At 44.1% G+C, this 142,890-nt stretch overlaps 8 protein-coding genes across 13 annotated transcripts; 4 read left to right on the top strand and 4 right to left on the bottom strand.

Moving 5' to 3' along the window:
• The first annotated feature begins 41,027 nt into the window (after nt 1-41,027).
• Nucleotides 41,028-47,075, top strand: LOC136535554 (calcium-transporting ATPase 10, plasma membrane-type-like). 3 transcript variants are annotated; one of them, XM_066527845.1, is made up of 7 exons: nt 41,028-41,479; nt 42,966-43,020; nt 43,111-45,062; nt 45,153-45,311; nt 45,783-45,954; nt 46,079-46,414; nt 46,500-46,642. In XM_066527845.1, exons 1-6 carry the CDS (start codon nt 41,303-41,305, stop codon nt 46,390-46,392), a joined length of 2,829 nt encoding a protein of 942 aa, XP_066383942.1. In that variant the 5' UTR covers nt 41,028-41,302; the 3' UTR covers nt 46,393-46,414; nt 46,500-46,642. The 3 variants fall into 3 exon arrangements, with proteins under 3 accessions (XP_066383942.1, XP_066383940.1, XP_066383941.1); XM_066527844.1 differs by having other exon boundaries at nt 41,029-41,479; nt 46,079-46,377; nt 46,500-47,075; XM_066527843.1 differs by having other exon boundaries at nt 42,966-45,062; nt 46,079-46,377; nt 46,500-47,075.
• A 2,084-nt stretch (nt 47,076-49,159) lies between these two features.
• On the bottom strand, nt 49,160-51,566 carry LOC136540437 (cyclin-D5-3-like). The gene is made up of 5 exons (XM_066532443.1): nt 50,787-51,566; nt 50,616-50,702; nt 50,233-50,521; nt 50,012-50,151; nt 49,160-49,879 (listed from the first exon to the last, which is right to left on the bottom strand). Exons 1-5 carry the CDS (start codon nt 51,534-51,536, stop codon nt 49,637-49,639), a joined length of 1,509 nt encoding a protein of 502 aa, XP_066388540.1. The 5' UTR covers nt 51,537-51,566; the 3' UTR covers nt 49,160-49,636.
• Nucleotides 51,567-59,412: 7,846 nt separating this feature from the next.
• Nucleotides 59,413-63,675, top strand: LOC136535553 (formin-like protein 8). The gene is made up of 4 exons (XM_066527841.1): nt 59,413-61,020; nt 61,103-61,305; nt 62,133-62,374; nt 62,495-63,675. The coding sequence occupies exons 1-4, from the start codon at nt 59,579-59,581 to the stop codon at nt 63,278-63,280; spliced, it is 2,673 nt and encodes an 890-aa protein (XP_066383938.1). The 5' UTR covers nt 59,413-59,578; the 3' UTR covers nt 63,281-63,675.
• Nucleotides 63,676-66,269: 2,594 nt separating this feature from the next.
• Nucleotides 66,270-74,158, bottom strand: LOC136535552 (uncharacterized). The gene is made up of 10 exons (XM_066527840.1): nt 73,652-74,158; nt 72,191-72,350; nt 72,059-72,120; nt 71,860-71,954; nt 71,558-71,671; nt 70,793-70,855; nt 70,602-70,699; nt 70,072-70,502; nt 68,656-69,222; nt 66,270-67,431 (listed from the first exon to the last, which is right to left on the bottom strand). The coding sequence occupies exons 1-10, from the start codon at nt 74,049-74,051 to the stop codon at nt 66,458-66,460; spliced, it is 2,964 nt and encodes a 987-aa protein (XP_066383937.1). The 5' UTR covers nt 74,052-74,158; the 3' UTR covers nt 66,270-66,457.
• A 1,255-nt stretch (nt 74,159-75,413) lies between these two features.
• On the bottom strand, nt 75,414-78,846 carry LOC136540435 (uncharacterized). 2 transcript variants are annotated; one of them, XM_066532441.1, is made up of 5 exons: nt 78,644-78,846; nt 77,828-77,885; nt 77,668-77,740; nt 77,523-77,588; nt 75,414-76,535 (listed from the first exon to the last, which is right to left on the bottom strand). In XM_066532441.1, exons 2-5 carry the CDS (start codon nt 77,857-77,859, stop codon nt 76,464-76,466), a joined length of 243 nt encoding a protein of 80 aa, XP_066388538.1. In that variant the 5' UTR covers nt 77,860-77,885; nt 78,644-78,846; the 3' UTR covers nt 75,414-76,463. The 2 variants fall into 2 exon arrangements, with proteins under 2 accessions (XP_066388538.1, XP_066388539.1); XM_066532442.1 differs by having other exon boundaries at nt 75,416-76,535; nt 78,710-78,818.
• Nucleotides 78,847-90,919: 12,073 nt separating this feature from the next.
• LOC136540434 (transcription factor bHLH84-like) lies at nt 90,920-92,302 on the bottom strand. The gene is made up of 5 exons (XM_066532440.1): nt 91,820-92,302; nt 91,455-91,712; nt 91,295-91,360; nt 91,108-91,173; nt 90,920-91,015 (listed from the first exon to the last, which is right to left on the bottom strand). Exons 1-5 carry the CDS (start codon nt 92,300-92,302, stop codon nt 90,920-90,922), a joined length of 969 nt encoding a protein of 322 aa, XP_066388537.1.
• Nucleotides 92,303-118,826: 26,524 nt separating this feature from the next.
• On the top strand, nt 118,827-127,115 carry LOC136535551 (DNA repair protein UVH3). Of its 2 annotated transcripts, XM_066527838.1 has the most exons (14): nt 118,827-119,357; nt 119,715-119,905; nt 119,984-120,116; nt 120,620-120,697; nt 120,788-120,841; nt 120,972-121,156; nt 121,305-122,937; nt 123,124-123,318; nt 123,406-123,491; nt 123,918-124,191; nt 124,303-124,439; nt 124,930-125,014; nt 125,697-126,200; nt 126,469-127,115. In XM_066527838.1, exons 1-14 carry the CDS (start codon nt 119,019-119,021, stop codon nt 127,036-127,038), a joined length of 4,464 nt encoding a protein of 1,487 aa, XP_066383935.1. In that variant the 5' UTR covers nt 118,827-119,018; the 3' UTR covers nt 127,039-127,115. The 2 variants fall into 2 exon arrangements, with proteins under 2 accessions (XP_066383935.1, XP_066383936.1); XM_066527839.1 differs by lacking the exon at nt 118,827-119,357 and having other exon boundaries at nt 119,888-119,905; nt 120,007-120,116.
• Nucleotides 127,116-128,250: 1,135 nt separating this feature from the next.
• LOC136535549 (membrane-associated progesterone-binding protein 4-like) lies at nt 128,251-142,127 on the top strand. Of its 2 annotated transcripts, none has more exons than XM_066527837.1 (8): nt 128,251-129,217; nt 129,612-129,688; nt 129,941-130,012; nt 130,445-130,482; nt 131,083-131,126; nt 131,659-131,705; nt 133,795-133,969; nt 141,780-142,127. In XM_066527837.1, the coding sequence occupies exons 1-8, from the start codon at nt 129,128-129,130 to the stop codon at nt 141,885-141,887; spliced, it is 651 nt and encodes a 216-aa protein (XP_066383934.1). In that variant the 5' UTR covers nt 128,251-129,127; the 3' UTR covers nt 141,888-142,127. The 2 variants fall into 2 exon arrangements, with proteins under 2 accessions (XP_066383934.1, XP_066383933.1); XM_066527836.1 differs by lacking the exon at nt 141,780-142,127 and adding an exon at nt 135,121-135,499 and having other exon boundaries at nt 128,274-129,217.
• Nucleotides 142,128-142,890: the final 763 nt, after the last annotated feature.

Below are 142,890 nucleotides of genomic sequence, written 5' to 3'. Positions count from 1 at the left end.
CCCAAGCATGCTAGACCCTTTGCTTTTAATGCTCACTACATGCTTAGAAAAGATTCAAGTGGAAAGATGAAAGTCATGTTCTTAGGACCCCCCCAACAAGAGCAGGCCAAAGAAGATTTGGATGGCTAAGTCACTTGTTGAGAAGGTGAAGGGCCTCAACAAGTTTGGATTCCTAAAGTTTGAATCTCATGTGTCTAGGTGAACTACAAGGCTAGTGGAAGTCATTGGGTTATTGATAGTGGTTACACTCAACATATGACCGGTGATCCTCGTATGTTCACCTCACTAGATGAAGAGGTAGATGAACAAGGGAAAATAACATTTGGAGATAACTCAAAGGGCAAGGTTAAAGGATTGGACAAAGTGGCAATATCAAATGATCATTCCATCTCCAATGTGCTCTATGTTGCTTCATTGAACTTCAACTTGCTATCCATTGGACAATTGTGTGATCTTAGCTTCCAATGCTTGTTCACCGAGAAGGAGGTTGTTGTATCCAAAGTAGATGACAATCAAGTGATATTCAATGGATTTAGATACAACTTATATCTAGTTGACTTCACCTCCAAAGTTGCTAATTTGAAGACTTGCCTATTCACCAAAACAACACTTGGGTGGCTATGGTATAGAAGACTTGCTCATGTTGGGATGAGCTCACTCAAGAAGCTTATGAAGAATGATTTGGTGAGAGGGTTGAAGGATGTGAAGTTTGAAAAGGACAAGCTTTGTAGTGCATGTCAAGCCAGCAAGCAAGTTGCAAACACTCATCCAACCAAAGCTTTCATGTCAACCACAAGAGTGCTAGAACTCCTTCACATGGATTTATTTGGACCAACAACATACAAGAGTTTGGGAGGAAATCTCTATTGTCTTGTGATTATAGATGACTATTCAAGGTATACATGGGTGTTCTTCCTTCATGACAAATCCAAAGTTGCATCTTGTTTCAAGAAGTTTGCCAAGAGAGCTCAAAATGAATTTGAAGTGAAGCTCAAAAAGATTAGAAGTGATAATGGGAAAGAATTTGACAATACAAACATTGAAGCTTATTGTGATGAAATTGGGATCAAGCATAAAGTCTCCGCAACTTATACTCCTCAACAAAATGATGTAGTTGAGAGGAAGAACCGGACTTTAATCACTCTTGCAAGAACAATGCTAGACGAGTACAACACCCCCGAAGCTCTATGGGCGGAAGCAATCAACACCGCATGCTATGCATCAAACCACCTATTCCTTCAAAAGTTCCTTGGCAAGACACCTTATGAGTTGCTCAATGGGAAGAAGCCAGACGCTCATTCTTTAGGGTGTTTGGTTGCAAATGCTACATCTACAAGAAGCGGCAACACCTAGGGAAGTTCCAAAGACGTTGTGATATTGGTTTTCTTATTGGTTACTCATCAAAGTCCAAAGCATATAGAGTATTTAATCATGCCACCGGCTTGGTTGAAGAAACATATGATGTGGAATTTAATGAATCTAATGGCTCCCAAGGAGCATATGAGAATCTTGATGATGTAGGTGATGAACCATCGAGAGAGGCTATGAAGAATATTCTGGTGGGAGACATCAAGCCAAAAGATGATGTACAAGTCATTAACCAACCTCATTCATCAAGTGTGCCACAAGATGGTAAAAAAGATGAGAGAGTAGAAAATGAAGATGCTCATATCTCCCATGAGCAAATAGTAGGTACAAGCACAAGATGTTGATGCTCCACAACCTCCTCCTCAAGTGGTCAATAGAAGAAATACACCTCTCCTACAAGATCATCCACAAGATCTCATCATAGGGAGTCCATCAAAGGGAGTAATGACTCGATCTAAAAAACTTGCTTCTTTTATTGCTCATCACTCTTTTGTCTCTTGCTATGAGCCTACCAAGGTAGAAGAAGCTCTAAAAGATCTGGATTGGATCAATGCCATGCATGAAGAGTTGAACAACTTCACTCGCAATGAAGTTTGGACTCTTGAAGAGCGACCAAAAGGTGCAAGAGTCATTGGAATGAAGTGGGTGTTCCGCAACAAGTAAGATGATCAAGGTGTTGTTGTGAGGAACAAGGCAAGACTAGTTGCAAAGGGGTTCTCTCAAGTTGAAGATTTGGATTTTGGAGAGACCTTTGCACCGGTTGCAAGATTAGAAGCCATCCATATCCTTCTTGCATATGCATCACATCATGAAATGAAACTATATCAAATGGATGTGAAAAGTGCATTCTTAAATGGCTTTATTAATAAACTAGTCTATGTTGATCAACCTCCCGGGTTTGAAGACCCTAGATATCCTAATCATGTTTATAGATTGTCCAAGGCACTATATGGGCTTAAGCAAGCCCCAAGAGCTTGGTATGAGCGCCTTTGGGACTTCCTCATTGAGAAGAGCTTCACCATTGGGAAGGTCAACATCACACTATTCACCAAGAACCTTGATGGGCATATCTTCATTTGTCAAGTATATGTTGATGATATCATCTTTGGGTCATCAAATGAAGGCTCATGCAAAGAATTTGGTAAATTGATGTCAAAGGAGTTTGAGATGTCAATAATTGGTGAGCTTACATTCTTTCTTGGTTTTCAAGTCAAGCAAATGAAAGAAGGCATCTTCATCTCTCAAGAGAAATACACAAAAGATCTTCTCAAGAGATTCAAGATGGATGAATGTAAGCCAATCAAGACACCAATGCCTACCAATGGACATCTCGACCTAGATGAGGAAGGTAACCCGGTTGATCAAACTCTCTACCGTTCTATGATTGGTAGCTTATTATATTTAACCACATCTAGGCCCGACATCATGTTTAGTGTGTGTATGTGTGCTAGATTTCAAGCTAGTCCTAAGGAAACACATTTAATTGCCGTAAAAAGAATCCTTAGGTATCTTAAGCACACACCAAGTATTGGCCTTTGCTATCCCAAAGGAGCTATATTTGAGTTAGTTGGCTATTCCGATTCGGATTACGTCGGATGCAAAGTTGATAGAAAAAGCACATTCGGAGGGTGCCATTTGCTTGGTAGATCACTTGTGTCTTGGTCCTCCAAGAAATAAAATAGTGTGGCTTTGTCCACTGCCGAAGCGGAATACATTGCCGCGGGTGCTTGTTGTGCACAAATTTTATACATGAAACAAACTTTGCTAGACTATGGTGTAGTTCTAGAAAAAGTACCTCTTTTGTGCGACAATGAAAGTGCGGTAAAACTTGCAAATAATCCGGTTCAACACTCTCGCACCAAGCACATAGATATCCGCCATCACTTTCTAAGAGATCATGTTGCTAAAAATGATATATCACTAGAAGGTGTAAGAACCGAAGATCAATTAGCGGATATCTTCACTAAATCGCTAGATGAGGCTACATTTTGTAGATTGCGGAATGAGCTCAATATGCTTGATTTTAGTAACTTCACAAAAATTTGAGCTTGTGTTATCCCTTGCATTCAATGTAATATACAACATATTTAATTCTTTGCAATGCATATAGGGCTTGTCTAACATGGTTAAGATAACCACCAAAAAGCGTGTGAAGAAGCTTAACTTTGGATCAAACTTGACAAGCAACTAGATTTAATTTCAAGTATTGCATATGCATGAATGTTGGTGTGTCGTTTTGTTCCATTTGCCCTCTTATTGCCTATTTTCTTAAAAAAAGAATTATAGCCTAAGGCAAAATATTTTGAAAAAAATGAGGGTTTAAGAGAGGTCACTCACATCAGTCCCAATTGGTGTTTATTTGGATCTTATTCAAGTTGGGACTTGATTGGGAACAGGCAGCGCGAAGGAATTTTGAAGATTTGCTGAAAAAGGTGCACCGGACGCTGCAATGGACGCTGTTGGCCAGCGTCTGGTCAGTTTACAGGAGGTGAACTGCTGTCGAAGGAGTGACCGGACGCTGCGTTTGTGAGTTCGATCAGGAAGGGTTCCAGCGTCTGGCCATTTGAAGGAGAATCAAGCTGTACTGACCCGACCCTGCCTGCGTCCGGTCATGGACCACCGGACGCGTCTGGTCCCAATTCTAGAGGAATTGGACCTCTCTAGAATCGATCGGACGCTGGGTGGTAGCGTCCGGTTGCTACCACCGGAGCGTCCAGTCAGTGGATCTCGCGTGGCTTTAGGACTCTTTTCTAGTTCCTTATCTGTTGCGCTTGGGGACCTCATTTAACTGGAGTCATCGCGTTTGTTTTAGGCTTAACCCTAATCGCCATAGCCGCTGTCTCCGAGTCGTCCGTGCCACCACAGCCTACCGTAACCTCCTGTGCCTGCACCGCCAGCAGCTGTGCCCCAGCCACGCCACGCCACCGCAGCTCCATCCCGAGCCCACGCACCTCCCGCGCCCAAGCTCACCATGCCATCGCAACAGAGCACTTTGCACCCACCGTGCATGCCACCATAGCTGCGCTAATCCTAGCTTGCTTGCTCGACTGACCCATGCACCTCCCGCGACGATAGCGCCGCCGTCGGCTCCTCGGGCTCCTAGTGCTCTCAAGGCCGATTCCAGTGCTTTGCCCTAGCTCTCCCCCCCTCAATTGGTAAGGGCCAATCTATTTTTCCTCAATTTGCTTCGCACATGATCTTGTCCAAATCTCAATGCATTGACCTAAATCATTCAGGGCCACTGAAATCTTCGAAGCGGTTCGCGATCCCTAACCCTAGTCGGTTTCGAGGTTCCCCACGTGATGTCTTTCCTTTTCTCGGATCGCCGGATCGTCAGGTAGCTTGCCCGTCGTGTCAATTTTGTATCTACATTGCTTGCTTCCTAGGTTTTCGCATCTATTAGATATATTGTATTTATTTGTATATCCATCTATTCAATCGTGCAGCGAGTCGGTGCCGTTGAGATTCTTGTGACAGTTGGCAGTCAACTTGGAGCCAAGCTCATGAGTAAGGATTGAGGCCAAGCCTCGGGAGTGTCAGTTTGACAGTTGATCTTCATTGGTGGTAGTTCACCCTCTTGTCAGATCAGATGGATCGTACTAAGAATGTTGGTGGTGGCCCTGGTGATGATGATCGAAGGCCCCCGCCTCACCAGCCTATAGGCTCGAAAGGCAAGTTAACAAAGCAGGTGACATCCAAGAAGCGTAAGTACCCCGATGTAGAGACAGCGAGAGCAGTAGCTGTTGCAGAGGCCGCAGAGCGTGCCGAGAGAGGAGGCGCTCGTAGTGGTGTTATCATAGCAGATCCATAGCTCACACCAGCACAGAGGGCAGTAGTCAAGGAGGCTGAGCGTCTTCATGGTGGTCCACCTGGGACTATCATGATGGTAGGACGTCGACTGGCTATTGAGGAGGCTCATCCTCAGGGGGAGTCCTAGCAGGAGGCACAGCAGTAGCCCCCACCAGCAGAGCCTCAGCCAGATCAGGAGACTCAAGAGGGTCAGCAGGCCGAGGAGACCGTGCCTACACCCCAGCTACACCATTCTGGTCAGACCAGTGCCACAGTTCCACCGAGGCTAGCTACACAGCGCAGGGGCTCACACCCACCGCCTAGACCACAGGGTCCACCTCTAGTGGTACACCTCGACTTGAGGGTCGCCACAGCCAGATAGGTTTGCTAGTTCCATTTTGTTGAGTTCAATGTGTGGTTCCCTCTAAGGAGGGATGAGAGAGCAGCTGAGGGTTCTATACACCGCTCTAGGAGGACTTCTACAACGCATATCTGAACAGTGGGTAGTGTTCAGATCATAGAGAGTCTATAGTTTGGAGTCCATTGTGGTAGCAGCTGGAGAGCACATCCGCCCTTACCTATCATATTTGCCAGGGCTTGCAGATCTGATTGGCCAAACAGGAGTATATGTACCATCTTGGGTCTGGTAGTTTTATGCTTCACTCTACGTTGATCCACAGCATAACTTCATTCATTTTGCATTCAATGGTAGAGATTATAGGGTCATGAGCTTTAGGGCCTGGGAGATACTGAGGTTATAGGAGCAGCCTGTAAAATTGCATGAGGTATGTTATGGATAGCAGGAGCCTCCTAGGCGTCCTCATGGAGGGTTGGTGCCCTCTATAGATTTGGTGCGACATTGCTTCAAGGAGCCCTTTGGTGAGGGGTCGAGCAGAAACCCCAGTGACCTGACTCCTATAGCGAGAGTGCTAGAGGCCATTATTAGGAGGACATTGCTTCCTTGGTTGGGATATAGAGAGGGTCTGACTCGCCTACAGCTCTGGCTCCTGAATGCCCTGATGCAGCAGACCGTGTTTGACATTTGGGACCTCCTTCTATTAGAGAAGGAGGCTACTATTGTTGAGGGCTTCAAGGGTCGTAAGTAGCTTCCATATGCTCATTGGGTCACATTCTTGATGCTACAATGTGTGCATGTCAGGACCCCTAAGTTGGTTGTAGAGTACAGGGCTGCCACTACAGAGTTTCCCGCATATAACATGGCATAGAGGATCAGACACAGCACTCCATAGGTACCAGCTCGGCCCAGCCATCGTCTAGATGTTCCCGAGTTAGTAGCTTAGCAGGACGATATCATTAGAGGCATAGCTGCTACAGAGGAGGAGCAGCTTGAGGCACAGTAGGAGATGACCAAGTCTAGTGATAGCTTGGATGATGACTATCTGCTGATTCCTCATATGCCTCCATGCAGACATGATGCAAAGGTTGGTAGTTCTAGCTCAGCTCCGCCAGCACTGCAGACGGACCCCGCACTAATTACCATTCTTGAGCAGATGCAGCAGGATCAGGCACGACAGGCATAGGAGACCACTACCAACTTCGCACAGTTCTAGGCTCATTAGGACGAGTTCCAAAGGTAGCAGCAGCTTCTCCAACAGCAGCAACAGATGCATCACTAGCAGATACTCATGCAGTAGCAGCTTATGGGCTTTATGTAGCATGTAGTGACAGCACTTGGGGCCCCACTGCCATAGCCTTCGCCCTAGCTTGCTCAGCCTGCCTCCACCATGATAACTCCAGCTATATAGCCCAGCGGGCTTTAGAGTCAGGGATAGCCTCTAGCTCAGTTTGCTTCACCTACAGTTCAGGTGTCCCAGTGGTTGTCCTCACTGGTGGTTGCCCCACAGTTCACTCCATATCACACGAGCTTCTCACTAGAGTAGTCACCCTCGCTCTTTGTGCCTGACACATCAGTCTCCAAGAGTCTTGGAGCATCTTTCAGCGAGTTGACCAACATGCCTACACCACCTCATATGCATACCGCCAGTCCTTCTACAGTAGCTCTAGTCGCAGTGACTACTCAGAGGCTCCCCTCGTCCGTTGCCTCTTCAGATCCTACGACAGACATACTAGCAGCTTTACAGGCAGCACCAGCCCTAGCTCAGACCCAGACTGCTTCAGCAACACTTCCTGCCACAGAGGGTCAGTTAGTACAGAGTTCAGGGTCAGATGATGATGGTGCCTAGTTCCAGCTTGCCCCACGTACTTCAGCGCCCGACTCATTCGCTGCAGCCCCGCCGACCGTCCCTTAGGTTTTGGTGTTTGACGCCAAAGGGAGAGAGGGTTCAAGTATGTAGACTCAGGGGGAGCGTGATCTAGGGGGAGCTAGTTATATAGTATTAGCTTATTATATACATTTGGAGTTTTATTTGTGTGATACACTATTACTTATGCATTCATGTGTCTACTTTCATGCACATTATTATATCTATGTGATAGTGCTATCTTCGTGATTGTGATTTATGACATATGTGCTCTCTACTTTACATTATGTATATGTCATGTCACTTGTGTTATGCTCATTTGCCGTTGCTTCTGCGTTTATACTCCGATGCAAATGAGCTTTGTTACAAGTACTCATGCTTAATTCATATCCTTTGAGTACATTGTGTTGGCTTGGGTCATATAAGCTCGACCAATACTTTTGTTCTTATCGACAAAAGCTTATATGAACCAAGCCCATCAAAAACCTCACTCTTTCACATACTTGAGGTGGTATTGTCATCAATCATCAAAAAGGGGGAGATTGAAAGCATCTAGGCCCCTAGTTGGGTTTTGGTGATTAATGACAATACAAGATTACTATGACTAACATGTGTTTTATAGAGGCAATTAAGTTAGGTCATAGTAATGGAGATCGATTGGGCAATCAAAGTTGTCATGCCCCCTATGATGGAAATCGTTTTGGTTTTCAAAGGATGGACGACAAGGTTAAGGATGACTAGTTCTAAGTGTCAATTGGAGTTGGAGTGACACTTAGAGTAGTTTAGGACTTTGTTTTTCCTTTGGCCATACTATTAAGGGGGGTATGGATGGGTAGCTTGACTTAGTTGAGTCTAGTGAGTTAGGTGTGGTGCACACTTGTTAAAACTAGCTCTAGGAAGCTCCTATAAATGCCTAAGATCCTTTGGAGTGAACTTCATTCACATATGATCAAGAGTTGAAAGTGAATGGAGGGTCAAATGCTGACCGAACGCTGGCCCCGGGGCGACCGAACGCTGGTCGTAGGGTCCAGTCAGTTCATTTGATCAGCTAACTATGTTCGGTGCGACCGGAAGCTGAAGGGGTCATGTGACCAGACGCTGAAAGGCAGCGTCTGGTTGACTCCAGTAAGGTTCTAGAGAAGGGAATCTGCGACCGGACATGTCCGGTCAGTACTGACCGGACCCTGAGGGTTCAGCGTCTGGTCGAGTCCAGTAAGGTTCTAGTAAGGGTTTCATGCGACTAGACGCGTCTAGTCAATGCTGACCGGACCCTGCCAGCGTCCGGTCAACACATTTTTACTAGTTCGCGGGTTGAACTGACCGGAGCATCCAGTCAACACGATCGGAGCGTCCGGTCACCCCGTAAAAGCTCATAACGGTTTGTTTTTTAGGCTACCTTATAAATAGAGGCTCCACTCATGTGTGGAGTTACTTTTACTCATTCCAACAGCTGAGAAACATGTTTGTGAGTGCCAAGAAGTGCAAGGTCCTAGTGAGGTGATTGAGATTTGAGAATCCACGAGAGTAGCCTCATTAGTGAATCAAGAGTAGCCAAGTGTGCATCCATCTTCTCATTAGGCTTCATGTGGTCAAGTGAGAGTTCGTGCTTGTTACTCTTGGTGATCGCCATCACCTAGAGGGCTTGGTGGTGGTTGGGAGCTTGGTGATCACTCGGCGGAGCTTGTGGGTGACCTAACTCAAGTTGTGAGCGGCTTTGGGTGATTCACCACAACGGAGTGTCGAAGAATCAACCTGTAGAGAGCACTTGATCCTTGCGCAGATCAAGGGGGAGCTACACCCTTGCGCGGGTGCTCCAACGAGGACTAGTGGGGAGTGGCGACTCTCCGATACCTCAGCAAAACATCGTCGCGTTCCTCTCTCTCTTTACTTTGAGCATTTACTTCGAGTATTTACTTTGTGCAATTCAACACTTGTTGTTACACTCATAGAATTGTCATGCTAGAGTAAGTTTGGAACATAGGTTGTAAGTCCTTTGTGTGTTAGTTTGATAGAAACACTTTTCTAGGCACAAGGGGTTAATTGGACTATCCGTAGGATTTGATTATTGCAAAAAAATTTAGAATTAGCCTAATTCACCCCCCTCTTGGGCATCTTGATCCTTTCAATGATGATGGTGTTGCCATGGTGATGATCAAGTGCTTGGACTTGGAAAAGAAAAAAGAAAAACAAAAAGCTCAAGGCAAAGGTATAAATGGTAAGAGCTATTTTGTTTTGGTGATCAAGACACTTAGTGAATGTGATCACATTGATGTTCGATAGACGTACTATTAAGAGGGGTGAAACTCATATCAAAATGTGGATATCAAAGTGCCACTAGATGCTCTAACTCATTACATATGCATTTAGGATCTAGTGGGGTGCTAATACCCTTGAAAATATTTGTGAAAATATGCTAACACATGTGCACAAGGTGATACACTTGGTGGTTGGCACATTTGAGCAAGGGTGAAGAAGATAGAGTTGAAGAGGAATTAGCCGCGCTGGTCATAGAGTGATCGGACGTATCCGATATGGCAACCAGACACGTTTGGTATGTGGCTTGGTACTGAATTGTAGAGAGCTACCGCCACAATGGACGTGTCCAGTGTGAATCAGCGAAGTCGTTCAGTGTAATAGTTGATCAAACGCTGGGAGCGTCTGGTCCGGAGTGACTGGATGTGTCCGGTCGGGCCTAGGAGCTTACTAGACTCGACCGAACACTGAGGCTCAGTGTCCTATCATTTTCAAACAGCACGTCCGGTTGGCCCTAGGAACTCTCTGGACTTGACCGGGCGTTGTGGCTCAGCATCCGGTAGTTTTTAACTCAGCGTCCGGTCGTTTATAACAAAGCATCTGATCGCATGGGACTCGTGGCAGCAATGGCTACTTCTTTTTGAACTGGACATGTGGTGGGTAGATAGCGACCGGACACGTCCGATATACATGAACGATGCGTCCAGTGCACACAACCTGCGCGTCCGGTCGATGCGTAGTTAGCTCAATAATTGAGCCAATGGCTCTATTATTTGGGAGTGTCTCTAAATATCGTTTGGTCAGCTCAAGCTCACTCTCTTGGTCATTTGCATTGACATAGCAACCTTGTGAGCTTAGCCAAAGCCCTCCCACTCATCTCCATCATAGATTCATCATCTTTGTGAGATTGGGAGTGAATCCAAGTGCATTGCTTGAGTGTTTGCATCTAGAGGCACTTGGTGTTCATGTTTTGCTGCGGGATTCGCTTGTTACTCTTGGTGGTTGCCGCGCACCTAGATGGCTTGGAGCAGCGAGGATCATCAAGCGGAGGTTGGTGATTGTCTCTGGCTCCGATCATGGTGATTATGAGGGGTTCTTGACTTTCTCCGGAGGAGGGCCAAATGGTACTCTAGTGAATTGCTCGTGGCTTGTGTGATCCTCATCTTGTGTTGGTTGTGTGACACCCTATTGAGGGTTTGGCGTATGTTGCCAATTAGCGCATGAATCTCCAAGTGAGTGAATCACCACAATAAGGACTAGCTTGCCGGCAAGCAAGTGAACCTCGGTAAAAAATTATTGTATCATCATTTGATTCTGAGGTGATTGGTCTTCATTGATATTGATTCTTGTGATTGATTAGTTCATTCCTCGACACGGCGGTATAACCATCTTACTCTCTCTCTCTTTACATTACCGCAAACTAGTTATCAAGCTCTTTAGTGTAGCTAGTTGTGAGAGCTTGTTAGTTTGGTTAGTGTGGCTCTTTAGTTAGTCTTTGAGAGCACACTAACTTAGTGTAGTGACATAGCCATTATGTGGATAGAAACTATAGAAACTAGAATTGTGGTAGGTGGCTTGCATTTTTAGTAGGCTAGCACAACACTTGCTTCGCCTCATAATTGTCTAACCGGTTTGTTAAGTGTTGTTGTAGAAATTTTTAATAGGCTATTCACTCCTCTCTAGCCATTAGGATCTTTCAAGTGGTATCAAAACTGAGGTCACCGTGATTTGAGGCTTAACAACCTTCAGTGTAAAAATGGCTCAAATCAACAACACTAAAAAGCCACCCTAATTTGATGGCATAAATTATCCATATTAGAAGTCAAAGATAACCACACATATCAAGTCAATCAATAGAAAGGTGTGGAAGGTGGTAGAAACCAAAATTGAGATCGATGATCTAGAAAATCCCACCACGGCCGAAGAAGTGTTACTCCAAAATAATGACATTACTCTAAGTGCTATTCATGATGCAATTAATGAGAGAACATTTGAGCAAATCAAGAACATTTAGATGGCTCATGAGGCTTGGAAGAAGTTGAAAGAATCATTCAAGGGCACTAAGGCAATAATGGGTGCAAAGGCATACATTCTCAAGGAAAAATTTGCTAACTTCAAGATGAAGAAAGATGAGAGTGTGCCGAACATGTTCTATTGATTGGAAGTGCTTGTCAATGATCTCAAAGCACTTGGTGAGAAGGTGGATGACAAGGACTTCTCTCATAAGTTCTTGAAATGCTGCTTACCCACAAGATTTGGCATGTTGGTCACATTACTAGTGAGGACTGGTTTGGACACAATGACACCAAACTAAATCTTGGGAGATATTATGACCGATGATGCTTATAGAGATGATGATGAGAAGAAAGAGAAGAAAGATGAAAAGAAGGATGATAAGAAGAAGAGTGTGGCATTCAAGGCCACATCATCCAAGGGCAAGACAAATCAAGACTCATCAAGTGAAGATGATAGTTCATGGGATGATGATGATGATGAGAAGATGGCTCTCTTTGTCAAGAGATTTGGCAAGTTCATGGTGAAGAAAGGCTACTGTGCTAGAATGAAGAAATCTTCATCCAAGAACAAGGAAGAGTCAAGAAGGTGCTTCAATTGTGGAAGCAAAGATCATCTTATTGCTCAATATCCATACAATAGTGACAAAGATGATGACAAGAAGAACAAGAAGAAGGACAAGAAGAAAAAGAAAGAGAAGAAGGACAAGATGACCTTCAAGAAGAAGAAGAAGGGTGGTTCATATGTGGTCACTTGGGATAGTGATGCTTCCTCAAGTGATGATGATGATAGTGATGATGACAAGGCCACCAAGAAGAAGGCACTTGCAAGCATTGCTATCAATGAGAAGCCTTCTCTCTTTGACACTCCATCATGCTTCATGGCCAATGCCACTAAAGTACAAACTTATGATGATGGAAGTGATGAGGAACATGATAATGAAAATGATAATGATAGTGATAGTGATGATGATGAACCTACTAAAGATGAATTATGTGACATTCTAGAAGATACTAAAGAACACTTTAACATTAAGAGAAGAGAATGCAAGAGCTTGAATAAGGAAGTAAAAGCCCTTAAGCAAGACCTTGATGAGCTCAAAACAACTCATGAGAGGCTAGAGGAAGCCCATGAGAAACTTGGCAAGGCTCACAAGAAGCTTGAAAAAGTTCATTCCTCTTTGCTTAATGAACAAAATGAGAAGAAGCATGTTGAGACTTGTGATGTAGGCTTCACTTGTGATATAATTGATGAATCATTATCTATGCCTACCATTGTTGCTCCCACTAACCCTTCGTGTAGTACTTCTACTTCCACCTCATCTAGTAGTGATGGTTATTAGGAAAAATAGACTCGTCAAAGACAACATGGCGAGAGATGATGACTCGACGGGTGGAGAGGTCAAGGCAGTGGTACCCTTTGTGGGATGAGGGGTAACCGAGGAAGACATAGGCTATAGATCAAGGAGCAAGCTTGTAGCATGCCATGGCTAAGAGATTAGGATAGCACAGATAACCGAATACATGTAAGTGAGAGTATTCGAGGGGCTAGGAATAGAGGAGTTTGTAGGGAATGTTATTCTGAACAGTAGAACAAGGGCGCCTATTCAGAAGATAGGTGGTGGTGGCGAGTGTCTCTGCCTAGTATGGGGCGCCTTCACTCTGAGTTTGCCATGACAGATCTTGGAGCTCTACATCACTTCCTCGGCATCTCAGTGACACGTTCTTCCCAGGGCCTGTTCCTGTCTTAGCAACAGTATGCCCTAGATCTCCTTTAGCGTGTTGGCATGGCTGAGTGTCACTCTATAGCAACTCTCATTGACACTCATGCCAAGCTCTTAGCATAGGACGGCACCAAGCTCTAGGACGGCTCTGAGTACCGAGGCCTTGCTGGGGGCCTTCAGTACCTCACCCTGACCAGACCAGATTTGGCATATGTGGTTCAGTAGGTGTGTCTCTTCATGCATGATCCGCGAGAGCCCCATATGGCCCTAATCAAGCGCATCCTGAGCTATGTGAATGGCACACTCTCCTCCAGACCTCACATTGGCACTAACTCTATTCAGTCTCTGACTGCCTACTCCGACGCCGACTGGGCTGGCTACTCGGACTCTCGACGCTCCACCTCTGGCTTCTACGTCTACCTCGGTGATAATCTAGTGTCTTGGTCCTCCAAGCGCTAGACCACGGTGTCTAGATCCAGTGCTAAGGCAGAGTATCATGTTGTGGTTCATGTTATGGCCGAATGTTGCTAGCTGCACCAACTTCTCTAGGAGCTTCATGTCCCACTTGCTTCGGCCACTGTTGTCTACTATGATAATGTGAGTGCAGTATACATGACAGCCAATCAGGTGCATCATCGACGCACGAAGCACATCGAGATTAGCATCCACTTTATTCGTGAGAAGGTGGCCTTGGGTGAGGTCTAGGTCCTCCATGTGTTGTCCTCTCACTAGTTCATGGACATCATGACGAAGGGCCTTCCAACTCCACTATTCACTGAGTTTTGGTCCAATCTTTGCGTCCATGATCCTCCCGCTATGACTATGGGTGGGTATTAGGAAGTATATATGTGTATTAGGAAGCTTGTTCATTCCTTCCATGTACATTGATTGTATTCCTTATATATCAAGCCTGATTGGCTATATAATAGAGGTCACCCCCCTCATTAGGGGTGAGGTGTTTTCCCATATCATTTCTATATAAGGAATACAATCAGTGTACATGGAAGGAATGAACAAGCTTCCTAATACACATGTATACTTCCTAATAATGGTTTTCACTTGTGATAGCTCACTAATGGTTGAGAATAAGAACCTCAAGAAGGAGGTCAATAAGCTCACTCACACCTTGGCTAAGGTCTATGGTGGTGAGGACCGCTTGCTTATGTTCTTGGGTAGCCAAAGAGCTTCTCTCTATAAAAAGGGATTAGGCTATACCCCCAAGAAAGGTAAGGCGGCCTTTGCTCCTCACTAGACTAGTTTTGTGAAGAACAATGGTCAGTTTTGCACTAGTTGCAAGCTAGTTGGTCATGTAGAGCAAAAGTGCATGAACAAGAAGTCACAAGCTAATGTATCCTCCATTAAGCTTAATTCTTTCTATGTGCTTACCAAAGGTGCAATTGGTGTAAAGGCTAAGTTCATTGGTGCACCATGGATGGGCTCAAAGAAGAAAACCATTTGAGTACCAAAGAACTTAGTGACTAACCTTCAAGGACCCAAGCAAGTTTGGGTACCTAAAAAGAATTGATCTTCTTTTGTAGGTCAACTACAAAGCCAGAGGAAGGTATTGGGTTCTTGATAGTGGGTGTACTCAACACATGACCGGTGATGCAAGAATATTCAACTTAATCAACACCAATGGCAATGATGGTTATGATAGTATCACATTTGGTGATAATGGCAAAGGCAATGTCAAGGGGCTTGGTAAGATTGCAATATCCAATGACATGAGCATTTCCAATGTGTTGCTAGTGGAGAGCTTGAACTTCAATTTGCTATCCATGGCTCAATTGTGTTATCTTGGATTCAAATGCATATTTGGGGTAGATGATGTAGAGATCATAAGTGTAGATAGATCTAATTTGATCTTCAAAGGCTTTAGATATGAGAATCTATACTTGGTTGATTCCAATGCTAGTGAAGCTAAATTATCTATATGTTTGGTCATGTTGGAATGAAACAATTGAATAGATTGGTTAAGCATGACTTGGTTAGAGGCTTGAAAGATGTTGTGTTTGAAAAGAATAAGCTTTGTAGCTCTTGTCAAGCCGGCAAACAAGTTGGAAACATAGATCCTAAGAAAAGCATGATGAGCACTAGTAAAGCATTTGAGTTATTGCATGTGGATTTATTTGGACCAATACAATACACTAGCATTGGTGGTAACCAATATGGCTTTATGATAGTAGATGATTATACTAGATACACTTAGGTATTCTTTCTAGTGGACAAAAGTGATGTGTTTCAAACATTCAAATCATTTGTCAAGGGCATTCATAATGAATTTGAAACAACCATCAAGAGAGTTAGAAGTGACAATGGTAGTGAGTTCAAGAACACTAGAATTGATGAGTTGTGTGATGAATTTAGAATTAGACATCAATTCTTGGCTAAGTGTGCTCCACAATCAAATGGCCTTGTTGAGAGGAAGAATAGAACACTTATTGATATGACAAGGTCTATGCTTAGTGAGTATAATATGAGTCAATCTTTTTGGGCCAAAGCCATCAACATGGCTTGCTATTGTAGCAACCGTCTCTATTGTCACCCATTAAAAAAGAAGACACCATATGAGCTCTTGAATGGTAGAAAGCCCAACATTGCATATTTTCGGGTCTTTGGTTGCAAATGTTACATCTTAAAGAAAGGCACTAGATTGGGCAAGTTTGATAAGAAATATGATGAAGGATTCCTACTTGGATACTCAACCACTACCAAAGCATATAGAGTTTGAAATTTGGATAGCGGTACTCTTGAGGAAGTTCATGATGTTGAATTTGATGAAACCAAGGGTTCACAAGAAGAGAATGAGAACTTGGAAGATGTTAGAGGCATTCAACTTTCAAATGCCATGAAGAACATGGATGTTGGTGAATTAAGGCCTAGGCATGTGAATGGTGATGAAGATGATCAAGTGCAAGTGCTCTCTAACTCAATTATGCAAGATTATACAAATCAAGCTAGTATAAGTGGATCTCATGACAATGAACAAGATTAAGTGGCTAGTACATCATCTCAACCCAATGATCAAGCAAGTGCAAGTAATCAAGTTTTAATCCTCCAACCAACTAATATTATAAGAGATCATCCATTGGACACTATCATTGGTGATATTTCTATAGGTATACAAACAAGATCAAGATTGGCTTCATTTTATGAGCACTTCTCATTTGTGTCATCAATTGAACCAAAAAAGATAGATGAAGCATTGATGTATGTTGATTGGGTGAATGCTATGCATAAAGAATTGACTAACTTCACAAGAAATCAAGTATGGGAATTAGTAGAGAGATCAAAGGGACACAATATGATTGGAACCAAATGGGTCTTTAGAAACAAGCAAGATCAAGATGGGATAGTAGTAAGGAATAAAGCAAGATTGGTAGCACAAGGCTATACACAAGTTGAAGGTCTTGATTTTAGAGAAATATATGCCCCGATTGCTAGATTGGAAGCAATTAGAATCTTGCTAGCCTATGCTTGTGCCCACAACATCAAACTCTATCAAATGGATGTTAAGAGTGCATTTCTCAATGGTTATATCAACAAAGAAGTATATATTGAGCAACCTCCCAGTTTTGAAGATAACAAGAAGCCTGACCATATGTACAAGCTGAAGAAGGCATTGTATGGCTTGAAGAAAGCACCTAGAGCATGGTATGAGAGATTAAAAGACTTTCTACTCTCTAAAGGGTTCATAATGGGCAAGGTTGACACCACTCTTTTCATCAAGAAGATTGGAAAAGATTTATTCATGTTGTAAATCTATGTTGATGACATCATATTTGGATCAACCAATCAAGACTATTGTGAAGAATTTAGAAAAATGGTGGCTAATGAGTTTGAGATATCAATGATTGGAGAGTTAAGTTACTTCCTTGGTCTTTAAATCAAGCAATTGAAGAATGGTACATTTGTGAGTCAAGGCAAATATATCAAGGACATGATCAAAAAGTTTGGCATGAGTGATAGCAAAGCCATTAGTACATCAATGGGAACAAATGGTAACTTGGATAGTGATGCAAGTGGAAATATGGTGGATCAAAAATGGTATCGGTCTATGATTGGTAGCCTACTCTATGTGACTGCATCAAGACCGGATGTTATGTTTAGTGTGTGCATGTGTGCAAGATTTCAAGCCTCATCAAGAGAAAGTCATTTAAAGGCTATAAAGAGAATATTGAGGCACTTGAAGCATACATAAAATGTTGGTTTGTGTTATCCTAAAGGAGCAAAGTTTGAGCTAGTTGGTTACTCTGACTCGGATTATGCAGGATGCAAGGTTAAAAGAAAAAGCACCTCGGGCACATGTTAATTGTTGGGAATATCACTTGTTTCATGGTCATCCAAAAAGTAAAATAGTGTTGCATTATCAACCGCCAAAACTGAATACATATCCACCGGTAGTTGTTGTGCACAAATACCTTGGATGAAGGCAACCTTGAGTGACTTTGGAATTAAGTTCAAGAAAGTGCCATTGCTATATGACAATGAGAGTGCAATCAAGTTAACCAATAATCCAGTTCAACATGCAAGAACAAAGCACACTGATGTCCACCACCATTTCATAAGAGATCACCAATAAAAAGGGGACATTTGCATTGAGAGTATGGGCACCAGAGATCAACTTACCAATATATTCACCAAACCATTGGATGAGAAAATGTTTTGCAAGCTAAAGAATGAGATGAACATAATGGATTTCTCAAATAAGTGTTGATGCACCTCCCCACTTATATGACATGCCTCTCCTTCGAGCAATCCAAGGTAAAAGTTGATTGGCATGGAATACATCCTGGCTAAAGACAGGTTTAGTGCATCTAGTCAACTCTCACATTAAATAGGCTCATTCATAAAAATCAAATGAATTTAATGATTATGTGGTACCACTATTGCTTCTATGCTTGATTTAGTCTAGTGGTAGCATATGATATGTTTGTGGGCTTAGAAACCTAGTGTTTGATCTAGAAAATGAGCTCTAGGTGTTTAACTCAACATGGTACAAGATAACCCTTATTTGGAGGTGTGAAGAAGCTTATCCTTGGATCAAACCGAGTTAAATGTCTTTGACAAGTATTCTAGATTGGACCAAATTTGGAAAAATGATCCTCACCCTATTGATTGACATTGATAATCTCAACCTATCTACTTTTTGAATCTTTGTGGTCATTGATAACAAAGGGAGAGAAAAACAAAGATATAAGTGATAGGGGGAGAAATAGTATACAAAGATAGTAAAAAGATAACGATGGGGGAGAATTTGACATAGGGAGAGAGATATTACAAAGGAAAGAAATTAATTAAAATTTTGAGCACACAAGTAGGGGGAGCAAGCTCATGAACTTGTATGGTGCATTTAAATGTGCATTTCATATGTTTGCTTGCATGACACAAGTTTTAAATTTCAATATCCATGATTGTGTGGTGTATGCTAGTTGTAGGTTTGGATGATGAAATAAACACTAGTATGCATACGTTTAAGTAACAAGACTCATGCTCACATTATAAAAACTAGACCCTTACTTCTAATGTTGATCTCATGGGGTATAAAAACAATCACCAAAGCGATCAAATTCCTGTACTTAAGCTCCCATAATCCCGGTAGTCCAGAAATCACGAAGGATTTCAACCAACTCTTGACATACAAACCAAGATCGTAGTGATTCAACACAACACATCATCAGTTACAACATTTCATAATAAGCATTCAGATTACATCCATCAGAGTTTAAATAGAATATTACAAACCAAGTTTGAGTGTGTGGAAGCAACATAGTTTAGTACAAAACATCATAGTTTTTGATTACATTGCCAAGTCTGAGTCATGTCCCACAAAAGCATTAACAGGTACGAGAACTAGTAGAGACCGCGCCCAATGGTCTAGTCTTCATCCCCAGCTAGGAGAAGGCAGTACTTGCAGCAACCAAAGTAGAACTAGTCATCTGCAACAGGTGGAAGATAAACCCTGAGTACGAGAAGGTACTTAGCTAGACTTACCCGTCGGAACCAGAAATAAAGGACACCAAGGATCATGCAAGGTTTTTAGGTGGGCTAGCTTGACATAGTTGCATAAAAGAGCTTATGATTATAGTAACCAATTTAAACTTAGCATCAAGCTTATCATTATTTACCTGTCCACTAGATTAGCACCTGTACTAGAGCACTCACTTATTAGGAGCAAATAATATTAACCATAGCAGGTATAATAAGGCTGTCATCATCATATCATCAATTCTGAACCATTATGTTATTTAGTGTATCTACATTGGAGATAAGCCCGTCAAGTTCTCACTAACCGGGAGAGACGGCGACTCGAATCGAATTACAACTCAGCTGAGGGGGTATTCCTAACTCTCATCCTAGCATACTTAGCAAGGGTAGCCGTGGGTTACCTTTGGTACAACTCAGGAACCAAAATCGTAGGTTTGATCAGCGCCAGCGCTCTCAGGGATTACCCTTCTGCCAGGACAATCAGGACTTTTAAATCACCTGCCCTTAGACTCACGCCTACGGCTCCCTTCCGAGGCGTACTTTATACTTATCAACTCTCGGCCTAAGTTGAGCTACTCGGCTTTGTGGTCGGTCTTCGGACATGGCCAACTAAGAGAGAGGCATGCGTTCAACATGAACAGGAAAGGCTCCAAGAATCAGTCCTTAAGCGACACAGACAGAGTCACTGCAAACCAGCAAGCCTCCGTCCGGTCTTCATTTCAAATTAAGACTGGTTCTTTTCGACGATAGCAAATATAGCCAACCGTGCCACATGTATCTTCCTATATCTCGCAGGTGATAGGAAATCACCTGACTTTTATTGTGTTTAAGCAGGGCTAAGCACTACACGAGCCTGAGCTACATAGGATTCAGAGCAATAATATCTAGACAAGGACTGGGTAACCAATGCAGCAAGTGTTTGCATCCAACACCTAAACTTAATGCAACAATATATGTAATAATAATACTGTAACTACATTTCAGAAATTAGGAGGCTTAATATGCTCTAGGGCTTGCCTTTCACAAAGTTGCAAGGACGGTAATCCGGGCACTCAATGGTGACCTCATCTAGCACTTCTCCTGAAGACTGCACCTCCTGAACCTCCGGTGTCGGCTGCTGCTGCTCGCTCGGTTCCTTGAATTCCAGCAATGTTACTCCCTCTAGTACACCTATTGCATGCCAATGCATGAGATAAATATCATGGATGCATAAGGAATGACATGATGCTCATGATGAATGAATCACAGTAAGTGTTTACCGAAAACATCACTGGACACTCGTTTACCGAGTAAGACTAGCCCTATTCAAATCACTTTAAAACAGGTATCTAATTTAACTTGAAGAACAAGATCAACTTACCTAACTTGCATAACCTAAGATAAAGATGCTCATCTTCAGTTAAAGGCCTAACACCTAGGAACATTTCCACAAACTTAGAAATAGTAAAGGCATACATAAATTAACATTTAAAGTTTCATATGAACACAAGTAGTCCCTTAATTCAATCACAACTAAAGTTCTACAATTCCAAATGACTTGCATGAGGACATTCTGGAAAGCTTGTGAGATTCTCTACAATTCAATTGTAAACATCAAAGCATGATTCGTATGTTAACCAAATTGATTTCCAGTAAACCTAGGATCTGTCCAGAAATGACAGGGTTACTAGCTTAATCATTTAATGATGATGCAAAAGCATAATTTGACCAAGCCAAGTTAACCAACTTGTTGCACATACCAGAGAAACACTAGAAAGTATAGTGCCAACTTCTAAATAAATTATTTAATATCCTTTTCAAATTTATTTAGTTAATTAAGTGATTAAAGCAATATATAGCAAAACTATTCATAAAAATCTACAAAAATTATAGTAGCTATCACATGCTTCACATAGACTACCATAAAAATTTCAAAGCCATTGAGCAAGCAGAACTTGTTGTATCCAAAATAACAGGTGGCATGCCTATTTTTTGCATAATTAGGAAACCCATTGATAAAAAGAAATTCTATAACTCAAAAACTATACATGCACTAGCTCTAAAATTTTAACCAGAGCTTCTACTAAGCAATAATAGATTACCCACAAAATTTCATAATTTTTAGACCACAGAAACTCAAGATAAAATTCAAACAAGTTTGCTTGCATCTAAAAACACATTTCAAAGTCCTATTTCATTCATCCAAATTTTCTAAAACATGTGCTCATATAATATTTTTATTAAATACTAGACATTACTAAGAACTCAACAAAATTAGAACCATAGCATTTGGAGCTACCAATTAGGAGATACACATTTTTTAATCATGCACACAATTCTGTGAAAAACAAAATAAACAAAACCAAAAACAAGAAATCTACTTCACAACTGGGCCGGCCCGAACAGATCCGGCGGCCCACGAAGCCCACGCTCGCATACACCAGCGCGGCCCAGAAGCAGCGTAGCCTAGGTCAGGCTCCCGCCTCTACGCTTCAGCGGCTGACGATGGGGACCCACGCGTCAGTGAGAGAAACAGGGGAGGAAGAACGGCCGGTGGCGTAGTTCGTCGCCGGTGGCTTCTCCAGCGAAGGCAACGGTGCCAACGTGTTCACCTCACCCAAGCACACCAAGGGGAACCCTTTATTGTAGCTAATGACTCAGCTAGAGGGGGTGGTGACTAGCACGGTGGCGCACGGCCACGGTAGGGCCAGCTCCGGCGAGATGACGGCGTCATAGCCCGATAAGGCGACCCTACGAGCTTCGGCAGCACTCCTAGAACCTAGCACGAGATAGAGGAGGGATGGTAAGGGTGCGAGGACCGCTAGCCACGTGGAGCGCCAACTCCAACGAGGGCAGCCATGGCGGCGGTGGAAGAAAACCGATGATTGGCCCTTACCGAGGCTCGATTGACTCGATTGCATGGTGGATAAGGGAGAGGGGATCACGACGAGGCTCAGGGTGAACGGGGCAACTTGTTTTCATGGTGGCAAGCGCGCACGATGACGGCGATGCATGGTCGGTAATGGTGGAGCTTGCTGCGGACACGACGCTGCGCGCGGAGAAGGCGAGAGAGGGAAATGGAGCGGTGAGCGCGTTCGGGTAGGCGTTGGCCCTCTTCTAGAGCATGGACGCATGACGTGGTGACCTCGGTAGCACATGAATGCCACGTGGCGAGCATCGCCTGAGCCAGTCGGCCACCATGCTCACTGACCGTTTTCTGAAAACGGCGATTCAGTGTACGATGCTAATGACTGTCAGCGAAATTTCGACGTGTCAATCCGGCTAATCCATTGATACTTTGCAAAAACGGTGTACATGAAAAATGTAGATGTACCATCCATCTACAATTTCTTTTCAAGGACCAACACCTAATTCGCCAAGGATCAGAAGTTACATCAAGCCAAAGATTGCTCAATCACACTGAAATTGCAGTCATGACTTAGAATATTTTTCATTGTTGAAATCAGCATGTAATTCTGACTTGTGGGCCATGTTTGAGCATGTTCCACACATTTTCATGAGTTGATCATAAAACAACTTTTTTCCTTAATAAATTAGCTACAACTTTTGTAAAGAGTGTACAGCCATGCAAAGTTTCCAAGTTGGTCTTTTGAATCAGTCAAACAGGGACACTCCAAGGGTCAATTATAGTCAAACCTCCACTTGAGGTCATTTTGGTCATTTTGATCAACATGAACAATGTCCCAACAAGTAACCTAAGTGTAGTTAAGGTGTAATAGACCATGATCAACCATTTTACAAAATTGTTATACCACTTCTAGTGATCACATGTGATAAAGCAATTAAAACAAGCAATTCATTCATATGTTTCAATTCCATGTTTCACATGTTTTATGACCTTGTGGTTATTTTATACTTGTCATATTACTACCATGTTGCCATGTTTCTAGGTATGAGAAACTCAGGTTGCATTCACATGTTACACCATTACTATTCACAACACTCAAGTATGAAACATACACAATTGGAAAATGTTGCATATGCATATTTTAGTAACAAAGGCATGATGAGATAGATGGTGCACATGTTTATGAAATGGAATGCAATTAGTGGAAGCCAAACACCTAGGGTGTTATAGCCTTCCCCCCTTAGAAAAATCTCGTCCTGAGATTTGGAAAGCATACCAATCAGTATAGAAAGCTGGATAGTTTTCCTTTAAATAATCTTCCCGCTCCTAGGTTGCATCCCATTCACTATGATTACTCCAAACTACCTTGTATAACTTAACTACTCATGTACGAGTCACTCTTTCTTGAGTATCCAGAACTTGCATGGGCTTCTCCTCATACGAAAGATCAGATTTCAAGTTGACTTTTCTTGTCGCTATTCTTTCCTCGGGAATACGAAGACACTTCTTCAGCTAGGACACATGGAATACTAGGAATATAGCTCCCATTTCATGTGGTAGATCGAGTTTATAGGCTACTCTTCCACTCTTCTCGATAATGTGGTAAGGTCCAACATATCAAGGCTCAAGCTTCTTTTAATTCCAAAACATTTCACTCCTTTCATAGGGGATACCTTCAGATAAACATGATCACCTACTTCAAACTCAATAGGTTTTCTTCTCTTGTCAGCATAGCTCTTTTGTCTAGCCTGAGTGGCAGTCATATTCTTCTAGATAGTTCAGACTTGCTCTTCGGCTTCTTTTACAAAATCAATACCATAGAATCTTCTTTCTCTGGGTTCCACCTAGTTCAAAGGAGTTCTACACTTACGGCCATAAAGAGCTTCAAAAGGAGCCATTTTGATACTCTCTTGATAACTGTTGTTATAAGAGAATTTAGCGAGAGGTAACCAGTCCTCCTAAGAGCCTTTGCAAGAGATAAGACAAGCTCTAAGCATGTCTTCAAGAATTTGATTAACACGCTTAGTCTGTCCTGATGTTTGTGGATGGTAGGCAGAACTGTGGATTAGATGAGTGCCAAGGTTCTAATATAAACACTCCCAAAAGCGAGCCATGAATTGTGGTCCTCTATCTGAAACAATGGATTTGGGTACACCATGGAGATGTACCACTTATTGAAAATAAATCTCAGCATAATTGTGCGGGTGATAGGTAGACTTGATCGGAATAAAGTGAGTGAATTTAGTTAGATGATCTACGATAACCCAGATGGAATCACAACCCTTTTTGGTAGTGGGTAATCCAATAATAAAATCCATGTTAATTTCTTTCCACTTCTAGCCAGGAATAGAGAGTGGCTGCAATAATCCAGGCCTCATGTGAATAGCCTTGACTCTGCAACAGTTATCACACCTTGCCATGTAAGCTGTGATTTCTTTCTTCATCTTGGTCCACCAATAATATAGCTTGAGATCTTGATACATTTTACTGCTACCAGGATGGATGGACAATTTAGAAGAATGGGCTTCAGCCATAATTTGATTTCTAAGTTCTTTGTCTTTGGGTACCACAAGCCTATCATTAAACCAGAGAATTCCTTTGTCATCGACCCTAAAGTGCTTGGTCTCTTTCTCTTTCATCTTCCGCTTGATGTGAAACACACCCACATCAGTCTTCTGGAGTTCGATAATTTGACTTCTAAGAGAGCAATCCACAGTGATATTGTGGAGTACCACAGGATGAAGGAGGTGTGCTAGATGAAAGTCTTCACTAACTAAGGAATTGCAATGGGCCTTTCTGCTTAAGGCATCCGCAACCACATTTGCCTTACCAGGATGGTAGTGCACTTGAAGGTTGTAATCTTTGATTAATTCTAACCATCGTCGTTGACGCATGTTCAACTTGGGTTGGGTAAAGATGTACTTGAGGCTTTTATGGTTAGTATAGATGTTGCACACATTACCCAGCAAGTAATGTCTCCAAATTTTTAGGGCATGAACAACTGTAGCTAGCTCTAAGTCATGGGTAGGATAGTTGACTTCATGCTTTCAAAGCTGGCGTGAAGCATAAGCAATGACCTGGCCCTCCTGCATAAGAACACACCCCAAACCGATGCCACATGCATCATAGTAGACATCAAAAGGCTTCTCAATGTCAGGTTGTGCCAATACAGGAGCAGAGGTTAGTAAGGTCCGCAGAGTGTGGAAAGCCTCTTCACACTTTGGAGTCCACACAAACTTCTCATCTTTTTGAAGCAGTCGAGTCATGGGCTTGGTGATTTTTGAGAAATCCGGGATAAAGCGACGATAATAGCCAGCCAAACCCAGGAAACTTCGGACTTCCATGACCGTAGTAGGTGCCTTCCACTCTAGGACTTCTTTCACCTTAGTAGGGTCAACCGAAATTCCATCACCAGATAACACATGACCTAGAAAAGGTATCTTGTTCAACCAAAATTCACACTTGCTGAACTTAGCATAAAGCTGGTTGTCACGCAACCGAGTTAAAACAATTCTCAGATGTTCAGCATGCCCTTCTTCATTATGAGAATATACAAGGATATCATCAATGAACATGATGACAAACTTGTCCAATTTCGGCATGAATACAGAATTCATCAGGTACATAAAGTGTGCCGGAGCATTGGTCAACTCAAAGGACATGACAAGGTATTCGAACAAGCCATAACGAGTAGAGAAAGTTGTCTTTGGTATATCTTCGGGACGAATTTTGATCTGATGGTAGCCAGACCTCAAATCAAATTTGGAGAATACCTTAGCTTTGGAGAGCTGATCAAACAGAATATCGATGTGAGGAAGAGGGTATTTGTTCTTGATAGTAACAGCATTTAGGGGGTGATAATCCACGCACATGCGCAAAGATTCGTCCTTCTTCACAAAAATGGCCGGACAACCCCAAGGAGAAGAACTAGGCCGAATCAAACCTTTCTTCAATAGCTCATTCAACTGACTCTTCAGCTCAGCCAACTCATTGGGCGGCATTCTATAGGGCCTTTGAGAAATAGGAGCCATACCCAGAATGAGTTATATCTTGAATTCTACATCACGGTCTGGAGGTAATCCAGGCAAGTCATCAGGGAAGACATCTGGAAACTCACAGACAACCGGTAGATCCTCAATGGCTTTGGCTAGGGTAGCATTGGCTGTATTGTGGATAGAGATATCACAAGGTAACTGCACTAGAAAACCCTTCTTATCCACAGGATCCCTTAATATTACCACACAGGTTGATGTATCGATCAACACTCCATTCCTGCTCATCCACTTCATTCCTAGAATTACATCGATTCCTACCCCTGGTAGAACTACAAGATCCGTAAGGAACTCTCGATCCCCAATCTCAAGCTTTACATCTTTAACTACTTGGTTAGTCAGGATATTATTTCTAGTAGCACTAATACAATAACCACCCTTGACAATTGTAATCGCATTCATCTTATGCATAGATGCAAAAGTAGAACTCACAAAGGAATATGAAGCACCCAAATCAAAGAGCACAACTACAGGGTGATCATTAATAAGGAACTTACTAGTGGTGACCACTTCACCAGTAGAAATTTCCTCCATTGTAGTGTAGTGAACACGCCCCTGACGAACATTTCCTTGAGCATTCTTGGGAGGATAGGGACACTTATTTGCCCAATGACCCAGCTGGTTATAGTTCCAGCACGGCCTGTTTACTGGTGGGGCATTGGAGCTGCCTTGTCCAGAGGTATTCTTTGGTAAGGAAATTGTGTACCCCTTGTGGAAACCAGTTTTAGCTTAATTCTTTTTCTAAGGTGGGTGGTACCAGACATTAGCATTGGGTGGATGATACTGGGTCTTGGATACCATTGGAGCCTTAGACTGAGAAGCACCAGCCTCAAAGTTTCTTTTATGGTTCTTAGAAGCAGCATATATCTTGTCATTATTCTCCTGAGTCAGGGTGTCACTGATAAACTCATTGAAGGTGACACACTTGCAGTTGCCCATAGACTTCATCAGTTTAGGGGAAAGTCCCCTCTTGAAGCTAGCTATTCTCTTGGCGTCAGTATCAATGAACTCGGGAGCATACCTTGTCAGGTTGTTGAATGCCTGGAGGTATTCATTAAGACTCTTGTTGCCTTGGGTTAGCTTCATAAACTCAGTATGCTTAATGGCCATGAGACCAGGAGGGATAAAGTGTCCCCTGAAAGCTGCCTAGAACTAGTCCCAAACTATCTCAACATTTGCAGGGAAAGTGGTCCTGTGATGGGTCCACCAGATGCCTACAGGGCCTTGGAGCTGGTGTCCTGCATATGAAGCCTTCATGCCTTCTATCAAACGGAGCAATCCAAACCTTTGCTCTATCGTGCTCAACCATTCATCAGCTTGTAATGGTTCTTCTGCCTCATGAAAGATAGGAGGCTTTGTATCCATGAAGTCCTTAAAGCTGTTGTACTAGTTCGACTCGGGTCCTTGGCGGACATGCCGATTCTCACGGTTAGCCATATGGCGCATAGCCTCAGCTAGCATGCGCTGACTTTCCACGACCGTCTGCATTAGCTCAGCTAGTGTGGGCGGTGGAGGAGGTGGTTGTTCCTCATCTCCCATGCTACGACCATGATGAAGGTTATAAGCCATCTGCAAAAGGTATAGCCAATGAGCACTGACGATGTGGAAACTTTTGTAGATGAATTGTATAATTATGCCAAACTGATTCCATTAGAGAGAATGCATTTATATAATCAATAGAGGCACAATCATTCATCACAATCACACAACTCATCAAGCACATCAATTGACACATAAATGCGATGAACTTAACCAACAACGAGATCCATAGACCGCAAAGACGAAATTCATCAAAAGCTCACATACATGGAGCATAATACATTCGATAGATTACATCCCAGCCATAGTGGTTCCAAACTTACATCAAGGGTAACATAGGGTTTGATATTACATCCCAATGATTAACTTGATATAAAGCTACTCGTTCATGCATGAGGATCAACAAAAGACTAGCTCTAGCGTATTAGCTAAGTAGTAAGCTAAACTACGCATCATCCTCGGAGTTAGTGTCAAAGATCTCTCCTCCATCTTCATCACTAGCAGGCTCTAACTCCTCATCTTCCTCCTCTTTAGGTGGAACGTCCTCAGGTCCATTGACCTCAATGCCATCATCACCTTCAGCCATGATGACACCAGAGCCCATCTCATCCTCATCATTAGGTGGCAGGAGAGGGTGAAGTTGATTGTGTAACAGGTGAACCTCCTCATGGAGATGGTCATTGTACTCTTCAGCAACTGCCACTTGCTGCTCTAACTCCACTTGTCGTGCTCTCAACACATTCTCCTCGTGCCAGGCTTCATTCTGTTGGTTCATCACGTGAATCAACATGCATTCACAGTTGTGGTGAGCAACTGTCAACCTCTGAACCTCAAGGGTCTCTTGGTCCCTTTCCTATGTTACTTGCTCCAAATGGTACTGAGCCGCATTCCTCTCAGCGGTCACCCGAGCTAGCTCTGTCCTCAGCCTTTCTGCCTTAGTAGGCTCAGGACGGGGCTCACGAGGAGCTAACCGGTGACGAGGCGCCCTGCCTCCAGTAGACTTGCGAGCAGTGAGTTTTGTGCACGCCATCTATAGCAAAAAGTTGCAACGTAAGGGGAGAATCATTTAAGGGATACAAAATTTAATTAGTCGGGACAATCAAATTTTAAGGGAGGGAATAATGCAAGAAATGCCATGTATGCTTGAACATGATGCATGCACAATCCGTACGTCCTCACAAACCTAGAAAAATTTAAAGGCTAGCAAAATATACAGTGGCATACATACGTTCTCTCGTATACGGTAGCTAGATGATCTACAACAATACGTTGTTAGTGTACCTATAGAAAATTTCATTTTAGCCCAATAATTTCCCAAAAAGCATAAAAAGCAAGCAGTAAACTAAATACTTTCATACATGCATCCACTGATGCATATACTCTAGTATCATAGCTACTCGTTAGAGATACCCACATTTAAGTACTCTCATAGATACATGATCGAACATGTAAGTATGCGAGCAACCACAACTACTCTCCCTTAGACTGACGGTTGGACGGTCATGCTCTCACAACTCTCCACTTACCAGAGCGTAGAGGTATTTGGATCCATACATTACCACCCAAGCAGATGGCATCCATACAATAGCACGCCGTATGGACGACGAAACAGAACAAGTAGGAACCCCCAAGTTAGTACTTTAATAAGCCACCTAAGAGTCCTTATTTGGGCATAAGGGATATGACCACTGGCAATACTTAGTGTTTAATTTAGGATTTTCACAAATACTTTTATTTTAAATACACAAATGACATGTTTAGTGTCGAATCTTGCTCTAATGCCAGCTATAACAGAACTGACCAAATCATAAGAACGTAAGTACAAAAACAATCACCGAAGCGATCAAATTTCTGTACTTAAGCTCCCATAATCCCGATAGTCCGGAAATCACGAAGGATTTCAACCAACTCTCAACATACAAACTAAGATCGTAGTGATTCAACACAACACATCATCTGTTACAATATTTCATAATAAGCATTCAGATTACATCCATCAGAGTTTAAATAGAATATTACAAACCAAGTTTGAGTGTGTGGAAGCAACATAGTTTAGTACAAAACATCATAGTTTTCGATTACATTGCCAAGTCTGAGTCATGTCCCATAAAAGCATTAACAGGTACGAGAACTAGTAGAGACCGCGCCCAACGGTCTAGTCTTCATCCCTAGCTGGGAGAAGGCAGTACTTGCAGCAACCAAAGTAGAACTGGTCATCTGCAACAGGTGGGAGATAAACCCTGAGTACGAGAAGGTACTCAGCTAGACTTACCCGTTGGAACCAGAAATAAAGGACACCAAGGATCATGCAAGGCTTTTCAGGTGGGCTAGCTTGACACAGTTGCATAAAAAAGCTTATGATTATAGTAACCAATTTAAACTTAGCATCAAGCTTATCATTATTTACCTGTCCACTAGATTAGCACCTATACTAGAGCACTCACTTATTAGGAGCAAACAATATTAACCATAGCAGGTATAATAAGGCTGTCATCATTATATCATCAATTATGAACCATTATGTTATTTAGTGTATCTACATTGGAGATAAACCCGTCAAGTTCTTACTAACCGGGAGAGACGGCGACTCGAATCGAATTACAACTCAGCTGAGGGGGTATTCCTAACTCTCACCCTGGCATACTTAGCAAGGGTAGCCATGGGTTACCTTTGGTACAACTCAAGAACCAAATTCACGGGTTCAATCAGTGCCAGCACTCTCAGGGATTACCCTTCTGCCAGGATGATCAGGACTTTCAAATCACCTGCCCTTGGACTCATGCCTACGGCACCCTTCCGAGGCGTACTTTATACTTATCGACTCCCGGCCTGAGTTGAGCTACTTGGCTTCGTGGTCGGTCTTTGAACATGGCCAACTAAGAGAGAGGCATGCGTTCAACATGAACTGGAAAGGCTCCAAGAATCAGTCCTTAAGCGACACAGACGGAGTCACTACAAACCAGCAAGCCTCCGTTCGGTCTTCATTTCAAATTAAGACTGGTTCTTTTCGACGATAGCAAATATAGCCAACCGTGCCACATGTATCTTCCTATATCTCGCAGGTGATAGGAAATCACCTGACTTTTACCGTGTTTAAGTAGGGCTAAGCACTACACGAGCCTGAGCTACATAGGATTTAGGGTAACAATATCTGGACAAGGATTGGGTAACCAATGCAGCAAGTGTTTGCATCCAACACCTAAACTTAATGCAACAACATATGTAATAATAATACTGTAACTGCATTTCAGAAATTAGGAGGCTTAATATGCTCCGGGGCTTGCCTTTCACAAAGTTGCAAGGACGGTGATCCAGGCACTCAACGGCGACCTCGTCTGGCACTTCTCCTGAAGGCTACACCTCCTGAACCTCCGGTGTCGGCTGCTGCTGCTCGCTCGGTTCCTCGAATTCCAGTAGTGTTACTCCCTCCGGTACACCTATTGCATGCCGATGCACGAGATAAATATCATGGATGCATAAGGAATGATATGATGCTCATGATGAATGAATCACAGTAAGTGTTTACCAAAAATATCACTGGACACTCATTTACCGAGTAAGACTAGCCCTATTCAAATCACTTTAAAATAGGTATCTAATTTAACTTGAAGAACAAGATCAACTTACCTAACTTGCATAACCTAAGATAAAGATGCTCATCTTTAGTTAAAGGCCTAACACCTAGGAACATTTTCGCAAACTTAGAAATAGTAAAGGCATACATAAATTAACATTTAAAGTTTCATATGCACACAAGTAGTCCCTTAATTCAATCACAACTAAAGTTCTACAATTCCAAATGACTTGCATGAGGACATTCTGGAAAGCTTGTGAGATTCTCTACAATTCAATTGTAAACATCAAAGCATGATTCTTATGTTAACCAAATCGATTTCCAGTAAACATAGAATCTATCCAGAAATGACAGGGTTACTAGCTTAATCATTTAATGATGATGCAAAAGCATAATTTGACCAAGCCAAGTTAACCAACTTGTTGCACATACCAAAGAAACACTAGAAAGTATAGTGCCAACTTCTAAATAAATTATTTAATATCCTTTTCAAATTTATTTAGTTAATTAAGTGATTAAAGGAATATATAGCAAAACTGTTCATAAAAATCTACAAAAATTACAGTAGCTATCTCATGCTTCACATAGACTACCATAAAAATTTCAAAGCCATTGAGCAAGCAGAACTTGCTGTATCCAAAATAACAGGTGGCATGCCTATTTTTTGCATAATTAGGAAACCCTAATGAAAAGTGTCAAGCAATAGATTTCACATTTTTACTAGCATCATTCTAGCATAAGAACCTTACTCACCAAATTTTACCTATACTAGATCTATAGAAAAATTATGAAAATTCACACAAGATCCATCCATTGATAAAAAGAAATTCTATAACTCAAAAACTATACATGCACTAGCTCTGAAATTTTAACCAGAGCTTCTACTAAGCAATAATAGATTACCCACAAAATTTCATAATTTTTGGACCACAGAAACTCAAGATAAAATTCAAACAAGTTTGCATGCTTCTAAAAACACATTTCAAAGTCCTATTTCATTCATCCAAATTTTCTAAAACATGTGCTCATATAATATTTTTATTAAATACTAGACATTACTAGGAACTCAACAAAATTGGAACCATAGCATTTGGAGCTACCAATTAGGAGATACACATTTTTTAATCATGCACACAATTCTGTGAAAAACAAAATAAACAAAACCAAAAACAAGAAATCTACTTCGCAACTGGGCCGGCCCGAACAGATCCGACGGCCCACGAAGCCCACGCCCGCATACACCAGCGCGGCCCAGAAGCAGCGCAGCCCAGGTCAGGCTCCCGCCTCTGCGCTTCAGCGGCTGATGATGGGGACCCGCGCATCAGTGAGAGAAACAGGGGAGGAAGAACGGCCGGTGGCGTAGTTCATCGCCGGTGGCTTCTCCGGCGAAGGCAACGGTGCCAACGTGTTTGCCTCACCCAAGCGCACCAAGGGGAACCCTTTATTGCAGCTAATGGCTCAGCTAGAGGGGGTGGTGACTAGCACGGCGGCGCACGGCCACGGTAGGGCCGGCTCCGGCAAGATGACGGCATCGCAGCCCGATAAGGCGACCCTACGAGCTTTGACAGCACTCCTAGAACCTAGCGCGAGATAGAGGAGGGATGGCAAGGGCGCGAGGACCGCTGGCCACGTGGAGCGCCAACTCCGACGAGGGCAGCCATGGCGGCGGTGGAAGAAAACCGACGATTGGCCCTTACCGAGGCTCGATTGCATGATGGATAAGGGAGAGGGGATCACGGCGAGGCTCAGGGTGAACGAGGCAACTCATTTTTGTGGTGGCGAGCGCGCACGACGACGGTGACGCGTGGTCGGCAATGGCGGAGCTTGCTGCGGACACGACGCTGCGCGCGGAGAAGGCGAGAGAGGGAAATGGAGCGGTGAGCGCGTTCGGGCAGGCGCTGGCCCTCTTCTGGAGCGCGGACACACGACGTGGTGCCTCGGTAGCGCATGAACGCCATGTGGCGAGCATCGCCTGAGCTAGTCGGCCACCGTGCTCACTGACCATTTTCTAAAAACGGTGATTCAGTGTACGATGCTAATGACTGTCAGCGAAATTTCGACGTGTCAATCCGGCTAATCCATTGATACTTTGCAAAAATGGTGTACATGAAAAATGTAGATGCACCATCCATCTACAATTTCTTTTCAAGGACCAACACCTAATTCTCCATGGATCAAAAGTTACATCAAGCCAAAGATTGCTCAATCACACTGAAATTGCAGTCATGACTTATAATATTTTTCATTGTTGAAATCAGCATGTAATTCTGACTTGTGGGCCATGTTTGAGCATGTTCCACACATTTTCATGAGTTGATCATAAAACAACTTTTGTTCCTTAATAAATTATCTACAACTTTTGTAAAGAGTGTACAACCATGCAAAGTTTCCAAGTTGGTCTTTTGAATCAGTCAAACAGGGACACTCCAAGGGTCAATTCAAGTCAAACCTCCACTTGAGGGCATTTTGGTCATTTTGATCTACATGAACAATGTCCCAACAAGTAAGCTAAGTGTAGTTAAGGTGTAATAGACCATGATCAACCATTTTACAAAATTGTTATACCACTTCTAGTGATCACATGTGATAAAGCAATTAAAACAAGCAATTCATTCATATGTTTCAATTCCATGTTTCATGACCTTGTGGTTATTTTATACTTGTCATATTACTACCATGTTGCCATGTTTTCAGGTATGAGAAACTCAGGTTGCATTCACATGTTACACCATTACTATTCACAACACTCAAGTATGAAACATACACAATTGGAAAATGTTGCATATGCATGTTTCAGTAACAAAGGCATGATGAGATAGATGGTGCACATGTTTATGAAATGGAATACAATTAGTGGAAGCCAAACACCTAGGGTGTTACATAGATCACTAAAACAAAATAGCTTCTACCATTTATACCTTTGCCTTGAGCCTTTTATTTTTCTCTTTCTTCTTTTCAAGTCCATGCACTTGATCATCACCATGGCATCACCATCATCATGTCATGATCTTCATTTGCTTCACAACTTGTAATGTGCTACCTATCTCATGATCACTTGATAAACTAGGTTAGCACTTAGGGTTTTATCAATTTACCAAAACCAAACTAGAGCTTTTCAGTTACTCTTGGTGGTTACCGCCATCTAGACGGCTTGAAGCAGCGAGGATCATCGAGTGGGGGTTGGTGATTGTCTTCGGCTTCGATCGTGGTGATTGTGAGGGGTTCTTGACCTTTCCCTGACGGAGAGCCAAAAGGTACTCTAATGAATTGTTCGTGGCTTATGTGATCCTCATCTTGTATTGGTTGTGCGGCACCCTATTGAGGGTTTGGCGTGTGATACCAATTAGCGCGTGAACCTCTAAGTGAGTGAATCATCACAACGAGGACTAGCTTGCCGGCAAGCAAGTGAACCTCGGTAAAAAAAATATTGTGTCATTATTTGATTCTGAGGTGATTGGTCTTCATTAATATTTATTCTTGTGATTGATTGTTTCATTCCTCGATATGGCGGTATAACCATCTTACTCTATCTCTTTATATTACCACAAACTAGTTATCAAACTCTTTAGTGTAGCTAGTTGTGAGAGCTTGTTAGTTTGGTTAGTGTGTCTCTTTAGTTAGTCTTTGAGAGCACACTAACTTAGTGTAGTAACATAGCCATTGTGTGGATAGAAACTATAGAGACTAGAATTGTGGTAGGTGGCTTACATTTTTAGTAGGTTAGCGCAACACTTGCTTCGCCTCATAATTGTCTAACCGGTTTGTTAAGTATTGTTGTAGAAATTTTTAATAGACTATTCACCCCTCTAGCCATTAGGGCCTTTCACCTATTCCTTCAATCGTACCTACAAGTTTAACATAAGTTAGTGGTTGTATGTATGCACATGACTACTAAATTATTATGTTTTAGTTGTCGCACCCATGTAACTTTTTGTTGGTTGTGTACAGCGGTGGTGGGCATGGCTGCAATCTTTCGAACTGCCTATACACCCTTATAGGGTAGTGCATCTCGACCACGTGGAAGAAAATTAGTGGCCCGTTAAAAACCACTCGTCTAACTCTTCCTCAGTGCGAGGACTCAGGTACCACTCTAGCTCGAATCTGGACCAAAGACACCAATTCACCTGAAAGTTAGGTAACTACAATTAGGTTTTTGGAATAATAAAAAAGCAACAACACCGACTAGCAGTATCAAAGTGGTCGTTACCTAGTGCTGTGTTAGGATGTCTAACATATCCAGTACTTCTTGTACCACCGCTTTGGGTTCCCTCTAACTACCTTTGCTTCTTGCCTGATGTACAGAGCAGTTGGTCCTACGTCCACGTGATTCCATGCCTGCATTAAATAGGATAGTTAGTCACAAGTGCGGCATCAAGTTTGAGGAAAATAAAAAATCAATGCACTTATAGATAAACCGTGAACAACGAGCCTCCCAACTGGCCATCGCTCCCAACACCAAACCTATAATAGGTGGGAACAACCTCCTAGGTTGGTACCTCCTGTACTGCGTTGGTAGGCAACATAGAGCTGACGATAGATCCATGCTAGGACCACGCTGCCCCAGCTGTACGCTCCTATATTCTCCCATGGCTGGCTTAGTATGTTGAGGAAGGCCCAACTGATGGTGTTACCTGATGTATCGGGAAACAGAAAGGCGCCTAAGAAGTGCCACAGCCACACCCTAGCATACCTCTCGATCTCCTGCTCTAGAGCGTTTGGGTGCAGCGGCGCCCCGAAGTTTTCTATTATCCAGACCGAACTGACACCGGATGTTTTCTTGAAATATTTTTCAAACATTAAATTAGAGCTAACATCGGATATTACATGAGAGCAGAGGGAATAAAAACAAACATTAAATTAGACAAAGACAATACGCATCATAAAAGTTATGTACTACACCCTCCGTCTAAATAGCAAAATAATTTGTAGAATATGTGTTGGTGTCAAAATGGTAAATGTTTAGAACGTAGAAATTCTTACTTTGCTCTCTTAGCATCCTCATCCTTGGGTTGTCTTCTGCCACAAAACTACTCCACCAAGTCCATCTAGTGATCGTTATCAAGGATCCAGTCACTAAAAGACCCCCCAACCGTAGACACAGAATCATCTTCACATCCTGCATCATGATAGTCATATTGCCGCATGGAAGGTGGAAGGTGTGGGTCTCTGGCCTCCACATGTTGGTTTTTAATTCAATACAAGAAGTTTTTTACTTCAAACAATAAGACAAATCAATGCTTTGTACTATTGCAAACGTGTATCAAATCATACCTATCGACAGCAGCAGTGAGAAGTGTAGGGTCGAGGATTAATAGCCCAGTGTTGAAGACCCGGGCGATCTCAAGGAAGCCGACATGCTATATGTACGACCGATATCACTCGTCCCAGCGGTGCGGCTGATGCGTGCATAGTCTAATAGGTACCAAGTCCTCCTGAAGCTCCGACAGGCACTTGGCTCGGTGGTCCTTGTCGTAATGCACCTCAAGAATGAGGTACTGTGGATGATGATCCCCCATCTTGGTTCAAATTTCAAATGGATTTGTTAGAACAAACATTAAGAGTACTATAATATGATGGAACATTAGCGCATAAAAATAAAGTAAATGTAAAAGGAATAAACAATTATGTAAAATTAGAGAATAAACATATATCATAATAAACATAGTTCCAAGGTTCTAATGTACTAACATAGTAGTTTTAAATAGCATAGCAAACAATTAACATTAATATAATAAAATGTATGCTATATGCACCTGCTGCCCTTGTCTTCTATGCTTGCTAGCCTTGTGACCAGGTTCTTTGCAAATGGAGAAAAGATTCCTGCCATGGGTCTCGTTGAAGTCTCCTCCTCCGTATATGTCTTCGTCGTACCCTCTCATAGCATCCATGTCCCCCTTGAGTCGCTTCTTCTTCCTTCTACCCTTGCCTACCTTCATTAGATCCGGATATGGCATGTAGTCATAACCATGATAAGGTGGCCACTATGTCGGGTTAAGGTATGGCTCGAAGCTCCTCTCCCAAATACTAACGGTGTTTGAACAGAGATACAAGGGTGACATATATGATAGATCCTCATAGTTATATCCATGAACCCTGTAGGCCGTGATCTTATGAGAGCAAGGGGCATGCATGATCTGAGGGACGTTGCAACTACACTCTACTTTTTAAGATCAACTCGATAGTTTTGTCCACCATAACGTTCATCGCCCGAGCTTGTGCCACCCTTGCCCCGTACACTAAAGATATGGCGGTGGGGTCCATATGGCTTGGCGGTGTGCTGCTTGGCCAATTCCTCAGCCTCCTTTAAATGTTCTGCTCTGGCCTTTCCAAAATGCCTCTGCTCAGCTATATTCCTCTGCGCAAGTTCCCATCTCTTGACAAAATATTCGTTGCATTTATGAAAGGAGAACTCAACAATTCTAGACACAGGCAACGATCAAACTCCGGTGAATACACGATTGAAAGACTTCGAGGAGTTAGTGGTCATGACGCCATACCTGAAACCCTCCTCGTCATATGCTAATGCCCACTTAGCCTTCTGTTTCATTTGCGCTCTAACCAGGCCTTTCTCGCTTCATTTAGCATCTTGTCTAGTTCTCTCTTTGTCTCCTTGAATTGGTGCTCTGTACGTACACAACATAGAGCCTTTACCTTATCACATACCTCATTTTTCCTCTAACGCCGCCAGAAATTAGCTGCAAAGTGTCTCATGCACCATCTGTGCGCTAGAGGTGGGAACCCATCTATAGGCTCAGCTACAGCATTAAGAAGCCTTGGGTGACGGTCCGAGATCAAACATGTAGTACGAGATGGGCCAAGCACTTGTACACGTAGAAGCCGCATGAACTATAACCATAATTCATTGTTCTCTCCCTCTACCAAAGCAAAAGCTATGGGTACTATCTAGTCCTCAGGATCAATAGCAGCAGCTATCATTAAGGTGCCCCTATACTTTTCTATCAGGAAAGTACCATCAACAAGTACGACTGGCCAATAAAACTGGAATGCATGTTCTGTTTACGCGAACGACCAGAACACATGATAGAGGACATGCATCAACGGGTCTCAAAAATATATCCCTCCGGTATCCACAAACCATTTCAAGCCAGGGTTGTAGTAATGCATTGCACATAAGATGCGAGGCACCCTGTTGTACGCTTCCTTCCAACTAACCCAACGAATCGCCAGGGTAATTTGCTTAGCACACCAAGCCTTTTCGTACTTCACATCATACTTAATGAATTCAGATATGGACTGTTGTAACGAAGACACCGAAATATCGTTATTATCATCAACAAGCTCCAATATACGACATGCAAGGTAATGTGCAGTGAGCTGCTGATGATTTTCCTTCCCCTATTTGGTAGGCGAGTGTGGGGTTCAACCACTTTACTTATCCTTCACTTACCATCATTCTGTCTCTTTCGTGCATTTAACCTCCACATACAACCGTTTTTGCATATCACGTGGTACATCAACTTCTGGTCTGAATGAGTGACGTTGTATGACCTATGGTGATACATAGCATAGTCCTAAAGAAAGAGCTTCATCTCTGACATTGTATTGAATATCATCCCCTTACTAAGGATTTCTTTATCATGGTCATACAATGATTTCCTACACATCTGAAGACCGGTATCACAAACTGCCATATCTGTCATGCTGACATCCATATAGTTTGGAACGTCCCTAAAAGGTACATTCATCGACCTTAGTTGCTCAAGCTCAGTCGCTGTGTAAGGTGGTGGTAGAACATACTGTTGTGCTTCGCTAATTCTGCCCCATGAATCATAAGGGGTATCATCTGCTAGCAAATCTATGACTAGTCTACCCTGAGCCTAGATAACATGCAAAACCTCAGTTGGTAATGGCATACCATGAACAGGTACTGCACATGGCATCAACTGGTGTGGGCATAGCATGTCTACCTCTTTGGTCATCATCTGAATCATCCGAATCACTGCTAACTACATCACCGATCCTGTTCTCCTCCTCCTGCTCCTCCTCCTCTAGTTTAAACTTGTTCACATCAAAGTCATTGCTTATACAACCTACTTGACTTGAATAAAACTGCTCCTGCGTCAACTGACCGTCCAAATTTATGTTACCCTAAGTTGGTTCCCCTTCAACCCCTAATTCTTGCTCATTGCCTACAACACCGTCAATGGACGGCCCGTTCAGGACACTCTGCATCCTGTACCCATTCTCCACCACCACCTTAGCCATGGGCACATTGGAACCTTGGAGCACCCTATTATAGTAGGACCAGCGAGTAGGGTCGCGCAAGGGCATCAGGACATAGTGTGCCATATTCTTCTCAGTATCAAACCTGCCCTTCAGTGTGAAATCACCGCCAAACTTTGCATTCAAACGGACACAAAAGGTCGTTGAAACTAGGAGGTTCATCAAACCATTCTAATTCTTCTATATCCTCAAACATACCATCTTCTCTCCTAACACTTCCTCTGTAAAAAACTCTAACACAACAATCCATCTACAAAAACATTTCAAGAAACTTCATCAAGTCATCGAAATCATCGTACATACTATCCATAGTAATATTAATACATATTCTAATTATAATTATACTAACTAATCTAATATTAACACCTATACAAGACTAACTGCAACAACTAATTATACTAAATACAATAATTAACTAGACTCACTAACTGTACTAACTAAACTCACTTACTATACTGCCTATACTAACTAAACTAACTAATTTTACTAACTATACTAACTTTACTTATTGTACTAACTTACTATACTAACTATACTAACTAATCATTCAAACTAATTTTGCATCTTAACCCTAAGTAACAACAATTTTGATTCAATCAACAAATACACAAGGGGAGTACCTCGTGGCAGCAGCGTGCTCTCGTCCTCGCGGCGGCGGCGTACGCTCGTCCTGGTGGCGGCGGTGCTCATCCTACCGGGAGCAGTGTGCTCTCGTCCTCACAGCGGCGGCGCTCGTCCTCGAGGCAACAGCGTGCGCTCGTTCTTGTGGGGGCGGCGCGGGCGTTGGCCTCGGCGGCGGGTGGACACGAGATAGATGGAGGGGCGCGCGACAGTGGAGAGCGATGTACAGCGACAGCGCGGCAGTGAGGGCGATTGCGGCAGTGAGGGCGATTGCGGCAGTGAGGGCGGTGGCGGGCGTGCGTGGCGCGGCGGCGGGCGTGGCGCGGTAGTGAGGGCGGCGGCGGGCGCGACGGCGGGCGTGGGGCGGCGTGCGTGGCGCGGCGGCGGCAGTCGCGGGTGCGCCGACGAGAGCGATGGCGGGCATGCGCGGCGGGCGGTGGGCGTGCCTTTACTGGGGCCGAGTGAGAGAGATAGAGAAAGGGAAGAGAGAGCCACGTCACAGACATTTACTGGGGCATGCCGCGCGTTGGTGCTGCGCCGTGATCTGTGGCGCGACAGAGCTGGGCCACGTCACCAGTCGCTGCCACGATGGCTGCCTAGCCGCGCCACCATACATGACGTGGTAGAATGGTTTGGCCGCATCATGTCAGTTGACGCGTGCAAAAGTGTTTGTTTTAAAGAAAAAAATATCAGTTTTAAAAATAGTTAAAATAAAGCGTTATAATAATAAATAAAATAAAGGCTCACTCTTCATCCCTCCCTCCCTCCCTCCAAACTTTCCTCCTCCTGTCCGGCTCGGATCCGAGCAAACCACCGCGCACCTTCCCGTCCTTCCACCCCCAGCGTGCGCGACGCAACTTCCGGCAATGTGGTTGCCCACGCCAGAAGTCGCCGTCACGTCCTTACGCGTCAACGGCACGGCCCCACGCCCACGCAGACGCGGGCACGCGGCTGAGAGAGGAGAGGGGAGCTTCCCCCACGCGACCGCGTGAGTGAATATATACGCACGCGGCCCCGGCAGCAGCAGGGTTGGTGGGAGAGGGAATTCGAATCCGGCAGCCGAGCGAGATGGAGAGCTACCTCAAGGAGAACTTCGGGGCCGTGCAGGCCAAGCACTCGTCGGACGAGGCGCTGCGACGATGGCGCAAGGTCGTCGGCGTCGTCAAGAACCCCAAGCGCCGCTTCCGCTTCACGGCCAACCTCGACAAGCGCAACGAGGCCACCGCCATGAAGCGAAAAAACCATGTGCGTGCGAGCTTTTTCTCCCTTCCTCCCCTGATCTCTGCTCCCTGCGCTTCCCCTGCTTCAGCAGCGCCGGTTCCTGCTCCTGCTCTTGCAGACCGCAGCAGCAATTTGAATGTTCATGCCAATGTTAGCGCTGTCTTAGCTAAAATTTCATCGTATCTTATCCTTCTGGTGCCTAAGATTTAGCTGATGGCAGTGGGTAATGGGATTGTTTATAGTCTCGAAAAAAAATAGATGTTGCGAAATTAGATACAGAGTCGGTCAACACAAGTTAGGTTGATTTGTTCAAAGAGGTGTGCGCCGCAGGATTTCAGTCAAAAAGGAAACATGGAGCGTGCCAGTAACCACTACTAAGAATGAGTCTGACTTCAGAAAGAACCCAGTGGTAGATCTTTTCCGCGTTTTTTTGCAAGTGGTATAGAACTACTGCTCACAGTTTCAAAGGAAGATTGGTCGATACAAGTGCTAGGATCATAAGTTCAGATAAGGACATCGCAACATTTTTTTATATTTTTTTTCGAAATTTCTGCAGCAATTTCTTTATCTTTCCCCCTAAAGTTCTGCAGCATATTTTTAATGCTGCACATAGTTTGTTTCCTGCTGATCATAACCTTACTTTAATTACCATATTGGGGTTTGCCCCGTTCGCTTGTCGGTTTGGAGGAATGCTGGATGAATTTGTGAGAGAAAAACACTGATCCGGATAAAAAAATAAGCGGATCAAGCCGGGTTTAAGGGCACGCTACCACAATATTATAATAGGTCTGGGTTACACAAGGAAAGTGCAGACAACACCACATCCAAAGCCAAATACATAAAAATATGAAACGTCATGTTCTCCCAGACTCTGAAAGCGACCTCTAAGCAATTGACTAATAGAAGCGTGGATCAGGTTCTCAACCACTTTGTTTTCCAGCGAACATGAAACTATGTCCCTGATTTATGGAATATGTTATATGCAAAGTACTGATCATGAACAGAAACCAAACTATGTGGAAAAGAATCTTGCTATGTTAGTCTTTTCTATTTCTGCAAGTTGCAATATTCCCTAGAGAGCATCCAATCAAGCATTTTAGGCCATATTTGGAATCGATGAATCATAGAGATTTGTATCTGTTTTTGTAAAATTATTTTGGTGTTCGTGTGTTTCAGATTTGCACCTAATTGTTTACTGCCTTGTATAGGTGACACTATGAAATTTAGTCGCATAAAAAATATTGGTGAATTGTTCATAAAAAGTTATTTCACAATGGTATACTTTTGCTTTCTTCTTTTCCTGCTAAGAAGATTATGATTCACCATGGATGTTACCGTACTTTATAACAGTTCATTGTTGCAACTGTAAATTTAATTTACTAAATTAACCTTTATCTATCTTTAAACTTATCTGCAATTTTTCTGAGAACAAAAATATTGTAGGGTTTTGAGTAAGCTGCGTATCAATCTCAAGAACTTACAATCAATGAAATTTTTTTACCTATCTCAGGAGAAGCTGCGTGTTGCCGTGCTTGTTTCAAAGGCTGCGCTTCAGTTCATCCACAGTATGATACCACCCCACCTGAGTCCGGAGTTCACTACCACTTTTATCGTTTTCTTCAATCATCAATCTTACCACCACTTCAATTCCACAGGCCTTGTCCCATTGAGCGAGTACAAGGTCCCTGCTGATGTCAAGGTGGCTGGTTTTGGCATCTGCGCCAAGGAGCTGAGCTCGATTGTCGAGGGCCATGACGTGAAGAAGCTGCAATCTCATGGTGGCGTCCAGGGCCTCACGTCCAAGCTATCGACTTCGGAGTCTGACGGCCTCGCCACGTCCGCGGACAAGCTAGCGACCCGGCGGAATGTTTTTGGCGTCAACAAGTTCGCGGAGGCAGAGCCCCGTGGCTTCTTGGTCTTCGTCTGGGAGGCGCTGCAGGACATGACACTCATGATCCTTGCCGTGTGCGCGTTTGTCTCGCTCATCGTTGGCATAGCCACGGAGGGATGGCCCAAGGGTGCGCACGACGGGCTCGGCATTGTGGCCAGCATCCTGCTGGTCGTGTTCGTCACAGCATCAAGCGACTACCGCCAGTCCCTGCAGTTCAAGGACCTCGACAAGGAGAAGAAGAAGATCACGGTGCAAGTCACCCGGAGCGGGTACAGGCAGAAGCTCTCAATATATGAACTTCTCGCCGGCGACATCGTTCACCTCTCCATTGGTGATCAGGTGCCGGCTGACGGGCTGTTCATGTCAGGCTTCTCGCTTCTGATCAACGAGTCGAGCTTGACCGGAGAGAGCGAGCCAGTTGCCGTCAATGCTGAGAACCCATTCCTTCTGTCAGGAACGAAGGTGCAGGATGGTTCTTGCAAGATGCTTGTCACGACAGTCGGCATGAGGACTCAGTGGGGGAAGCTGATGGCCACTCTCAGCGAAGGTGGTGATGATGAGACGCCATTGCAGGTCAAGTTGAACGGTGTGGCCACCATCATTGGTAAGATAGGACTTATCTTTGCTGTCGTCACATTCGCGGTGCTCGCTGAAAGCCTGTTCCGGCGCAAGATCATTGATGGCACATACTTGAGCTGGACTGGAGATGACGCATTGGAGTTGCTTGAGTTCTTCGCCATCGCTGTTACCATCGTCGTTGTGGCAGTACCTGAAGGGCTACCGCTCGCCGTGACACTGAGCCTTGCATTTGCAATGAAAAAGATGATGAATGACAAGGCACTCGTCCGGCACCTTGCAGCCTGTGAGACCATGGGCTCAGCGACCTCCATTTGCAGTGACAAGACCGGCACTCTCACGACAAACCACATGACTGTTGTCAAAGCCTGCATCTGTGGTAAGATCAAAGAAGTGGATGGTGCTTCAGATGCGAAGAGCCTGTTCTCCGAACTCCCAGACTCTGTCATGACAATTCTCTCCCAGTCCATATTCAACAACACTGGGGGCGACGTTGTCTTGAACCAGGATGGCAAACGTGAAATACTGGGGACACCAACTGAGACAGCTATTCTGGAGTTCGGGCTGTCACTCGGTGGAGACTTTTCGGCGGTGCGCAAAGCAAGCACCCTTGTAAAGGTGGAGCCATTCAACTCTGCCAAGAAGAGAATGGGAGTGATAGTCCAGCTCCCAGAGGGTGCACTGCGAGCACATTGCAAAGGTGCATCAGAGATCATACTGGCATCTTGCAGCAAGTACCTGAATGAGGAAGGCAATGTCGTCCCCCTGGATGAAGGAACCATTGATCACTTGAAGGCCACAATCGATAGCTTCGCAAACGAGGCACTTCGCACTCTCTGTCTTGCCTACATGGAAGTTGAGGATGGGTTCTCAGTCAATGATCAGATCCCGACAGATGGGTACACCTGCATTGGCATTGTGGGGATCAAAGATCCAGTCCGGCCCGGAGTGAAGGAATCAGTTGCCATCTGCAGGTCAGCAGGTATTACCGTCAGGATGGTCACAGGTGACAACATCAACACGGCAAAGGCAATTGCCCGGGAATGCGGCATTTTAACTGAAGGTGGCATTGCCATAGAAGGCCCAGATTTCAGAACCAAGAGTGAAGAAGAGCTTACTCAACTGATACCAAAGATACAGGTAAGTTCATGAGTTCTAGTACCCATCTTTGTGCGCTTTTGCAAAATCTAGTAGGTCATTGATCACTGTGCTTTGCTATGGATGCACCAGGTGATGGCAAGATCTTCACCACTGGATAAGCATACCCTTGTCAAGCATCTTCGAACTAAACTCGACGAAGTTGTGGCTGTGACTGGTGACGGGACAAATGATGCGCCTGCGCTTCATGAGGCTGATATTGGGCTTGCAATGGGCATTGCCGGAACCGAGGTAATTTCGAGATTTCCCTTACATTGCTAAAAATAACTAGCCATGTCTTTCAATAACCAAACTATTACTGATATCTTGTAGTAATCACTGATACCAAATATCTTGGAAAGTAATTTTTAGCTATATTTAATAGTATAGTTTTTGCTCTTTGATTCTTCTATATGGCTGCGACATCTATGAGATCTTGATATCCATGACCATGAGTAACACCATCAATTACATGATATCTCAAGTTAATTCGCTATTTACTAAAAAAGGGCAGACCCAGTGCCGGAGGCTCCCACATGAGTGGGGTCTGGGGAAGGGAAAAACCGAGGCAAGCCTTCCCCCCACAAATCTGCGGAGAGGCTGCTTCGAACCCACGACCTGGTGACTCAGTGAGATAGCTCTCACCACTGCACCAGGCCTGCCCTTCTAAATTCACTATTTACTCCCATTTTGATTTTGACTCTTCTTAACATATTCTTGAAGGTGGCCAAAGAGAGTGCTGATGTCATCATTCTTGATGACAACTTCTCCACTATTGTTACCGTTGCAAAATGGGGTCGATCAGTGTACATCAACATTCAGAAGTTTGTGCAGTTTCAGCTCACTGTCAATGTGGTTGCTCTGGTGGTAAACTTCTCCTCAGCTTGCCTGACAGGTACATTTGTCATCCTGTATTAGTTCATGGTTTGGAAATCCTTGTACTGCTTGAGCGTATTCTGAATGTCCTTTTGTTTATTTCATAAATCAACATCTCATTGTTTGTATTCATGCTGATTCAGGGAGTGCTCCTCTTACTGCTGTGCAATTGCTCTGGGTCAACATGATCATGGATACACTGGGTGCACTGGCATTGGCTACAGAACCCCCAAACAATGAACTGATGAAGAGAACACCTGTTGGAAGGAAAGGAAACTTCATCAGTAACATTATGTGGAGAAACATCCTGGGACAGGCCTTCTACCAGTTCCTTGTAATTTGGTACCTACAGACAGAGGGGAAGTGGTTGTTTGGAATCAAGGGCGATAACTCCGATCTAGTCTTGAACACACTGATCTTCAATTGCTTCGTATTCTGCCAGGTAAGTCCAAGCTAACTAGATAAGTGCTGATGAATTGGTTAGTTTGCATTTGTGCTTGGTTTAAATTTATTGCACTAGTGATGCGATTATTTGTGAACTTAACCTTTAACTTTGCTGTGCAGGTATTCAATGAGGTGAGCTCGAGAGAGATGGAGAGGATAAATGTGTTTGAAGGCATTCTAAACAACAACGTGTTCATTGCTGTCCTCGGCAGCACCGTCATCTTCCAGTTTATCATAATACAGTTCCTTGGCGATTTCGCAAACACTACCCCTCTTACGCTCAACCAGTGGATAGCATGTATTTTTATCGGTTTCGTAGGCATGCCTATCGCAGCTATTGTGAAGATGATACCAGTTGGGTCTTCGTAGGAAACTAGAGCTAATTTCAGCCGGAAACCGAAGTTGGGCATGGCTACAGTTTGATCATGGCAATGAAGTTTTCTGCATTGCCATTTGTGTACAAGATAGATCTCTGCTGCCTGGTAATGCTTTTGTTTTAGTGAATCTTCGCCCTTTTTATCCTGTATGTAGTATTTGATCTTAGAGCATCAGCCGAGCGTCAGCCATGGTTGTGGGCTTGATTCTTAGAAAATGCCTCGGACTCCTGTAGCTGTTCTTTGCTTTATTTTTTTTTTCCCTGGTGCTTTTCCTTGGAACATTGGAGGCTGGAGCTGTATATGGCAATCTTGTTGTTCACCCGTATGTGCTTTTTTGGACACTTACGTCCCTTTTGCTTCATCTGCTAAGTTATGTTTCAGTCAGAAGTTCCAGAAATGGGTGGGGTTTTAATGTTTCTGATTTGCTAAGAAAATGTCCCCCACTAGCTTTCAAGATCTGATAAGACCATTATCGTCATGTTCGTTTGGGCTTGTTTGGATGATAAGACATAGCTGAAAGTATTGTTGGTTGATTTGGTGTGAGAGAAAAATACTGTTAGTTGGCTGAAAAAATATGGCTTATAAGCTAAAAGCCCAAACGAACAGGGCAATGATGCAGGAGCCTTGTGAGGCGCCGTTCGGCTTACCTCATATTCAGCTTATTCGGCTTGTTTTTTCAGTCGGAACAGTATTTTTCTCTCACAATAATTCAGCTAGAACAGTGTTTTTCAACCAGTTTCAGTCAAGATTCATACCAGCGAACGGGCCTGCGAACGGGCCTGAATCTTCTGCTTCTTCATGCTCGTATAAAATTCAGCAGGATTCCTGTTTCCTTCTGATATCGCTTAGGGCCCGTTCGGTTAGATATCCGACATGAATGTCCATTCGCGCAAATAGGAATGGCTGCCAGAATATTCTAGCCATCGGCTGAAAATGAAGTAAGCTACGTTGGTGCCTTGGATTTGGCAGGAACAATTCCAGCTTAGACAACTTCCATTGGGCAATTCAGCAATCATTCGGGCCCTTAAAGAAAAAAAAAACAGAGCGTATTTAAGTTTGATCAGGAATCTGTAGCAATCCAGATGCCAGCGTCAGGAGATACTACTCCAGTTCAGTTACCCTTGAACTGTGATGTACTTCTAGCACTGCACAGGCCTGCCAGTTCAGCTACTCCAACCTTGTTCCGGCATCCCAGGCACATTTCAAATTGACCCCATCACCAAGCTGGCAGCTGGCTTCCATCGCTACCGACAGCAGTGTCATCGATGCCAAGACGTTTTTGACCAGTCAAGCACTGGCCTGAGCATGTTACTCCTCTGATCCTCTCCTACGAGACAAGACCTCCTGAGCACGAAGCAACTACTGGGAATAAAATTCCAACAGTGCCAGCCACTGGTAGCCCTGCCACGTTGAGTTGCGCAAATGTTTTCTTTTAGCCGGCTGCCAGGCGCACGACAGCCCAGCATCGCCTCGCCAGTACATCGAGTTTTTACCAGGTCGTGTCCCTCTCACCTCGTGCCTGTCCCTCTGCTTTTGACCGCATGGGCCATGTGTGACCTAAAGAAGCGCAGGAGCAGTTTGCAAATGGCAATGCACATTGCAAGGCCACTCTCGACCTTCTTGTGTTCACAAGAATCCCTTGCAGGAGCAGTTTGAGACTGAGAGGAAGCTGGACTGCTGAAGTGAGGAGGGCCTCAGGCCTCTCCCTTGCTGTACCATTTCACCTGCCTAGCTGCCCTACTGCTGCAGCTGCAACCATATGCGACGCAGTGAGTTATGAAGGGGTGCAGCGTATGCGGTGCACGAGAGGAAAAGAGACACAAACGAACAGCGGGGGGGCCATGGCCATGGATGGACCATGGTTGCGAGCAGGCGATTTGATGACACGGCACAAAAGGCAAAGCAGCACCACAGCGAACGAGCGTCTCTTTCACGATCCACGCGATAAAACTACTCCCAGCTGCCTGCTGTGCACGGCAACTGCACGCATACGTACCAACGAACGAGCAGCAGGGCCTCGTCATCAATCATAGGTGAAAATGGAGCAAGTACTCCTAGCCTTTTGCCCTTGGTTCGGCATCGGAAATCTGTCCGAAGAGCACGACACGACTCTGCGTCTCATCAGAGGGCGAAGCAAGATAGTCGAGGCCTTCTTTAGTTGGCGAAATTTTTTAGAAAATAATATTATAGCACTTTTGTTATTATTTGATAATTAATGTTTAATCATAGTCTAATTAGACTTAAAAGATTCGTCTCGTGAATTTTATCTAAATTGTGTAATTAGTTTTATTTTTTATTTATATTTAATGTTTCATGCATGCGTTCAAGATTCGATGTGACTGAGAATCTTAAAAACATTTACAAAATTTTAGAAAGTAAGCAGGCACCAAGTGAAACAATATCTGGTTAACTATTGTCACTGATGCAGTGACAGGACTGACAGCCTATTAATTAATAAACAGAAAAAGGTAGACGACAGACAGACGGACTAGCTGGTACAGTACAGAAGGTTTTCACACAAAAAACAATTGACTCCGACTCCTTCACTTTCACCATGGTAGGTACCCCTGTGAGGTCAGGTCTGTCTGAGGCCTTCACGCTTTGAGCAAGAGCTTTGCTCTGTTTCAGCTTTGGTCCACTGCCACCCCCTTTGATCCCGGGAAAGATCTCCTCAAAACAAAAAACAAAAAATCTTTCCAGCACTAAATCACAAAATCACCCTGCTGACACCGCACTAATCAGAAGAATCAAATCTCGCCCCCGTTTGGATTCGAGCATTTTGGCCACCCCTCCCTGAATGAAGAAACAATCAGCAGCAAAAGAAAATGGTGAGCTGAAAAATGCAGCTGGACTGCACTGCCGTCACTGCCCAGCAGCTCCCTACTGTCGCTGAGGTGAGCGCAACCGTCTCCTCTTGTTGTGGTTGTCCGGGGTTGCTGCCAGCATGGCGGTGCCAGCGGCATTATTGGCGCCCACGGACACGGAGGCGCCCGTGCCGGGGCTCCCGCTCCCGGCGTGCGCGGCGACAGAGACGCCCGAGGACGCCACCCCCGTCGACGTCGAGCGCGTCGGCGACTTGTCGTCGTCCTGAATCATCGCGCTGTAGCAGGAGTACACATGCCCCTGCCAGACAAGAACAGCGGCCGCATTTGTTACTCATCATCATCATTGCGCTTTCCGCCAACAGCCTCCCCCGAAAGGGATGGCAACGACGGACGGACAGACACGGTGGACGGCACGGCGGGAGGGGCTTACGGTGTCTAGTTGCGGACATGATGAGCCCAGGATCGCCTTGAGCGTGTCCAGATTGCCGGCGGGCGTCTCCTCCCTGCCGCGCGCGACGAGGATGGATGCGACGGCGATGTTCGACGGCTGGTACTCCACCGAGCTCATCGCTGCGACAAAACTTCAGTTCCGGCCGCGATCCAGCTCCATGGAACGGAAGGAAATGCATGGGAGGGGCAAAAAGGAACAACCTTTGATCGCCGAGAAGACGCACTCCACGGCACGCAGGAGGATCGCCCGGCGCTCGTCCTCCCGAAACCGCGCCGCGAAGCAGCTGATGAAGGAGAAGGGGGTGACGGCGATCATCCGCCACTCGAGGGTGGACAGGACGAGGAGCTCCATCCGCAGGATGGACGCGCTGTCGAACTCATACGCATCCACCCGGAACTCCGACAGCCGCGGGGCGTGCTGCTCCTCCGTCTTGATCGCCAGTGACAGGCACGCCACCGCGAGCAGCTGCAAAGCCCACTCCTGCCCCCTCTGAACCCATCATCATCACAGTCGGCCGCAGTGCGCAGTCAGTCAGTACATGGCGACGGCAATGGGAAATGCAGGGTCATTGATCGGTACTTACATTGACTCGCCGTTGCGCCAGGAAGCGATCGAGGTAAGTGACCGCGACGTAGGCGGTCTTGCCGCCGTACCGGAACATCGCCGTGGTCTGCGAGCAGCAAAGAAAGAAGAGATGAACATTGGCAAAACCGAATTTGGGGGGCGAAGGAGGTAGAGCTCCCGCGCGAACGACCTTAATGATCCAGCGTACGCATCCGGAGCGCGCAGCCTTCATCCACTCCTCCATTTCCTCCACCAGGGCGCCGCTGCCTGACGCGCTCTCCTCGGACAGGAGCAGCGCGACATACTCCTCGTCCGGGTCCACGACCAGCAGCCGTTCGTCGCGGGCGACGACGATGTCGGCGTCGGCGCCATCGTCGGCGTCGGCGAGAAGGTCGCTGCCGTCCTCCCGGCAGATGAGGATGTAGGTTGGCGTGTCGGGAGCGGACGTGGAGGCCGATGCGGCGGCGGCGGCCCCCATGGCGTCAATCAGAGTCCGTGCATGCGCGGGGAAAAGGGAGAGAAAAGTGAAGGAAAAGATTTTGGTCGTCCAGTGGGAGGGAGCGGCAGCCAGCAGCAGGGCGGAGGAAAAGGCGGCGTGCGGAGTGCGGGTGGGTCGAGCACGGCGCGGAACACTGGAACAGAAAGGGGGATTCCCTCCCTCCTCTGCACCACACTCGCGCGCGTTCACAGGGAGGAGGAGAAATGAGCAGTTGGAGAGGGAGAGAAGTGGGAGGTTGAGCTGTGCGTGTCTGCGTGGAGTGCGGGAGGTGGCGTGCCAGCGTGGGTCTGGCCTCTGGCGCTGGTGCGGTGCCTGCGTGGGAAGGGAGAGGAGGGACAGCGGATGGGGAGAGGGAGAAGAAAACGCCGCGGGGTTTAGTAGACGACAAGTGTCGTGACGGGCGCCAAGCTGACGAGGACCACAGTCCACACTCCACACCATAATCTGTAAGTACTGTACGTGTTAACGCTGTTGCTGTACATACATAACATGTCCCGGACGTCTTATTTTGCTGGTTTAGTCGTAAGAGGGTTACCGGTTGCGGCTTGATCTTTGCTGGCGAAATGTGCTGTTATTAGATTGCAAAATGGCACCGATCGTGTGACTCCGATGCCTCTGATCTTGCACTGCTACAAGTACATACTACTCCGTAGTAATACTAGTGTAGTCACTTAAGTATACATTGTCGTGTCTATGGTTTTTTTTTTTTTTTGCATATTCATCTACAAATTCATGCAAAAACAACTATTATATTCGAAACAAAATTCCCTACAAGAACTACATACCGTTTCCATTTAAGATGGTCGTGATTTTTATCGACAAGAAGTGCTACCTAGGATAGAACAATGGGTGCCATAATTTCTTAGCTTTGCGATTTTATGCTCGTTATGTACACATTTCGTTCAGTGTCACTAGCAAGTTTGCCCGCGTAATTCGTAAACAGTGTAGATATCTAGCTTTTTTCACAAATTTGTTTTTTTACTTGTGAATGTTTTTTAAATAGTATTGTTGGTTTTTATTATAATTTTTCTCTCTCCATCTACCTCCACTATATCCGTCAGATCAATTCCTTGACTATCTACTCTGCTGTTCTTCTTCTTTTCCCACTTCTATGATTCTATCTCATCGCCGTGCTTTGTTTCAAAAAAAAAAAAACTCATCGCCGTGCAATTTTGTTTTTACTAATGCTAAATTAAGGTGACCTAGTTTTCTCAATAATTAGCTGGTTTCTATAGCGTAGTCATTTCAGTCTGTCTCGTTTGGGCTAGTGGTTTCTGTAATCGATCTCAATTCTCTGAAACAGAGGATTGTGATCGTCTACTTTGGGCTGATCCATAGCTTCTTCTTTTTCTCTTTTGTTTTTCTACTTCTACTTACCGAACTACTGTATTTCCATTATCTAGTAATGGAAATGGGAAATGCCTCAGGTCAAAAAGGAAAACCCTAAAGCCTGCAGATCGGGGAGTTTAGTATATGCATCTCGTGACGAGGTACACGGTCGACCAATCGCTACGGTGTTGTGCTGCACGCCCTCTCAAACACACACTCACTAAGTCACTAGGAGTAATGCAACTCGAGTCAGTTCATTTTAAATTCAAGTAAATTATCTAAAAAAAATCTCGATATTTATAATATTATAAATAAGTAGCACTAGATTCTTCATGCAATATTTACGCCTATTTGATGTAATAAATATCAATAGAATCAAACTATAGATACTTTGTCTGAAGAAACAACTAGAATTATGCCTTTTGGAGGACGGTAATAATATAATCTCTTCAGAGCCTGCACGGGATCGATTTGAGTACTGATGCAGCCAACAGGGATGTCCTATCGATCGAACCTGTGCGAAGGTTTGGTTGGTCGTTGGATCTCGCAGTACAGCGGGTAAGCACGGCGTTAACGCCTTTGATGATGGGCTGCTGCATTTGACTCGACCGATCCATTGCACGTGACGGAACATCTCGTTTACAGCGTGTACGCTGTCAGTCAGGGTCGGAAACGCGCTAGCACCACCACAGCGACAACGGTCGACGGCGAAGGAAACGGCCTGTGCAGGCAGCACACCAGCGTGTAGGTCACTGCGAGTGGGGCGCGAGGTCCCCGGCTGCCCAACGAAGGACGAAGCCAGAGGGCCGGAGACAAACGCAAAAACCACCTCCTTCCTCCCACGGACGGAAGCCCTCGCAAGTCACAAGCCGGGCTGCGCGGATGTACCAGCTTGTAGCCTCTGTACCCGGGCCAACAGAATCGATCGCCACCCCGCCCCCGCGCTGATTAGTCGTAGCATAGCATAGCTGCATTTGCCGTGGCAAGCACATCGATCCACCGGGGCGGCAGGCAACTATGCAATGCAATACGGCCAAGGCGACGGCTGGCCAAGCTTAAGGCGCATTTAGTTGCAAACTTTGCATAGTGCACGATTCTCCACGGTAGCATTTCGTTTGTATTTATGAATTATTGTCTAAACATTGACTAATTAGGCTCAAAAGATTCGTCTCGTAAAGTTAAAGCAAACTGTGCAATTAGTTTTTTGATTTCGTCTACATTTAGTACTCCATACATGTACTACAATTTTAATGTGATGGAGAATCTTTTTTTGTATAGTGTATTTTTGGAGAACTAAACAAGAGCTTAGGCTAGTCCTCGGGTGGGTAGGCACTTTTCTTCGTGTACTGGCATGGTGCGCACCGATCAGCTGGGGCCGACCGGCCGAGCGAGCGCGCCCGGGCTCTCCATCACGAGATCACTGGACGCGCGCGGTCGAGCTCACGCGGGCAGTGCAGTGCAGACGTGCAGTCGGAGCTGGCTGGCACGTGGACCAGGTTCCTTGTCGCGGACCGGGTGTGACGACGCCGAACAAGGGCTCACGTTCAGGCTGTGGAGTGGATGGATGCGCGCGTGGCTTGGAGCGAGGCGGCCGGAGCTGGCTCGCTCGATCCCGATGCGACGTCTCCCGCCGACCCCGTGCGCGTGCGTGCGTACGTTCGGACGAATACGATCGATCGATCGAGGTAGAGGCCAGCCACACCAAACGTGTCAACAGTAGTGTGGTTTGGGGTCTTGCGTGGGATGAGAATTTGAGCGGGCAGCTGGCTTGGACAGTGGTTCGCTGACAGGGCTTATTCTTTTGCTCCAGGGATGCAGGGCTAACTAGCTATCTTCTTGGATCATGTGGATCAAGGCAAGGCTCGTTGATGAGCGAGTTGAAATGATAGCAGTGCAAATACAGCACCATTTTTCTCCGATAGTTAAAAGAAACCGTGCAGGGCCGTTGGAGTAGGTCACGGTTGGACAGTATCAGTATAGTTTAGTATGCTCGGGTACTAACGTACTACTGGTGCTAACTGCAGCAGTCACAGTCCCCGAGGACGAACCTACGTGGTGACCAAAACATGTCACGCCTAGCCTTGGACAAACTGTGTGGCGGCTACAGAAAGTGTGACGAACAAAATCGAAGTCATACTTATGATAAGATTTGGCATGAAAATGAGCCTATGACATGTGGGACAGGGTGCTAAGAAAACATAGCGTGCCAAAGCTGTGAACAAACAGCCGCCGAAGAAACTGTGGCACGCGAGCCTCTGGCGGGCGTGATGCCTTGAAAACAAGACCGTCCTGAAACTCGAGTCTTGACCACGCGAATCCAATGCACAATGCAGTGTGCATGAAGGTACAGCCCCAGGCGCGCGCGATTCTTCAGCCATCACACGCACTCGAATCGATCCCTGCAGGTACGCACGAGGGGCCGTCTCTCAAGTCAATGTATCCACCTGTTCCACGGTATGCAGTCGCGCGTGTAGGAGTTGGCAAGGATACGTAGCAGCATCCCGTACGCGCCGTCAGATGGTGTTCGTAGTGCAGATGCTCCCTCCGCTAGTCAAACCTCTCGCGGCTTCTGTACCATTGTATTGTTTACCCTGCGTATGCACTCGAAGTCGAAGCACATGCGGGGAGGTAGTACTATGGTACTCGAGTACCGTCGTCTACCATGCACAGAGACAGAGTGGTATCTCATTGAATGTACAGTACTTGTGGTGTATCTCATTTTCGTCATCCCGGATGCTGCTGTGTGCTGCTGAGTAATCGACCATCTGGACTGGGAGCGGTAGCGCATGACGAAAATGCGCATCGCTTAACCCGTGTACTACCAGCCAGGCCGAATGTGACACGCGGGCGAGATCACAGGCCTTCCAAGGCGGGAGTTGGCGCCTTCCCGGCCCATGCTTCTTTGGTTGGGCTGGGCCTCGCGTTCTGGACTCCATTTGTTAACCATGCAGACTGCAGCTCAATTCTTCAAGCGCACCCGTGGTCCGTGGACAACCCGAAATAGCGACAAGTTACAGTAGTAATAATAGTAAATAATTGCTGCCCTGTGCCTCCTGCATCAAATAATAATAATAATTGCTGCCTTCTTGGCTGCGATCGATTTGCAGATACGGGGGAGCGAGGATTTTAGGCCAACCAAATTCGTAACCTTTTGAGAATCAGAAATATATAGATCTTTGATTGATACGCAGTCAACAGGGTGAACAGAGTGCGATGGACCAATGGCGGTCTCGACAAAATCGGGACAATCATCAGAGTAATAAAACATATAACACCTGAGAGAAGCGGAGGAAATCAAATCATAGAACCTAAACAGGGGCCAGAAGTACAAAGCGCTGCACCAGCCCTCCTGCTGCGCTTGGACGTGACGTGAGCGCCTGATCTACAGACTACAGCCCAATCTCTCCTCGTCAGCACGTCAAAGCATTAAGAAATACTAGAGCTTCACAGTAAATGGCTAAACCTAAATGCAGAGACCACAGAGGATGATAGGAGAGGATAGCGACTCGTCACCCGACTCCGTCTCATTCCTGCGGGACTCTCGGACACCGGCTCCAGTCCACAGCGTCGGGCTGGTCCGCTGGTCGCGGATCCCGCTTTGAATGTGTGGATTTTGTCGCAGGCAAAGACGTGTCGTGTGCACTGTATCTGTATGTACTCCAGCACGACCGATGCAGCTCTGCCGCTATAGTACACCTGCTCTGCTCCAGGACGAGCCAGGCCACTGAGAGCACCGACGTTTCTATACGGCGTCCTCACGGTCACGGTCACGGACCTACTCCTACTGTCCTACGTACGCCTCGCGACTTCTGATTTGTCTTATGTTCTGTGTGCCATACCGTAACCGTAAGTATTAATGCATACTACTGTAAACTCATTGACAATTCGGTAGATATGCGGATGTAGTAAGTTTGATCAAATTTAAAGAGGGTTTTACTGAACACTAGTCTAGAATTGCATCCTGTAGAACAGATGTAGTAAAATACAATAATTCTATAGAGAGAAAAAACATGATGCAATGTCTGTATGACTTCTCCACAATCGATCCACCAGCAATCCAAGAATGTGATTGGCTATGCGTATATTAATGGAACTAATTCGAGGATGAATAGATCTATGTCACCTTGGGTAGGCAAATCGCATACCTTAGGGGCAAGGGCCGCTTCAAGGGCGTGTAGCTTGCTCTTTAGGGGATTAGAGGAACCTAGAGGAGAAGTGGAGAAAGAGAAGGCTATAGTTCGTCGGTAATCACCGGTAGTTTTTAGGATACGGCAAGGCCCAGCATGACCACCATTTAGGTCTGCCACTGGTCGATTGCAGAACAAAACGAAGGTCTCGCAAATGACTCCCTCATCCCCAAAATGTACTAAAGAGGCCTAACATTTGTCCTAAGTCCAAATTTCGACAAATTTGCCAAGTTCATAAAAATATCACCAACATCTACATTTTTGTAGATATTTATTAGTTAATGATCGAAGCTTAATAAATTTGACAAATCTGGATAGGCTTATGTTTGCAATCTAACGAAGTAATAAGCACTCAATGAACACGAAGTTTAGGGGCATGCATGACATACACTTTAGAGTAAGTCAAGTGAACTATGACATGGTCAGACTTTGTGTTCCATCAATAGACCGTATTGCAACCAAGAGCTAAGGCCAGCTTAGGACCATTTGATTTCGGTCGATCGGGGTCCCTTCTTTGGGGTTAAGAAATTCTCGTGACCCGTTGGGCATCATGGTCATCATCATCGTTTCCTTTGGTTTTTCCCCTGGCTGGAGAGCATCATGATCATGGATCATCAATAGCCTAGTCACGGGAGGATAGAAAACGGGATTGAACGGGCCTACGTGTGTCCCCTAATCAACGTGCAGATTTAAGGCGTTCCAGCCCTACCCTTCACACGCGCAACTAATCACACCCTGAGCACGAGACCACCATGTGGGACCACCATCCCTCAAGATGTAGTAGTATAGCCGTGTATATACAGGAGTATATACGCCACTGTACGTCTGTATCCCGGGATCTGTGCTGTGAATATGCCATTATTTCAGCTGGGCTCTGCAGGTCTCCACTCACGTTTATTACTCTATAGGTGCTAATATGACTAAGCGACTTTCTACGCCACTAGAACAATGTTCAGTGACGAATATTGCTAACGTACGGTTGGCAGTTTGGCATAAGAACCGTAACTTTTATATTTACCCGGAGAGACAGAGGCGCTTGTCGTAGCATCGACCGATCGACGGATTCCTTGGGAGTTCCGGTGCACACAAACAGAATAAACCCGAGTTTCCAAGCACTGGCGGGGGCAAGTCGTGCAGGCAATGGCGCAGTGGCGGTGGTGGCTGCGTGACGGAGCGGCAAGCAAGAAACGGCGAAACCAACGCACGCACCGGCCGTCGTCCGGCCGGTCGTCCCGTAGCCGACCGAGAGGGCGGAGCAGACAGTGCGCTGCGCTCCGGGATCTGGGCGCTTTCCACGTGATCCCAGCCAAAGCAGATGCTTGACGTGCCAATTATACAAATCATCGGGCACCAGGCGGATGCTACTAGTTTACCACTAAACTAAAGCGGACAAAAGAGAAGCCGAAGGCCGCCGGCCGAAGACACAACAAACAATCTCTCTCTCTCCGAGTAGAGAGCGAGGAGCACTCCAGCAGGCCAGGTCAGGTCAGGGGGGCATGGGGCATGGGCATCCGGCACCGGCAGGCATCCTCCATTGTTGTCCTTCCCCACCGTAAAACACTTTGGATTAAAGCTAAGCTAGCACTAGGAAAGCGAGTAAAGCACTCGAAGATCCCTGAACAACTAGGCGGAATGATACAATGATGCAAGAGCAAAAGCGCCAGATGGTTTTATAAAAAAGAGAGAGGAGAAGAAAAAAAGGAGCAGCACTGAATGAATACAGATACCGTACTAGCATCAACGACACAGTACCACTGCCTTTCGCGCGACGCAGCTTTTGATCATTGCGGTTCACGCCGCGCCACTGCTAAAGCAACGGCGGTAGCTACAGCAGCGAGGCAGTGATAATGCGTTGGCGTGGGCCGTGGGCGTGGCCACGGCGAACGGAACGGAACGGTTCATTGCTGCTGCCGTGCAGGCGACGGCGTGGAACGGCAGCTGCTGCGTGCGTACCACCGGGAGCGGGAACGCGACGCGGCCGTGCGTGCGTGCGGGACATACCTGCCTCCTCGTCCTCGGCTCTCCGTGCTGTTTGCAGTTGCTCGCGGATGGCGACCCGGGCAGGTGCGTTGCAGTTGCAGCATGCCCGGAGCAGGAAGGGCGTGCCCTTCTACTGTCACCGAGCCCCACACGCCAGTGGAATGAAAATCCAATTCTAACTAACAAGCGAGCCGCCTGGACCACTTGTCATAGTAGTACCGCTCCATGTTACTGTACTAGCATAGTAGCATGCTCATCAGCCTGACCGCGAATTATTTACTCCAGCTTATATAATCCACGATCGATAGCAGCATACTGTGTGTAGACCATAGAGAACTCATGAAGCCCATGGAGAATATTTAAGCAAGCAAGACGTACTGAGTGCTCACATAGTAGACCTTTTCTGGCTTTCTGCCCTGAAGATCAAATCACATCGAGTTTGTTGGCAAGCAAAGAATCAGGTTCCATTTCAGCATGTGTTTACTGCCCCCCATTGCGGAATATTTTCTTGCCTCCTCGAGCGAACCAAGCACCAACCTTCCATCACCTGTATTTTAATGCATCCCGAATTTGCAAAGGCACCGCAAAAAATCTCCATTTTTCAACCAAAAGTGTGTGTCAATGAACCTTCTTTCCTTCGTCGGTTCTAGTATGCATGACAACCACCGAAATTTCTTATAGTTCCTGATTGGATCTCCTTTTCTTCAGAGCGAGTGGGATCCAGACACAGGGGAAGAAAGAGAGAGCAAGCCAAAAAAGAAGAGGCAAACGGAAAGCCGCAGATTCCCGCGCTACGTGTGAGCGGGACGGTTGATCTCCCCCGCCGGTGGCAGCAATGTATGTTACTGCCCCGGAACAAAAAATGGCGGCGTCCACTCCCCTTCCCACGCTCCCTCCCCCCTCACCCTCACTCCCGCTCTAGAAAGCCGAGGCCGCGGCCGATCGGTTCATCTTTTTCTTCTTCTTCTTTCTTCTGCCTCACCGCCAATGCCTCCCACTACCCTCACGCTGCTACCAGCGTGCGCCGTTTTGCTGCTGTGCTGCCGTCTCTCGCCGGCGGCCGCGGCGTCGGCGTCGCCCGGCGATGTCGGCGGAGGCGGGGCCAGGCGGGTGCTCCACCAGCCATTGTTCCCAATCGAGTGGACCCCGCCGCCGTCGCCGCCGCCTCCGCCAGCGCCGGACTTCACCTCCGACCCGGCGACGCCGGACGGGCCTCCTGGCGACTTCTTCCCTACGGCGCCACCGACGGCACCTGCTGGCGGCGGAGGCACCACGACGACGTCCTCGACGCCGACCACCATCGCCGCCAACGTCCCGAGCGCCTCGTCAGGGTCCGGCGACGGCGGTCACCACGGCGGCCCTACGAAGGGGACCATCGTCGCGGCGGGGGCGGCCGCGGCCGCGGCCATCGCGCTGCTGGCCTTCGCGTGCGCGTTCCTCATCGCGGGCCGCGCGCGCCGCCGCGGGGACTCGCAGAAGCTGCTCGGCCCCGACCGCGGGTCCGCGCGCCATCACTCTGCGCCCTCGGCCGCCGACTTCCTCTACGTCGGCACGGTGGAGCCCACCACGCCCGGCCGCCACCACGGGCCCACCGCCGCTGATCTCGTTGGGTCCCCGTACCGCAAGCTGCGCACCGAGCGCGCGCGCCGCGGGGTGGGCCGCGACGAGCCCACCGACCACCCGAGCCCGGAGCTCCGGCCGCTCCCGCCGCTGCGCCGCGCGGCCACAGTGGGCTCCTCCGACGATGATGCCTACTACACGCCGCGCCAGCGCTCCGGCGGCGGCGGGGTTGGCGGCGAAACGTGGAGTGAGGCCAGCGCGTCCAGCCCGCCCACCACCACCACCGCGTCCCGCCGAAGCCTCCCCAGCCTCACCAGCGACTGCTTTCCTCCGGTCGCGGCCATTGCTGCACCGACACCGCCCCCTGCGCGGTCCCGCCGTACGCCCCCACGCACGCGCTTCTCTGCCGGCTCGACCCCTGACATCAAACAGGTGATCTCGCCGTCCCCGCGGTCGGTGCAGCCACCCAAAGCAGCGCCGCCGCCACCACCACCTCCTCCACCGCCACCGCTGAAGTCTATCACAGCTCCAAAACCTCCTCCTCCTCCTCCGCCGCCGCCACCACCAATGATTCCATCTAATACACTCCCGAAGCCCGCACAGCAACCTTCCGAACCGACGTCGCGGCGCCGGTTGCTCAAGCCGTTGCCACCTGAGGGTCCCCGCATTGCCTTGCCGATGCCGATCACGGCGGCAACGGCAGAGGATAGTATTGGGAGCGCGTCAATGCGTAAACAGGATGACGTGGCAGACGGTATCGTTGGCGACGGCGAGCCGCGGCCGAAGCTGAAGCCGCTGCACTGGGACAAGGTGCGAGCGACCTCCGACCGCGCCATGGTCTGGGACCAGCTGAAGTCAAGCTCGTTCCAGTTGAGATCTTGCTTCATACTACATGTGCTATTAATGGCTGGATATCAGTGAATATACGTAATGTTGAGGCATTTCTTTCAGGTTGGATGAGGACATGATCGAGGCATTGTTCATGAACAACTCAACGCCAGCCGCGCCGCCAAGAGATGCGGGAAGGAAGGCTACCGTCCCACTGTTCAGGCAGGAGGAGAGGGTTCTCGACCCCAAGAAAGCACAGAATATCGCCATTCTGCTCCGTGCATTGAATGTTACACGCGATGAGGTCTCTGATGCACTGTTGGATGGTGAGTGTCACTACACTGCTCCTTGGGCCTTTGCAGCGCTGATTTTGTTGTTTGGATAAATTCAGTGGTCAATGTTTCTTGCTGAAAGTAATTTCCCTGTTTTGATACCGAAAGCATTGAACTGACTTGAAAAATCTAGCTAAAATAAGAGTTTCCTTTTTCATTTCTGTATTCTAATTCACAATTTGGATTTGTCATCATAGACTGTTATTGGTATTCAGCATCTGGATGCTTTGGTAAGACATTCTTTTCAAATATTATTGCTCTTAACTTTCTATAATATTTTTCCTTTTGGAGCTTGATGGGCATACCAGTTCAATAGTGACAGGTACTTTAGATGTGTTGAAACTAACAGAAACCATGGTTTTTGACAAACAAATCTCAACAGATTACTAGGATATGAAATCTCTACAGGACAAAGATCCTCCATAGTTGTCATGTTTTGAAAACATCCATCCATTGCTACACTGAACATTATTTCACCCATTTGTTGGGGATGGTATCAGTGAGTATTGGAGATAGCGTTGACATCCAAAGATAAACTAAGCAGGAAAAATAGCACTTGTTTTGGGTTTTGTTTTTTCAGTCATAACTATTCTTTTATGACAATGATTCTTTTGAACTCAAGCTGTGGAGCATCTTAGTCAAATTCTCTCTACAGATTGCTCTGTTTCTACACAGAAAGGCTGAATGTTACACGTAATCAGTTTACTGATTTACGCTGGTGCCTATTGCAGTCTTAGCTGTTTTGACATTTAAAATATAAATCTCTATGAAATATAGTTCATGGTCCATTGATTTGTCATTTCTACTGTATTAACAAACAGGTAGCGCTGAATGTTTGGGGACTGAACTTTTGGAGACTTTAGTCAAGATGGCTCCTACTAAAGAGGAAGAACTCAAACTACGAGATTATAATGGTGATACATCGAAGCTTGGTTCTGCTGAGCGCTTTCTCAAAGCTGTGCTTGATATACCTTTTGCCTTCAAGAGAGTTGATGCCATGCTATACCGAGCCAATTTTGAGACGGAAATAAATTACTTAATGAAATCTTTTGAGACACTAGAGGTATGCTAAAATGGTAATCCATGCTGCATTAATCCTTCTTTCACCTCCATCATTTTGATTACTAACATTATCATTGACCTGTGTATCAATCCACGCTGACATTTCTTCACTTGTTTCCAGGCAGCCTGCGAAGATCTTAGAGGCAGCAGGTTGTTCCTGAAACTCCTCGAAGCAGTGCTGAGAACCGGGAACCGGATGAATGTTGGCACAAACCGGGGTGAGGCAAAAGCTTTCAAGCTTGACACTCTCCTAAAACTTGCTGATGTCAAGGGCACTGATGGTAAAACAACGCTGTTGCATTTTGTCGTCCAAGAAATCATTCGATCAGAAGATGCAAAATCAGAAAAGGAAAGTGCCATGATTATCCATAGCTCTAAAGACGAGCAGTTACGGAAGCAAGGCCTGAAACTTGTCTCTGGGCTTAGCAGTGAGCTAGGAAATGTCAAGAAAGCAGCTATGATGGACTTTGATGTGTTGCATGGCTATGTTAATAAGCTAGAAACAGGTCTTGAAAATTTCAAGTCGGTCTTGCAGCTCGAGAGGCAATGCACTCAAGGCCAGAAGTTCTTTACGACAATGCAAAGTTTTCTGAAGAAAGCTGAGGCAGAGATAGAGAAAGTCAGAGGGGAGGAGAAGAGGGCCTTGGTGAGAGTAAAAGACATCACGCAGTACTTCCATGGTGACACCGCGAAAGAGGAAGCGCACCCTCTTAGGATATTCATGGTGGTGAGGGACTTCCTCTCGACGTTGGATCATGTCTGCAAGGAGGTTGGCAGGTTGCAGCAGGATAGAACGGTCATTGGGTCGGCCAGGTCTTTCCGCATTTCAGCCACCTCACTGCCAGTTCTAAGTGTGTATGGACAACGAAGGGAGAACAACTCTGATGATGACAGTTCATCATCCTAGGACAGGACAAATCACAAAGTCACAAAACTGAATTTTGGAAGGAACACACAGCACACCAGCTATGCCCGTTTTAGCTGCTGAAGCGGATACCGCTTTGGCATATGCCATGAGGCACACGTTTAAGGTTGGGAGGACGAAGGTCGAGGTGGGGGGTAGGGGGTATACTTTTGGATCCTGTGGAAATTCTTTTTGTACAAAAGAAAAATAACCATAGCAGGTTCTTTCTCTCTTGTTGGGTGACTTGCAGGAATTGAGGTTGAGGCTTAGAAAAGCTGCCCACTTTCAGTAAGTAGTTCAGTGCAGCTTCTGGGATATGACTTCTTATGTAATTATGCTCATCTGATATAATCTGGGAACATGTTATCTCTTATCTGCATGTAAATTTTGCTCTCCTCGTAATATATGGTAACAACAACAATTTTGAGGGTGGGGGCGGGCTTGGGTTGAATGGGAGCCTTCAACAAGCGAAGGAATTTTGCCTATGTCAATCTTTGCCCAGCACACATCTCTTCTAGCAAATCCAAATATACATAGCCGTTGGGAGACTATTTGACCTTAGAACATTGCTAAGAACAGAAGTAAGAACGAGTCAAGAACAACCCTTGAATCTAAGATGTGGAAGTTCAACATAGATCTCCAGAAATTTTGCAAACGCTGGAAAGTTGAAGTGCTAAAGTTTAGCAAAGTTGTCCGGAGGTTAAAAAAAAACGGAAGTTGAAGTGCAAGTTGAAATGCTGAAGTTCGGCAAAAACACCTGGAAGTTCAGCACTAACCAGAAAACAACCTTTGAAACATGAGAGGAAAAATCAGAAACTTGAACGGCTTCCATTTTGCCAAAATATTGGCTTCACCAAGAATTTTGGAGTTCTTCTCTGTTCTCTCAATAATTTGAATTTTGTCAGGAAAATTTAAAAACAAGAAATTATGGTGCTTGTGATAAGTGTGGACTTTAAGCCATGATATGACTAAGTTTTAAGGCTCATAAACGCTCCAAAATCATACAAAAAACTCAGCCAAAACGACAAGTAAAAAAATCCATAAAATGAGTCTGAAATTACAGAAGAGGGATAGAGATAGGAGCACGAAATCGCACAACAAATTTCAATTGATTCATGAGGAATTCACAACTACATCTTAGGAAGAGACATGTTGCATCGTCACCACTTCGCCTCCAATTAGCTATAAGGTAGAACCGACCGAAAGGACTTCACAATCACTCATCATCACAATGGCAAGTGCATATTTTAACCTTGTCATCTCACAACTGGTGATTTTTTTCCCTCTTGAACCCGTCTCTTCATGTGTAAGCAAACATTCACCTTCCAATGAATATTTAGAGGATGCAGAAAAGCTACAGAAGAAGCTCGGCCATCCTTCCTAATATCGTTAAGAAAAATGTTAGAGACGTAGAACGGAAGAAAAAGTGCGAGTATTATTGCTAGCAAAGGTACCAATACCATCATAGTCTACTTACTCCACTCGGCAGAACCGCAGAAGCAGGTAAGCAGTCTTGTTAATCCATGTCGCCATCTTTTCTCTGCGCAGATGATCACTTCAGGGTTCCATCTTTGCGTAGATATGAAGAAAGGGTGGGGCATATGGCTGCGGAAAAAGTATATTCCAATCTTTTTTTTTATGCGAATGATTACAGCCGCCTACACGGCTTCTCTTCCTCTGGGTGTTTAAAAGGGTGAAAAGAAATATTAGTTCAAGTATTCAGCATATTACAAGTTTTAGGGTGGTTGGAAAAAATAATATGGACCGTAAAGAACACTTGGTCCTTACTGGATAAGGGGGAGCTATACCCTTACACGGGTGCTTCAACGATGACTAACGGGGAGCGTGGACTCTCTGATACCTCGAAAAAACATCGCCGTATTTCTACCCTTCTCTAATTTACTTTCAAGTATTTATATTACTAGAATTGTCATGCTAGTGTAGGATTGGAACTAGTTTTTAAAACTTTTTAGGGTAGGATAGAAAACACTATTAGACACAGATGTGAAATGAGCTAAGTGATAAGTTTTAATTTTGCGAGAATTTTAGATTAGCCCAATTCAATCCCCTCTCTTGGGTTTGAGGTGTTGTGCTTCATGGGCATGAAGGGTCTTTAACTAGGACAAAGGTAAAGGATTAGTTAGATTTGCTCAAGCTCTGAAGGATGTTGTTGATAGGTTGTCGGACCGTCCGGTAGGCGCTATGCTAAAGTTTGGCTTATGCTGATGTTTATGTTGAAATGTTGTGAGCAATGTTGCATAGCTGAAAAGTAGTTCTAAGGAAGCTGAACCGAGCAAGGCCTAGGCTTCTTGGTTGGCTTAGAAGGGTTGTCGCCGGCTGGCCTGCTTCAAACTGTTTGTGAGGAACCACCGTAGGCTTAACTCTGTGCATAGTTTTTCGGATTGACCTAGTATACCTCAACCAGGATGGCATAGGTTTAACAGAAGGAATGCTCATTGCATAGGCTTCTCGATTCGTAGGTTTAGCAGAGGGAATGCTCATTGCATAGGCTTCTCGATTCGTAGGTTTAGCAGAGGGAATGTTCATTGCATAGGCTTCTCGGATCGTTGTTTAGGGTTCAGTAGACCGCCTAGCGCTCAAAACAAAACAAGCCACTCCCAAGCTTGCCAAGAGCTGATCGTCCACGATTTGCTGATTGACTTGATGCTAGAACACAATTACGTACTTCCTCCATGGTATGTATTTAGATATACACTATGTCTAGATCTATAGTTAAACAATATATTTAGAAAAGACAAAATGTTTTATAATTTGAAACGATATAAGATTTACAGGGTCGGAGGACATTGGGTGAGGGAATGAGGCCTAATTGGGTATGACATATGGGCATATACAACGATTTTATGCAAAAAAAAAAACGTTTTTACTAGATAGTACATGACAAAAGAAAGACAACAAAACTTTAATTATGTATTTAACGAGCTAAAAAGCATGTTTACAAAATATATGCTGTTTTCCTTTTTTTGGAGGGGGGGGGGGGGGGGGGGGGGCAATTACATATGCTATTTTCGACAATATAGACCACAACCTATGTGGGTCACTCCATGGCATTATTTGATTTAAAATGGAACAAGCACAAAAAATTGGATGGTCAAGTATGAGTGCCTCCAAAAATGCCATTTACAGTACGACCCTTCAGAAGTAGAAGGTTAACAGCAGCTAAAGCCCTGTCAATCCTTGCATATGCTTCTTCATTGCCCGATCTCTCCTGTGATGGTTCCGGCCACCTCCCCTTCCATGGCCACCACCACGAGGAGCTGGCCCTCGAGTAAAGCCTTGTGCTGGATCATGATGGCCTTCATTATCCTCGGCTGAATAGTGGTCATGGTTCATGCTGCCCCGTCTTGCTCCACGGCCAAAACCTTCTTGCCTGCCACTAGAGTTACCGTCTTCCTTCGCTGGGCCACCCTGATTCCAGCCCCCTCTTCTGCTACCACGGCCAAAACCTTGTTGACCATTAGGGTTCCAGTTTTCCTCAGCCGGATTGCCCTGATTCCAGCCTCCTCTTCTACCACCAAAGCCAGAGCCTCGTCCATTGGAGCTCTCATTTTCCTCTGGACGGTTGCCTTCCCTGCCACCTTTTCTTCCTCGGCCACGGGAATTTGAACCTCTGCCTGAGTTGTCAGCATCACCAACTTCCTCTTCCTCCACATCTATATGTTGCCTGTTCGAGACACCAAAAGGAACATTTCCACCACGACCCAGACCATAGATTGTATCTTTCTGAGTTTGCCTCATGACAGCTGCTTCTCGAGCACTGTTTACAGCAACTGAACCAGCAACCTTGTAGCTATAATTCTTCCCATCCTTGACATAAAACTGTGGTTTCTTCTGTGAACTCCATCTTGGGCCATCTGGTGAAGCCTCAGCATCATTGGCACCATCAGTTTCCTCATAACTTGACTCTACCACACTGAAGCCAAGATCATCAAATGAATCATCATACTCATCTTCATACTCATACTGTGAGCCAAGGATAACAGATCTAGCTGCATCTTTAGCATTTTTCGAGTCCAGGATTGCAGTGTCTGGCAAATCATCATTAGCCTTCCTTGTAAATCTACCTTTTGGGACAGATGATACGGATGAGGATGGGCCCAGAGATGCTGATGAAATTGCAGAAGATGGCCCGAGGGGTGCTGGTGAAATTGCAGAAGATGATCCCTGGGATGCTGATAAAATTGCAGAAGATGGACCTTGTGATGCCGATGGAGTTGCTGAAGATGGGCCATCTTGAACATATGTAATTACATATGCTATTTTCGACAATATAGACCACAACCTATGTGGGTCACTCCATGGCATTATTTGATTTAAAATGGAACAAGCACAAAAAATTGGATGGTCAAGTATGAGTGCCTCCAAAAATGCCATTTACAGTACGACCCTTCAGAAGTAGAAGGTTAACAGCAGCTAAAGCCCTGTCAATCCTTGCATATGCTTCTTCATTGCCCGATCTCTCCTGTGATGGTTCCGGCCACCTCCCCTTCCATGGCCACCACCACGAGGAGCTGGCCCTCGAGTAAAGCCTTGTGCTGGATCATGATGGCCTTCATTATCCTCGGCTGAATAGTGGTCATGGTTCATGCTGCCCCGTCTTGCTCCACGGCCAAAACCTTCTTGCCTGCCACTAGAGTTACCGTCTTCCTTCGCTGGGCCACCCTGATTCCAGCCCCCTCTTCTGCTACCACGGCCAAAACCTTGTTGACCATTAGGGTTCCAGTTTTCCTCAGCCGGATTGCCCTGATTCCAGCCTCCTCTTCTACCACCAAAGCCAGAGCCTCGTCCATTGGAGCTCTCATTTTCCTCTGGACGGTTGCCTTCCCTGCCACCTTTTCTTCCTCGGCCACGGGAATTTGAACCTCTGCCTGAGTTGTCAGCATCACCAACTTCCTCTTCCTCCACATCTATATGTTGCCTGTTCGAGACACCAAAAGGAACATTTCCACCACGACCCAGACCATAGATTGTATCTTTCTGAGTTTGCCTCATGACAGCTGCTTCTCGAGCACTGTTTACAGCAACTGAACCAGCAACCTTGTAGCTATAATTCTTCCCATCCTTGACATAAAACTGTGGTTTCTTCTGTGAACTCCATCTTGGGCCATCTGGTGAAGCCTCAGCATCATTGGCACCATCAGTTTCCTCATAACTTGACTCTACCACACTGAAGCCAAGATCATCAAATGAATCATCATACTCATCTTCATACTCATACTGTGAGCCAAGGATAACAGATCTAGCTGCATCTTTAGCATTTTTCGAGTCCAGGATTGCAGTGTCTGGCAAATCATCATTAGCCTTCCTTGTAAATCTACCTTTTGGGACAGATGATACGGATGAGGATGGGCCCAGAGATGCTGATGAAATTGCAGAAGATGGCCCGAGGGGTGCTGGTGAAATTGCAGAAGATGATCCCTGGGATGCTGATAAAATTGCAGAAGATGGACCTTGTGATGCCGATGGAGTTGCTGAAGATGGGCCATCTTGAACAACATAATGTGTCTCAGCAACTTTATGGGGTTTCTTTGTAATTTGAGGTGCAGTTTCAACCAATATGCCCTTCCCTTTATCTTTCACAGCAGTTGGTGCAAGTTTTTTCTGTGGCATCTCTTCTAATGAAGTATCCAAAGCTAGAAGATCTTGATGAAGTGTTCCTTCTAATATCCTCTGGATAACTTCCTCAGGGTTCAGGTTGTAGGCTTCCAGGCAGGCAGAAAGGAAACCCTTCCCATAATCAGGAAGAAGGTCCTTTATCTGACTAATCTTGGACTCAACCATCGCCGTTTCCTCATCCTTCTGTTGTAATTCACCACCATGATGAGAAGAGATTGGCAAATCAGGTATGCCATTCCAAGAAGTGTGAGTAGATCCACACAAATGTGATAAGAACTGGAACTGCTCATCATCCATGTATATCCATCCTGTTACGAGTTCAAGGAACAAAAATCACATTACACAAAAGGTCTACACCATCAGATTAAATTCGAAAGTAAAAGAAAATGTAGCATGTACATTAATTAATTAAAAATGTTGCGCTAAATTATTCACGTGACAGAATCCAGAAATAACTGAAACAATGAACAATTATGGAATCAACAATCAATTATCAACGATGATACAACAAAAATAGAAAGCTTTAATTGGGATTAAAATCCTCTCACTCTAGAATTGACTCCTAATACAGAAACACGTTAGAACTCAGTAAGAAAATTAAACCTAAGGAACACTTTGATTATCAACCTTATTAAGTAAATGGAGGTTCGTAAAACTGCATCTGCATGTGGTTTCATGGAAGGACATCGCTTCATTATACATAGTCTAGAAGTGTACACAGGGATTGAAACATCATCGAAACAAGCAGCAGCAAACAACAGGCTATAAAAAGACAGTCAAATGAATACACTCATAATAAGTATGAAATACCCAATTGAATAATGATTCTGACAAGAAAATTTCCTTTTAATAACACAGAATTGTGATCCTGCTATCCAAACTTTGCCATTTATTGGGAGATTGATACTTCATAAAACTGGAAAGTCTATGCTTCTAAGAAACAACTCTTGCATGTCACCTTTTCAATTGTGTTAACTCACAGTGATTGTAAGAGCAGACATCACAGTAGAATAAACATTTTTCATAAATGTGTGCAGAAAATGTCCTTGCATGAGCTACTAACACTTTAAGATGACTTGTGCAAATAAGCTATTAGATCGTATACTAAATATAACAAGTACTATTTATGCATTTGATTGAAGAACTCCATTGTGTACCTTTGTTCCGAATATCGCCAATCTGGCTCATTAATTGAAATTCCCTTTCAAGTGCTTGGAGGAAAGTATTTCCATGCTTCACTTGAGAAGAGTAAGTGGCTTCTCTATTTATATCTTTGAGTGTTTGAACCAAGATGTCTCCCCTGATCATAGGGTCTTCGACTTTAGCTGGAAACATCTTAGTAGAAGTTTGAGCATCATGCTCCCTAACTTGATCATTCAAATAGCAGTAGTGCAACAATCTCCAACCGAATCTCACTGTTCTCTTTGACAACATCCTTATACCAAGAGGAATGTCACTAAGTGTGCTGTCAAGTGATGCCTCTGCATTGATCTGGGACTTGGGCATAACTTTAAACCCCTGGAACAATGATGGTAACAATGAATCATACAACCTTGCAAGGGCATTCAGCAATTCCTCAACTCCATAACTGCAATCAGGGAGGAGACAAGGACTGTTACAAAGTGATAAAACAGGGAAAGATCTTGAAGTCATCAAACATCAATGGATGAACAAGAAGCTTGCTCACCTCATTTCAAAATTAGTACAGAACAATAAAGCGGCAGGTTGATAAGCACCAACAAAAGAATCCAGAGTAACAATTGCATCGTTTATAAAATCTAACACCTGTGGTCAATCAACATTACCATCAATTCTGGGGAGATAGGAAAAATATAAAGCAGGCAAATCAAGAATAAGTTCTGCATGGATAGAAGTAACCTCCAAGAAATCTTTCTGAAGCTGAACATATCCATTATCAATTGATCCGATTGAAGTGAGCACCTGAATTCAATTGCGGTTAAGATGGGGTCCAATACATATAGGATATCAGGAAAGAACTATTATCCAATAGCTGAGAATGCATGACAAATTCATTGTTGCTATTATTGACCCATAAAGATTAAGCACAATAAGTAAACACTTGCATATGAAATTTTAATGCACTTTAAAGGAAATCATTTAATTCTAATTATCATTTTCAGCTGCCAAGTACGATAACAATGTCCTGGAAAAGCTAATAGATTGTGTCAACTGCCAGAAACAAATCTCTTAACCAAACTAGCATCAGTAATGCTGAAAGGAACAGGGAACTAAGTTTTTTATGAGAAGGCAAGTAGAGATACACATACACAGTAAACAATAATGAGGTAGAAGAGTATGAGATTATATACATTATGCCAAGCTGACCAGATATTGCACACATGTATAACACACACATCAAAGAGACCATGAAATGGAGAAATTAAGGAATCAGCAATAAATAATAATTTATAGCATGATCAATGAAACTGAAAATCCTGGATCTAAAAGAAGAGTGCAAGATGTAAATTAAATATGATGAGTCCCGCATGCCTATATGTGGCTTCCCCAGACATACAAACAGTAACTATTAAACAATGCTATCGAATATTGCTACAAATAAATAAGACTTTTATCAATATTAAGAGTAACCACAAGGAATAGGGGGAAAACGACAAAGATCACCTGTAAAGATGTCATGCACCTATCATGCATCGTGTGGAAAATGTTCAAGAACTGGGGAATGACAATATTAATGCCATCCAGGACACTTGGCTGCACATTAATAACATTCGTAACCTGGAGATACACAAAGAGAGTGCCTTTTGTCAGCATAAGTTTTCACAATTAAGAAAATTTAGCTGAAAATAATGAACAAAATATATTTTAATTTGAAAAATAATAAATAGAAGTGCCTAAAACAACCAAATAACAAAAAACTACTTGAGGGTGTGTTCGAGGAAAAAAAAACTAGTTGAGGGACTCACCAGTGAACTTGTTAACTTGCTGTTGTCATGCTCATATATAGCACATATGTCCAACAATTTTGGCAGATCAAGCATTTTTTTCTCCAGCAGAAGGGCTACAAAGGAACATTGTGGGATTGAGAATACAATACAGTATATTCAAACCAATGGTGGAATCAATAAACCCCACACAATGAATAAATGAGTGACATAATATCACCTGCATGCTCCTTCATGCTAAGGGACTCACCACGACCTGCTCCGGGATCCTTATTTGAGGATCTAAAACACAAAAACAACTCAGTCAAAAGGTAACAAAACAACAGAAGATGGGAAATGATAGAAATCTCACATGCGGTAGAGGACCATAAATACACGGCGGCAAAGCTCAAGCTCCCCAACAACCAAACCTGCTACAGTCCCCCTTGGGCCTCGGTGTGGCAAATCATACCACCTGTGCCTGAATTGTAGATAACTATCAAGGAATTCATGCAGAGAAGTGTTCTGTGCCACTGGGAAAGAACAAAAGTTAGCATATGTCATTGACAAAGTTTAGATGTACCAGTTGTGGAACAACGACATATTAAATTAATCATATTAACTAATCTATTTACTGAACTATCGATTATTGAGATAACTTCTGTTTGAGAATCTAGGGCACATGACAGATCCTTGTGCGGTTACATCTAAACATTATTATTCGCAGCCGAAAAGTCTATAAACACCATCTTTACCCTGTTTCCCTAACTGACTATTCACGAATGTGGCAAGAGTGCAAGACACTACATGAATAGTACTTGATAATGTTAATAGGAAGTATCAGGTGCGCAAGATTATAATGGTGAAAACATGCACATACTCAATCTTGTGCCTAGGATCCAAGTGGGAGGTCAGAATTCCCTCATCCCTCTTATCCATCTTTTCATTTGACTAAATGCTAAATCCGATTGTCTTTAAATCAGCCCAAGATAGGTGAGGGAATTTCAAACCTCACTTGATCCACAAAGATCAGATCTGAGGAATGAGATGAGTATGCTCAACAGCTCATAGGTTCACTAATATAATCTTTTGCACCTCATATTTCCTTGCTAAATAAAATGTGACTGGTAATTGTCCAAAACACTGAATAAAGGACTTCAGATAGCATGACTCTTTTGTCCCAATCACCATTATGTATATGCAAACCACTGCAGAGGCATCTCATGTGTAAAGAGCAATTGAGATTGTGTTTCAAGATTTGAACCGAATAGCTGAGATTTTCTCTACAATATGAGCATAAATGAAAATTCAACTAACAAATAACGAATAGCTAGAGATATTATTTTCTGGGCCTGTCACTTGAATTGCCGCAACAAACTGGAATAGTTTAAACTGCACAGCAAAACCTAATTTGTTAAGAGGCTTGACCTGCAACATAACATATAGGCAGGAAAGTATCTAAAACAAGGCATGTAGTGTGAAGAAGAAGAATCAAATTGTTAGGTGAACATCAAACTACATGCGGACTCATCATCTTACGGTATTCTCAACAAAAAACACAAAACAGAAGGTCAGCTAGTTAAGCCACTAAATTTGTATGCATATATGATACAAAGCAGAAAATAAACAAAATCACTGAAAGACAATTGCACAATAAGAACACTACGAGATCCCAAGCAAGTACTAACATGAATTTTATACTTAGAAGACAGCATTGGTTTGTTTTGAACGGATAAGCATCAGAAGGCACACTAAATTCAGTCGACCAACTATACTGAAGCAAGCAATAGCAGGTTCGATCAGCGAGCAATGCACATGCGAATGTTCCACTTACCCTGGAGCCAGAACTCGCGAGGCTTGGCCCGGAGGAGCGCGGCCAGTGCGTCGTTCAGGAGGTCGACGACGACCTGCGACTCATGTGCGTCGAGGCCGCCGAGACCCGCCGCGACCGCCTCGTCATGCGGCAGGTACGCGACGAATGCATCAGCCGCCCCGCCACCTACGCTACCGCTGGAGCTCCCGCCTGAGCCGGACGCGGAGGACGAGGCGGCCGATGATCGGAGCGCGGTGGTGAGCGATGGCTGGGACGGGGGCGAGGGTTTTGGCGCCGCGGGGGCGGCGGATTTGGGGACGTAGCGCTGCTGCGCCGGCTGCTGCGGCCTCGGTCCGGGGTTGTGGTGCTGGCGGCGGTTGTGGGAAGGTTTGGACAGGTGGGCAGGCGGCGCGGACGACATGGCTGGATCGAGGAAGGTGGAGAGACGCCTTTGGTTAGGGGGACGAGAAGAGAAGGAAGTCAGCAGGTTTCTTCCTCGGTTTAGGGGGTTGCGCGAAATTGTGAGAAGACGGAAAGACGGAAAGTTTCTTCAGATAAGACTGTCTCCATCGGCCTTACTACCCAAACCCAAAAAGTATTAGATGGTACTATTTCAACATCCAATAGATTATCTATATACGAGACGTATTTTGGGTTACAGCAGAATTACAATCCAAATATGAGTATTCTCTCTCCTGAAGACTCATTTGCAGAAATGGTTCTCTTTTGAGTCCTGTTGTTGGAGAAGAAAAAAAATGGATATTGAACCCTTTACCTATAGCATTACCCAAACATGAAATAGGTTTTGTATTTTGGGTGATATTGTTGGAGATAGTCTAATACAGACTATATTCTTACTTTATTGAGCTCAAGAATTTTCGTGCAAATTTTAGTAACAAGTTGAGGACAGATGAAGGATGGACTCAAATTTTGTACAACATTCCACGAATAAAAGGAGCTCAAGAAATTTCGTGCAAATTTTAGTAACAAGTTGAGGATAGATGAAGGATGGACTCAAATTTTGTACAACATTCCACGAATAAAAGGTACAATATTACCTTTTTTACACAAAATCTAACCGAAGAGCACGATCCATGTGCCCCCCGCCCCACGGTGACACCAGCCGGAGGTCGGTTAGGGTTTATTGTCTTCCCTGCCCCTAATCCCTGGCAGTAAGCTGGCCAGTGGTGGGTGGGCTTGGCGGCGAGGCGAGGCGAGGCGATGGAGCACCGCTAGCCATGGTGGTGGAGGCGACAGTTGGTGCGGAGCAGGAGCGAGGGAGGCTCGTCGACGACTGGTTGACGGAGCCAACAAATTAACAAAGGCGTGGGGCGGATGGTGGGCGGGGTGGCAAGGCGACGCGTCGCCAGCGGCCGTGGGTGGCGGTGCGAGGCGGCGACAGGAGGGGTGTGCGCTCCACGACCACATGACCTGTTGCACGTTAACTACCTCCTTTTTTTTACCCCAAAAAATTAATGAGAGCTGATAGACAGCTAATTTCTCCTAACTGTTCTAAAAAGCTAGAATTGAACTCCATTTTTTTTCTTTCCACAATGGTAATACCGAATTTCATTAGGACAAATAACAAACTTACACAGTTCCACAATTCACATTACCATCCAACTAAAGCTACTTTCAATTTCCTTTGTACCAAATTATAAGACGTTTTGATATTTCTAGATTCATAGCTTTTGCTATGTATCTCAGATATAACATTGATCTAGACATACTTGGCAAAAGCCTTGAAACTAGAAATGCCAAAACGTCAAATAATTTAGAACGGTGGAGTACTTCCACGGTTCTGATCACCGAGGGATCAGCCACTATGGACAGAACTAGTCCATTAGACGACTGGCCTGATCCTGATAGTTTCCATTATCCAAAAGATAAGACTTTCAAAATATAAATCAACAGTTATATAAGAAAAACTAGCGCAAATAAGAAAAACTAGCGCAAAGGAACAAAAGCCCACTGAAATTATGATGGGCTGATAGTTTCGATTATTTAAAAAGAAATTACTTTCAAAATATAAATCTTGTAATTATGGGGGTGTTTAGAATTGCTCCACAAACTCCGCTGTGGAGCAGCTCCACAAAAAACTAGAGTTTGTGGAGCACCTCTTTAGGTCCTCTCACAACTCCATCATTTTTCCTTAAACAGAGTGTGTGGAGCTAAAACCGAAAAACGTGGAGCAGAGGTCTCAAAGAAAGAAACTTGCTTGAAATGGGAAAAAACAGAAGCACACCGCAAATTGAATCAGAGAACCTGGTTTCATCCTGTCACCTGTGGGTTATGGACCCACCCGTTTAAAATCGTATAATCCTGGTACAGGAGGCCATCGCGCATTTTGCGGGGACAATTCGATAGCTTAAGTCGACAGGCTACAGAGCACTCGTATCAGTGCCAGAGCTCCGGGGTAACTGACAAAACCAAACGGTATGTCACAGTTGTGCATTGAACTTATATTGGAGGAATCAGTTTTTTTTTTTGAAACTAGAAATCAGAATTCATAACACTTGTGTCAGCCAAAACGAAAAGAAAGATACAAGCAGAGTTGTGTGTAATCACGATCCCTGGGAACAGATAGCTCTAAGAAAGGGGGAAAACAAAATATAAAACCTCAGATGAAGCATAGGAGCAAAAGGAATGATTCTGTTTGTCTGTATGTAATTCCTCAGAGAACCAATACTAAGGTTAAATTTTCAACTGTGAAGTTAAATGTAGTCATCGCCATGTTGTGATGGAAGAGTACTGCTATGCAGAAGTTAACAAACACTAGCTCTCCAGATGAACTGGCATCGGTGTCAGATCATATTGCAAGTCGCATAAGATTTTATGGTTCCTGTTCTTTGCTCTCCAGAGTTGATCCCACAACATTCTCGCCCTGTTGCTTTTCTTTCTTGCGCTGCGTCAATTATTAGAAATACTAAATGAAGCCCTTTGATCATTACATCCAAAGTGCAGTAGAAAAAGGATGAACTAAGCAGCATAAACATGAGAAGCAAGTTGAACGAAACAAAGCATCTACTAGAGTTCTTTCATGCGGGGACTGCAATGAAAGTGGTGGGAGCAGGTGTTGTTTTATCAATTCTGCAACTGCTTCAGGTGCCACCATTGATGCATACTGGCTTACAGTAGGGTAAACATCAGTGCTCATAACAAGCAGACTCCTGTGCCTATAGGTTTGGGACTATTCTAATTTTCTATTTAAATGTAAATAGCTCCTTAAATTATGCTAGTTAAGCTTAATCCAGGGGTTTGACAGTTTGTTTCAAAACATGTTACTTGTATCACAACACCTTCTTTTGGTCTTAAATATGGATGTTATCAATTGCTCAAACAGTAGAAGAAAATGCACTGTCAGAACATCAGTTAGGTCTTGCAGGCATGGGAACTAGATTGCTTGAACAACAGAAGATGTAAACTAAAAAAGAACTTGATCATATCAATCCAGGTTACTTCTATCAGAATCTCCTTTTTACCCTAGTCCCTAGGCATATCTGTTATATGAGAAACTTTTACCAGAACTATTATGCGAGTCATTTGTTGAACATTAAAATAAAAGAGCAATATAGGGAAATCAGTAAGAATTAACAAGCCTAACACTATTAGAAAAGTTGATTAATTCCTCTTATCTTCTTTTTGAACAAAATCATTTCTTATCTTCACGTCCTGAATTCATCTACCATATATATATAATATAATATATGCACTATATGTTCCAGTCCTAAGTGAAATTTCAAAAGTTTGTTCAGCACTCTAAATTAAAATAAGAAAAAGAAAAACACAGTTGGCTTAACGGAAACATGATGCTAGCTCCAAAAGAATAATCCGAACACTGAACCAGCCCTGTAACCTTCCATAACATCCATAGGTAGGCAAAGAATGTAACCTTTGGAAGAAGACCTTCTGCAGACATCAGTTCATACAACTTGCGCATGATTGTCTCTTCTTCTATCTGTAGAAAGTTTTAACAAGATCAGTATATCAAAATATTAATGCCGCAGTAAAATAGTTCATAATATCAGAGGGGTCACCTGCATTTTATGCAATTCATGGGACATTGCTCGGTATGTTTCCATTAGTGCTTGATTTTGCTTGTCCAAATGCCTGCAGACGGCCTTTTATTATCTTATGAATGAACTGAAACTATGATTTATTTGGTGCTAGAAGATACTAGTAGTCAAGAAACAGTACTTGGACACTTCAGCCAAATGCTCCGGATCCATTATCACCAAACAACTTGATATGTCTCCTGCAAATTAATAAACTATTACTCTATTAGACAATCCAATTCACAATTGTCCTCCACCATGCTGCATAACTATCAGATATTCAAATGCCATTGCAAGCGTGTAACATGTTCTAATTTATCCAATAACAATCAGCCTAAATTGAGCTACTACATTGACCACTGATGTTGTGTATTAAAATCAGCAAGGGTATGACACATGTGTTTCAATCTATCTAAGGCCTTGTTTAGATGCGCATGTATTCGTCTCAATGTGTTGAAGTGGATTGAAGTGGAATTGAACTAAATTTCATTCCATTCCACTCCAACACGTATGGATTGAGGTGGATCCACATGGCCTCAATGTGCCAAAACCGTCTCCCGTACATCAACAATAACACAGTTTTTTTTTTAAAAAAATAATGAAATAGAGCTTTTAAAGCAATCGATAATAAGTTAATTGGTAGGGAGGGAAACAGAGTCAACTACAAAAAAAAAGGAATACATACACTCGATTCACAAGCTACTATACATTCCAAGAAACAGAGAAATTAGCAAGGGGTTTCCACTCAAACGCCCAATTTTTAGGGAGGGAGGGGAGGAGAAACATAAGCGCCTGGGGTAGTCGTATGGAGTCAACCAAGATCGATCTTAAGCGTGCAGGACGAACCCAGTACAAGACATGGGTGTACACATGTACACTAGATAATTTTTGCAAAAAGTCGAATTGAGTAGGCAGTATACAAGTGTAATTATATCAAATCCGAATACAGATAGCTTACATTAGGGTTTGGGCGTTTGGGCGCTCGGTTTCGCACAGAACAAAAAGGAAGAGAAGGGGGGCACACCCGTGGTGCTGTCGCCGGCGACGGGCCCTGTCACCTGGCGTAGGGCGGCAGATACGAGAGGTAGAGCGCGCGCGGCGGCGCGGGTGAACGGGAGAAGGGCAGAAGGCAGATGTCTCTGTTCGACACAGACCACAGGGTGGCAGGTGAGTTGCGGTTGCAGGAGTACAAGTACAACTCGCGACGAACTCTTTTTTTATATAAAAGCAGATAGCGTGCCCGTACGCTATTACGAGATAACTAAATTTTTTACTAAAACACACGGATCGTACGATAAGATAATAATATTATTAAATTAAATACCAACGTTAAAGCGATATTTAATTAAAAAGTAAAGTTCATGAAATTAACACAGTTACGAGGAGCGCGACGTCGTAGGCTCATAAACTCTACTGTATAGACTTTTTCGTGATACGGCTAAGATAATATTTTATATCGGCAAAAAAAATTCTACGATATCCATTTCTTTCGTACGCCAATAAATCCATGAATAAGTTCTGCTGCATCTTCATATAATCATGTACACACATGTTCGAGTGTATATATGCAACATGTTCGGCAGGACTGAAAAATACTGTTCCGGCTGATTATTGTGGAAGAAAAATACTGTTCTAGCAGAATGTGAACAGTGATTTTGTGAGGTGGCTGGCCAACCAGCCAGCCGAACACTGCCATGTTCGTGACCGTGCGTTGCTACGGGACAGCTAAACTTTTATACTAAAAACACACGGATCGCACGATAAGATAACAATACTGTAAAAGTATATAACCGACGTTAAAGTGATATTTAATCCAAAAAAACTAAGTTCATAAAAATTACACAGTCACATAGAGTGTGGCGTCGCGGCTCACAAACTCTATTGTGTAAATCTTTCCGTGATACGACTAAGATCATTTTTTATACCGGCAGGAAGAGATTTCCGATATCCATTTCTTTCGTGCGCTAACAAATCCACGAATAAGTTCCACCACATCTCCATACCATCCTGTACACGGCGCTGGCAAGCGAATTAGCCACGACTTATGTAATTAGTTTTATAATTAGCTTATATTTAGTACTCCTAATTGATATCTAAAAATTCAATGTGACAGGGACTAAAGTTTAGTCTAGGATCCAAATACCTCTGACTCTTGACTCCTGCTGGCTGCTCACTTGCACCACCATGCCAATGTGTGTGCACATATATACTTTAATGCCAGAACGTCTAAGATGGTCTTTATTATCCACTATTTGAAAATATCATAACTTTAAGGTTGCTATTTGTATATGTTGTAGGATTAGAATGCTTTACACTGATCCATGAGGGTGTCCATAAGAGTCGAAATTTTTTATGCCATTATGATGTCTAAGCTTACCATCAGATAGAGATGAACTTGATTGTTAAAATATTTTCAACACTGTTTTCATATACTCCCTCTGTCCTAAAATAGAATTCATTCTCGCTTTTCGATAAGTTAACTTTTTTTTAGCTTTGACCGACTATATATAAAAGAATATTGATATTTATAATACATAATTAGTATCATTACATAAAACATTGAATATATTTTCATAATAAACTTATTTGACGATATAAATATTACATGTATTTTTTATAAACCTAGTTAAAGTTGAGAAAGTTTAACCTACACGCATCCTATAATGACTTATATTTTGGGTAGAAGAAGTATATGCTAATGGGAGTAGTCAACTGAAAGTGATGATAAACACAACAATACTTTCATATTATATGTTAATGGGAGCACGAAGAAACGCAGGGAAATGGACCTATATAATAATGGTGGGAATATTAGTTTAGAAAATTGCAGAAGGTTCACCAGTCTCACCATGTATAACCTGCACATCTTTTATTTGGCACCACTGATGTTTTCTTTCATGCATGATTATTATTTTCTTCCATGCATGATTATTATTTTCTTCTATGCATGATTATTGTTTCCTTCCATGCATGTGGCATCAGGTGATCGATTTGTTTCCTTCAAAGCAGGCGGGGATCGCAGGGATGATAATTTCTTTTTCTATCGCGTCTTTCCTTTTCTTGTTCGTCCGTTGGACAGCGTGGGAGGTGGGATCGATCGCATGGGGTGGCAGACGGACGAACCAAGATAATTGTCGCACCAAAACGATGTCCACGCTTTATTCTTTTTAGTTGTAGGAGAAATAAAAAATAATTATTTTGGTACATACGCACAGCACTCAATTTTTTTTCCAAAAGTCATGAAAATACTATAAGTGGGCCCACTTAATGACGACAGGAGCTATACAGCCTGTTTGGTTGGCTGGTTCGTATCGTTGCTGGTTCGTGAAGAAGTACTACTGACTGGTTTGTGTGAGAGAAAAATACTGTTCTGGCTAAAAATTTACGATCGTTTACGACAAGCCACAGCCAAACGAACATGCTTTCTGCTTATTGTGTTTTTTAATCGGTGCGGCTAGCGCTTAATGTTCGACGACGCTCGCGCTTGCTGGCCTACTACGCCTTCCCGCCTACTCGCGTCGCCCGCCTGACCGTCTGCTCGCCTCTGCTCGCCCGCCTAGCCGGTCTGGGCCATCTGGTCCTGCTCACCCGCTGTCCTGCCTGCTCATCCGTCTAGAACAGCTAAAACATATGCAACTCCAGATCTACTTTTATAACATCCAGCTGAAACACTTACAACATACGTCTGAAATACTTGCAAAACGTTTAAAAACACTTTAAAAGTCATTGCAAATATATGCAACATCTAGATAAAATATTTGCAACATATATCTGAAACATATACAACATCTAAATAAACACACTTTCAATATGCTTCTGAAACAACAGATGAAATATTTAGAACATACTCTTGCAACATGCGTGTATAGCTATTGCAACATATACAATATTCCGATCTGCTTTTGCGACATAGATGTAAAACACTTACAACACACCTCTAAAACATCTGAAAATATACACTTAAAACATACGCTTTCAGCGTAATATCACCTTGCTGCTTGGATGAATGGAGACTCGTTATTATAAAGCTCGACGACGACGTAGAGGTCGGCGAAGGCGCGTAGAGCTCACTGGTGCCCCAGTGGAGGCAGCGTCATCGATGCCCCAGCGGAGGCACTGCACTAGGCGAGCACCTGCGCCAAACCGCGAGAGCAGCGTTGAGTGAGCACCTGTGTGAGGAGCACCTGACGAGCACGGCGCCCTATCGTGAGCACCCCTGCAGTACCCCTGGTGAGCAGCCAGCAGCCGCGCGAGCACCCCCGTCCTGGTGAGCATAAGCAGGCAAGCAGCTGCCGAGCACCTTCTAGCTCAGACAAGAATGAGCCGACCGTGCAGTAGCGAGTGGGAAGCTGTGTTTGTCCGGACGTCCTCACAGGAGCATTACCATTTTTAATAAACAATCATATATCATCAATTCGTTGAAATAGTCTTGCCTTCTACGTTTCGATCAATTATACAAAACTAGTGGAAGGGGCGCGCCCTCGCGCGCCACATCAATCAGTTAATGATCTGAGAAAAAGTCGCATGGATAGAAGAAGGGATGGACACCACACTGAGTAATAAAATAGGTACGCATAATTTACATACATAGATATTACACATAGGATGGCACATCTAGGTTCTTCATAGTACTACATGATTCCACTTGTAGCTAAGGAATGATAGTTTAAGGTAGCATAGCCTGGCTAATTTATAGATAACAGGCCTAGGTACAGGTTTGTTTCTTGTTTGTACAAGAAGATTTTTTATTAAGTCCATCTGACATCTTTCATAATCTAACAGACTTGACATGTGCAGGAATCATTGTCCATGCTAAGTTTGTGAAGCATAGTCATGCACATGTCACAAAATGGTGTGCACACACTTTGTTGAGCGACAGCATCTGGTTGCACAAAGAATTTGCTGGATCAATAGATGATAGGTATACAATATGATTTGTATAGCGTAAGGAAAAAGCTATTTGAATTTGTCAATTGCATGGGCGTGGCACATACCGGATATTTTGCATCTTGAATATATTTTAGTGTGACAAACTGGACCAATAAAGCGAACAGAATATGGTTGTGACAAAGTAAATTCTGAACTAACAAAACATTGTTTGTGGATAGACTTCGACACGGGGTGTGCGGATCACTAATTACAATATTTGTGCAAAAGAAGTAGGTTACTGATTGGTAATTATATTATGTTGAAAGCTGAGCAGTCATGAAATATTTACCTATTCTGGAGTCTCAGTTAAAGAGGCCCTGTGAATATTATCCTTTGGTTTATTCTTTGAAGCAGTGGATCTAGACCTGTAATTTGCATGTAAATACTGATGAAAAGAAGTGTATGCTTGGATGAATAATAAGACATGGCTAGATCTGTGATTTTACCTTTTGGCTTTGCGTTGTAGCGACGATGCAGATGGATTCTCTTCGTCATCCTGTATGGCTGTGGTAGTCTCCAAGATCTGATGCTCAACCGTTTCGTGGTAAATGGAGGCAAAGTTATTTAGGAGATTTGAAGATGCAAATAATTTGACGGATTCAGGTTTAGGATTCATGAGTGCGAAGATCCGTATGGAGCCACTTTGTTAGCGTCAGTATTGCCACCGAATAGCTACCTGCGAGCGTGCGTTGTTGCTGTTGATGATCTGGGACAGTTTGGACGAATATGATATCTCCAAATAAATAATTTGTAAGGAATAAGTTTGGTACACTTGATTGACTAATTATGTTATGTTAGTGTGACTTGCCCTGTGGTAAGATCCTTTATGGGTGTTTTATCAGGATCAACTGATGGTGCAGGTGTCTGCACATTGAATGTAAAAATGAGCCTATGTATGTACGGAATAATATAAGGAAACATGTGAAGACTATTAAGGCTAATTTAGAGTACTAAAGAAATTGCAGAGTTTACCGATAGAGCTTGTGGGTCTTGTACGGTATCGAGAAACGTTCTTGCTATTGTCATACCAGTTATGGAGCTTGGATCATCCTGTGTGGCCGTTTCTGAAACACCGATGTTTAAAGGAGAGGTGCGCCTAACTGATCTGTCTAAAATGGAGTTAATCAGATACTGCCTCCTTGCTCTAGAAGTGAATGAGTCCTCGGTGAGCCCAACGGAGAATGCAAATTTCTTTGAGATTACTGCCTGGAGAGGCTGAGGTAAACCAGTTGTCAATTTCAGTGGATTTAAAATTGCTTTGCATTATTTCTGAATGATCTGCCTCGCTATATCATCATATGCAAAGAAGCTGGCCTCAGTTGTGTTGTCCTTGGCAGTAAGGAATAACAGGCATATGTGTATCATGGAATAAAAAGCGTTAAGATCATGATATGGGATATTATATTGTTCACAGAGCTAGCAGCTTTAGTGTTCCTAGGAACAATGATTACCTAGGTAATGTGGCTGTGCCATGGCATTTGGGACATTTATATCCACCACCAGGTTGCGGGTTTGATGTTTTCTTGCATCCTTTACAGGACATATACAACCAGGTGTTGTTGGCCGCTATGTGTGTAACAGTAACTGTGCATTTGTAGCCTTCATCCTATTATAAGGCACATGAAACTGAAATTTAAAAGGAGGCATAGGGCACTTGCAGAAGTGACTGTTTTCTGACGTTTGCTGCATGTCTGCAGTTATAGAAAGGGAAAAAACATGAAAAAAAAGGATGAGGGGGAGGGAGGGGAGTACCGCAAAACTAATTGGGTCTATGTTATTTAGCTCTGCAACATGTTTGTGTTGCAGTGGAGTAACTTGTATCTGCTTAGGTGGCTGTTCCTCAGATGGTGGAGGTCGTTCTATGTAAACGGGCTGATCTTTGAACCTGTTTCATGAGCTCATCAAAATTCCATGAGCATGGATCATATAGTCCAAAGCTAGTGTTTTTAGACTGAGGTAACAGAGATATAATAATTTGCAAATTAATTTTATGAGTTCTTAGCGTAGTGCTGCATAGGTCTTACCTGGAGTAAAATGGTTGAGCCTCTTCGATATTGGGATTCAAATAGTGAGAAAAGGCGGTGCCATCACTGACATAGGGTGTATCTGTAATTTACCGGGAATGACATTGGTCCATGTATAAGTACATTTTTTTTGTATCTATAACTAAGGAAAATCTAATGTAAATTATTCTCAAGAAATAAGATCTTCCTGAATATTTTTCTGAGCATGCAACCAACAAATATCTTGACATTGTAGTGCCTCTTCGAGGCATAGAATCGCATTTGTAGTACATATCGTGGACGAGGCAGCAGTGATAAACCTGGCAAGAACAACAAAGTAGGTCTATGAATCCAGCGGAAGAAACAGCAACTGGCAGCCTTCGATGGTAATGCCCAAAGCACAAAATCATCCATCTTAAACTACACAAAGCATCTGAGGCATCATACAACAATAAACTAAAAAATAGTCCTTTCATTGTTTTGAAAAGGCAGAATTATTCCCTATAGTACAAGAATTATTATATGGTTCGGACTTATTATACACAATTTTAGCAGTTGGTGAGGCCACTGTCTTAGTTAAACAGACTAAATGCAGGGAAAAACTATAGTACAAGATAATATATATATATATATATATATATATATATATATATATATATATATACACACACACGTAGCTGAATCCATCAAGCATGATCACTATACGAGGCATCAGAAAAAACAATAGGTTTGGCATGCATATAGTACTCAACACGAATTTGAAAGCTTGAAAAATAATGTGATGTTCATGTAGCCAGTCCCTGTTTTTTTGTTCAGCATATTAAAAAATCAGACTCATAGGTCATAAACAATGCATCCAGTGCAGTATCATAGACAAAACTGGGAAAAATGCAAGCGAATTGCACAGGGCCTACGAATCGTGAACTCGTCGGAATAGGTGAATTCAGTCCTGTAACGTCCAGGAACAGGCAAGTAAGAGGATTTAGCACTTTTAACTTCGAACCTAGTGGTAGTATATACTTTCTCAGCGCTTAAGAGTGGGCTCTGTCATGTACCTCTGTTTTAGGAATTTCAGCATACATAACATTTCCCTGTTGCAATTTGGAAATAATAGATTTAAATAGAACATAAGGTTTCTTTATACTAAAAAAATGAACCACGCTTCGAACAAACAGGTTAATATAATCTGTATAGAATAGAAGCACAGATAGGTTTCTTTATACTATAAAATCAACAGTGAGCCAAGAAAGGTGGAATCACAAGATCTCTTAAAGGACTGGCAGAGCAAGGGGATAACAGGAAGGAAGGGACAGTGAAAAATATAAAAATGAACCTGAGATAAAATGAACAACAGAGCTACGTTGTTGAAATTACAGCTTAGCATATATGAGATTCAGAGGCCTAATAAGAGGATTGGATCGCATCTTAATAAATGTAAAGCAACGGGGAAAAATAAATAAATCTAAGCATGAAAGGCAATTGTAGCTTGACATCAAAAGTAAAATTGGGAGACCTAAATGGCGATGGAACCTGGTGCTGTGCATGAAGAGGCTGTTTTTTTTTCGTTACACATATCTAGAATAAGTTAGCAAATCACATTTATTCATAGCAGCAAAACGCTGAGGACAGGAAAGCAGTGGAATAAATCTTCATTAGCTGACATTCAGGTAACACGAAAAAGCACTTTCATCTAGCAATCTGTAAATCTGTGTTTGCCACTGATTTATGGTGTGTAACCAGGAATGGCACAAGACACTATCATTTCACTGTTGAGCACAACTTGCATAGGGAAACATAAAAGGCAACAAGGTATGAGGCTAACCTCGTTAGCAAGAATAAAGCAAATGGCGAAGAAGCATATGAAAAAAGCTTACACAATAGCAGATAATGAGAGGATTGGCTGAAAATGAACCCAAAATTTACCATAAATCCAAAACTATACCAAATTAGTATCTCACTGACCTTTATCCAGCAAACAAATTCCAATTGCACGGAGCTGCACAAATGAATAAGATCAGTATACGCAAATTAGGATAAACCTCCAACATAGGGAAATTTAATTTATAAGAAGCATAAGAAAGTACAACAGAAAAAATGGATAACTCAAGGAAAGAACACTGAGCGTCACATTGGGATGCAACATACATCAGGTAGGCAACAGCAATCCTCCAATTGGCCATAACTAAATGGAATAAGGGGCCAAAGAAAGAAGGACAATTTAAATACTTTGGTATAGGTAGACACCGACAATTGTATACCCAATCCATATGCAAGAGATTTATTCAAGTTGACATGCATGAAGAACAACTAATACGGTGAAAACTACAAGTCAGTCCGTGGCAACCTAGCCAGAGCAGGTGCACTGCAAGTTGTCTTCTTTTGAAACTTGAAAGCGAGTGAGCGAGAAGCCATTGCAAGTTTACTACTGGACTACTACTACTGACCATGCTGGAAGCTAGAAAGCAACGGTTCACCTGCTACTGAAAGAGCATGTCTTTCTTTTTCTGATGCCTGTGCAAATGTATGTAGCAAAGACCAATGGCCTCAGACCTTTGCAGAGAATCCCCCACTGTATGTTCAGCATAAGGACATTACAACCAGAATAATAATATGATTATGAGAATAGCCCCAAAAGGAACATGCATGTATTACACAAGGAGCAATTTTAGTGTCTCCCTCAACAAACACGTAATCAAAGGAATTCGACAATAAGGAGTGCAATCTAAATTGGAATTTTAAAAGAACCAAGATCAATGAATTTCAGATGTCTCATAGGTGATAATGTTGTAAGTGTCCCAACCTTCTCATGTATGGTACCGGCGTGAGTTGGTAATCTACTCGGGCCTTTATTTCCTCTCTATAATACAACGATACGCAACTCTAATACAACGATACGCAACTCTCATGCGTATTCGAGAGAAAAAAAAAAGATCAATGATTTAGTTATTTATTTAACTAAGATATTCAGTAGGGCAAGCCACAAGCATGCGTAGCATGTTTACAGTATGAGAACTTCAAGCCGATAGATGGGAAATCAAGGCTCTAAAAAGCAATTCAGTAAGTCAAAACTGTAGATACTTTGAGATGTGATACAAAAATAAATTTAGTTATCGAATTCAGTTACTGCAAATATATGAGAATGAGAATCTTACTAACCCCACAACCTTTAATGTGTCATTCGTGGAAAGAGGAGGTTCAGTGCTGTGCTCAAATGTTCATCTCCAGTTCCTGCAGGCACATTGGATAGATCAACTCAGAAAAAGAGAGGCATGTCATAAATTTTGACAGCACTGAATAATTTCTAACACGGTTTGGAAGACATAGAGTGATCTAAAATATAGATTCACATGAGTAAAGCAATGCAGTTTCCCTGGGGCAGTGTACCTATATACAAGCATGAAAACATACAAATATTCGTTAGTGAGTCGCACCTTTGGAGCAAGTCAGGTGACTGGAAGCTTTATAGCCTACAATGAACCAAATATTTTAGATTAGGTAACGTATGCAAGGAAAATTATATCAAAGAAGAAAATCGGATGCATCACCAAGTACTACCCGAAGAGCAATGATTTTAGAAAAGCTTGGCCTTTAGGCAGTGAGTTGCTTGCAATGACTTTTTTAGTTAAATATCTTGCTTAAAACTGAAAGAACCCTCAGACCACAGGGAAATAGGTACCTGCAGGTCACCACAAGAATAACCTCACTGCAAAAATAATGCCGGTTGCACGCGATTATGCGAACAACACCACAGGAGGAACAGGGACTCGCCTGCACAAATGTTATGGCAAAGAAGCAAAGCACGGGGAGAGGCTTTCCAAGAAGCGTCTCTGTGCGAACACAAATAGTAAGATCTGTGGTCCAACATTGTAAGACATGAAAGCTTATTTAGGATGAGGCAACAAATGAACCTCATAATGGCTTTCGCATGGTGAAAACAAATTCTTGCAATAGGAAGACGGTGGAACCAGAACTAAGATACGGAGGGCCATATAGCATATGGTTTCCATGAGTCTAAAAAATAATAAGTAAACCCAATTAACATCGGGGATGATTGACCTAAAACTCCAAGGCTGTACGCAGCAGTATTAACGTGGAGCAGCACAAAGGAAACATGAATTGTACCGGCATACCTCCATCAGCCGCACCCCCACCTTGGGGGGGGGGGCACCGACCTACCTAGGGTTTCATGCAGCACAGGAGAAGACGCACAGGAGAGACGATGTCGCATCGCTGCACCGGCGCAGCACCCGGCGGGGGCCGCCATCGCCCCACCCTTGCGGCGCGAGGAGGGAGGGGCGTGGAGGAGGAGGAGGCTTGCCACCGCCGCACCGAGGGCCAGGCACCGCCGCTCGGTCACGTCGGGAGGGGAGGGAGCGAGCGAGCGAAGAGGAGAGAGAGACGAGGGGGAGAGAAGTTTGCTGAAGGAGAAGCAGAAGCCGGAGTATATATTTGCTCTATCGGATTCAGACGAGAAGCAGCAGAAGCCAGTAGAATCCACTGAGAGCGATAAGGAGCTGGAAGAAGCAGATTCTAAACGAAGCGACTACAAGTAATCCGGACCACACGATGGAAGATCGGACGGTCAAGGCTATTTCGGTCGACGTGGACAGGGCTGCCGGCCGAGGAGCAGGGCGGGCTTGTTTAGGTAAATTACTGGGCACCTATCTATAATCTATCTATTTTATACTACATTAGGACTCTTGGTGTAGACCTTTGTTGTTGCACATTTGAATGAGGATAGTCATTATTTGTCATGAATAACTATGTATTACATTGTGTGCAGCCAACATTAATATCAATTAAGGTAATCAGGATGTAGACAGGTTATTCTAATTTGGATTATTGGATACGCAAATTGAGGATATAGTGGCGAACTGATCATAGATCAGCTGGTTGCGTCCCTTATGGTGAATCTGTCCACCCGGGTTTAAGTCCTCAACTTGACACGTGTGCTCGTATTTTTCTAGATTTATTCTAGAATTTAACGGCACTATGTTTTGAGTGGACGTCCACGTCGACAGCGAGGCGTCTTTGGTGACTTCATGAATCTCGAGATCTGTCGGCTCAGTCCTTCGGAGGTGTTCATAGTATGTTCATAGGGGTGAGTGTTCGTGCGTCTGTGGGCGTCTACGTGTGTAATTCTTAAAAATTTGAGGATATAGTGACTATACGTTAGATATGCATAGTGAAGATCTCACGATAGTAACTACGGTACTACCTTGTGTATGACCAACATTCAAAATGTGCAACATTTGTGTTATGCAAATAGTAGGGTAATAATGCACTAAGTAGATTTTGTATTAAAAATAAATGTAAGCACTTAGAGTTTGATGAAAATTGAAATGAAAATTGCAAATATTTAAGTAATTACATAACAAAGTCATAATGATAATAGAATATGTTAATTGGGTTTGCTGATTTGGACAAACACATTGAACAATGTATAAGTGCTATTGGGAATGTCATAAAGCAAACTCTTTGAATAATACTAGAAATTTCCATAACATATTGGACTTGGAATTTAAATTGACAATGATAAATTCAATTTTGTGCGATAGTACACATCACAATGCAATTTTAGAAGACCAATGAGTCTACAATTAATATTTCCATAGGTAAATATTAAGCATTATGATTGTTTTTAGTGCAAGATGATCTTATTATTTCTTTTGCAATGTCCACAATAAATTTACAGGATATTTGGGGCTCAAACATAAAGGTATTAGATTATAACTTGGACTATTTTATAGTCTTATCTCCATGGGATTGTTTCACTTTGGAGAAAATGTGTTGCTCATGGTTTACCCTTCATCTCCGATGTCAACTCTATACATGAGCTTGTAGTTACAACTAATTATTCTTTTAGTGGTAGAAGACAATCTCCTTGACAACAAAATATATGTAGTGGCTTGGTCAATTTCTCTCCCATGGATGTTTAGGAAGCTAGGAATGTACATGCATGTAGTCGAATGTTTACGCCATAATCCATCTATTTTAAATTATAAGACGTTTTAATTTTTCTAGACTTTGATATATATCTAGACATAGTGTATATTTAAATATATAGCAAAAGCTAAAACGTCTTATAATTTGGAACGAAGGGAATACTATTTTGAAAGTTAAAAACGTGAACAGATCATGCAGAGTCTATTTTTCGAGGAGACCAGTGGTTGGACTGTAAAAGTTCTTCGTTGTAACCGACTGTCCTTTAGCGTTGAATCTTACATATGAATTCAAGAACAACAAACAAAATACGAACACGAAAGAATCTATGTCATCGGCAATCTTCACATTGGCGTAGATCATTGTTGCCGTGGAGATATCTTGAGGTCGAGGCCAACGTTGACTCCGTTGTAGGCGATCGGAGCGAACATCCACATATCATCCGAGCTCAACAGCTGCGCACAACGAAAAGATTTTGAATACTAGTGAAATTTCAGCGTACACCAACAAGATTTTGGCTAGGGGCTACAATTTTGCAAGAACAAACCTTGATCTGGAGCTGCAAGAACTTGACGTATTGAGCTGCTTCTTCAAGCATCGTGCTGATATCTACCTGAAAAACCACGGCCTTACATACGTTAGAATTAGAACGGCTCGTTATCCTAGCTTTTTCAGCGTTCAAAAAAACTATTGCGAGTTCTTTTTTTCGTCTCAAGCCACTGGTATAAACTTGCCTTGGTTCCATTGGGTACAAGATTCTGCAATACTTTTAGACGCTCATTGATCCGCTCTCTCCTTTTCTGCATCACCAAAAGCAGGAAAATTTCAGAATCTACTTTCAGACAGCAGCAGGCAAGTGCATGAAACTGCATGCAACATCATCGATCTCGTTACCCTGGCGTAGAGGCTTTGCGGATCGATGGCGGCCCCACGTCCGGCCCTGGCCTTCCCACCTGCCGACGACGACGACTTCTTGGACGCCGAGCTCACGTTGCTGCACGCGGTCATCTCCAGCGAGTCGTCGTCAGACAGGTAGTCGTTGCTGGAGCACTGTCGCTGTCGTGCAACATTGCCGTCGCCGCCGCCGTTGCTCTCCTCCTGGTTGCCTCGGCTGCACGCGCCTTTCTGCGCCTTCTTGCCCTTCTTCTGCGCCTGATGCATCCATCGTACGGACACTCCGTCCGTCAGGCATCTAGCTTGTCCATCCAATGCACTGAAATGGCCTAGATCACGAGTTCATGGCATGGCACACTACTTACCGGTACTGCGGTGGAGCGCGATTTCTTCTTTGGAACAGTGCACGTGGTGCTCTCGCCCTTCTGATCCTCCAGCTTCCTCTTGCACACCGCCGGCGTGTTGCCACCGCTGCCGCGGCCGGTCCCCTGGCCGTCCTGGTACTCGAAGTCGAGGTTCAGATCAAGCATGAAGCTCGGGTCCGCCGCCATGATCTGCTCCTCCGGCACGAAGTCGCCGGTCATCGTGAACGTGTTGCTGCCAAAGTAACCATGGTCGTAGCAGCTTGCGCCCGAGTTGTTGGGTTGCTGCATCTGCATGTAGTACGGGTACGGCGCCGAGCTGTAATACTGGTCAGCTTCTTGGCCAGGCCAGTACATGGCCGTCGGCGTCGGCTGCTTCTGCTCGTTGCCGGAGTACTGCACGCCGAGCAGCTGGGCCATTGCCTCGGAGTCCTCCACGGCGACTGACGGATCGAACGAGTGCCAGCTCGCCTCGGAGGACTCCATTGTTTTTCCTTTTCGGCACTAGTTGGTATGATGGCCAAGCTACAGCTACTGGTAGATGGCCGGGGATGGTCGTGTCTGAATTTATAGTAGCAGCACTAGCACAGGGCACAACTTCTAGTTTTCAGTTCAGTTAAGGGAATGTTCCCGCGTACAAGTCTGACCATTTGCGCCTTCAACGTCAGACTGGCGGGTTGTTTAATTCGAAGCATTCTGGGGATGGGAAAGCATTATATTTCCAGTTGGAGATGCTAGCTAGACTAGACAGCTAACACTGCTGAAAATCGCGCAATGATGTAATAGGAAAATGAGACGCAAAATTCAGTTAAAAAAATACACGATTATTTCGTCTGTGGGGAGTAATTAACGAAATGGGCGCAATGAGGGATACTGAGAATCCAGATGATTACATGAATAATAATTGGCTGCAATAGGCAGGAATGATTAGGTGATATATTGCTAGAGTAATGTACAGTGGTAGTCTTAAAACAGTGATTTGCATCGGATGACAAAAATAAGAGACTTGGATGGTAGGACTGTGGTTGGAGAATAAAGATTAAAGAACGAGATGGTCGTGAAGAAGTCGGCGAGATCGTGGGGAAGAGTTCTTTGCCATTATAATTTCACAAGGAGGAGGTAATTTGTTGCTTCATATCATTGAGATTCTGATCTTTGCCTCCCACATAGGGACTTCACAACTAACTCTCTCTCTCTCTCTCTTTTTTTTTTTTTTTTTTGTGTGTTTCACTAGTTTCTTGGCTATAACTTAGAGTGACCGGGCATCATTCTATTCATCCATTGTCGTCGATTAGTTGGTAAACATCTGATAGTTTAGCTTCATTCGTGCGTGTTTATTCTCATCTGGTCTCCTTGTTCCAAATTATGAACGCATGCATATTGTCTGTCTGTTGCCGGCACGACGTACCAATAGCTAGCTTTGTGTCACCCATTCGCTGCTCTTTTTGAGGAACAACATGCATTATGTGGTTTAGAAAAAAGAGGTCTAGAGTGAAGTTTTTAAAACTCCAAAAAGACTATAGTTTTAGCAATATAATGATATTCAAAACCATAAAATTTGTTGCACCTAAACATTTCATGGCACTTTAAAACCAAACTATTTATTTCACAAAACCATGGTATTTTTCTGAAACTACAAAAATACTTTGTATCCAAACATGGCCAAGTTCTTTTCTCGCTGTACTCGTTTGAACTTGAGAGTTGATACTTCAATTAGTGCCTACTCCAGACGGTGCTTTCCTTCTTAAAAATTAGCTGTCAGGTGTCAATGTGACTATATTTGCGTTTATTTATTTCCGCAGTACTTCATTGGAAAAAAAACATTATTTCCGCAGTACTTGTGTGCTTTCATACCTTGCCCGATCAACAAATCTTGTACTTGGGCACCATTTTTTCAGTAGTTTAAGTTGAGGATATTATTTTGCTATTACGTTTTTTTTTGTTTCATGTGTTGAGCCAGTTAGCAATAATGGGATGGACACACATACGTCTGCAATCTCTCGATGCTTAATCTGTTCGTTGAGGAAATATAAACAAGTCGGCACTGGCTGTCTCAAATTACAGGCACGTTATAGGCACGTTCAACAACCAAAAGCAAAGAAATACAGAGAAAATTTTGAAGCCACACATTCGGTCTACTTCGAGAGCATTATCCTTTGTGTAGCTCTGTTTTTGCAGAACAATACAGACACAGTAGTGCAGTGTGCACAATTGATCGAACATACATATATTCCCTCTAGGAGTCTAGGCTGTTTGGTGCACGGATTTCTGACTTTGCGCTGTACAATGGGAGAGGCATGCATTTTTGTTAGGACAAATACGTACATAATACTGCGGTCCACACAAAGGAAACAAAATAAATTGAATTGAAAAGTTTTTATAATAATATGAACGCCAGTTGCGTAGATAAGTTCAACAACCCTAGACGCCGACGCTTTTTTTTTTTCTTTCCTGGTGACAGGATACACACGCCAACAAAACAAAATTAGCCGCCTATACTGCCAGAATCTGGCCGGTTTTCTCCTGACAGATTAGCCAGCTGCTCCCAGAGAATACCATCTGTGTGTACTTGTGTCGTCGTTAAAGAGTTCATAATAATCATGTCATGTCAGTCCACTCTACTATCACGATGCCCGAAAAATACACGTGCGCCAGGGGAGAAGAACGCGTCTCATATACGTATTCATTCATATTGTTGCAGTGGGGAGCTAAACGAGCGCGTGCCATGAGACAGCACCTCGATCGACAACCTGTTGTGGGATGCATGGGAGCAGTGCCGGTCCTTGGATTTTGAGGGTCCTCTGGCAAACTTGTCGCGACGGCCCCTCTCGACAAATGTTTCTTAGGTAACATTCTAAAATTGTAACACCTGACCTAAATTACAAGAAAAACATAACTATATGAGTACAAAGTACTAGATAAAAACTGAACAAGGAAAAAAACCTAGGGCCTAGACAATTTGGATATGAACTTATTCAGAACCAAGATTCACAAATCACAAAAAGGACAGAAGGCAATAACCAAGATCAGATATCGTCGTCTTTGTCGAGCCCTGCTTCAGCTGCCTGGTTGCCGTCGTCGTCTGGAACGCCGTCGTCTGGCTTCTGGAAGACTGGAACTCGAGCATCGGTGTCTCGGTGATCTGCGCTGGTGATCGCGTGGTGAACTGGTGATTGGCGCTGCGTCTCTCGCAGTCTCCCGTCTCGCTAGAAGTCCGGAAGTCACGACTCATGATCGCTATGTGTGCGTGTGCGGGTGTTGGTGGCTCGGCTCCTTGCCTCCCGGAAAAAAAGAGGCCGACGACTTTTTTTTTTTCTTGCTGATGGGCCGCTGCATCTTCTTATTAATCTTAAATCCTAATGGACTATAGCTAAAGGGTATGGAGTATTATATACTTGGGCTTGGGCCCCCATCCCACGAGGGCCCTCGGCCGTCGCACCTCCTGCCCACCCCTTAGGGCCGGCACTGCATGGGAGGTCGCCAGGACGCCACAGCTCTCCGATCCGCGCACGTATATCATCCCCTCACCCATCCATGCCATCCCAGACGGCTGCATCAGAAGCTAGCTCGTCGTACTGATGCAGCACGACGCGTGCTACTTGACCGCGGTGAACGCACGGACAGCCAACGCGCCTGGCGCGCACAGCCAGGCAGCCAGCAACAGCAAGTCAGCAACCAACGGCGCGGGCAGCGGGGTCCGGGCGTCCGGCGCGGCAGGCCGGGCGGCAACGGGCAAGGGCAACGTGACCGCGGGCCTATGTCCTGCGCTGCGGGTACAAATCTGCCGATTTGGCGTTGGCGAGGGGCTCACGCGCGGCTTCGGCCTTTTATCTCTCGTGCTGTCCAATCCGCACGATGGCAGCTTGACTTTTTTTTTTTTGTTTTTGCTTTGACAACATGGCAGCTTGACTTGAAGAATGCAGAAAACCACAAGCCGTTTCTGGGTTGCAGACGCTGGTGCCACATCCAGACAGCAGGATGCCAGACTGACTGGTGGAACACAAAGCAGGTCGACAAACATGTGGTCGCAAGGTTTTTGATTCTCTACTAGACGTTCTGGTGGTCTAGATCACCTGGAAGAAGCCAAAGTGCGAAACCGATCGGCCAGCTATTACGGGCATGCTTGGATCCTTTGCTAGGAGAGGCTTGCTGCACACAAGCAAAGGAAAGATTGCAACTAGTATGGCTCATTCATCTGCAACACATGCGCACAGCAGAGCTAGCATCGCGTTCAGTCTCTGCTGCATGGACATTTTCATTTGATGACCGTTCGCTTTGCTGGAGCAGGAGAGCCGAATCGACTCTCTTGGCTCGGCAAGGATTTCCTTGCTGCGGCTGGCTAGATCACCTAGCAAAGCAAGTTTTCGAGAACTTACCAAACATATATCCTTGCCCAGCAAAGTCAGGCAAGGTTAGGCTAAAGGGCTGCTTGGTTCTCGGGAGGGCCTCGCCTCGCCTAACTAGCTTCGTTGCGTTAGCGCGTGCAACGAGGAGCTTGCTAGCTCGGGTGAGCCGATTTTGCTCTCCTGTGTGAGCCCGCTGAATCTTGCCTGCACGATCTCCGAGACACTAAGGTGAGGGAACCAAACACACACACTCGCTCGCCATCCTCACTTGGCAAGGCCTAACAGTGACCGGCGAAGGAACCAAACAACCCCTAAGGATCCAAGCATGCCCCTTTGCCATTAGGATCAATAAGGAGGTTCGTTGTTGGATTCAGGCTGGTTTCCATAGGCTAGCTAGGGTCGCTCTTGGATAGTTGGATGCTAGACATGTATAGTGCTCCTTCGTGTGGTAGGTCACTTCTTCTTTTTGTTTCATGTAACACCCTCACTTTAACCAGAAGCCATCTAATAAGCCTCGTCCTAATTTGAACATATGCTCACTCAGACACGTTTGTGAAAAGAGAAATGCTATAGAACAACCGAGTGTTTTAAAGCAATCCAACACTCGAATTTTCTCTTCACTATCTCCAGCCTCTTCCTCTCTTCTTCTCTAAATCTGACGGCCTTAAAAGGAGCTCGGGGGAGGCAGGGCAGCCAAACGGTGGGAACAGTGGGAGGGTGGCATTAGGCTTCCGACGGCGGCTAGACTGGTCGGGGCGGGGAAGCAGGAGATAGGAAGAAAACAACCGAATGCTTGTATAGATAGATTAAAAAAAAACTAATCGACGAGCTCAAACGAGCTTGCTCAAAGGTATTTGAATATTTTGTCCCGGCAACAACGTAGCTGCAGCACGAAAGATCACCCAAAGAACTGAAAAATCTCCATGCCAGCTAACGTATCTGCATCACAATAAGGCCTCGTTTAGATGCTGAAAAAAATTTCAATCCGATGAATAGTACCACTTTCGTCTTATTTGACAAATATTGTTCAATCGTGGACCAACTAGGCTCAAAAGATTCATCTCGTTATTTCCAACTAAACTGTGTAATTAGTTTTTTTTTACCTACATTTAATACTCCATGCAAGCGGCTAAAAATTGATGTGATGGAGAGAGAGTGAAAAAACTTGGAATTTTGGTGGCATCTAAACAAGGCCTAACTAACAAGCATAATGAATTTTGACATTCGACCTCACACATTATATTGTTGTCATCTCTGCCCAACTGGTTCCACCGGATCAACAGGTGTCCACACGATCTATAGTTTTATCTCCCCGCCTATATTAACAAGCGTACGTGTGAGTTAGTGGTGCATTATTAGTGGATTTGCAGGAGTCAAAAAACAAAGGATTTGCACGTCCACATCGTTTGTGAAAACTAAACCGATAATCAGGAACAATGATAATTCGCCCAAACGAATGATTGATCGTTAGATCCCTCCTTGGATATGATTCGCTACCCAAATAGGGAGGACTGCAATAATACAGGTTGCTCATTCTAGCTGTCATTCTGTCAAGCTAATCAGCGTGTTCCATGTCTATATATACTTCAGCAGTACTTTTCAGCGAACAAATAGTGTTTTCCTCTCACAATAAATTAGCATAAATATTAGCATAAGCCAAATTTCAGTGAAACTAACAGAGCCAGTTGCATGATGCAAATATCCTGTGCAAGTTTGATTCAGTCATGGGTCATTGCTTGATTTCTTTTTCAACTGAGCCATTGCTTGTTTTTGACCAACCTACATGCGTGTGGAGGGCGTGCAAATTTTGAACCAAATCCACTGATTTGTTCGTTTTTCAGAAAGTTCATGAGTGCGTTTCTACCACCTGCACAGAAAGACCCAACAATTTTAATAGTAGTTTTGTGAAAGCACCAAATCTAAGGGCAGTGCAGGAAACAAGCAATCTGAAATGCATAGGAAAAAAACTAAGTTTTTTTCGCAAACGGGTACCCGTTTTTCATTAAGACGAAAGGAATTGTTTTACAATATCGATGAACTCTGTCTGCTTCATGCCCACTGACAAGACGCCGGCTTGCATAAGTAGCTAGGATTCGTTGATCGGTTAGAGCAAAAGCCTAGCAGGTACATCACACTCAAAGGACTATACGGCCATGGATACAATAAGGCAAAAGTGTAGGGGCCGCTTAGCCTACTCGACGCCTGTCACCTCGCATGGCGAAATCGATGTCCATCGACGCCGACCTCTCCCTGGAAAGAGGGCCTCCATGGCTTCCTGCCTTCCAGGGGGCAGCGGCATGGTGAAAGTCTGCTGAAACTCCTCAAAGAACGCCTCATCAGGTTTCGCCATCTCGACCTCGACCTCGAGCATGAGCTTTTTGAAAAGCACCTTTCTTGCGGGAGTCCGGTTTCGTTGCTTTGAACTTGCTCTTAGCAGCTAAACGGGCGTTGCCGCTTGGGAACTGAAAGGATCAAGATGCCCAAGAGGAGGGGGGGTGAATTGGGCTAATTCTAAAATTCTTTGCAATAATTAAATCCTACACTTAGCCTACTTCACCCCTTGTGCCTAAAAAGTGTTTATAATGTTCTACCGCACAAAAATTTTGCAACCTAAGTTTCAATCCTACTCTAGCATGGCAATTCTATGAATGTAAAGACAAGAATTGAATTGCTCAAAGTAAATGCTTAAAGTAAAGAGAGAAGGAGGAACACGATGATGTTTTACCGAGGTATCAGAGAGTCGCCACTCCCTACTAGTCCTCGTTGGAGCACCCGCGCAAGGGTGTAGCTCGCCCTTGATTCGCACAAGGATCAAGTGCTCTCTACGGGTTGATTCTTCGACACTCCGTCGCGGTGAATCATCCACAGCCGCTCACAACTTGAGTTGGGTCATCCACAAGCTCCGCCGGATGATCACCAAACTCTCAATCACCACCAAGCCGTCTAGGTGATGGCGATAACCAAGAGTAAAAAGCAAGAACTCTCACTTGACCACAATAAGCCTAATGAGAAGGGTGGATGCACACTTGCTACTCTCTTTTTACTAATGAGGCATCTCTCTTGAATTCTTAAATCTCAATCACCTCACTAGAACCTTGCTCTCATTGGCACTCTCAAGGGTGTTTCTCAGCTGTTGAAATGAGCAAAAGTGATCCCTTGAGTGAATAGAGGAAGTATTTATAACTCCTCATTCAAAACAAACTGTTATGTGCCACTGCGTGGTGCCTGGACGCTCCGGTCAGTTCTCCCTGCAACCGAGCAGTTAAGTTGTGACCGGACACTGACCAGCGTCTGGTCAGCCTGACCGGATGCGTCCAGTCATGAAAACTGTTCTTTAGAACCTTACTGATGTTGACCGGACTCTGACACCCAGCGTTTGGTTACTTTGCTGCACAGCATCCGGTCAGTAGCCGAAACCTGACCAGCGTCTGGTCAGCACTGACCGGACGCGTTCGATCAGGATTCTCCCTCTCTGAAACCTTACTGGAGTTAAACGGACTCTGGCACCTAACGTCTGGTCACATTTCACTCAGCATCATGTCACAACCAGATGAGTTCTCCTTGATCAAATGAATTGATCGGACTCTGCGCCAGCGTCCAGTCACACCAGAACCAGCGTTCGGTCAACATTTGACCCTCCATTCACTTCCAACTCGCAATCATATGTGAATGAAGTTTGCTCCAATTGATCTTAGGGCTACTTAGGAGCAACCTAGTGCTAGATTTGACAAGTATGCACCACACCTAACCCACTAGACTCACCTAGGTCAAGTTACTAGTTCATACTCCCCTTAATAGTACGGCCAAAGGAAAAACAAAGTCCTAAACTACTCTAAGTGTCTTCTCAACACTAAACGACACTTAGAACTAATCCATCCTTAACCTTGTCGTCCATCCTTTGAAAACCAAAATGATTTCCATCGTAGGGGCATGACAACCATGATTGCCCAATTAATTGTCATTAACATGACCTAACTTAATTGCATATGCAAAACACACATTAGTCATAGTAATCTCGTATTGTCATTAATCATCGAAACCCAACTAGGGGCCTAGATGCTTTTAATCTCCCCCTTTTTGGTGATTGATGACAATACAACCTCGAGTATGTAAAAGAGATGAGGTTTTCAACATGCTTGGTTCATATAAGATTTTGACAATAAGAATAAAAGAGTTAGACAAGCTTATATGACCCAAGCCAACATGATGTACTCAATGGATATGAAATAAGCGTGAGTACAAGAAATAAAGCTCATTTGCATCGGGGTAAAAATACGGAAGCAAAGCAAATGAGCATAACCAAGTGACATGACATATATAAAGATCAAAGTAGAGAGCACACATGTCACATATCACATAAATATCACTATCACATAGATATCATGATCACATTAATATCACATGTACGTAGTTCAATGCATGAAGGTAAACATGAATGCATAATAGAGTATCACACATAAAAAGCCAAATATAATAGATAAGCTCCCCCTAGATATATTGCTCCCCCTAAGTCTATCATACTCGATCCCTTTCCCCCTTTGGCGTCAAACACCAAAACCTAAGGGTCGGTCGGCGGGGCTACAGCGGATGAGTCGACCGCTGAGGTGTGATGAGCGATCTAAAACTAGGCAGCAACATCATCTCATCCTGAGCTCTAAGCTGTATGACCCTCTGTCGCTAGAAGTGACGCTGAAGTGGTCTGGGTTGGATCTAGGACTGGTGCGGCCTGTGACTCTATAGGTATCACTAAAGCAGGTGGCTCTGATGATGCAATTGATGAAGGAAGCGTCTCTGTAGTCCCAATAATAGGAGCAACTATAGAAGGACTAGAGACATGCAAATCTAGCGATGTAGGCTGCCCTGTCAACTTACTGAAGGTAGCACCAAGGCTCCTAGAGACTATGGTGTCTGTCACAAGCACCGATGAGGTCTGAGCCGGTGTGAAGCCCATATGTAGAGGTGTGAAGGAAAGACCCTGGGCTATCAAAGGTGAGGCAAATCACTAGGACACCTGCTCTGCCGGTGAAGCAAACTGTGGAGCTGGTTGTCCCTGACTCTAAAGCTCACTAGGCTATAGAACTAGAGTCTGTGAAGTGGTGGTAGGCTAGCCGAGCTAAGGTGTAAGCTGTGGCGATGGAGCCCCAATGGCAGTAACAACATGCTGCATGAATCCAAGTAACTGTTGTTGCATGAGGAGCTATTGCTGCTGCATGGCCTGCTGCTATCGCTGAAACTCGTCCTATCTAGCCTAAACCTATGCTAGAGCAGCTGTTGTCTCCTAAGCCTAGCGAGCCTAATCCTGCCTCATCCGCTCAAGTATAGCAAATAGAGCGAGGTCTGTCTACGGTGTAGGTGGAGCTAAGTTGGAGCCACTGGCCTCACTGTCGTGTCACCGAGGAGGCATTCAAGGGATATCCTGATAATCATTGTCTGAGCTATCACTAGGATCGCTCTCGATCATACCCTCCTGCTGAGCATCTAGCTCCTCCTCCTTTGTTGTTGCAATACCCTTGATAGTCTCACCCTACTGGGCTACAGACTTTGACACCTCTAGGCAATGGCGCGGCTGGCTAGGTGTCTTCGCTGCACTATTGCGAAGCATCTAAGTCATGTTATAAGCAGGAAACTCTATAGTAGCTCCTGAATACTCTACCAATATCTCAGGTGGCCTCACTATGACTGTCCTATGAATCAGAAAAGTGATCCAGTGTGCATATGATAGCTGCATGTGACCTCTGAAACCCTCTGTAAGTGTATCCTCCATCTCAAAAAGAATAATATCCCATACATCAAAGACTATCTACTGCATCAGAGCATTCAGTAGCCACAACTGAATGCGAGTCAATCCCTCGCGATATCCCATCCTCGGTAACAGGGTCCTCCTCATGATAGCATCAAGCAGTCTGGCTATAGGAGTAAGATCTCTGGGTGTCCTACTCGACCCCTCGCCGAATGGCTCTGTGAAGCAAGGTTAGATGAGATCTGTGGGAGGCACAAGACCGCCATGAGGGCATCTAGGAGGCTCTGTGTGTCTATAGCAAACCTCATGAATACGGATGGGTGACTCCTATAATCTGAGGATCTCTCTGACCCTGAAGGTCATCAACTTGTAGTCGCAGCCTCTGAATGCAAAGTGTATGAACCTGTGGCCTAGATCAATCCAAAGTGTAGCACAGAACTCATGGACCCATGATGGAACATATATGTCTGTCCGTCCAAGTAAATCAGTCAACCCTGACAAGTAAGAGAGGTGAGGACAGATCTGCTCTCCTACAGCTGCTACAATAGCCTTAATAGAACAAACTCGCTGAGATCTGAAGGCCACCCCACTGTTAAGATATGCATTATAGAAAATCCTCCTACAATGGTGTATAGAAACCCTCTGAAGTAGGCTCATCCCTCCTCGACAGGAACCAGTCCTCGAACTGAACAAATCTAAGCTGCTGCACCTGCTTGGCCGTGGCAGTCCTCAAGTCTAGGTGAGTCACTAGAGGTAGACCTTGTGGTCTGGGAGGCGAACGAGAACCCATCCGCTATGTCTCTACCCTCGGTGTCACCTGAGTACGAGTATGACCAGAGTGGCATAATTATAGCTGAGGTGTCTGCTCTGTCTCCTCGGTCTGCTCTGCCTCCTATATCTGCTCTATCTACTACTATGGCTTCCAATGAGGCTGAGTCTCCTCTATAGCAACATGTCGTCCCTCAAGCATGACAGTCCTAGTTGGACTACCATGATGACGCTCAACCTGCTCAATGGCTACCCTCTGTGCTGGTAAAAGCTGATCTACAATCTGAACTCCACTCCTAGCACCTCCTCTCTTTGCACGCTCTACGACGGCTGCCACTACTGTCGCTCTCACTATATCAGCAACTGCATACTTCTGCTTCTTTGACATAATCTTCTTTGTTGCCTTGCCTTTCACATCAGCAGGCAAGCGAGGCAGAGGCCTCGGATCCTCATCACCTGGACCACCTTCGGCGTTCTTAACACGAGCCATTGCTGAAGCTAAAACAAACTGCAATCATGGACAATAACCAACTGTCACTAAGACTTCTAAGGCTTGGCCTCGATTCATACTCGCGAGCTTGGCCCCGAGTTGACTGATAACTGCCAAAGTGACCTCAACAACACCGACTCGCTACACAATGGATAGATTGGATATATGAATAATTTCAATATACATCTAGAGATACAAAACCCTAAGAAGCAAGCAATAGATACAAAATTAGAATCGAAGGCTTGCTACCTGACAAACCAGCGATCCAAAAAATAAAGGAACAAATCACGAGGGCACCATCGGGAAAACACCTAGGGTTTGCAGTGCGGCGTGGATCGGCGGCAGAGAAGATGCAGGGCAGTGCAATGGTGGTGGTGGCGTGAACTAGGGCAAGTGCGTGGCGGCGCTATTGCTATAGGGGAGGCACAGGCGGCGGCGTAGGAGAGCTACGGGCATGCGGGTGAGCTGCGACGGCTTGCGCGATGGCGCAGCTCTGGTGTGGTCACGGCGTCACGGGGCATGGTGGTGTGATGTGGCGTGGGCACGGCGGCGCTGCAGCAGGGCTAGGGCACAGCGCATGAGAATGGGAGCTCGATGGCAGGGGCTATGGCGACATGAGCGTGGGCACGGCGAAGTCAGCGCGATGGCAGATGGGATGTAGCCTTAGGTCAAGCCCATCGTGGTTATATGGTGGCCCCCAATATGATTGAAAAGGAAATGGAGAAGAGTTCAGATCACGTATGATTTCTACTAATCGGACGCTCTGGTGGCAATGACCGGACGCTGCCAGAGAGGTCTAAATCCTCTCGAGTCATGATCGGATGCGTCCGATCACAACTGACCGGATGCAGCCAGAGTCTGGTCGATCCTTAAATCTTTTTCTTCGCTTGACCAGACGCAGGGACGTCATCTGACCGAATGTAGGGAAAGAACTGTTTCAGCATCCGGTCACTCCTTCATAGCAATGGTTCACCTCCTGTGAACTGATCGGACGCTGGACTTTAGAGTCCGGTGCAGCGTCCGGTCACTCTTTTTTAGCAGATCTTTAATATTTCTTCGCACTGCCTGTTCCCAATCAAGTCCCAACTTCAATAAGACCCAAATAAATACCAATTAGGACTGATGTGAGTGACCTCTCTCAAACCCTTAAAATTTTCAAACTATTTTGTCTTAGGCTATAATTCTTTTAAGAAAATAGGCAATAAAAGAGTAATTGAAGAGAAACGACAAAACAACATTCATGCATATGCAATGCAATATTTTGAAAGTAATTCTAGTTGCTTGTCAAGTTTGATCCAAGGTTAAGCTTCTTCACACGCTTTTTAGCGGTTATCTTAACCATGTTAGACAAGCCCTAAATGCATTACCAAAATTTAAACATGTTATATATTACAATGCAATGCAAGAGACAACACAAACTCATTTTCTAGTGAAGTTACTAAAATCAAGCACATTGAGCTCATTCCTCAACCGACAAAATGTTGCCTCATCTAGCGGTTTAGTGAAGATATCCGCCAATTGATCCTCGGTCCTTACACCTTCTAGTAAAATATTATTTTTAGCAACATGATCTCTAAGAAAGTGATGACAGATATCTATGTGCTTTGTGCGAGAGTGTTGAACCAGATTATTAGCAAGCTTTACCGCACTCTCATTATCACACAAAAGAGGTACACTTTTTAGAATTACACCATAGTCTAGCAAAGTTTGCTTCATGTAAAGTATTTGTGCACAACAAGCACCTACGACAATGTATTCCGCTTCGGCGGTGGACAAAGCCACACTATTTTGCTTCTTAGAGGACCAAGATACATGTGATCTACCAAGCAAATGGCACCCTCTGGATGTGCTCTTCCTATCAACTTTGTACCCGGCATAATCCGAATCGGAATAGGCAACTAATTCAAATTTAGCTCCTTTGGGATACCAAAGGCCAATGCTTGGTGTGTGCTTAAGGTATATAAGGATTCTTTTAATGGTAATCAAATGAGCTTCCTTAGGATTAGCTTGAAATCTAGCACACATACACACACTAAACATGATGTCAGGCCTAGATGTGGTTAAATATAACAAGCTACCAATCATAGAGCGGTAGAGAGTTTGATCAACCATTTTAGCTCCCTCATCTAGGTCGAGATGTCCATTAGATGGCATTGGTGTCTTGATTGGCTTACATTCATCCATATTGAACCTCTTAAGAAGATCCTTGGTGTACTTTTCTTGAGAGATAAAAATCCGTTCTCTCATTTGCTTGACTTGAAAACCAAGAAAGAATGTAAGCTCTCCAATCATAGACATCTCAAACTCCTTCGACATCAATTCACCAAACTCTTTACAAGAATCTTCATTTGATGGTCCAAAGATGATATCATCAACATATACTTGACAAATGAAGATCTCTCCATCAAGCTTCTTGGTGAATAGTGTGGTGTCAACCTTCCCAATGGTGAAGCCCTTCTCAATAAGAAAATCCCGAAGGCGTTCATACCATGCTCTTAGGGCTTGCTTAAGCCCATATAGCACCTTGGACAACCTATAAACATGATTAGGATATCTACGATCTTCAAACCCGGGAGGTTGATCAACATAGACTAGTTCATTTATGAAGCCATTTAAAAACACACTTTTCACATCCATTTGATATAATTTAATTTTATGATGTGATGCATATGCTAGGAGGATACGAATGGCTTTAAGTCTTGTAACCGGTGCAAAGGTCTCTCCAAAATCTAACCCTTCAACTTGAGAGAACCCCTTTGCAACTAGTCTTGCCTTATTCCTCACAAGAACACCTTGATTATCTTGCTTATTGCGGAATACCCACTTTGTTCTAATGACTCTTGCACCTTGTGGCCACTCTTCAAGAGTCCAAATTTCATTGCGAGCGAAGTTGTTCAACTCTTCATACATGGCATTTATCTAATCGGAATCTTGAAGAGCTTCTTCTACATTCTTAGGTTCAACACAAGAGACAAAAGAGTGATGTTCAATAAAAGAAGCAAGTTTTTGAGATCGAGTCATTACACCATTTGATGGACTCCCTATGATGAGATCTTGTGGATGAGCTTGTAGTAGAGGTAAATTTCTTCTATCAACCACTTGAGGGGGAGGTTGTGGAGCATCAACATCTTGTGCTTGTGCCACCATTTGATCATGGGAGACATGAGTGTCTTTATTTTTTACTCTCCTATCTTTATCACCATCTTTTGGCACATTTGATGAAGAAGGTGGAATAATCACTTATACATAATCTTCATCATCTTGTGGCTTGATGTCTCCAACCAGAATATTCTTCATAGCCTCCCTCAATGGTTCATCACCTACATCATGAAGATTCTCATATGCTCCTTGAGAGCCGTTAGATTCATAAAATTCCACATCATATGTTTCTTCAACCAAGCCGGTGGCATGATTAAATATTCGATATGCTTTGGACTTTGATGAGTAACCAATAAGAAAACCAATATCACAACATCTTTGAAACTTCCATAGGTGTTGCCGCTTCTTGTAGATGTAGCATTTGCAACGAAACACCCTAAAAAAGGAGGCGTTTGACTTTTTCCTATTGAGCAACTCATAAGGTGTCTTGCCAAGAAACTTTTAAAGGAATAGACGGTTAGATGCATAACATGCGGTGTTGATAGCTTCTGCCCATAGAGCTTTGGGTGTGTTGTACTCATCAAGCATTGTTCTTACAAGTGTGATTAGTGTCCCGTTCTTTCTCTCAACTACACCATTTTGTTGAGGGGTCTAAGTTGCGGAGACTTCATGCTTGATTCCAACTTCATCACAATATGCTTCAATATTTGTGTTGTCGAACTCTTTACCATTATCACTTCTAATCTTTTTGAGCTTCACTTCAAACTCATTTTGTGCTCACTTGGCAAACTTATTAAAGCATGAAGCAACCTTGGTCTTGTCATGAAGGAAGAACACCCATGTATATCTTGAGTATTCATCAACAATCACAAGACAATAAAGATTTCCTCCCAAACTCTTATATGTTGTTGGTCTAAATAAGTCTATATGAAGAAGCTCTAGCACTCTTGTGGTTGACATAAAAGCTTTTATAGGATAAGTGTTTGCAACTTGCTTGCCGGCTTGACATGCACTACAAAGCTTGTCCTTCTTAAATTTCACATCCTTTAACCCTCTCACCAATTCATTTTTCATAAGCTTCTTGAGTGAACTCATCCCAACATAAGCAAGTCTTCTATGCCATAGCCACCCAAGTGATATTTTGGTGAATAGACATATCTTCAAGTTAGCATCTTCAGAGGTGAAATCCACTAGATATAGGTTGTTGTATCTAAATCCTTTGAATATCACTTGATCATCATCCTTCTTAGATACAACAACTTTCTTATCGGTAAACAAACATTGGAAGCCAATATCATACAATTGTCCAACAGATAGCAAGTTAAAGCTCAAGGAAGCAACATATAGTATATTTGAGATAGAATGATCATTGGATATTGCCACTTTGCCCAATTCCTTGACTTTGCCCTTTGAATTATCTCTAAATGTAATTCTTTCTTGGTCATCTACTTCTTCATCTAGTGAGGTGAACATACGAGGATCACCGGTCATATATTGTGTGCAATCACTATCAATTACCCAATGACTTCCACTGGTCTTGTAGTTTACCTACACACAAGAGATCAAGCTTTAGGGACCCAAACTTATTGAGGGCACTTGACTTTCTCAACAAGTGACTTTGCAACCCAAATTTTCTTATGCATATTCTTGTTGGGAGGTCCTAAGAACATAACTTTTATTTTTCCATTAGAGTCATTTCTAAGCATGTAATACGCATTGAAAGCAAAGGGTTTAGCATGCTTGGGTAAGGGTTGTGGTGGTGGAGTTTGACACTCATGGGCAAAGTGGCCTTCTTGTCCACACTCAAAACACCTCTTTGGCTTTGGCTTTGACTTTTGTTGTTGTTGGTGTTGAGCTTGAGCCTTCTTCTCTTGATTTGCCAAATATCCAATTCTACTTCTATCCATCTTCATGACGGTGTTCATTAGTAGCTCACTTTGAAGATGCTTGCCTCTTGTGAACTTGCTCAAGCCAATCTTGAGATGTTCTTTCTCCAACTTGAGCTTCTCGATCTCTTCTTTTAGCTCATCATGATTTTTCTCCATCTTTAGTTTCTTGTTCTCTTCTTTGAGTTTCTCATTTCCTTCCTTGAGCTCTACATCATAATCATGATCAATGTTCTCTAACACAATAGTGTTGGTGGTTGATAGTTCTTCAAGATCTTTTTTAAGCTTCTTATTCTCATTCTTGATCTTGACATATTCAGCATAGTTATCAGACTCAACCACTTGCTTGCCTTTGCTACTAGAACCTTGCTCAATGCTCTCAATAATCAAATCATCATATGATGTAGCTATATCAATCTTAACAACATCGTTAGTAGCATCATGTGGCTCATTGGATAAAAACTCTTGAGAGATAACAAGATTATCATGATTAATCTTAAGGTTGGTATACTCTTCTTTTAGCATGTTGTAGCTAGTGATGAGCTCATTGTGTATCCCCTCAAGTTTATCATGTTTTTCTTTAAGCTCTTTCTTAGAAGATTTGAGCTCCCTGAGTTTGGATGACATAGTTTTATTTGCTTCTCTAAGCTCAACACTAGCCTTTTCCGCTATGTCACATTGAAAGCTCTAGTTTGGTTTTGGTGAATTGATGAAACCCTAAGTGCTAACCTAGTTTATCAAGTGATCATGAGATAGGTAGTACATTCCAAGTGGTGAAGCAAATGAAGATCATAGCATGGTGATGATGATGCCATGATGATGATAAAGTGCTTGCACTTGGAAAGAAGAAAGAGAAAAACAAAAAGCTCAAGACAAAGGTATAAACCATATAAGCTATTTTGTTTTGGTGATCAAAACACTTAGAGAGTGTGATCACATTTAGGATTGATAGCCGTACTATTAAGAGGGGTGAAACTCATATCGGAATGCGGTTACCAAAGTGCCACTAGATGCTTTAACTCTTTGCATATGCATTTAGGATCTAGTGGAATGCTAACACCCTTGAAAATGTTTGTGAAAATATGCTAACATATGTGCACAAGATGATACACTTGGTGGTTGGCACATTTGAACAAGGGTGAAGAAGTTAGAGGTAAAGAGGAGTTAGTCTCGCTGGTCACAAGGTGACCGGATGCTGGTCCTAGTGGAACTGGCGTGTTCGGTTAGTTGTAACAACAGAGATGCTAGCATCGGTTAAATGATCGAATGCTGGGTCACTCAGCGACCAGATGCTGGGGAGGTGTGTTCGGTCCTATTGTCGGGCAGTGCACAGAGGCTAGGGTCTCTGACCGGACGATGGCAGGGTCCAGTCATTCTTGACCGAACGCGTCCGGTGAGCGAAAAGCATTTCTGGAACCTTACTAGAAACGACCGGACGCTGGTGGCTTAACGTCCGATCAGTAATAGCACAGTGTCCGGTCAACTCAAGTGACCATTGAAATCAGGACACGTGGCTGTCGTCGGGCGACCGGACGCTGAGGTCCAGCGTCCGATCAACATGACCGGAGCGTCGGTCAGCCCATGTTGTGCCCAGTGAAGGGGTACAACGGCTCTATTTCATGGGGGCTTCTATTTAAGCCCCATGGCCGGTTGAAGCTCACACTTTTGGCAATTTACATTGACATAGCAACCTTGTGAGCTTAGCCAAAGCCCTCCCACTCATCTCCATCATTGATTCATCATCTTTGTGAGATTGGGAGAGAATCCAAGTGCATTGCTTGAGTGATTGCATCTAGAGACACTTGGTGTTCATGTTTCGCTGTGGATTTTGCTTATTACTCTTGGTGGTTGCCGCCACCTAGATGGCTTGGAGCAGCAAGGATCGTTGAGCGGAGAGTGGTGATTATCTCCGGCTCCGATCATGGTGATTGTGAGGGGTTCTTGATCTTTCCCCGGCGGAGAGCCAAAAAGTACTCTAGTGGATTGCTCGTGGCTTGTGTGATCCTCATCTTGTGTTGGTTGTGTGGCACCCTATTGAGGGTTTGGCGTGTGACGTTAATTAGCGCATGAACCTCCAAGTGAGTGAATCGCCACAACGAGGACTAGCTTACCGGCAAGCAAGTGAACCTCGATAAAAATCATTATGTTCATTATTGATTCCGAGGTGATTGGTCTTCATTGTTATTCATCCTTGTGATTGATTGATTCCTTCATCTACACGGTGGTATAACCTTCTTGATCACTCTCCTTACATTACCGCAAACTAGTTGTCAAGCTCTTTAGTGTAACTAGTTGTGAGAGCTTGGTTGGTTGGTTGGTGTGGCTCTTTAGTTAGCCTTTGAGAGCACACTAATATAGGGTAGTGTCGTAGCTATTGTGTGAATAGATACTATCTAAACTAGAATTGTGGTAGGTGGCTTACATTTTGAGTAGGCTAGCGCAACACTTGCTTTGCCTCATAATTGTCGAACCATTTCATTAAGTGTTGTTGTAGAAATTTTTTATTAGGCTATTCACCCCCCCTTTAGCCATTAGGACCTTTCACACATTTAGCTAAAAGAGAGTCATTCTTAATTTCTAGCTTTTCATTCTTAACTCTTGACTTTCTAATGATCTTAGTATATTGATTTAGCAATTTAACAAGATCATCATATGAAGGTAATTCAAATTCATCATCATCACTATCACTATCACTATCATCATTGTTAGCATGATCATCATCACTACTATCATCATTATTTGATACCTTTCGTTCATCCTTGACCATAAGGCATAGGTTTGTAGAGGATGATGGCGGTGGTGTCGGTGAAGATGATGAAGAGTCAATCACAATAGCGGCCACCTTCTCGTTCTCACTATCATCATCGGATGAGCAACTTAATGAGTCAATATCCGTGAGCCAATCACCTATGATGTATGCCTTCCCACTTTTCTTCTTCTTGTGGAAGTCCTTCTTGCCATCTTTCGTCTTGTATGGCTTGTTTTTCTTCTTCTCATCATTATCTTCATCACTTGAGTAATTTTTTTTGCCCTTGTACTTCTTCTTGAATTTGTCTTTCTTGGGCTTGGTGCATTGATGAGCTAGATGACTAAGTTCTTCATAATTATAGTAATCCATCTCGAAGATTGGCTTCCTTCTAGTGCTAGTGAAGAACTTCTTTTTCTTTCTATTAAACTTGACGCCATTCTTGTTGAGCTTCTTTAGCATCTTAGCGGTTCTTCTCACCATGAGAGTAAGACTTGCATCATCAACTTCATCATCACTTGAGCTCTCATACTCAATTCTTGCTTTGCCCTTCTCTTGGCTAGCCTTGAATGCCAAGTCTTTGTCTTTCTTCTTGGTAGAGGATGAGCCATCTTGTGGTGTGATGTGCATATACATCTCATGAGTGTTGATCTTTCCCAAAATTTGAGTCGGTGTAGCGGTGAAAAGATTACCTTGATGAAGCGCGATCACAATATGCCTATATTTATCAATGGGGAGGACACTCAAGATTTTTCTTACAATATTAGATGGTTGCATTTGAGTGGGTCTAAGCCCATTGACTTCCTCTACAAGAACATTCAAACGTGAGTAAATTTTATTAGCGCTTTCTTTCGGAAGCATCTCAAAAGAATTAAGTTTTTTTATCACAAGATGATAGCGTTCCTCATGCTCGCTCTTAGTTCCCTCATGGAGCGCACAAATATCCAATCATAGTGCATGGACGTCTTTGTGGTTCCTCACCCAGTTAAACACATCTTTGCAAATGCCTCTAAAGATGATGTTTCTAGCCTTTGCATTCCATTTTTCATAGTTCACTTCATCACCTTGAAGGTGCATGGGATCTCAAGGTTTTGGGAAACCTTGTGAGGCAGCTCTAAGTATTCCAACATCTAGAGCTTCAAAATATGCCTCCATGTGGATTTTCCAATAAGGAAAATCATCTCCCTCAAAGATAGAAGGAGGACCATCCCCATGAGAAATCTTTCTCTAGGCGGTTAAGCCTAAATACGTGAGCACGAGGCTCTGATACCAATTGAAAGGATCAAGATGCCCAAGAGGGGATGAATTGGGCTAATTCTAAAATTCTTCGCAATAATTAAACCCTACACTTAGCCCACTTCACCCCTTGTGCCTAGAAATTGTTTCTAATATTCTACCGCACAAAAATTTTGCAACCAAGGTTCCAATCCTACTCTAGCATGGTAATTCTATAAATGTAAAGACAAGAATTGAATTACTCAAAGTAAATACTTAAAGTAAAGATAGAAGGAGGAACACAGTGATGTTTTGCCGAGGTATCGGAGAGTCACCACTCCCCACTAGTCCTCATTGGAGCACCCGCTCAAGGGTGTAGCTCCCCCTTGATCCACGCAAGGATCAAGTGCTCTCTATAGGTTGATTCTTCGACACTCCATCGCGATGAATCACCCACAACCGCTCACAACTTGAGTTGGGTCATCCATAAGCACTGTCGAATGATCACCAAACTCCCAATCACCACCAAGCCATCTAGGTGATGGTGATCACTAAGAGTAACAAGCAAGAACTCTCACTTGACCACAACAAGCCTAATGAGAAGGGTGGATGCACACTTGCTACTCTCTTTTCACTAATAAGGCCTCTCTCTTGGATTCTCAAATCTCAATCACCTTACTAGGACCTTGCTCTCATTAGCACTCTCAAGGGTGTTTCTCAGCTGTTGAAATGAGCAAAAGTGATCCCTTGAGTGAATAGAGGAAGTATTTATAACCCCTCATTCAAAACGAACTGTTATGTGCCACTACAGGGTGACCGAACGCTCTGGTCAAGGTGACCTAACGCTCTGGTCAGTTCTCCCCACAACCGAGCAGTTAAGTTGTGATCGGACAGTGACCAGCGTCCGGTCATGAAATCTGCTCTCTGGAACTTTACTGATGTTGACCAGACTCTAGCACCCAGCGTCCGGTCACTTTGTTGCTCAGCGTCCGGTCAGCAGTTGGAACCTGATCAGCGTTCGGCCAACACTAACCGAACACGTCCGATCAGGATTCTCCCTCTTTGGAACCTTACTGGAGTTGATCAGACTCTGGCACCTAGTGTCCGGTCACATTTCACTCAATGTCCTATCGCAAGCAGATGACTTCTCCTTGATCAAATGAACTGACTGGACTCTGCGCCAGCGTCCGGTCACACCAGAACCAACGTTCGATCAACATTTGATCCTCCATTCACTTCCAACTCATAATCATATGTGAATGAAGTTTGCTCCAATTGATCTTAGGGCTACTTAGGAGCTACCTAGTGCTAGATTTGACAAGTGTGCACTACACCTAACTCACTAGATTCACCTAGGTCAAGCTACTAGTTCATACTCCCTTAATAGTACGGCCAAGGAAAAATAAAATCCTAAACAACTCTAAGTGTTTCCTCAATACCAAACGACACTTAGAACTAGTCCATCCTTAACCTTATCGTCCATCATTTGAAAACCAAAACAATTTCCATCGTAGGGACTAGACAACCATGATTGCCCAATCAATTGTCATTACCATGACCTAATTTAATTGCATCTGCAAAACACACATTAGTCATAGTAATCTCGTATTGTCATTAATCACCGAAACCCAACTAGGGGCCTAGATGCTTTTAGGAACAATGTCGTCATCGTCAGCAGCCTTTGGGTCCTTGTTGTTGCAGAGCCTAGGTGGTGACATAATAAGTGGCTGCTAAAGCGGTAGCTTGATGGCGTTAATGAAACGCTGTGCTTTGCTGAGGTCTTGGGAGTTCGTCGAAGGATCCGAAGCCAGCCCATAGCTACACACAGGCAAAGGTGGCGGTTTGGGGGCTTCGTCCTCCACGGGCTTAATAAGCATGGCAGATGAAGGCCCCATTATCTGGGCTGCAACTGTCTAGATCACATGGAGCGAGGCAATGAGCTCCACCATCATTGGATCCTCCGCCACATCGCGACCGACATGCCCCATGCCTAGACGCAGCGACCCACAGCTATGTGCAGGCGAAGATAGCGATGAGGGGTCGTCGTCCTCCATGGTAGCATTAAGCACAGCCAACAGTGCTCCAGCTGTCTGGATGACAGGGAGCGAGGCAACGAGCTCCACCATCATCGGATCATCTGCAATGTACCGACCGTCATGCCCATCGTCCAGGCGCAACACAACGTCAACAGATCAAGCCCGGAAAGGACTAGACCTGGCTCATCGTGGTAGCCAGGTGTCATGGCACCGACAATCTAGGCCAAACCACCAGCATCCAGCGAACCCATATGTTGTTCATGCTCCATGGAAAGCTTATGTGTTTGTGTTCGCTTTCGTCCCTGCTGGCGCTTCCGACGCCTGTGGAGATGACCACAGATTGAAGCGTCGAGCACGGAACCACCAAAGTCATGGGACACAGGCATAGCTACGCCCATAACACCACCAACTACGACGCCGGAAGTGGCCTGTCGGGACCTAGGATGATTTGCACCGTTGACAGTGGCAGTCGAGCTGCCTTGAGCCAATGGGCACAAACGCCTGCAATCATGCGCAAGGTGGCAAAATCGCGACAACACAGGCATCATGGTGGCAGCTTGTAGGTCGCCACCCGATGCGATGATGATAGGCAGTTGAAGCACTTATTGCGCAGCACCTCAGGAATGCGCCTGGGCGACCCCTCTGCACCGGACGCGTTGGAGCAGCCCCCTCTCCTACGAAGCAATCCAAAGGCACACACGCCAACACCTTCTGCTAGCCCTCGGCATCGGGTGTGGAGAAACGACGACGAGAGCCGACGGCCACCCGTGGCCCGAGCCTCTGATGGACTGGCAAGCGTCGGGTGCCGACGCTCATGACCCGACTAGCAGCACCGCCATAACCACAGTTGCGGATGGGCAGCCCATGGATAATTTACGAATGCGGCCGATGGTGCTTGGTTCGCCCGACCGCCCCGCCTCTGCCCCGGCCAGATGACTTCGCCATGGCGCCAACGGTGTCATGGACCACGACGGAGCGCAGACGTGCCTTAAAGGGTGGCGGCGAAGCAGGACGGGGTTGCCAGTGGACGACGTCGAGGTAGGAGGGACTCACCTCGCCGGAAAGGCAAGAAGATTCCTCGGCCCATCGTCGGCACTTGGAGCGACCCTTTCAGCGAGCAGGCGACGCCAGCTCAGGGACGAACACTGCGTCTCTGGTTGGCGTGGATCCGTCGTCATTGGGTTCTCCTATACGGGATCCGAGCTCCACCATCCTAGGCGACTGGGCGGACGTGCCAACGTCCACACCCATAGCTTCGGCAGCCGTGGCACCTCCCGCACTCGGTGAAGGTGGCTCGACCGGCGACGGCGGCCAGCTGCACGCCAGAGAGGATGCGCCACCCCAACTGCAGCCATGACCGGAGCAAAAAGACCCACCAGATGGTAGATCAGGAAGAGGTGGGGGCGGATCCGTAGCTGGAACATGGATTTTGGTGGGATTAAGGGGAGATTTTGATGGATTTGGTTGATTTTGTGGAGGGGGTGGGCGAGCGCCTGAAGGGAACGGGTGGGGCTCTAACAGCTCCATTCAAAGATAAAAAACATGGGTATGTAAACTATCGTCAAGTGCAGTGAATTATTTATGCAATTTCCTTGTTGAAGCATAAAGTTGAAATGATGTGTTTAGAACTACACGTAAAAACTTTAAAACATAAAAAACACTTGTACACTCCATGGACACGGCCGATAAAGTTTGAGAGCAGGGTTCTTAGAATCTGAGTTGGACAACAGCAAGACACTCATACTAACAGTTAACCAAAAACAAATGACAGGACACAGTAGATACATGAAGCATGAAGCCTCACGACGGGCTTGGCCCAATGTTTAGAGGTCCTTGTTTCAAAAGTTCAAAAGGCTAGAAACCGTTGCTATTTCTTTTCTGTCATTGAGAAAATAATAAATGCCCTGTTCGTTTGGCTTATAAGCCGTATTTTTCAGCCACGTACAATATTTTTCTCTCACAACAAATCAGCCAACGGTACTTTCAGTCATGGCTTATCAGCCAAGCGAACAGGGGAAAAACCACTAGCTATCTCAAAATTGTTAAGACACTAACCATTATCATCACCTCCCTGCCACACCACCCTTAACTTTGTGTCGTTTGTCATTTTGACAATATGAAAGACTCTTCTAAATTATGATTTTGTATAATAGCTATTTAACTTACTGAATAATTATATCAAAAGAAGCTAACCACCTCATAACAAGAATTTAGAGGCCACCACACAAGATTTTAGAGGGCAATTTATTTGACCTAAAAAATAGACAAGCACAAAATAGCATACACAACATATCCAACCAAAACACATTACTTGTAGCCTGTAGGTTCATTAACTTAGTCGCCAAAAAGAACAGGCTCTAAAATTTTGCTTGAACTAATAGTCTACTGTTAATTCTAGGAAAAATCTAATGTGCCTTATGCCAGCTACCTGAGATCAAAATAGATGAAATATATTAATTTTAGTTCTTAAGTATTCTGAATTTATATTAGATTTTAGATGCATATCAATGTCACAAACATCTCTGATAAAAATAAATGCAATCAAAATCAAACAGCTCGTGTGTTGTTCCGCTACAATAAATAATAGTTGACATTATTGGTCTTGCGCATAGAAACAAGATGATTGGCTTAAAAGAAATAGTCCTGAACTATTTGAAGTTGTATATCAACCTAATTATTAGGACCAAGATGAATTCACTATTGATCTAACCGGTAGTTAGTATTCAACAACAACGAAAAAACTTTTGTCCCAAGCAAGCAGTTGGGGTAGGCTAAGTACTCAGCATTCAACTTTAGGTCAAAACATAGACATGACAATCATACTTCAACAATAGTTTGATAATGTATAAAAACACAATTTGTACCAGCCGAATTCATGTAGTTAAACAACATGTCATGGAAGGACTTACATAAATAGAAGCAATGCACCAGAGAAACTGTAAAACATAGCTGTGCACGGAAAAAATGCTCCATGACAGTGACTAGGCCCTGTTCGGCTTACCCCATATTCGACTTATTCGGCTTCTTTTTCTTGACCAGAATAGTGTTTTTCTCAAACAATAATTCAGCCAGAACAGTGTTTTTTAGCCAGTTTCAGCCAAGTTTCAGACCAGCGAACGGGCCTATATATGTGCAAAGTCAACTAATTGATTAGCATGGCAATAATCAAAGTCAGTTAAGCTAAATAACACTAGGAAATATTAAACTACGTTGTATATAATCCAGAAGAAAACACTTTTGTGGGTCAACTACCAGGATATTTTTGTTCCTATTTCCAACAATTGAAGGCATAATATCACACCTCTATATTTAACCTTGGTGCAGATGGGACCAATGATCGAGGAAAATTTCTGTTATGAAGAGCGAGCATTGCAGCTATACAATCCCTTTTGGTAGGCTAAGAGAACCACAACCATCTGTTGTTAGTCTTGTGATTGATGACTGGAAACAATAAAATGCGTGAAGCTAGAACTCATTCTAAATCCTTAATTTGTAGTCGCGGTAATGCAGGGCATCTAGTACACGATAGTACACAACCGATTGTGTGGACGCTGGATTAATAGGGCCATATTTTTGCTAAAAACACAAAACAATGGAGGCAATGTACATATGACAAGTTATTTTTGTAAAAAGAACATCAACAAAGTAATCACGCTAGAAAGATACATCAATCAAACCAGACTCTAGAAATGAACAACGGAGGTCTTCACGGAACTCACTGCAGAGGGCTCATGGCCAAGAATTAGCAGTCCACCCAAAATAAGGCTTAAAGAGCAAGATTACATTATCAATATACAAAAAGAGAGCAAGATTGCTAATTTGCAAGATGAAACCAGTCTGGGGCTGTTGCGAGCCCTATGCCTCCTCATCTCAGCCGAGGATGCCGCCTCCATGTCTACGCCATTCCGCAGCCAGACGCACAAACCTCCCTGTCGCCGTCGCCGCCGGTCGCTAGCGAGCTCGACCTTCACCTCCAGGTCGTGGAAAAGGGCCCCGAAACTGAAATGGAAAAAGGGCCATCACAAATGGTCAGAACGGTCCAACTTCAGCACTTGTAACTTCTTTCAAGAAGCCCAAAACGCGAGTACGCCCGTCTATCAAACAAAAAAAAAAGTGCACATTAGCTCACTCAACGTTTACGAAAGTCTCCTTTTCCTCTTTGAACTCTAAAACCGGATAAACCATCCTCCTGAACTTTTAAAACCGTTCATTTTATCTCCCTAGCCTGTTATAAGTGGTTTTCAAAGATGATTTTATCTTTTTTATTATTATTTCGGCTGAATCTTTAAAAAATCATAGTAAATCATAAAATATAAAATCTAATTTTATTGGACTTCACATGAGTAGATATACACAGTGAACATATAATATGGTATGTTTTAATTTTTTTTTTGCTGTAGCTTTAGATCTATGCTTTTCTATAATTTATTCATAGCTGCAGTTTCTATGGTCCAATTATGATGAAATTTTTATGGTGGACTAACTATTGTATGCTTAAACTATAGTATAAAAATTATAATAATTAGATCATGTATAATTCAGTTATAGGTTTGATCGAATGAGTATGTACAATTGAGGAGGTTACGTGGACTTTTTTCTCTATCAAATGGTCCATTTATGCGGCCCAAACAAGCCCAATGGGAACCGCCTTTGACCTTTCCCTGCCACGGCCAATTCCCAAGTCCCAACTCCCAAACCCGAGAGAGGCGAGAGGCGAGACGGCGAGTCGTAGGCTCGTGGTCGTGGCCCGAGCAACAGGCACAGGCCCCTTCGCTCCTGGCCTCCTGCTCGGCGTCGCGCCACCGCTGCGCCTCTCCAGAGTCGCCGGCCGCCGTGGGCACCCTCCACCTCTTCCGTCGGCGCCGGGGGGAAGGAGATGGGAGTTCACGGGCTGTGGGAACTGTTGGCTCCGGTCGGGCGACGCGTCTCGGTGGAGACCCTTGCGGGGAAGCGGGTGGCGGTGGACGCGAGCATCTGGATGGTGCAGTTCATGCGGGCGATGCGGGACGACAGCGGCGAGATGGTCCGGGACGCGCACCTCCTCGGGTTCCTCCGCCGCATCTGCAAGCTCCTCTTCCTCCGCGTCCGCCCCGTATTTGTCTTCGATGGCGCCACGCCGGCGCTCAAGCGCCGCACCCTCGCCTCCCGCCGCAGGCACCGTGACGCCGCGCAGGCCAAGGTCCGCAAGACCGCCGAGAAGCTCCTGCTCTCCCATGTGAGTCTCTTCTCTCCGTTACCTATCCCTTCTCCCCATTTTTCTCTACACGATGTGGGTGGTAGTTGTCTGGTTGATTAGAGGTGGAATACTGGCATCCCGAATCGCTTAATGCAAAATTATCAATGTTTGGCACAGAATTTGAAGTGCATTCTATTTTGATCCTAGCGCAGAAGGCAGTGTATCCTTCCCATTCACCCGAATAACCATCATCATATAACTGTTGTTCCTAGGAGAGTTTGTTTCTGTCATTTTTCTTTGCCAATTATATGGTGCAATACATTGGGTATAGTATAGTTCGATGTGCTGAGCAATTCATGATCAAGGTATTGATGGTTTGTGACCTTTGGTTGTCAGCTCAAAGCGAGGAAGCTTGAAGAATTGGCAGAACAAATCCGGATTGACAGGGCTAAGCATGATGCCAGGGGCAAGCAAGTTGAGAGCAGTAAAGAAGGAGAAACTGAGAAAACAAGTCAAAACCAAATTGGTGATACCAACAACAGTGAGGGAAATGCTGCACCAATCAATCAGGAGAAAGTGGATGAAATGTATGTCTACCCGTAACTTTCTTCATGTTATTTTCTGGTTAAGGCCAGTGAGTTGATATTTTTATTGCATGTGTTAAGGCTGGCCGCATCACTTGCTGCAGAGGAAGAGGCAGATTTCACTGATGAAGGAAAACACCATTTTACAAATGTTCCATTGCCAGAAGGAGCTGAAATTGATGAGGATGAAGATGATGACGAAGGGATGATCTTCGTAAGTATATTTCCCATGAATCATTGAAATTTCATACTTTTTGTTTCTTTCACATTTCTTTCTGCAGGTTATTTGATTCTTGCTAAAATATTTATGAATTTCATACTTCTGTCATGTGACTTTGGTGTTATGGAAACCATATACGACTGGACCGACGGCCACTTATTTCCCTTGTTTGTTAGATTGATAGCTATGCATCCTAGTTGGTTAGCTTTATTAGATGGTTCCTCTATATGAAGGTAGTCTTGTTTAATCAATCAAGTGTTAATTCAGTAAAAGGATTTTGCCTATCAAACTTGGCTATCATCAAAGACTCTTCTCGACGGAAAAGCCCGATGATTAAAGGATGATCTGCCCTTACCACAACTACAATATATGGACTAGTTCCTGGCTTTCTTGCTCTGTATTAAGAAAAGTGTTTTTCCCCTGTTGTATGTTCAATCGCTTCAGTTATTAGTTGGTTTAAAACATAGTATAATTTTATTTTTTTACTGCTATTGCAGCCTATGACAACTGGTGACATTGATCCTGCAGTATTGGCTTCCCTTCCTCCATCGATGCAGTTAGATCTTCTTGTTCAGGTAAAAGGGGTAACATACTAATGCTTCTTATGATTGTCCTATGCTACAAAGCATCAAGATGTCTTATTTCCTTTTCTGTGTTTGCTTTAGATGAGGGAGAGAGTGATGGCTGAAAACAGGCAGAAGTACCAGAAAATAAAAAAGGTAATAGGCATACTTCTGTAAGTATATCAGCTGCATAGCAACACTATCTGTTTGGTGGCTATCTATCCTTGCACCCTTTTAATATGATTTTACAATTTGGTCATCTTTAGTAATGAAAAGTTCCTTCCAGGAACCTGCAAAATTTTCAGAGCTTCAAATACAGTCCTATCTCAAAACAGTCGCTTTCCGTCGAGAGATAGACCAAGTTCAGAAGTCTGCTGCAGGGAAGGGTGGTGGAGGTGTCCAGACATCAAAAATAGCATCAGAAGCTAACAGAGAGTTCATTTTCTCATCATCATTCACTGGTGATAAACAGTAAGTGATTTGTTACTTTGCATCTGTCGCTGTGTGCATTAGAATTAACAAGGGCTGGCCATTTGAGGCTTTCCAGTTCTACATATTGCCTTTTGTGATATTCCAGCATGATATTTATTAGCTTATCGTACTTTCCCTACTGGATCAGGACGCTGGCACAAAGAGGTGAAAAGGAACATAATGTTGAGAACACTAAATCAAAAAATGAAATTAGTTCTTCTGTCTTCACATCTAACCCCACAAGTAGTTTGGGAACAATGAAGCCTCCCAACAGCAGCAAACCTTTGAGGGATTTTGGGCCTGATGTTGAGACCTATCGTGATGAGAGAGGACGAACTAGAGTAAGCAGGGTCAGAGCAATGGGAATTCGTATGACTCGTGACATCCAAAGGAATTTAGATTTTATTAAAGAGAATGAGCAGGTTAAAAGTAAGGGACAGACACAGTCCAATGTTCACAATGGATCAACAGGCAATGAAGAACCTCCAGATTTTCCGGAACATCTTTTTGAAAGTAACAAGCTCCAGAGTTCTTGTAGTCCTGATGAGGATCTTTCTGAAACTGACAGAGACAACCATCAGACCTCATCACAAGTAGAGGGAGCAGATAACATTTCTGAGAGTTCTTGTTATGGAAACAAGGAAGCAATAGAGATATCTTTCTCGGTTGATCAAACTGAAGTGAAGGATGGCGATGAAGATATATTTTTGCAATTAGTGTCTGGGACGACATCCAACATAAATAATTGTTTGGTTAAAAACACGGAAGAATCTGAAGATTCTGAGTGTATTTGGGAAGATGGTGTTGTTGAAGCAGGAACGTCTCCTATGAAAGTTGACAAGAAGGATCACAAGTCATCTCTGCCTGAGAATTGCAGCGATGATGAGATGGAGTGGGAGGAAGGTGATAGCTTTGTACCTGGAGTTGCTTCTAGTAGTGAACATAATCCATGTAATGCACCAAAGGGGGATCTGGAAGAAGCAGCTCTCGTACAGGAAGCAATAAGGAGGAGTTTAGAGGATTTTGAGAAGAAGGCATCTGAGAATGTGAGCACCGGAGATATACAAGCATCTGTTGAAGATAGATCTTTGCAGTTCTCCAATAATGTTCCTAAGATATCTGAAGCTCCTGGTGAAAATGATTCACATTCTGGAGTACCTGTTGTTGAAGAGATAAACAATGAAACAAGAACAGAAATCAATTGCGATAAGGATGATATTATACAGGGCACTGGACTACTTGGAACTGATAGACAAGAAAATGAAACCCGACCTCAACTGGTGAATAATGATGAGCATCTGGGGTCTGTGCCTCTATGTACTACATTCACAAGTAATGTGGCTGAAAAACCATCTAACAGCACAGAAACTAACAGTGAAGATGTAATGATATTTACAACCAAAATTCCTGGAACAGCTGTAGGCGATTGTGATAAAACTTCCAGCCTAAACATTATGAATTCTGATCAATCAAAATGCAGCAAAGATATTGCTTCAGCTGAAGAAACCTTATCACACCAAAAGGATCTTTTGATTGATGAACGGCTAGCTGCCACTGTCAAACAAAAAGAAAATGCTACCCAGGAAGATCTGAAGTTTGCCACATCTGAGATAGATTATACACAAATTTGTGACAACGATGGCAATCATACAATATCAGCGAGTTATGTTGATGCAGAGCTATCTCGTCTTAGACAAGAACAGATAGAACTTGGACATGAAAGGCGAAAACTTGAAAGTCATGCAGAATCTGTAAGCAGTGAGATGTTTGCCGAATGCCAGGTTTGAAGTGATCCTTAATTCCTTATTTTCCACTGAATAATTTAAGGTTCTTGATGTCAGGTTATATCATAATGTGTGCATTGGAAATAGAGATATAAGTAAACAATTTGGTTTACTAGTAAAGAAGCACTAGCCAAAAGTTCCATTGATGACAAAATGCCACTCTGATGCAGTTCCATGTTGCAGGAGTTGCTCCAAATGTTTGGCTTGCCATATATTATTGCACCAACGGAAGCTGAAGCTCAATGTGCATACATGGAAATAAATAACCTCGTTGATGGAGTTGTCACTGATGATTCAGACGTCTTTCTGTTTGGAGCAAGGAATGTTTACAAGAACATATTTGATGATAGGAAGTATGTAGAAACATATTTTATGAAGGTATATCCTCTTTTTGTATCTTGGTTCAATTATATTCATTGTCTTCTCAGCTCGATCCTTTTTCCAATTAGTGTTGTAATGTTTCAGGACATTGAGTCTGAGCTTGGGTTAACACGAGAACAGTTAATCCGTATGGCTCTGCTTCTTGGGAGTGACTACACTGAAGGCGTTAGGTAATAACAACCTAACAAAATGCAGGAATTTCTTTACCATATTCTTGTTACATCTTGAAACCATTCTACATATATACAATGTTTATTAGTTGTGGTGGTGCAAATGCAGTGTCCTGTCAGCTAACCATCTGATTTCAACTGCTATATGAAAGTAACATCAAAGTTTATTTTTCTCTATGAGTTGTTACATTTGTCTTTTCTAGGAAGTGGATCTCGAGTTTCTGCTCCAGAAATTGTTTTTTTCCTTCATTTTCTGTTCCATAGTTTGAATGCCTTTCAATCGGAATATCTAAGTTTAGTAATACTAAAAGCATGATTGGCCTTTCTAAGTATTCTAAAGTGCAGCACCAAATTGCAACATTTCATCTGATGCATTTATTTTTGTTGGTTATGCGCTAATTTTTTATTTTATATGCTGGCGTGCAGTGGTATCGGCATTGTGAATGCTATTGAAGTTGTACATGCATTTCCCGAGGAAGATGGACTGCAGAAGTTTAAAGAATGGATTGAATCACCAGATCCATCAATATTTGGTAAACTGCATGTGGAAACAAGTGGTAGATCGAAGAAAAGAAAACTCGGTGGAAATGATTCAGATGGCAAGGGGAAAGGCCTGGAACCTGAATGCATCCAAGGTTCTGATGATAAACAATCTTCTAATGAGGCTGAACATGTCAAGGAAATATTCATGAGTAAACATGTAAGTATGTTTTCTTGCAGGGAACTACTTATGGACCTCTGTTATTGATTGATTCTTGCATATACATGCTCTTGTCGTGTTTTTTTTTCTTATTGTTCCTTAATTTATCAGAGGAATGTGAGCAAGAACTGGCATATCCCTGCAACTTTTCCCAGTGAGTCAGTTGTAAATGCATATATTTCTCCACAAGTTGACAATTCAATGGAGCCTTTTTCCTGGGGAAGACCAGATTTAGGCCTACTACGCAAGTAAGTTGAGAACTATTTTTCTGCGAGGCATTGAACTTGCAAGCAGTATACGTCGTATTCATGAGAGCTATGCTTCTAGATTTCTGTGAGCATACCAATTTATTCTTTCCTTTTCGAGAATGATAATAATTTATTTTATTTTAATATTACATATGTAGTATATCATTATCCATTTGCCAGATTGGACTATATTGCCTAGTGTAGGTTGCATATGTAAGAAGGTAAGCTGGACTGGATTGTGTGTGTCACTCAAAAGAAAATTTTAGAAGTACCTGCACTGTAGAGCATTTAGGAATCAAAGTTGATATGTAAACCATTGCTTTTTCGTATTTCTGTTTTGATATTGATTCATGACTGTTATCTTGTTTACGAGAACCCTTAAGAAAAAGAATGATCATACTGAAGAACATTGATCTGTTATGAAAGCTTTTTTTATCTATTCTTCTGCGTCTTTGGTACAGCATCAGAACTAAAGAAAAAATTCCTTCAGGTTATGTTGGGAAAGGTTTGGATGGGGCAAAGAGAAAGCTGACGAACTGCTTCTTCCTGTTTTGAGAGAGTATAATAAACACGAGGTTTGTCTAGTTAGGTTTCAATAATTATTTACTGCATTCTAGGCTACTTCTGTTTTGTATGTAATGTTCTGCATGATGCTGGTTTAGTTTACTTACTTTTGTAGTTTGTCTTTTTTTTTTCTCAGAAAGATGATGAATGTTTTTAGAGGATATTTGGTTCGAGGAACCACCCCATCCTAGATGTGGTGGTGTATTGTGAGTTTTATCCCATGAATTTTGGTGGAACTGCCCCATTCCTAATGCTTGTACTAATTTTTAGCTTGTGAGGGATGAGGTGATAGAATCAATCCATTCTATTCCACAAACCAAACAAATAATTCAGGAGTGAGAAGATGATGGATCACCCCATTCCTCAAATGAAACACACTCTTAGAGAACAAACTATACATATATGCCAACGTCTCACCTAATCTTGTGTAAATTTTTGGATCTGCATCCAGTGGCTCAATCATATCATAACCATTTGCTATGTCAATAAAAAATCCAAATACATCATTACAATTTTCTTGTCCTATTGCATCATTATGGAAATGATTCTCTGCCTTTTTGTAAGTGTAAATGTGTAGTCTTCTTGTTGAGTTTCATTTAGCCAAGAATATTTAAATGGAAATGAGGTGATGCTCACAATGTGTAGTATTTCAAATCCTCGCATTTTAATTTAAATTGATTTACTTATATGCAGACTCAGCTGCGCATGGAGGCATTTTATTCATTCAACGAGAGATTTGCAAAAATTCGTAGCAAAAGGATTAAGAAAGCCATCAAGGGCATTACAGGGAAAAGCTTTCTTGACACAGATGAACCTAAGCAGGATAATCCCAGTACTAGCAAGACGATCAAGAAGAAAGAGGCAAGCTCCTCGAGCCATGCCAGAGGTAGAGGAAAAAGGGAAAACAATTCTGGGATCGGGAATATGGAAAGTCAAAAAGATAATGTAATTGGCGATACCAACAGTTTGGCAGATACAGTTGAGATTACTAGAGAAAATAACAATACCACTAAGAGAAAACGAGGGAGCCCCTGTGGTCGTTCCAAGGGAAGAGGACGAAGCAGGACAAATGCTGGAAATGATGCAACAATAAGTCAGGAGGATTGTGAAATAGAATATTCTACTTCAGCTTCAGATGAGGATTCATGTAAAAGGCATTCCAACAGTTACGGATCAGAAGGAAGGGCATTGCGAAGGGTGAGCTTCTCTTACTGTATTGTGCCTTCACTTTCATATGGTGCTTATGTTTCTAAGGCATTGGCAAAATTTGTAGTCCGGCCTAGAAATGGCTAGCTAGAACATGGTAATTAGTGAACATGTTTACTATTACTTGAAATCACAAATTTACAGTATTTTGAGAGTGAGAGTTGTGTGATGCCTTTCGTTTGTTCTCCATATGAAAAGCTATATATGCATCGCCAGATAAAAAAAACTTTTCATTTGCTATCTGGTGCTGTTTTTGCAGTCAAATAGGAAGCGGAAACAGGTGACATACATGGAAGATGGTCATGAAGCATATGACAATGATGTTACAATGCATCAAAACGATGAAAATAACCCAGGTCAAGCTGCTGCAGTCGCAGACATGGCTGGAGAAGACAGAGGATTTAACCTTTACCATCAGGATACAAGTGAACTAAACAGCAGTCGGATGCATACAGGTGCAGGCACTACCGAAGATATCAATGAAGATTCCCAGGACTTTGAGTTACGTGAGGACAATCAAGTGGATTCGGCACCGAAAGACTATCTGTTCAGTGGTGGTGGTTTTTGTATGGAGGAGGGTGAGGGCGACGAACAAGAACCAGCAGGTGATCAATCTGGTGCAGAAATAGAACCTGGACCAAGTGGTCCATGTGACGCTATGGATGGAGTTTCAGAGAGTGGCAAGAGTGCGAGCATGTCGACGGCTGGAGAGTGTACAGAGCATGCAAGCATGGAGGCCCGTGGTGCATCTTCGTCGCAGCAGAGACGCAAGGCAAGCCGAGGTTTGAGTGCCATGCCGACGCTTACCAAGCGTAGGAGAAAATCGTGACTTGTTTGCAGTTGCATTGCATGTATAGCACGCCATTATGGCCTCTATTTGGTTCAAGAGCTTATGATTCACATTTCGATCTTTGGCCACACGGTAGATCTCAGACTCAGATTCACGCGCTGTTTTGTGTAGACCAGTCATGAGCGCTGTTTTGCGGACGCAAAATCCACTTCTGAGATTTTGTTCTGTCTTTTTTAGATCAAAGGTCCAGCTCGGTTTTATTAGAAAGCTTATATAAGTTTGAAGCCCCAATCCTGCACTGGAGTTGCCAGTTTACAAGGAAGCGCTGAAAATCAACAACGCAAACAAACTAAACTCAGTTTACGCTTGACCGCGGCAACCCCTCAGCACCCCACAAAAGAACTTAACCCAACTAGAACCCAGAAGTTCAGGTCTTCCTTGGCCACACTCAATGTCCAAAAGAACTATAAACACATCTAACGCTACTTAGGCTTTGTTTGTAGGGCTCATCCTCAATGGGTCCTTTAGGGGAGTCGGAGCCCTTTTGGAGAGGCCATAATTTTACTACTCAAAAACGGCTCGGGCTCCCTTTATTTTTTCACTGAAAAACTGAAAACGGCTTCTTCTATTAAATTGTTTGATAGGCGGAGAGGGGCCTTACCAAACGTGCATTTAGAAGCCCTCCCACGCCTGCAACAACTCTTGATTCAGCTCGTCGATGATCCCATTCGCCATTGATCATCTTCAATTGTTTCTAACACCTACAATTGTTTGATAGGCGGAAAAGTTCAGAGGTAGGATGCTATGTGATCAGTTGTTGACTTGTTTCTAACACAACTTGCATTTAACAGAGCCAGGCCAATTCCTCTTCTTCAGACTAAGGCCCCGTTCGCGTGCCCTTGAACCCGGCTTGATCCGCTTGTTTTTTCATCCGGGAACAGTGTTTTTCTCTCATAACATTTCATCCAGAACGGTGTTTTTTATCCACTTTCCTCCAAAAACCCTCCAGCCGAAGGAGGCCTAAAAAATGACTCATTTCTGAGCAGGTTAAATTTTGACACAACATGAACAGATTTATCTCCTAGAATAACAACTGAATAAAAATCAAACTAAAAAGATGACTATCATTTCTGAGCAGAATTGAAAAACGATGGAAAACTAGTACAGTAGTCTACTTTTTTTCTGAGGGGAAAAGAAATTTTTATTGACCTTCATAGGAAGTACAAACGCCATTAGGCGGAGATACAAACTAAATATGTCTCCCTAAACCAGCATAGATACAACTCCTAGCATCCACATTTGATTGTCTCCCTTCAAGGACAAACTCAACAAATCTAAACTCACTTGATCTAGCTCTAATTTCCTAGACAACATGCCCATAAGAGCCCATACTTCCTTTATGAATACTTGCCACGACTCCGGCGTTGTCACATGCCAATCTGAAGTCCTGCAGGAGCAAACCGCTAGCAAGAGCCAGGCCCTCCTTGCATGCTATCGCCTCCATTGTTTCTGGCTCCAAGCTGCCTTCCATCACCACTGCCGAGGCCCCGAGTGAAATCTCGCGCAACAGCTGCAGCGGCGACACTTCCTGAACTCTTGGCCAAGGCAGCATCAACGTTGATCTACTGGCCAAGTACTGTAGTCTACTAGTACATACTCCTAGATAACAGCACGGCGAATCACGCCGAAACCAATGCACGGCACAGGAAAGGGCCCGCCTCGAAGGCGTCCATTGACTCGAGTCTGGCCTGGCCCAGACCAGTCAACTGGTCCTCCCTAGGGCCCGTCTCCAAGGCGTCCATTGACTCGAGTCTGGCCCGGCCCAGCCCAGTCAACCGGTCCTCTCCGCGCTTCTCTCCCCAGCGGCCAGCTCCCCTCGTCGATCGTTTCCACCAAATCCACCGGTCCGCCGGCCCCGTCTTCCGCTCCGACGACCCGGAGGTCTGTCCAGTCGATAGCCGCCTCAAGCACCAATTCGTCCCTCCGCCGAAGCTACGACGTCCGGTCCCAAGGGCAGCCCCAGCTCGCTGAGGCGGATCGGTAGCAAAACCGATACTGGTACGTTGCCGTGGAGGCAATTTGATTTGGTGGACCTAACGGCCTTGCCGATCTCTTGGGAACCAGAGCGATGGCGCGCGGCGCTCGCTTGCTCCTTGTTCTCGCGCTGCTCGCCGCGCTACTCGCCGTCGTCCTCCAGCTCTACCGCCTCAGGAAACCGGTCTGTCCTCTGTTCCTCGCTACCTTGATGCTTCTCGAAGTTTATGAGCTAGATCTCGCTTATTTTATCTAGTCGGCGGAAGCAGACATGGCGTTAGCAATTAGAGACACCCAGTCGTCGCTTAGGAGTGTTCATCGACTAATAGCTTGATGTGTTAATATGGAGCAAATACATATCGTGTCACATTTCGCAACTTACATGAGTGACCTCCCGGTGATTTGATGTGATGGCTTGTGAACAGTAAAAATGGACTAGCAGCGGTTCGTCTGATTTGCGGCTCTAGCATCTGACTCATATTGTGCCATTTTTCGACCTCTGAAACTGCAAGTTCCCAATACCGGAACACCTCTGTGTTCTCTCGTACTTACCTTAAGTCTCATGTTGCGATGCTCAGAAGTTGTGGACAGTGGAGGAACTATCGCTGTACAATGGAACAAATGAGGGGTTGCCCATACTACTCGCGATTTTGGGGTACTTAAGCTTTTCCTTGCCCCCATATGCCTACATTTCCTTTCGCCTGACTTGTTTTAATAATATATATGATACTCCCTTGACTACTGTGAGAAAAGGGAAGCATGATATGATAAATAAGTGAAAACACAAGTGCACAGCACACCTTTTTAATTATACAGATGATGTTGTCAGCAAATTCCAGTGTATTGTCTTGGCTATTCAACTGGCTTGGCTTGTGTGAATGATGTTGGTTTTCATTTGACGCTGCAGCTCAGTGTTTGAAGTCACAAAAGGGAGGTCACATTATGGTCCTGGAGGAGGTTATCATCACTTTGCTGGGAGGTTGCAGTCTTAGATTTCTAGTGCCTGTTTTGATTTCATTGTTATGAATTACATGTATGCTGTAGCTTGGTGTTATAAAGTATGGAGTATAAACTATAGGAGGTACTCCCTCTGTCCCTAAATATCTATCGTTTTCGCTTCCCGAGAAATAACTTTGACTAAATATACATTGAAAAATATTAATATTTATGGTACATAATTAGTATCATTGGAAAGATCTTTGAATCTAGTTTTTTGATAAATTTATTTGGAGATACAAATGTTGCACGCATTTTCTACAAATCAAGTTAAACTTGCGGCACGCAAACTGACGACGACAATTATTTAGGGACGGAGGGAGTAGTTCTTATATTTTCACAAACATCAAAACTTACATATCCTTTTTGTTTTGTTGCTTCACATGCTGATGTTAAAACAGCGTTCTTTTGACAGGGATGCATCACGGGCATTTGTTTCTGGAAATTTTACAGGTAAGTCTGCGTCTTATTGCTAGCTGGTTAGTTTAGTAAATCATATAGATGACCATGAGTTGATGTTGGTTCTATAGAGATAATTTTGGTGTCCTCTAGATCCTTTGAACTGCAAAAGCAAAAGCATTCTTCTGCGTGATCTTTTTACTCCTAGCAGTACATTGATTCTAAATTCAAATTTCATAAGGGATGAAAGATGGAACGATCAAGACATCTAATGAACATGCTGACTCAATATCTTAGAAGCAGTTACTACTGACTCTTCGCACTATGAGATGCGGAAGTTGCCTGTTGGTTTAATGTAGAAAGAAAAAAAAAAGGCTTGGATCGGTTAAAAAAATGCAGATATTATGACTTGACCTTTATATGATGAAGAGGATACTTGAATTATATGACTTAAATTTTTATGGAGGATGAAGAATCTTAACTCCCTCCTTACCAAACTTCCTGGAAGCTAATTTAGCTGTTCTGCTTCTCATGAAGTTGTTTATAAAAAAATAATAATTTGACCATAAGAAAAAGATAATGTTCATTAAGCATGAATGATCTATGACTGCTTAAGTATATCCTTTTTCTAGAATAACCTTTCTGTTTCAACAGGTGATGGTCTGACTGATTCCTTACAGGGTTTATCAAGCAGTGAGGTACTAAAACACACTATGTATAGATTATTCATATTATTAAACCTTGTAGTTATTGCAAATATGAAGCTTAGACGCAGACAGCCAGTGAAAAATGTTAAAAGTACCGTGATTCATAAATTAGTGCTAGGATGGCAGTTAGCTTCAACTGTAATATAGAAGTGTTTCGTTTCCTCTTAGCACTTATGCAAAATCTAGTTGGCTGTTTACTTGCTTATGATACCAAGCTACCAACCTTTCTATTACTAAAGGTAAAGAGTTAGTTCCGATTTAAGCTTTGTTCTCTTGTGCTTGTAGCCTGTATGGATATAGGTGTGGACATGCTAGGAAATAATTAAGTTGAAACAGAAACATCGTTGCTTCATGTATCATGTATGTATATTCTATTAAATACTTGTGGGAAGCAGCTACTTATCACGCTGAACATAACACTGTATGTGCATGCTAGTGTACGATACAAGCATTTACAGACTTTACTTTTCTCTCTTTATTTTGCCAATATTTTCAGTATGATGGATTTCCAATTTTCTTTCAGGTAAACAGCATTGTTGATTGGAGGAAATTTTACTTCGAAAGATATATGTGAGCTCCTTTCTAAGAGCCATCTTCATGCTCTTCATGTTACTTATTTCCTTCCATATCTGTAAACCATGAGGCTTCATAGAACTGTATGGTATGCAGTTTTCCAAGAAATGCTAGGTGCTAGGCTGGCAGATTGGTGGCACCTAGTCCCTAGGCAGGCTAGTGGAGCACGATTTGGAACACTGTTTATATGTTTGCGCTATTGCACTTGCTCTAGATTCTGTTGATCATGTTCTCAAATCCATCACCACCATAACATGCATTATTCATGTTAGTACCAAATGTGTAAACACACTAAACTATCATGATTTGGAACATTGTTTATGTGTTTGCGCTATTGCACTTGCTCTAGATTCTCTTGATCATGTTCTCAAATCCATCACCACCATACCATGTGTTATTCATGTTAGTACCAAATGTGTATGCCATATGCAACACACTGGATTCAAGAATCGGAGGTCAGAGAAGCCTTGAAAAAGATGAAAGGGGGTAAAGCGATAGGCCCTGATGGTATCCCAACCAAGGTGTGGAGATGTCTCGGGGATATAGCTATAGTATGGCTAACCAAGATGTTCAACAATATCTTTCGATCGAACAAGATGTCTGAGGAGTGTAGAAGAAGCATATTGGTATCAATCTACAATAACAAGGGAGATATCCAAAGTTGTACTAATTATCGGGGATTTAAGTTGATGAGCCACACTATGAAGTTATGGGAGAGAGTCATCGAGTAGCGCCTGCGAGGAACGATGTAGATATCGACAAACCAATTTGGTTTCATGCCCAGAAGGTCAACCACAGAAGCAATCTTCTTAATAAGACAGGTTATGGAGCGGTTTAGAGAGCAGAAGAAGGACCTCCACTTGGTTTTCATTGACTTGGAGAAGGCTTATGACAAGATACCAAGAAATGTTATGTGGTGGTCTTTGGACAAACATAAAGTCCCATCAAAGTACGTGACTCTCATCAAAGACATGTACAACAATGTTGTGACTAGTATTCGAACAAACGATGGTAACACAGATTACTTCCTGATTAAAATTGGACTTCATCAAGGGTCAGCCTTAAGCGGGTATCTCTTTGCCTTGGTAATGGATGAGGTTACCAGGAACATACAAGGGGATATCCCTTGGTGTATGTTGTTCACTAATGATGTAGTGTTAGTGGACGAAAGCTAGGCGGGAGTAAATAGGAAACTAGAGTTATGACGGCAGACCCTTGAGTCTAAAGGTTTTAGATTGAGCAGAACTAAAACCGAATACATGAGATGCGACTTTGGCGGAGTTGTATAGGAGGAGGGAGATGTGAGTTTGGAAGGTTAAGTAGTGCCTAAGAAGGATACCTTTCGGTATCTGGGATGGATGCTATAGAGGGATGGAGATATTGATGCGGACGTTAGCCATAGAATCAAAGCAGGGTGGATCAAGTGGCGACAAGCTTCTGGTATTCTCTGTAACAAGAGGGTATCACAAAAGTTAAAAGGCAAGTTCTATAGAACGACGATTAGACCGGCTATGTTGTATGGAGCGGAATGTTGGCCTACAAAGATTCGACATGTTCAACAACTGATTGTTACAGAAATACGTATGTTGCGATGGATTTGCGGTCACACAAGAATGGACCGAGTTCGGAACGATGATATACGTGATCGTCTAGATTTAGCACCAATTGAAGAAAAGCTTGTCCAACATTTGTTGAGGTGGTTTGGCCATGTTCAAAGGAGACCTCCAGAGGCACCAGTGCATTGTGGAGTCCTAAGCCAAGCTAATAATATGAGGAGAGGTAAAGGAAGACCGAAATTGATATGGGGAGAGACAATAAAAAAATGAAAGCTTAGGATATACCTAAAGATCTATGTTTGAATAGGAGTACTTGGAAAGCAGCTATTGAAGTGACTGAACCGTGATTTGGGACTTTTGGTGGGTTTCAACTCTAGCCTACCCCAACTTGCTTACTGAAAGGCTATGTTGTTGTTGTTGTTTTATATGCAACACACTAAGCTATCACTGAAGCAGTGGATCATGTTAGAGAAACTACTCAATTAATAATATATATACCCTTGTAACATTCCTTTACATGTACGATGCAGATTTGCTGGTAAACTTATTGGACGTTACTACGACAGTCAAGGAAATCCTACAAAATATCTGAAGGGTGTAGAAATGAAGGCAAAGAGAGGTGCACAGCTTCTTGAAAAGCAGAAGAATGATGAAACTAAAATACCTGGCTGCAATTCAAAATGGAGCCAGCAAGAAGGCGGAGAAGTAAGTGTCCTTGTACCATCCTTTTTTTTGTTGACACATGGTTTTATCTGATGTTGTTGATAACCTTTTTTATTTATCTTGAAAGACCTTAGTCAACTGAGCTTCTTCCTATCATATTCCATATTCAAACAAACTAACCAAATGAAAATAGTCACTATACCAAAGTTAGACATTAAAATTGCATCTTCAACCCTATCTCCTGATGTAAATTAGGTTCTGAGGGCTGTAGTACAAGGTGCAAAGCAGCTCCTTAGAATTAGTCTTTGCCTCTTTGGGATTATCTAGTTTAGGTCTGGTCTTTTTTTTTTTTTTTTTTTACTTTTGAGTGAATGGCGTGCATGTTACTGAACTGTTAGGGGTTGGAGTTTGTGTTGTACTCGTTCCTTTTCTTCTTTAATGAAATGATACACTGCTCTTCTGCGTATTTGAAAAACAAAATTAGACCTTGACCACATCATGAAATGAGCACACCTGGTAGTCTTCTAAAAGTTTTGATTCTGCATTGAAACATATTGCCCGTTGGTAGGGCAGCAGTGCGCCTGTTGGATGTTTTGGATGTATCATGCCTCTAGTGGGCTATGGTCTTCCCAGGCACCAATTTTCCGGTTTGTTTTTTTATGGCTCCAGACAGTGGCCAATTAAGGATTTTGCCCCCAAGCCCATAATTGAACTCTATAAAATGACTGTTTTCCAATAAAGATGGCAACAGATGAGTTGTGTAATAATGCAATCGCAATAAACATAAGAAACAGCTGGCATTAATGAGAAGCATCATGAGTTGGTGTAACATGTTGAGTTATTCTGGATTTCTATTGACCAAATAAACTCCAGCAATTTGATGGCTAATATTGTCTGATCCTTTTCCTTTAGTTTTCTCAACCTATCTCATGCTCTGTTGGGGATTTCTCACGAATCTTGAGGAAATTAATCTGTTTTGTGTGAATTTCCCTTTGTTCCAAACAGCTTACATAGTCCAAATCGTGTTTTCATATCACACATCTCCTTGAGAAACATTTGCTTGATTAATGTTGAGTTGAACTAATGTGCCATTTTAGTGGCTCGAGGATTCTGAGTGAACAAAGTTGTTTCAGTTTCCATTTTGCTAAAGATGTATTTTTTCTGCCTAATTAAGATCGTACTGCTTGTGTTAGGTTTGGTGCGACACGGGCTATCCAAGATTGGTGAGGAGGCCAGGCGACATAGCTCTGACCGGACAAGTTAGCCAAAGGTGCGCTTGTTTCCAGGAAAACGAGCTTGACAAAGCCGGGCTAGTGGTGTACGAAGGGTGTGATTACTTGTCCAAGTCTTGCAAAGTAAACTAGAACTGTACATCTCTCTCCCCTTTGTCCACGAACTTGTTGCTTTGGGTACTCAGCGCAAGGTTCATTAGTTACGGGAGCAGTGACATTCCACGAGCACCAGCCACGCACCATGATGGTTCTTCTGTTCTGTTCCGCATCAGTCCTTTCGGAATCCCTGGTGCAACGTCGTGTTTCAGAAGCCAAGATACGCAACTGAGCTGTTTAGTTTCTCTCCCTAAAGTTTACTTACCGTCTTATTGAATGTATAGATATATATATGGAATATTAAATATAGACTAAAAATAACTAATTGTACAGTTTACGACTAATTTACGAGACGAATCTTTTAAGTCTAATTAGTCCATGATTTGACAATATGGTGCAACAGTAACACATGTGCTAATGATAGATTAATTAGGTTTAATAAATTCGTCTTGTGGGTTACCGACGAATTCTGTAATTTGTTTTTCTATTAATATTCGAACAGTCCATACGATACCTCATATGACACCCAGAAACTTTACGCTCTAAATTTAAACAGTTGCCTGATCGGAAGATCGGTAGATACGTGCAATCGAATGAAATGATGGTCACGCTGCGCTGCCACGCATTATTCGTGCAGGGCAAGATCGATCTCAAAGGCTGTCCATGTTAATAGGCATGGGGCTTTGGCTGTCGATTGATCGGAGGCTGCCTTGCAAGTTGTTGCACCGTCGGCATCATCTTTCCTAGGATCCCAAACACATTTTCTCTGTCGCAAATACATGCCCTTGAATTGAAGATGGTATTTCCAGTCTGTTCCCTATTTCTCTTGAACTTATTGATCATATAAGGCCTTAGTTTAGTTCCTGGTTATAAAGTTTTGGGGTGTAAACCGCGAGACAAATTTATTAAACCTTATTAACCTGTCATTAACATATGTGTTACTATAACACTTTATTGTCAAATCATGGACTAATTGGATTTAAAAGATTCGTCTCGCAAAGTAGTCGTAATCTGTACAATTAGTTATTTTTGTAGTCTATATTTAATACTCTATGCATGTGTTCAAATATTTGACAGGATAAGGTGTAAACTTTTTGGGAGGAACTAAACAAGACCTAGCTACTGCTCGGCAGACTTCAAAGCACATCATATAGAAAACGTCAAAATTTGTAGACAAATCCACACCAAATACACGAAGGCCTTGTTTAGTTCCGGGATGTAAAGTTTTAGGGTGTTACATGGGGATATCGCATGGGGTGTTTAGATACTAATAAAAAAACAAATTATAGAATCCGTCAGTAAACCGCTCGACGAATTTATTAAGCCTAATTAATTCATCATTAGCACATGTGTGTACTGTAGCACTTTATTGTCAAATCATGGACTAATTAGGCTTAAAAGATTCGTCTCATAAATTAGTAGCAATTTATGTAATTAGTTATTTTTTAATCTATATTTAATACTTCATGCATGTGTCAACATTCAATGTGACGCCCCGTTCGCTTCGCTGAAAAAATAAACCGAAACACTGTTCCGGCTGATTTGTTGTTAGAGAAAAATACTGTTTTAACTGAAAAAATAATTTGTAAAGTTTTAGTTTGGAAACTAAACGAGGGAAGCCAGCCGAAGCCTGTCGGACTGCTGGTTCCGCCGTTCCGCGGCTACCTGACATTTCTTGCTTCTGCAGTTTGTTACTGACCATTCTGCACTGCAGAAACGCAGAACGGTGAAGCAACAGTTCGATTCGTTTTGTGTCTTTGTGCCTATCTTAAAAGTACTAAGGCTATTTTTATTTTCTCTCTTAAAATTTTACATCTTATCGCATCGAATATTTGAATATATACATGAAGTATTAAATATAGACTAAAAAATAACTAATTATACAGATTGCGACTACTTTGCGAGACGGATCTTTTAAACCTAATTAGTTCATGATTTAACAATAAAGTGCTACATTAACACATGTGCTAATAACGGATTAATTATGTTTAATAAATTCGTCTTACGGTTTACTGACGAATTCTGTAATTTGTTTTTTCATTATTATCCGAACCCCAATACAACACCCTCCTGTAATATTTGATGTGACACCCTAAAACTTTATATCTGAAACTAAACACCATCTAATAAGGTTTCTTTTTCAGTTTATTTCTCCTCTTCGCTAGTGTAGTGTACTCCTAGTCCTAGGTTCACGCTTGACAGCCCCAGAGGCCACAGGAGCACTTCTCTCGTCATTGCAGGTGAGCCGTTTACACGTGTGCCGTTACAAAAGATATTCTAGGTCTATAGATCGTTAAAAAGTTTGAACTTACTATGATATCATGACACTAATTCTTTTTTTTTTTTGTCTTCCACGCGCGTCCCCCCTGTTCTGTTTGGTTTTGATGGTTTAAGAGCCCTGACGTGTGAGTCCAGTCGGTCAGAATGTACAAAATACCCCCTCCTTAACCCTATCCTCTCCACGTGCTGCGAGCGCTGTGGGACGTCGCGTGGAGGCCGGGGAGGTACGTGGGCCTGCGCTGCAGGCACTCTTCGCGCTCAAGGTCGGCGCCGACAACCTCCTCAACCGGCACAGGAGGCGGCGCAGGGCGACGACCTCCTCCGCTCTCGTGCGCGGCGCGTGGAGCAGCAGCCATGGCCGTCGGGCTGAGCTCTGCGCTGTCGTCATCCCCCACCCCACCGGCTGTCCTCGCGCCCCCAACCGCCGTCCTCCGAACTGCGCCCATGCTGGACCGAGCTCTGCACCACCTCCGGTTCTGGGTCTGCTGATCCACCGCACGACCAAGCCGCTCCTGAGACCGACGGAGCTCCGCGCAGCCGAGCCCGAACGGCGGCGGGCGGACGTGCGGCGTCATTGGCTCACATGCATCCGTCGATGACCCTGCACTCGTCCCGCAGCCGGCTCTGCATCTCCCGCGCCGCCTTGCTCCTGGACAGCGCCGGCGACGGGGCCTGATGGCCGGGTGGAGCCCTTCGTGCTCCCTCGACCTGTGCTCCGGCTCCGGCTCCCTATCCCTGCGTGCGCGGTGCCGCCAACGTTCGGCCTCCGACGAAACGGCTGGACACCTGACTAGACTAGAACACGTTTGGAGAGGGTCTAAGCCGCATGAGCGAAGGCCAAAGGTACAATAGAAGAAGAGAGCCCATCAACACAGCATAGGAATCACCTTGTTCTCGATTCCCAATCCAGCGCCCTCTCTGTTCATCACCGTGATGTGCATCAGGCCACCGCCGCGCGGCCCTTAGCGCGCCGCTGCCGCGGCCTAGGCCAAGCAGCAGCTCGGCCCTTGCTGCGGCTGCCGCTGCCTACCGTCGCCCCTTGATGCCTGTGCTGCTGCCGCGCGCTAGGCCTAGCTGCAGCTCGCCCCTTGCTGCGGCTGCCGAGGTGCCGCTGCCTGCCGGCGCCCCTTGCTGCCAGTGCCGCTGCCCCTTGCCGCGACGGAATCAGATCCTCTGAAGTAGGCAAAAAACGACTTATCTCTACAATCCAGCATCTGAGCCATCCAATTTGCATCCAACCATGAGCGACGCAAACTCTAGAAACAAACCAATCTCATGGGCCGGCCCATACTAGCTCAGCGTACCGACTCCCCTGGGTGCGACTCGTTCGACTCCGCCTGTCCGCCGTCGCTCGTTCCTCTTCCCGACCGGCCGCCACCGGCCACCGCGACGCTTGGAGTCGGAGGTCCCTACACCGCCGACGCTACCCTCTCCTCACCTCCCTGACCCGGCGGCATGGCATGTCAGCAGGGCTTCCACCTCGCCAGCGCTCCCCTTCCCCGTCCTAGGCTCCCAGTGCTCTCCCTTATCCCTTCCTCCCTCTGATACTCTCTCTTCTCTCGTTCTCTGAAACTCTTCGAACTTCACACGATGCAGAACACACGCGGCGACGCGGTGGCGGCCGGCAAGCGCGCGTTGCGGCGACTGGCGAGCACGGTGGTGTAGGCAAGCACTCGAGGCGACCGGCGACCTTCCACGATAGGCCGGCAGCGTGGGCGAGCACACGTTATGGCGACGCGGGCGAGCACTTGCGGCGGTGGGCGAGCGCTCGCAGAGCGGGCAAGCGCACGCGCGGCCAACGGAGCGAGCGAGCACACCTCGCGGCCACGCAGAACACACGCGGCGGCGTGGTGGCGGCCGGCAAGCGCGCGTTGCGGCGGCTGGTGAGCACGGTGGCGCAGGCGAGCACTCGAGGCGACCGGCGACCTTCCGCGGCAGGCCGACAGCGTGGGCGAGCGTGCGTTACGGCGACGCGGGCGAGCGCTCGCGGAGCGGGCAAGCGCATGCGCGGCAAGCGGAGTGAGCGAGCACACGCGGCGGCCACGCAGAACACACGCGATGGCGCGGTGGCGGCCGGCAAGCGCGTGTTGCGGCGGCTGGCGAGCACGGTGGCGCAAACGAGCACTCGAGATGACCGGCGACCTTCCATGGCAGGCCGGCAGTGTGGGCGAGCGCGCGTTACGGCGTCGTGGGCGAGCACTTGCGGCGGCGGGCTAGCGCTCGCAGAGCGAGCAAGCGCACGCGCGGCCAGCAGAGCGAGCGAGCACACCCAGTGGCCTAAGCACATCCGAGCGTCGCGGTGGCCGGTGGCGGCCGGTCGGGAAGAGGAACGAGCGACGGCGGACAGGCGGTGTCAAACGAGTCGCACCCAGGGGAGTCGGTACGCTGAGCTGGTATGGGCCGGTCCATGAGATTAGTTTGTTTCTAGAGTTTGTTTCGCTCACGGTTGGATGCAAATTGGATGGCTCAGATGCTGGACTGCAGAGACAAGTCGTTTTTGTCAACTCCAGAGGATCTGATTCCGAGGTAGCCTTCAAGGTTGTAGGTTGCCGCTCGCCCATGCCTATCTCTCTCAGCAGCTCAGTGTTGCGGGAAGGGCAGCAGCCAGCAGGTTACGAAGGAGGACGGGGTGAGTACAATTATATGCTAACTGCTTTGTTATTCAAATTTACAAGTTTTGTAGCTCTCGGATAACTGGCAACCTGTTCGCTTGCTCGTATCTGGCTTATAAGCCATGACTTATCAGTCAACGAACAATATTTTTTTCTCACACTAAATCAGTCAATAGTATTTTCAGCCATAGCTTATAAGTCAAACCAGCCTAAACGAACAGAGAATGGATTTGTCATACAATATTAGATATTCATGAGCGTTCGGCCTCCGAGTCCGTGCCAGGGCATCGGGCACCTCGTCTGCAAGGATTTTCAAATTTGTGGTATTCAAAACTTTAAAATATTGCAAATAATTTAAATACTAATTAAATTAGTGCAGTAAAAAATAGTTAACAACAATTAGTTTGTGCCAAAACACTAAGCCAGGGAGTGATACACGTGAAAACAAAACTTCATCGCTCTTTTCTAGTCTGAGGGTATTTAAGTCTTTTTACGGTGCCGTGAATCACGGAATGACGTAAAAAAGTAAGAAAGTTTAACATCATGGTACCGGATTGTATTCGAACTTTTCAGTCACCTATAAACCTGGAGCATTTTTGGTAACGGCATGTAGGTAGAAGGCTCATTGGTCATTGCAGGTGGTGGTAGTGCTGTGCCCAGCGTTTGCATCGCTGCGCCTGCGCACTGCGCTGCGCTGGAACCAGTGCACCAGCCGGCCTTTTTTCTCCGGGCAAAGGTTGCATGATGCGTCACGCCACGAGCAGGCACAGGCGCACAGGGACCTATAGGCTCCGTTCGGGTACTCGTATCCGGTTTATTTGGTTTCTTTTTTTTAGCCAGAACAGTATTTTTTTTCACAATAATTTAGTCTGAACAGTGTTTTTCAGTGTTTTTCAGCCAGTTTTAGCTAAAATTCTCTCAGCCGAACAAACCCATAGTGCGTTCAAATTTTTCGATGATCTAAAGGGCCTGAGTATCTTTCCTAATGGCACGTAGGTAGGCTCATTGCATGTGGTGGTAGTGCTGTGCCCAGCGTTTGCCTTGTGCGTTTGCATCGCTGCCTCTGCGCACTGCGCTGCGCTGGAACCAATGCACCGGCCGGTCTTTTTTCTCCGGGCAAGGTTGCATGATGCGTCACGCCACGAGCAGGCACAGGCGCACAGTAGCAGAGCATGGCCGGGCAGTGCAGGTGCGCAGCCAGTGCGTGCTTGTCCGGCGCCACGCCACGTCCACGCGCATCGCATTCGCACTGCGTTCTGCGTTCCCCATGGCATGATGGGCAGTAGCAGTACACGGCGTTGGCTCACGCTGTCACGCACACTCAGCCCTATTTGGTTGCTCCATCAAACTTTACATCCTATTACATCGAATATTTGACACATGCATAAAATATTAAATATAAACTAAATAATAACTAATTATAACTACTTTGTGAGACGAATCTTTTAAACTTAACTAGTCTATGATTTGACAATAAATTGCTACAGTAATACATGTTCTAATAATGGATTAATTAAGCTTAATAAATTTATCTCGTGGTTTACCGATAAATTCTATAATTTATTTTTTATTAATATCCGAACACCACATCTAAGACTTTACCCTCTCCATCTAAACACCACCTCACTGCAGGTCTCTCTCTACAGCTGCTGCGTGCGATCATTTCAGCACGTCCTCTTTCCTCTCCTGCTGATCAGTGATCACGCGCATGAGACCCAGATCCACTGTCCAGTTAGCTAATTTCACCTGATTTCGATTGATTCAATAGTATTTTACGAGAGAGAATAAGCCGAATCAAACTTAAAAAAAAAAGTCAGGAGTGGAACAGCCGAACACCGTGCAAGACTCAAGTCATGATGCCGCCGTGGTTTTTGGGCGTCGAAAAATCAGAAGCTGCTAGCGGTAGCGGTTTTTTGCTCGGAGGATCTGTCGACGAAGGATATGGTAGCAAACGAACAGCAGCAGCAGTAACAGTACTACAGAGAAGTGATGTGAAAACTCCTGTCCGTACACACGCGCTCTGATGCTGAGGTCTCCGCTGGGAGAGACAAATGGCCTCTCTCTCTATGACACCGGGGTACTACGATTCTCCCGTGCAAGAAAACGCAACGCAACGCATGCAGGTCTCTCGGATGTGGTCGTTGCGCCAGCCAAACTTTCAATGCGCACTTATTAACATACGGCGAGATGAGGGGCAGGGGCAGGGGCAGGGGCAGGGGCAGGGGCAGCACGCAGCAGCGCATGAGGCATGGGATTCGGAGGATCCGCTCCTGGCCGTGGACGAGGAAGAAAGGCCCCGTTTGGGCTCGGCCCTTTTTTAGTTCGCGAAATTTGGATTTTGGGTTACTGTAGTATCTTCGTTTTTATTTGGTAAATAGTATCCAAACATTGACTAATTAGGCTTAAAACGTTCGTCTCGCAATTTCCCACCAAACTGTGTAATTAGTTTTTCTTTTCGTCTACATTTAATGCTCCATGCACGGGCCGCAAACATTCGATGTGACAGGTACTGTAGCAACTTTTTGGATTTTGGGGTCTAACTAAACAAGGGCAGGGTGGGATTATCTGCTTGATTTTTCGATGGAGCGATTTCATTAGTTTCTTAGGAGAGAGCAGGGTGGGAGCTGATCAGAACGGATTCTCTGCTGATCCCCAACAGAATATACCAAGAAGCAGGGTGAATTTTTTTAAGCTCCTAGTTTATAGTGTAAATGGAGAAGCGGTTCTCCGCTGATACCCACCT

Source organism: Miscanthus floridulus, chromosome 2 (assembly GCF_019320115.1).
Source record: "Miscanthus floridulus cultivar M001 chromosome 2, ASM1932011v1, whole genome shotgun sequence".
Classification (NCBI taxonomy): Eukaryota; Viridiplantae; Streptophyta; class Magnoliopsida; order Poales; family Poaceae; genus Miscanthus; species Miscanthus floridulus.
Note: the sequence above shows the minus strand (reverse complement) of the source record. Positions and strands in the feature narration are given on the sequence as shown.

Bases quoted from the DNA above. Each gene is read 5' to 3' on its own strand.
- LOC136540434 (XM_066532440.1), bottom strand. From the start codon at position 92,302: ATGGAGTCCTCCGAGGCGAGCTGGCACTCGTTCGATCCGTCAGTCGCC. The intron at 91,713-91,819 runs GTAAGTAGTGTG...TGGATGCATCAG, and splicing joins CGCGCTCCACCGCAGTACCG to GCGCAGAAGAAGGGCAAGAA. The intron at 91,174-91,294 runs GCAAGTTTATAC...GTGGTTTTTCAG, and splicing joins TTGTACCCAATGGAACCAAG to GTAGATATCAGCACGATGCT.
- LOC136535549 (XM_066527836.1), top strand. From the start codon at position 129,128: ATGGCGCGCGGCGCTCGCTTGCTCCTTGTTCTCGCGCTGCTCGCCGCG. The intron at 130,013-130,444 runs GTTGCAGTCTTA...TTCTTTTGACAG, and splicing joins TATCATCACTTTGCTGGGAG to GGATGCATCACGGGCATTTG. The intron at 131,706-133,794 runs GTGAGCTCCTTT...TGTACGATGCAG, and splicing joins TTTTACTTCGAAAGATATAT to ATTTGCTGGTAAACTTATTG.
- LOC136535553 (XM_066527841.1), top strand. From the start codon at position 59,579: ATGCCTCCCACTACCCTCACGCTGCTACCAGCGTGCGCCGTTTTGCTG. The intron at 61,021-61,102 runs GTTGAGATCTTG...CATTTCTTTCAG, and splicing joins CTGAAGTCAAGCTCGTTCCA to GTTGGATGAGGACATGATCG. The intron at 61,306-62,132 runs GTGAGTGTCACT...ATTAACAAACAG, and splicing joins CTCTGATGCACTGTTGGATG to GTAGCGCTGAATGTTTGGGG.
- LOC136535551 (XM_066527838.1), top strand. From the start codon at position 119,019: ATGGGAGTTCACGGGCTGTGGGAACTGTTGGCTCCGGTCGGGCGACGC. The intron at 124,440-124,929 runs GTAAGTTGAGAA...AAATTCCTTCAG, and splicing joins GATTTAGGCCTACTACGCAA to GTTATGTTGGGAAAGGTTTG. The intron at 126,201-126,468 runs GTGAGCTTCTCT...CTGTTTTTGCAG, and splicing joins AAGGAAGGGCATTGCGAAGG to TCAAATAGGAAGCGGAAACA.
- LOC136535552 (XM_066527840.1), bottom strand. From the start codon at position 74,051: ATGTCGTCCGCGCCGCCTGCCCACCTGTCCAAACCTTCCCACAACCGC. The intron at 72,121-72,190 runs GTGAGATTTCTA...TTTGTGTTTTAG, and splicing joins TTTATGGTCCTCTACCGCAT to ATCCTCAAATAAGGATCCCG. The intron at 67,432-68,655 runs CTCTGGGCCCAT...CACCAGCACCCC, and splicing joins TTCTGCAATTTCATCAGCAT to TCGGGCCATCTTCTGCAATT.
- LOC136540435 (XM_066532441.1), bottom strand. From the start codon at position 77,859: ATGGATCCGGAGCATTTGGCTGAAGTGTCCAA. The intron at 77,589-77,667 runs GTGACCCCTCTG...AACTTTCTACAG, and splicing joins ATGAATTGCATAAAATGCAG to ATAGAAGAAGAGACAATCAT. The intron at 76,536-77,522 runs GTTACATTCTTT...TAATTGACGCAG, and splicing joins CAGAAGGTCTTCTTCCAAAG to CGCAAGAAAGAAAAGCAACA.
- LOC136535554 (XM_066527843.1), top strand. From the start codon at position 41,303: ATGGAGAGCTACCTCAAGGAGAACTTCGGGGCCGTGCAGGCCAAGCAC. The intron at 45,063-45,152 runs GTAAGTTCATGA...TGGATGCACCAG, and splicing joins AACTGATACCAAAGATACAG to GTGATGGCAAGATCTTCACC. The intron at 45,955-46,078 runs GTACATTTGTCA...ATGCTGATTCAG, and splicing joins CTCCTCAGCTTGCCTGACAG to GGAGTGCTCCTCTTACTGCT.
- LOC136540437 (XM_066532443.1), bottom strand. From the start codon at position 51,536: ATGGTGTGGAGTGTGGACTGTGGTCCTCGTCAGCTTGGCGCCCGTCAC. The intron at 50,703-50,786 runs GTCGTTCGCGCG...TGCTGCTCGCAG, and splicing joins GCGTACGCTGGATCATTAAG to ACCACGGCGATGTTCCGGTA. The intron at 50,152-50,232 runs GTTGTTCCTTTT...GTTTTGTCGCAG, and splicing joins CGTCTTCTCGGCGATCAAAG to CGATGAGCTCGGTGGAGTAC.